General features: G+C 37.5%; 7 protein-coding genes across 7 annotated transcripts; 6 read left to right on the top strand and 1 right to left on the bottom strand.

Moving 5' to 3' along the window:
- The first annotated feature begins 11,922 nt into the window (after nt 1-11,922).
- On the top strand, nt 11,923-24,697 carry LOC140171304 (uncharacterized). Its single transcript, XM_072194539.1, has 3 exons — nt 11,923-11,998; nt 12,155-12,228; nt 21,732-24,697. Exon 3 carries the CDS (start codon nt 22,105-22,107, stop codon nt 24,226-24,228), a length of 2,124 nt encoding a protein of 707 aa, XP_072050640.1. The 5' UTR covers nt 11,923-11,998; nt 12,155-12,228; nt 21,732-22,104; the 3' UTR covers nt 24,229-24,697.
- A 7,595-nt stretch (nt 24,698-32,292) lies between these two features.
- Nucleotides 32,293-44,318, top strand: LOC140171307 (uncharacterized). The gene is made up of 4 exons (XM_072194542.1): nt 32,293-32,740; nt 37,849-38,433; nt 39,657-40,226; nt 42,786-44,318. The coding sequence occupies exons 1-4, from the start codon at nt 32,671-32,673 to the stop codon at nt 42,881-42,883; spliced, it is 1,323 nt and encodes a 440-aa protein (XP_072050643.1). The 5' UTR covers nt 32,293-32,670; the 3' UTR covers nt 42,884-44,318.
- Nucleotides 44,319-55,264: 10,946 nt separating this feature from the next.
- Nucleotides 55,265-63,846, top strand: LOC140171310 (uncharacterized). Its single transcript, XM_072194544.1, has 4 exons — nt 55,265-55,428; nt 55,651-55,750; nt 60,730-61,263; nt 63,677-63,846. The coding sequence occupies exons 2-4, from the start codon at nt 55,681-55,683 to the stop codon at nt 63,844-63,846; spliced, it is 774 nt and encodes a 257-aa protein (XP_072050645.1). The 5' UTR covers nt 55,265-55,428; nt 55,651-55,680.
- Nucleotides 63,804-71,595, top strand: LOC140171308 (uncharacterized). Its single transcript, XM_072194543.1, has 5 exons — nt 63,804-64,245; nt 65,355-65,456; nt 69,127-69,375; nt 69,764-70,288; nt 70,942-71,595. The coding sequence occupies exons 1-5, from the start codon at nt 64,089-64,091 to the stop codon at nt 71,034-71,036; spliced, it is 1,128 nt and encodes a 375-aa protein (XP_072050644.1). The 5' UTR covers nt 63,804-64,088; the 3' UTR covers nt 71,037-71,595.
- An 18,287-nt stretch (nt 71,596-89,882) lies between these two features.
- LOC140170740 (uncharacterized) lies at nt 89,883-90,269 on the top strand. The gene has a single exon (XM_072193970.1). It carries the CDS (start codon nt 89,883-89,885, stop codon nt 90,267-90,269), a length of 387 nt encoding a protein of 128 aa, XP_072050071.1.
- Nucleotides 90,270-102,502: 12,233 nt separating this feature from the next.
- LOC140171305 (uncharacterized) lies at nt 102,503-108,580 on the top strand. The gene has a single exon (XM_072194540.1). It carries the CDS (start codon nt 102,801-102,803, stop codon nt 104,892-104,894), a length of 2,094 nt encoding a protein of 697 aa, XP_072050641.1. The 5' UTR covers nt 102,503-102,800; the 3' UTR covers nt 104,895-108,580.
- A 23-nt stretch (nt 108,581-108,603) lies between these two features.
- Nucleotides 108,604-119,852, bottom strand: LOC140171306 (uncharacterized). Its single transcript, XM_072194541.1, has 7 exons — nt 119,555-119,852; nt 116,864-116,915; nt 116,160-116,264; nt 115,610-115,768; nt 114,390-114,446; nt 113,151-113,283; nt 108,604-112,242 (listed from the first exon to the last, which is right to left on the bottom strand). The coding sequence occupies exons 1-7, from the start codon at nt 119,671-119,673 to the stop codon at nt 111,332-111,334; spliced, it is 1,536 nt and encodes a 511-aa protein (XP_072050642.1). The 5' UTR covers nt 119,674-119,852; the 3' UTR covers nt 108,604-111,331.
- Between the last annotated feature and the right edge of the window lie 1,483 nt (nt 119,853-121,335).

A 121,335-nucleotide genomic window follows, 5' to 3' on the forward strand; every position in this document is an offset into this window, starting at 1 on the left:
CATGAGTTTAAATATTCAAATTTCCCGGATTTTGCAGGACTCGAATTAGAACTTGAGAACATACAAAGAAATACAGTTGAAAGATAATTAAGTACTAGTATTTTAATTAGAATAGCACAACTTTCTGTCACTATTGCAAGGGATTAAAACGATACAAATTACGGAAGTTAAAGTGTATGTATTTCAATCAAACTTGGACGAAAAACACTGATTCTGATTTCTCCCTTTCTTCATTTATAGATTTCACCATTCCCGCTCCTGTGTCAGTTAGCCATAAGTCTAGGCATTAGTGAAGAGAGTTCCAGAGGGAGTAATCAATGAAGATAGCAACAATGGTCATACGACACTTTATTCCAGGGATTTATCGGTCGGAACATCGTTTACTCTGAGAGCGACATTCGTGTGTAAAGTAAACGGAAACATTTTCATACTGAGATTTGTAAAGGTTGTTGCTTGTGTTTAACGATGACGAAGAACTGAAATTATTTTCCTAGTCAGAAAGTAAATAGTGTAACTGGGGCTGTTTTTTAATTGATTTAATATAAAATCTAAATTAGTTTTACAATTACATTATTGGAAGAAAAGGTTAACCCCGGAGGTTAACAAACTTTTTTGTTTAGGTAGACACATATATACTGTATATGAATCCATATCCATATATTACAAAATGTAAAAAGCTAAAAGATTGTCACTCTTCACTGCTGGCGTGCTCAAGAAGTCAGATAAAAAAAACCACACCAATCAACCAACAGATACGCAGACAGACAAACAACAACAGCAGCAATTGCATTACAAACCCGCCATTTTCAATCATCTCTTCCGTTGTAAACGGGATATTTTGCCCACATATCCTGATGATATGAGCATGATATAATTTAAAGGATCCCAAATTGCGGTTAGCTTGCGAACTACTATAGGTTTGAACGAACGCTTTTTATTCAAGCTAGAAGTGAAGGGTACAAAATATGGCCGAATCAAAATCGTATAAAGAACACACCCAATGTGGCATTTGTTTGTTAGTGATTGAGGAACCCAAGGCCCTTCCTTGCCTTCATTCCTTTTGTCTGAAATGTCTGAGCAAATGGTCTCAAGGCAAGAGAGGTACCGTAAAGTGCCCAACGTGTCGTCAGGATTTTCCCATTCCGCCAGAAGGAATCAAAGGATTTATTACCAACTTTGTCATCAATACACTTAAAGAGCGTCAGGAGGTTTTGTCAAGGCTACAGACCAAAGATGCACGGATTTCATGCTCTTGCTGCGGGACAACAGACAACCAGGCTGTGGCTTACTGCACAGATTGTGGCGGGTTTATATGTGAAAGATGTGTCGACATCCACAATACGGTTTTATCTATGAAAAATCATAAAACCGCTGCATTTGTAGATCTTCAGTCAGGAAAGATTGATGTCAAGAGCATTATGAGACAAGAATACTGTAAAAAGCACAAGGGACAGATTTTAGAGTTTTACTGCAAAACCTGTGATGTACTTGTATGTGTCGGATGCACTGTTGTCGATCATTCGGGACATACTCTGGTCAACTTAAGTGCTACCGACGAGCAAAGATCCGAAATCAAACAGCTAACGAAAGATTGTGAGAGAGTAAGCCATGTACTTGCAAGGTCTTTGAAGTGTGTTGAAAAAATCCGAGATAATCTGCAAAAAAGTGAAAAGAATGCCAAATTAGATCTACATCAAGCGGCGAAAGAATTGAGGAAGAAAGTGCTAGCTGAGATACAGCAGAGAGAGATAGAGATGGAGGCACAAATTACCCAGGCTGCAGCAGAGAACATCAAGCAGATTGACGCACAGACGGACAGTCTTCGGTTACAACAAACACGTTTTGAGACAGCCTTGCAGATGGCATCAGAGGTGACACAAACTGGGTCAGATCGTGATCTTGTTCTCCTTTTCTCTTCTTTGAAAAGCAGCATGAGTCAATTACGTGATATGAAGACAGAGGCTGTTGATGAAAATCTTGGAGAGATTGCTTTCACAAGGAGTACATGTTCGCAATCTCCCATGTCGAGTTTGGGATCGTTATCAGTTGGCATAGAGAAAACGACGAACATGACTAAGGATAGAAAAGTAAAAGAAACGTCAGCATCTGGAAGTGGTACTAAAACTATTCCAGTTTCACCGTCAACTTGCATCATGAAGTCAGACTCATCCACAACAGCATCAGGGTTTGATAGCGATGTACAAGAGGTTCCTGCTAGTGTGAGTAGAACGAACAATAATGGGACATGGACGCTGATCAAAAAGTTTGGTTCTGAAAACATAATGTGTGGTCGTGATGTTGCAGTGACTTCGGGAGGAGATATCATCGTAGCTGACATTAACAATTCACCTGCCTTGCACGTTTTCAGTCAATCTGGTTATTTCACACATGCTCTACGAGTAAAGTCTAGACCATGTCTTTCGGCCCCATGGAATGTAGTTACCAGACCAGATGGTAGAATATTCATCACGCAAAAGACATCTCACGTGAATGTTTATGACATAAACGGCACCTTTAAGTATCAATTCGCCACTGAGTTTCCCAGCAATCCATCATTTACGATAGAGGATGGAGAACTCAAAGGTTTGGCAATAGATAACCAAGGATGCGTATTGGTAGGTGAATGTACACGAAAGTATATCAGCAAGCATTTACTGGATGGAACACATATTAGTAGCATCAAGGTGCCGATACCGCCGTGGTATATTGCAGTCACACCACAGGATCATGTCATTGTTTCACATGGAACGGGCGGTGCCACCACATATGTTCTTGACACCAGTGGCAACACCATTCATACACTTACGTATCCTTCAGGTACGTATATAGATTGGTGTCCATTGGGTATTTGCTGTGTACTTGGCAATCTATCAATCTGGCATTTACCAATACTCTTTGTCAGGTCAATATCTTGGACGCATCATAAGGGAAGTAAACCGCCCTGCAGGTCTGACTCTGAGTGATGATGGCAACACATTGGTTGTTGTTGGAAAGACTAGTGTGACGATTTTCTCTAGACAATGATCCTTTGGCCATTTTCCCCATGTATAGAGGTATTGTCGAGGGTATTGTGGTGATGGAGTCATGTTGTATATGATTACTCTATCATTTATAAAGGTGATGCATGGAATGCATCATTAATATAATCTTATTAATGTTGCTGTAGACGTACCCTTTGCTTTGGCCACGTGTTTATCGGAGGTATAGAAGACATTATAGCTCGCATGGTGAATTTGTATTAGTGATTATGACAACAAATCAAATCAGAGAGTCGGTAAAGATGTGATATTTGTATGTTAATTTATTCTTTACTTCCATTCATGATTCGCTTTGTACATAAAACAACGGTATCTAGATGTGTTTTGACAGTGAGGGCTCCCTTTAGTGATGCAGTGTCACGTGATGCTCTTTCGTACCCTGCGACCGTTGAGGTAGTCTGGTAAAGAATCAAGATCCACTTTTCTGCACGCGAATCCGGTACCCGATCAGCCCACAGTCCTAGTAAATCAATTGAAGAACAATGAAAGTGTGCATCTATGGCATTCCACATTCAAATTTTTGTCTAGTGGTCATATGATCCTCGTTTCGGTGCCGGGTCCCGGGTTCACTTCCCGGACGAGCCCCCAATTTGTTAAAAATGACCCAGGTCAAAATCACCTGCTACGAAGTTCACTCAACAATAAATACGCAAACAAACACTGTTTATTACACCAAACAACTTATGATTATTTATTAATTAGTGCAGTATGGCTGTCAATCAAAATACGATATCATACAAGAGATAAATTTGCAATTACTATAAAATTTACTTTTGCTATGGTAACTTGTCAACTGTACCATGATTACTGTAATAGCGCCACCACTTAATACTTTGGCAATCATGATCATTCTATTTTCCATTTCCATTCATATGTATGATTGTTTACTAGCATTTTCCATTGAGTTTCCAGAATAATCCATGTACAAACAAATGGAGATAAATATCAAAACCAGTGAAAACTAATATCTGATGACAAATACATAACGTTTAATAAATATTATGGAATATTTTTGGGGCAAACAACATTGTATACAGCTCTGTGGGACATCGTCGCGAATCGTCTTACTTGATCGTGTCATTATGGTTAAACTTCGTGCTATAAATATTGTTGTTTTTTGCATTTTTGGTTGGGTCAAAACATTAAATGTCGGGTTATAAACGTTTGTAGGAAACACTACAACAGCATTTTCAAAAAGTTGTTAAAAATGTTATATTCAAATGGTTTTTGGTGAACAATTTTGTACAATATTGTCAACACTTAAATAACATGTTTTGCAGCAAAGTTTACAACAGTGTGCTTCAATGTTACATGTATATCCTGTATATAACTCCAGTTTTAAAGGTCTAACCTTTTGAGAATGTGTTAAAGAACGTTTGGGTTTGGATTCTTACCACATCGTGGCTACAAAGAAATATCCGTTAAGTTCTTATAGCGCTATGAAACAACCTTTGATCGTGTTACATTATGGTTCCTCTTTTGTAAATAAGCGTAGTCTTACCAAATCCTGACATGACATATATGAATATCCGTTAACTTCATTCTTATATATTATATTTATATACACACCATCGTCTCACTTGATCGTTTGATCGTGTCATATATAGTTAAAGGAAGTCTCCGGCAATCACAACATTGTGCCTTATATGTAAGAAAAATATTATCAAGCACGAATCATATAGTTTTATTTAAAACAAATTAATACTAACCATAAAAACGGATAAAAACATCCGTCTCTCAACACGCGATATTCAAAATTCCCGGGCGCCGAAATTGTCGAGTGCAATGACGTCCCAGTAATACAATGAAGGCTGACGACAATTGAGCACAAATGACCATTACGTCATTGCACTTAGACAATTTCGGCGCGGGAATTTTGAATATCGCGTGTTGAGAGCCGACTGTTTTAATTTCGTTTTTATGGTCAATACGAGTTTGTTTTAAATAAAACCATGCGATTCGTGCTTGGTAATTATTTTTCTAACATATAAGGCATAATGTTGTGATTGCCGGAGACTCCCTTTAAGGTTAGACGAGGTATTGTTGGTCGAAGCAGCCAAAATCAATCGATTTTCATTATCTAAATCAATATATTATTTAAAAATAACACTTTGATGTTTTGAAAAAGTTCATTCTACAAATCATATACTTTGAAAAAACTTGCTTGATTTATTGTTGTTAATGAGTTATGTACGTTTTACAAAAGTGTTGTTGTTTCAGCCCTCTTTGCAACATAACTCAAGAATCACAGGACCTATAAAAGTATATCTGTTATATTTGAATTCTTCTACACACTCGCTATGAAATGAACAATGCAATTTTTGCCAAAGCTCACTACCATTCGCAGGATGCTGTGAACAACCAAATCGCAACAGTATAAAATAGTTACTAACCTTAAAGCCATAATTTTCTTTGTGATTGCTCCTGCTCCACAGAGACGCCCTAAATGTTTCTTGAATTTCTACGTTTTGCATGATTGTAATGCCCACTGTTGTACTAGAATACCACATGAAAGACTTAGCCGAAAGTGCTTTAATTACAGTAAAATTTTAGTTTTTACATTAAATCCAGAGATCTCCGGTTTTATTCAGAGTTCACCGATCGAGTGATTGCTAGTGCTTGAATGTGAGAATAAAAATGTGCATGTATCATTGTGTGCATGTCGCTATTCGTCGAACGTCTTATAAGGGGCTGTGCAATAATTATGAGCATGATGAGGGGGGTAAATTTCTCCCCCACACACACAATTTTACCCTCCCAACAGGGTTCATAATTATTGCACATCCCCTTACACCCCAATAATTCATGCAATACGATCGACGAGCTAATGTACATCACATATTATTGCTTCAAACTTCGTGCTATAATTGTGTGTGGTTTTTGTTTTTGTTCTGTTTTTGTTTTTGTTTTGTTTTGTTTTGTTTTGTTTTGTTTTGTTTTGTTTTGTTTTGTTTTGTTTTGTTTTGTTTTGTTTTTTGTTTGTTTGTTTGTTTGTTTGTTTTTGTTTGTTTTTGTTTGTTTTTGTTTTTTTTTTTGGTCTGGTTTTTGTTTTTTGCTTTTTGTTGTTTTTTGTCGTTTTGTTTGTGTCAAAATGTTTTCATGGTTGTGTAGAAAGCACGCTACTTTGGCAGCAAAGTTTATAATGTGTTTGAATGTTATTAAGGGGGTACTACACCCCTGCCCAATTTTGTGCCTATTTTTGCATTTTTCTCAAAAACAAGGACTACAACTACTGCACTGGAAATTTTATTTCAGCACAGACAACAGTTGTGGAGATACAGTCAAAAATTAGGGAAAACCAATATTTGATCAATAAATCAATAACTACTTACCTTGAGTTGCTGAATTTTCAGTGCAGTAGTTGTAGTCCTTGCCCCTATAATATACATATCTTACTTGTCACCAATCATGCCAATGCGCTATAATTTTTGAGAAAAATGCAAACAAAATGGTCAGGGGTGTAGTACCCCATTAAAACGTTTTATATCCTGTACATAAGCCGACATATTAAAGTTTTCTGGCAACCTCTAACCTTTTGAGAATGATTTCGCATTTTCCATTTGCTGTGAGTCTTACCACATCGTGGCTTGATAAATAGAAATATCCGATATGTAGCACTATGAGACACCATTCTCTCACTTGATCGTGTTACATTATGGTTCCACTTGTGCAATAAGTGTAGTCTTACCAAATCCTGGCATGACACATAAAATATCCGTTAAGTTCATTCTCTACGAGCCATCGTCCTCTTACTTGATCGTGCCGTGTCATATTATTGGTCCATCTGTGCATCCTGGCATGACACATACACATCTCTATATGAACCATCATAATCTTTAATTGATCGTCCCACATAATAAGCTCGCATGGGGCATAAGGTTTAACTTAAGTAAATTATATACAAAATGTAGTCTTACCCAATCTTGACATACCACATATGGTTGCTTTTGAATTCGCTGAGAACAATTTTTCTGATGATTTCAAAATGTTTTCACGAAAGGCGCTAACCTAAAAGCAAATCCTCTCGTCAGCAAATCTTTTTCACATTCAGCGTTTCAAATTCTAGGTAAATTATTGGAATATCTTATAAATCTATAAATAAAAATAAATAAATAAATTTTTGATTTATATATTAGTGCCAATTTCTAGATTTCGGAGGATTCAAAGCGCTGTAATTTCGCTGCCACGGTGAAATCATCTTTGTATAAGCATTTAAATCCGATTCCAACATACAACTTTTCTAAAAAGAGCATAATACATTATCAGTACATGAGTACATTTATAACTGTAGGGGTTGGGTCTGTTTCCCGGTCGGATGGACAAAACTCCGGGGCAAAATTTGGACATGTGTTAAGGTTGGTCTGAACCTTGGAATTATGGAAACTTTCGGGCCTCATAACTGCTAAATTGTTGGTCTAAAATATATAAAAATATACATATTTAGAATGGCAAAGACTTGATAAGTTCATCTGTGAGGTCCCAAATCCCAAAAAAATGGGTTTTGGCCCACTTCTTTTTCGTTAATCGTAACAAAATCAATTCTTTGGCCAAAAATAATTTTTTTTATATAGATAAAAATATCTAGGAGCTGTTTTTCTTTTAATTTTTTTGAATTTCGACCAACTTTGAGAAATTTGCACCAAATGAATGGTAAAAAAATGCTGAATTTAAAAAAAATCATAAAAAAGCCCGATTTTCGCTCAAATTTCATTTTGGTGAAGTTGGTCAAAATTAAAAAATAAACAAAAAAACGGCTCCTAGATATTTTTATCTAGTTTTTAAAAATTAATAAAAAAATTTTGTTTGGCCCAAGAATTTTTTGTTACGTTTAACGAAGAAGTGGGCCAAAAACCGTTATTTTTGGGATTTTAGGCCAAAAATGGCACTTTGGCCCAAATTTGACCTCACAGATGAATTGATCAAGTGTTTGCCATTCTAAATATGTATACTTTTATATACATAACATTACACCAACAATTTAGCAGTTATGAAGCCCGCTTGAGGGGGGAAGCAATAATTATTAGTATAAATATTGTTGGAACTTCATGGAAAGCTGAGAGAGGGGAAAGCATTTTTCCAGTTCATTTTGAAATGTACAACAAACCCCGGACAGTAGGCCTACTCAGTCTCTATAAATCAAACTTCTGAATTTCCAGTAGTACATTTATTGTGTAAAAAGAAAATCCTTTTATATTTTTACGCCTTAATATTTATATCTTGATCATAAATTGTGAAAAAAAAAACATTTAAAAATTCAACCTTTCAACCGCTTGTTCAAAAATAGTGGTTTTTTTTATCTTGTAGTTATTCCGTGTTGATTAGTTGCATTGCAAATCGTAATGTGCATGGTGAAAGTTTGTGACCCGTGGCAAGGTGAAGGTCAAATTGAAATAGAATAGGCCTAGCTGTATGGCTTCGTTTTTGCAGTACACGCGTGATCAGTGCATATATCTTCCGTGTTCACAAGCACTGTATAATATAATATTATTCCATGTTGTTTTAGAAGGTCTTTGATTATTCAACAATCAACACGAGTTACGACGACCTACTGCAGCAACATCAACATAGGCCCTATTACATATGAAGGCAATACTACTTTTATTACAAAATGGTAAGTAAACCGCTGTGCATGCGGATTATTAATTGCTTCAATATAATTATGTTAGTTAATTTCACTTGGAATTCGGAAATATTGGAATTTATGAAACATTTAAATCAGTAGGCAAAAAGAGCAGCCTCACATGGCAGAACTATAGCGTGTGTTCCCGCCTGTGTTACGGTTTTTAGCTGAGACGATAAATAGGCCTACTAATAAACATGTCACAAAAACTTCTCACAGTTGCAACTTTTGGAGCCAAATGTACAGTGCAGTGGTATTGCTAAGGGCTGTGGCGTTCCCCCTGTAGCCATAGGCTATGTCAAATTTTTGTGAACCCAACCCGGGGAACCCAACTTGGCCAACCTTAAATAGGTATAAGGCTAGCCTTATGCGAGCGTAGAGCGGATAAATTTTGCATAGGCCTATAGGCCTATCGTTTCTGTACTTTTTAGAGTGTTTTTAATTTGAAGTATACCCCATTTAGTGCGAAAAATCAGTTGACTTGCCTGAACTGTTGCCCCTTCCCCTTTCGACTTGCCAAAAATTGCTCCCCTTTCCCCCCTAGGCTGTCAAAATTGCTACCCCCAAATCTTTTGGTCACCCTGGATGGAAGTCAGATAATTCTTGGACATCCTCATAGTTCAATCATATCATATGTCAGCTCTATAGGAGTCATGTTCAGTCATCATCAGCTTCTCTGTATTCAACACTGAGTTACACATGTCATAATTATTATATGGTATCTTGTGCAATTAAAAATGAAGTCTTACATCCTGGCATGCCACATAAAATGTGTCCTGGTTGGGGGGGGGGGGTGGTAACGGCTGCTTTTTACATCGCCGGGAGACGATTTTGTTCGGAAAACAGATCTACATTTCAGAAAATCCAAACGCCTGGATGCCATTATCTTTCTCTGATTTGAGGTCATCATTATTGGTTTCGACACACCTCGTTTATTTCAAGTATTTGCTATAAAAATGTTATTACCTTTTAACTTTTGTTAATATAAAATATAATAATTGGTTTGTAAACCTGTGATTTGAATAACAATTAAACAACATGTCAAAAATTATAGTCTCCTTATCTGTGCCCACCTGGATCGTATATATTGGAGATATAAACAATGATAGAATTAAAATTTGAAACAAACAATTCAATAGTCATAAAATTTGTCATAAATATGTATGTCAATTGTTTTATAGATAACACTATGGATGAGGTTTCAAAAAATACAAAATAATGGGTGACTGTAGATCTATGTATATTCCGAAGTGTTTTTTGCTACGAATGTAGATATAGATGTTTGGTGTTCGACTTAAGATGCTATCTAGAATAAAAGCAGTGTGTATATACAGTAGGTAGCAGTGACTGTTAATGTTTGGTGTCAGATTACTGATGCTGTCTACTGTAGATAGCAATGCATGTTTTGTGGTATATTTAAGATGCTATACAGTAGGTAGCAGTGTGTGTTTGGTGTTAGATGACTGATGCTGTCTAGAGTAGATAGCAGTGTGTTTGTATTTAGATTTAAGATACTATCACAGTAGATAGCAGTGTGTTTGATGTTATATTTGAGATGCTATCTACAGTAGATATCAGTGAGTGTTTGGTGTTAAATGGCTGATGAAGTATACAGTGGATAACGGTGTGTTTGGTGTTAGATGACTAATACTGTCTACAGTAGATAGCAGTGTGCTTGATGATGGATTTAAGATGCTATTTACAGTAGACAGCAGTGTGTGTTTGTTGGTATATTAATATATTAAAGATGCTATCTGCAGTAGATAGCAGGGTGGTATATCAAAGAAACTCTCTACAGTAAATAGCAGCGTGTGTTTGGGAGTGTATTAAAGACGCTATAGATAGCAGTGTGTGTGGTGTTAGATGACCATTGCTGTCTACAGTAGATAGCAGTAGGTGTTTGGTGGTATTAAATATGCTATCTACAGTGTGTGTTTGGGGGTATATTAAAGAGGCTATCTACAGTAGATGCAGTGTGTTTGGTATTAGATAACCATTGCTATCTACAGTAGATAGCAAAGTGTGTTTGTACATTAAAGATAATATCTACAGTATAGTGCAAGTTTTAAAGATGCTACCCGGTATCTAAAGTAGATACCAGTGTGTGTTTGGAGGTAAATTAAAGATGCTATCTACAGTAGATAGCAGTGTGTGTGGTGTTAGATGACCATTGCTGTCTACAGTAGATAGCAGTAGGTGTTTGGTGGTATTAAATATGCTATCTACAGTGTGTGTTTGGGAGTGTATTAAAGAGGCTATCTACAGTAGATGCAGTGTGTTTGGTATTAGATAACCATTGCTATCTACAGTAGATAGCAAAGTGTGTTTGTACATTAAAGATAATATCTACAGTATAGTGCAAGTTTTAAAGATGCTACCCGGTATCTAAAGTAGATACCAGTGTGTGTTTGGAGGTAAATTAAAGATGCTATCTACAGTAGATAGCAGTGTGTGTGGTGTTAGATGACCATTGCTGTCTACAGTAGATAGCAGTAGGTGTTTGGTGGTATTAAATATGCTATCTACAGTGTGTGTTTGGGAGTGTATTAAAGAGGCTATCTACAGTAGATGCAGTGTGTTTGGTATTAGATAACCATTGCTATCTACAGTAGATAGCAGTGTGTGTTTGTACATTAAAGATAATATCTACAGTATAGTGCAAGTTTTAAAGATGCTACCCGGTATCTAAAGTAGATACCAGTGTGTGTTTGGAGGTAAATTAAAGATGCTATCTACAGTAGATAGGAGTGTGTGTGGTGTTAGATGACCATTACTGTCTACAGTAGATATCAGTGTGTGTTTGGTGTCAGATTACTGATGCTGTCTACAGTAGATAGCAATGCGTGTTTTGTGTTATATTTAAGATGCTATACAGTAGATAGCAGTGTGTGTTTGTGGGAACATTAAAGATGTTATCTACAGTGGATAGCAGTGTAAGTTTGGAGGTATATTAAAGATGCTATCTACAGTAGATAGCAGTGTGTGTGGTGTCAGATCTCCATTGCTATCTACAGTAGATTGCAGTATGTGTTTGATGACATGACCGATGCTACCTACAGTAGATAGCAGTGGGTGTTTGGTGAAACATCGATTATTTTGTTCACCTCCCTCTTACAGTAATATACCGTTGGTATGTGCCTATGTCAAAATTCAAAGGAATATGTTTTTTTAAAGCTAGATATACATGTTTACATACGAGTCTTTTTTAATTATCCAGAAGCTCAAATAATTATCCTCTTTGTGTTATTCTGATTTATAATTTCAGATGTTTTGCCACAGTGACTGTCAATCAATTCATTCAGAAGTGGAATCATTGAGGTATTTGGAAAACCTTGAAAAGGTAAGCTGTTCCTTTCTGTTTTATTTTGCATTCATCATTTATCTTAATGTAATGTCAGATGAACATTTGTTATGTAAGAGGACTTTAAAAACATCATATAAAAGCAAGACATAAAGTTAATTTTCTTTTCTCTTTTATTTTCCTCTATCATTGCAGATGTTATTTTGAACCAGTTTCAAGCGAACATACACTTTATCATGACATTGAGATCATTTCACAAATTGCTGAATGTACGTATTTTCCCTCTTCTTCACTGGCTTTATTATTCTAGATAATGTCATGTGATGGAGAAAAGTATTGAAATCATCCACATTTTAAAGGAAGGTGACCTGATATATTTTGAAAATCAAATTCTTTAAAACTTACGTATAACATAAAATGTCATCCCTTTCAAACACTCATGCAAAAAGAACATGTAAATGTTTTTTGTAAATGTGACTAATTCCCAATGGAATTACCGACATTTATACCGCGTGATATTGGTAGTCTACAGTGTTTTTATTAATTCCGTTTTTTAAAGTTGCAAATCTTTTAAAAACTAGATTGTCTCAGCAGCAGGGGACATTAGGCTGTCATGTGCATCTAGGTGTAGAGGCTTATCCTCTTATTCCCACTTGAGCATTCTCAAGTACACTTAAAGTGTTTTGGTCTCCTGGTCAAGTCAGTTTTAATTTAGGGGTTGTTGTTATGTTGTTATAGCAACAAGCTCAGTTTTTCTGTCCAGTCAGCTGTCACTTTAGTGGTGTGCAGCCATTCAGGTCTTCCGTCTTATTTTTTAATTCCTTTGTTATGTCCATAGTTCTCCTAGTGATGCACTTGCAATTGTTCCTTCGATCTTGATGGACCAAAAAATATTTTGGGCTCTTGGTAGTGAAAAAAAGATTACCAGTAGCTAGTGTGGTAGTAATCTATAAGTATATGCTTGATAACTATACATTACTGCATCAGTGGATGTTATTATTTCATTAATATTTAAGTGTATAGAAGCGCTAATCAGCATCCACAGAGCAGAACTGGTTTTGTCATTTTCATGTTGGAATTGGCCATCGGCTTCACATTGCTTACAAACAGGCAAGTAGTCAAAACATTTCTCTGTAAATGCTTTGTTCGAGATAATCAACCCTAGTTACAATCAATTAAGTATTTTATATCTGTTAGTGTTAGTCAGTTAAATGTAAGTCAGCAGAACTTATTAAAATTTTGGTGGTGGCTTTATCACTAAATCTTTTTATTTGCCTGTTTGCACTTTATATCACGAGTTGAATACGATAATAGATGAGGCAATAACAATTGTTTATATTATCAATTTTCTGCCATTATTAGCTCATGCATTACCAGTATGATAAGATGACATATTAAATCACATATTGAGTATCAATTAATGGATTACATGTTGCTCGAAAAGAAATGGTCAACGTGCAAATCAGACAAGAGTATTTGGACTTGTTCTATTAATGGGATGGGGATACATATTTATTTGTCAGCTGAATGTAAGCCTTATAAAGTTAAGATTTGTATCATGTTTGCATGCATACCTTATCTGCATGCAAGTCGGTTATTAGTAAATAAAATCTAGAAGTTGCGTATCTTGGATCAGGCTTACATACCAACCATTAATATCAACATAATAAGGTGCAAAGGTATCAAACAATGGGGGGAAAGCACATAGTTTTCTTCTCTTTGCTGTTTGTTTTTTGTGGTTATATTTCAGAAATATCTTCCGCTGATATTGCACTGAGGATTGCATCATATGTGGTTTGCAATATGTGAATAGACCCATAAGTTACTCAAGCTGACTAGTTGCATTCTCGGCCATGGCAGCAATACGTCGTTTAAATATGCACCTCGAAAATATTCAAGAAAGAAAAGAGGAAGATAACTGAGAATGATAATCCTGCAATAACAAATTTGGCAGAAAATAAATTGAGCAGACTTGAGATGTCAATTTACATGTTGTATACATCAGCATATTTCTTCAGCTCAACACGTATCAAGAGGAATAAAGTTTTGTTAGAATTAGCTTCTTACTCTTCCACAAGCAAGAAGAACAATCCAAGACGGAGTTGAAATTGTTATGACAGCAGCTGATGACGTTCATTTACTTTAGATGAACAATTTAAATTGGCATCGGATACCATTATTTTCTTCTTTCATAAAACTTTGCGAATATCCCGCTCTACGATATCAGTCGTTATTCTTCAGCAAAATACTGTTAACAATAAATAATGCTCATCCGGTGACTCGACTATAGACTTGTAATTCCCACGATTCTGAAATCTAACTTGAAATACAATAGAGACTATAAATGTACATGTGCATTGTATGTAAATTAGATACATTTCATATTGCATATTTTTTTACAGAACTGCTGAACTATTGCTTCAATGAAATACCGGTTAAATTTAAAAACAACAAGGTATATTTTTATACATCAATACTTCATCGACCTGATATGATGTCCTTAATGTGATGTCCTTTGCTATGTACAAATATAAAACCATTTTAGTCTTATGGGCTGTTGTTCAGCATGAAAACCAAATTTTATAATCTAAAAGACAGAAGTTACATGCCCTAAGGTGTGGAAAAGAATTGCAAAAAGACTAGGTCGATATTAATACAAGGGACACTTTGCATCATTTATGCATACAGCAAAAGTTGTATAATGATTATGATAGGTCCAACTTTTATTAAGTGATTAAAATTGTATGTAGGCCCTACTATGCATCATTTACGCATACACAATAAGTGGGATAATGACAGCATATAAATTATGGTATTTATCAATGATGTAAAAATATGTTCTATTGTAATAGGTTCAATTTTATTTTCACAGTAATTTAAAGATTAAATATGTAGGCCTATTGGATATTACTATTTATCAATTTTGCATTACTTATCAATAAAGAGGAACACAGTCATAAATATAGAAGTCTAGATTAGTGTTCCAGGATGATGGTGGCTTGCATACATGACATGCAAGATGTGAAACATCATAAGCTTGTCATTATAAATTATGATCAAAATTATGAATGGATGTAAAAGAGTAGCCTAAAACAGACAGACATCCAGTTAGTCTAAAACAAAACAAAAACAAAACAAAACAAAACAAAAATAGATGTAAAATTTAATTTCTAACTACAATAATGGTCCTTACATTATTTATACTTGGTAGAATGGGGAACATATTTAATATTCTGTGGGAAATTCAATATTTGAATTAAATTGCGGTTCAAGTAATTCAAACTTTTGTATTATTTGATGCTTTCGTTCATATGGAAAAAGAAAGTAACATTGTGTAAGGTAATTAAAAATAAGAAAACATATATATTTATTTGTATGTTTTTGTATGTATTTATGCCCTTTGCCCTTCTATGTATAAAGGACCCTTCAGAAATAAGCCTTTGGGCTTAAGGGCTATCCTGTGATATCTCCTTGCTGTGTTTTTTATGTGTATTATATGTCATTTATCTTAATGCATTTTATATCTATTTACCTTATATTGTTGTATGTGCAATATGGAGATACCGAATAAAATCAAAATCAAATCAATCAAGTTGAATAGAAGATCACAAACAGTATCAAGTTTTAAAGGGTAGTTGATTATTGAATATATTCATGGAACATTTCAATGATTGATTAATCTGTGGTACAGATAATATACATTTTTTTTTTCAATTCTTGAAAAAATTATTAGTAGATAACTATTCGATTTCTACTAGTTTATTTTTGCTGTACTATCATCTATAAAGGGGTTATTAAGAGCTTTAACATTAATTATTGTGAATGATTAAACGTATTCAGTGCAACACACTTAAGATTATTTATGAGACTTTTAGCTTTGGTATCTTATTTTATTCATCTGCAAGAACTTTAAAGTTAGCAGTGAGAAAATTATTCTCTGGGTTACCATTCATTGGTAGTGAATTACTTTATTTTATAAATGTCACTTTTAAAATTGGATCAGGTAGGCCCCTATTCATGATCTGTTATCATTAATGGGTCTTTGAAATGGGAGCTACAGTAATATTTTGTGTGGCTCAATTGTCAAATAGCGATTTGTTATCATTTCTTTCAAAATTTGCCACTTACAGCTATTTCTGGTTTTGTTCTCAAGATCAAATAAGATGAACATATCTCTAGATAAATACATTTCAAGGTTAGGATCAGTTAATTAAACTGAAATTTGATGCTTATGTCAATTTGCACATCATGTGAATTACTTCATACTATACACTATTCTTTGTATACAAAGAACATCATTGTCTATCCTTAAGTATGTATTTGATAGCTTACACTAAACATGCTTGGAAATTGCAGCAAGCAATATTATATGTAAAGCGTTATCTAGCACAATTAATGGTGCTATCTAATCATGCTAATTGTATACTATATAAGTACATATGTACATTTCATACATTATATAATTATAGAGAGTGTATATATAGAGAGAACAACTAAATATATTTCTATTTCATTATTTAACACCAAACAAACAAATAAAAATCTGGTTGCTATGGCTTGTGCAGAAAATAAATTGAGCAGACTTGAAATTTGATGCTTATGTCAATTTGCACATCATGTGAATATTATCATGTGAGTTACTTCATACTGTACACTATTCTGTCCATCCTTAAGTATGTATTTGATAACTTACACTAAACATGCTTGGAAATTGCAGCAAGCAATATTGTATGTGTAAAGCGATATCTGGCACAATTAATGGTGCTATCTAATCATGCTAATTGTATAATTTATATATGTTCATATTATGTACATTTCATATAATTATAGAGAGTATATATAGAGAAAGAGAACAACTACATAATTTCTATTCATTATTTTAACACCAAACAAACAATAAAAATCTGGTTGCTATGGCTTGTGCACAACTATTATTATAGGTTTAAGGTTAGTTGCCTGAGCTTGACAACTTATTAAAGTATTATTTATACAATTGCAGTCTTCTTTCCTAAAAGTTTGTCATGTTTATAGCATATTCATTTTTTTTGTTGGGCTTGGTGCATTTAATACAACTATCATTATACCTATACACCTGTATGCTATTATAATAGATCCCTGTTTAGTTGTTTCATAGAATATATGGTTTAAATTTACAAAATAAATTGCCCCTTGTGATTTAATAATATTTGTTTTTAACTTATTGGGTGTATGGGGTGATGCAATATTTTCCTATGTTTTCGGTACAGGCTGTACATAAATCTTTGGTGTATATATTATAGTTTCCTCATTGATCATCAATAGAGATTTTGTAAGAAAACCACTACATGTGTAAATAAGAATTTTCAGCAGCTGATTACTTGCTGACATCAAGATGATGGCGATGTGGCTGCCCCATTTAGATATGACAGCTTTCATTGGTCCTTAGAGGGGTTGGATTGGTTCAGGACTCATCTGGAGCATCCTGAGGCTTTTTGCTTTTCCACCTTTGTACATTGTTTTGAGGGAGGGAGGGGGGGTTTAATCAAGTTTCTCCATTGAGAAACTTGGTTGGCATATTTATTCTTTTGGAGATTTCTAATTATTTAATTGCGGTTAAAAATGCTGTTTTCCAATCCAATCCTCTGTTTGATCCAAAGATGTATCTGTTTAAGATATGCTTAAGATTTGCTTAAGATGAAATTTGGTTAAATGTGATTCAGAAGTCAACTTTTGTTTGTCCAGCCTGTATGGTTGGCTTGTACACATTTTTCCAATAATTTGTGTATTTATTGATTTATATGAAGATGATAAATAATTCCAAATGCTTGCTGCAATTAATCATCTCAATGTATATAATTTGTTTAATTGATATGAAATCTGTTATTATCTCAATATAGTCTTAATTTCTATGAGATTGTGAAATTATTATAAATAAGCTTATGTGTATTAAATGGTCCTCATGATCGTGGGGCAATGCGGAGTCTATTCTTTGCGTTGTTGTGCTTTCCTGCTGTCTCGAGACAATTCCGTTTTTAAAGTTGCAAATCTTTTAAAAACTAGATTGTCTCAGCAGCAGGGACATAAACTGTCATGTGCATCTAGGTGTAGAGGCTTATCCTCTTATTCCCACTTGAGCATTCTCAAGTACACTTAAAGTGTTTTGGTCTCCTGGTCAAGTCAGTTTTAATTTAGGGGTTGTTGTTATGTTGTTATAGCAACAAGCTCAGTTTTTCTGTCCAGTCAGCTGTCACTTTAGTGGTGTGCAGCCATTCAGGTCTTCCGTCTTATTTTTAATTCCTTTGTTATGTCCATAGTTCTCCTAGTGATGCACTTGCAATTGTTCCTTCGATCTTGATGGACCAAAAAATCCCACCCACCCTCCCAAAAGCTGGAAGGGTGATTCAGTAACTAAATATGGTTAAAGATACTCCAATAAAATGGTATGTCCAAATATGCTGCTTAAAAATAGAGGCTTTGTATGGAATTTCTTGAAATCTTGAAGAATATCATTAGTAGATTGTCTCCACTTTCTACTGCGTTTTATAGAAGGGGAATGAATGCTTTGTATGGAGTTTCTTCAAAACCTGAAGAATCTCGTCTGTAGATTGTCTCCACTTTCTACTGCGTTTTATGGTGTTTGAATGTGTTACGGAGTTTCTTCGAAACCTGAAGAATCTCGTCTGTAGATTGTCTCCACTTTCTACTGCGTTTTATGGTGTTTGAATGTGTTATGGAGTTTCTTCAAAACCTGAAGAATCTCGTCGGTAGATTGTCTCCACTTTCTACTGCGTTTTATGGTGCTTGGATGTGTTAAGGATTTTCTTCAAAACCTGAAGAATCTCGTCTGTAGATTGTCTCCACTTTCTACTGCGTTTTATGGTGTTTGAATGTGTTACGGAGTTTCTTCGAAACCTGAAGAATCTCGTCTGTAGATTGTCTCCACTTTCTACTGCGTTTAATGGTGCCTGGATGTGTTAAGGATTTTCTTCAAAACCTGAAGAATCTCGTCTGTAGATTGTCTCCACTTTCTACTGCGTTTTATGGTGTTTGAATGTGTTACGGAGTTTCTTCGAAACCTGAAGAATCTCGTCTGTAGATTGTCTCCACTTTCTACTGCGTTTAATGGTGCCTGGATGTGTTAAGGATTTTCTTCAAAACCTGAAGAATCTCGTCTGTAGATTGTCTCCACTTTCTACTGCGTTTTATGGTGTTTGAATGTGTTACGGAGTTTCTTCGAAACCTGAAGAATCTCGTCTGTAGATTGTCTCCACTTTCTACTGCGTTTTATGGTGTTTGAATGTGTTATGGAGTTTCTTCAAAACCTGAAGAATCTCGTCGGTAGATTGTCTCCACTTTCTACTGCGTTTTATGGTGCTTGGATGTGTTAAGGATTTTCTTCAAAACCTGAAGAATCTCGTCTGTAGATTGTCTCCACTTTCTACTGCGTTTTATGGTGTTTGAATGTGTTACGGAGTTTCTTCGAAACCTGAAGAATCTCGTCAGTAGATTGTCTCCACTTTCTACTGCGTTTAATGGTGCCTGGATGTGTTAAGGATTTTCTTCAAAACCTGAAGAATCTCGTCTGTAGATTGTCTCCACTTTCTACTGCGTTTTATGGTGTTTGAATGTGTTACGGAGTTTCTTCGAAACCTGAAGAATCTCGTCGGTAGATTGTCTCCACTTTCTACTGCGTTTTATGGTGTTTGAATGTGTTACGGAGTTTCTTCGAAACCTGAAGAATCTCGTCAGTAGATTGTCTCCACTTTCTACTGCGTTTAATGGTGCCTGGATGTGTTAAGGATTTTCTTCAAAACCTGAAGAATCTCGTCTGTAGATTGTCTCCACTTTCTACTGCGTTTTATGGTGTTTGAATGTGTTACGGAGTTTCTTCGAAACCTGAAGAATCTCGTCGGTAGATTGTCTCCACTTTCTACTGCGTTTTATGGTGTTTGAATGTGTTACGGAGTTTCTTCGAAACCTGAAGAATCTCGTCAGTAGATTGTCTCCACTTTCTACTGCGTTTTATAGTGGGCTATTGGTTGCCTTCATGCTTTCCTCCCTTTCTGCTGCGTTTTTATACCAGGGTTATAAATGCTTTGTTGCTTATTTGGAGTATCTTTATTTACTTGGTTGTCAATACCAGTGGATTATATATCAGTAAATGGTTTAAGCATTGATGCCGTATCTTGCTGAATACAAAATGTTCGTTTGCTAGTGTTGGCATTGTTTATTCTTTTGGAGATTTCTAATTATTTAATTGCGGTTAAAAATGCTGTTTTCCAATCCAATCCTCTGTTTGATCCAAAGATGTATCTGTTTAAGATATGCTTAAGATTTGCTTAAGATGAAATTTGGTTAAATGTGATTCAGAAGTCAACTTTTGTTTGTCCAGCCTGTATGGTTGGCTTGTACACATTTTTCCAATAATTTGTGTATTTATTGATTTATATGAAGATGATAAATAATTCCAAATGCTTGCTGCAATTAATCATCTCAATGTATATAATTTGTTTAATTGATATGAAATCTGTTATTATCTCAATATAGTCTTAATTTCTATGAGATTGTGAAATTATTATAAATAAGCTTATGTGTATTAAATGGTCCTCATGATCGTGGGGGCAATGCGGAGTCTATTCTTTGCGTTGTTGTGCTTTCCTGCTGTCTCGAGACAATGATAATCATCATGATCTTGTAATATATTGATTTCAAGTGAAAGGCCCTATTTTCTCATGAACATATTGAAATTAGAAATTAGAATTAGAAACTCATTGTATTTCCGAAGATATCATCAAAAAACTGCCGAATTAGTCTCAAATATGGTATACCATATTTGAGACTAATTCGGCAGTTTTTTGATGATATCTTCAGGAAATATACCGATTTGGAACGCCAAATTTCAATATGCTTATGAGAAAAATATGAGCTTTCATCTGAAACCAAAATCAGCATTTTGATGAGGTAAAGTGGGGGATGAGATTTTCAATCAGGTTATCTATTGTTGAAAGTGGTCAGTGCCTGTCCATGATAAAAATGGCAACGAAATAACGTACATCCATTTATTATGCTACACCTGTTCAACCAAAAATGCCAGAGATACTATCTTCGTTTAAAATTATAGCACAAATCACTTTATATAAAACAAACATTTATCAAACCAGGGGTCCATTTCACTAAACTTTTAACCCTTCGTAACTCAAGTAACCGTTCGTATACCCAATACTAGACATAACTTTACGAAAGGTCCCTGTAGTAAACCCTATTACATGTACTTACGAAGGGTACCGTTCGTAAGTAAGTTTAGTGAAATGGAACTTACGACTAATTGTCGTAAAATTAAAAACAGGGACAATATGACACAGCATCCAATGGGGGAATAACACAAGACATATAACCAAAGTTAAAAACCCGACGTTTCGAAAAGACAAAACTTTTCTTTCTCAAGGGATAAAATAAGAGACCTGCTCTCAATATAGTGGAGACCAGCTCTACTTTGTTTATATGTCTTGTGTTATTCCATCATTGGATGTTGTGTCATATTTCCTGTTTTTAATTTTATCCATTGCTAGTGTGACACTGTTGTATCCTTTTGGATCCATCCTTTGGTTCCCTGCTGGTCAGTTGGAACAGATTTTTCCTGTTTTTATAATTGTCGTAAGTTACGAACGATTTCTAGACTTACGAAGCTTCGTAAAGTTTAGTGAAATGGATCCCAGTTGCTATAAAAAAATAGTGTGTGATAATAATGATGTATGCAAAGGAGAAATAACACATTTTCCATTCATATTTTCAGGAATTCAAAAATGAATTGAAAAGCAAGTACACCATGTACACGGCAGAAGTAAGACAACATCGTACGCTTGAAGAGGTGGCCAGATGAACCTGAAGAACACGCTGACTGCTTTCATAGCTTTTCATCGTGACATTTCTGAAAAAAATTTCGACTTCGACACAGTTTTACTTCGATTTTACATCTGTATATGGGAAACTTTAGTAGTTCTTACAAGTTTCATTTTGTATTACCATGTTATCGTATATGATTTCAGTTGGAACTGACCATGCTGACAGACACTTTTTAAATTCTATCAACCACGAAATTATATACCTAAAACTACAACATATTAGGATGGTTTAATTCTGACGTGTTTTATTTACAACGGCACATCATGATTGAATTACAATTATACGAACCGCACACAGACCACAGTGACACTTACCAAGATTTGACACAATGTGGTATTTGTTTATCGCTGATTAAAGAACCCAAGGCCCTTCCTTGCCTACATTCGTTTTGTCTTAAATGTCTGTCCAAAGATGCTGAAGACAGGAGAGGTACAGTTGTGTGTCCAATGTGTCGTCAGGATTTCCTCATTCCACCAGAGGGAATCAAAGGATTTATTACCAACTTTGTCATCAATACACTTAAAGATCGTCAGGAGGTTTTATCGAGGTTACAGACCAAAGATGCACGGATTCCATGCTCTTGTTGCGGGGCAACAGACAACAAAGCTGGGGCCTACTGCACAGATTGTGGCGGGTTTATTTGTGAAAAATGTGTCGACTTCCACAATACGGATTTATCTGTAAACAATCATAAAACCGTTCCATTTGTAGATCTTCAGTCAGGAAAGGTTGATATAAAGAGCGTTATGAGACAAGAATACTGCAAAAAGCATAAGGGTCAGATTCTAGAGTTTTACTGCAAAACATGTGATGTATTTCTATGTGTCGGATGCACTGCTGACGATCATTCGGGACATACTCTGGTCAACCTAGAAAGAGCCACCGATGAGCAAAGATCAGAAATCAAAAAATTAACGATAGATTGTGGGCAAGTTAGCCAACAAGTTGCAAAGACTTTGAAGAGTGTTGAACAAGTTCGAAATAATCTACAGAAAAGTGAACAGAAAGCCAAAGCAGATCTACATCAAGCGGCGGAAGAATTACGAACGAAAGTGTTAGCTGAGATACAGCAGAGAGAAATAGAGATGGAGGCACAAATTACTCAAGCTGCAGCAGAGAACATCAAGCAGATTGACACACAGAAGGACAGACTTCAGTTACAGCAAATACGTTTACAGACTCCTTTACAGATGGTATCAGAGATGACACAAAGTGGGTCAGATAATGACTTTGCTCTCATCTTCTCTTCTTTGAAAAGCAACATGAGTCACTTAAGAGATTTGAAAACACAAGATGCTGATGAAAGTTTTGGAGAGATTGATTTCATAAGAAGTGAAAGCTTGTTATCTTCCGTTCCGAATCTGGGATCATTGTCAGTTGGAAGCAAACGGAAGGGAACGACAATTACTCATGTCAGCGAGATACCAGCAACGTCAGCATCTGGAAGTCGTACCGACACTACCTCTTCAGTTTCATCATCAACTCGGATCGTGAGTCCAGGCTCATTCGCAACAGCGTCTGGGATTAGTGGTCCCATACAACGTACTCTTGGTAGTGCGAGTAGAACAAGGAATATTGAAACATGGAAGCTGATCAAACAGGTTAATAGTTCTGGGAAATTATCATGCAGTCGTCATGCTGCATTTATGTCAGGGGGAGATTTCCTTATAACTGATTTTTCCCAACCATCTATCTTGCAAGTGTTCAATCAATCTGGTCATTTCAAACGCAAGCTAGATATCGGACATGGATTGAAGACTGGACAGATATCTTACCCTTGGAATGTAGTAGTCAGTCCAGATGGACGAATATTCACTACCCAAGAGACATCTTTTGTGAATGTTTATGACCCAAATGGTAACTTTAAGTATCACTTCCCTACCAGGTCTCCCAGCAATGTATTATCCAAAACACGGGATGCACAACTCATGGGTCTGGCAATAGATAACCAGGGATGCGTATTAGTAGGAGAATGGACACAAAAGTATATCAGCAAGCATTCCGTGGATGGATCGCATATCAGTAGCATTAAGGTCCCGATATCTCCGCTGTATATTGCAGTCACGTCAGACGATCGTGTCATTGTCTCAAGTGGAGGAGGCGGTACACATATTCTTGACACCAATGGCAGCATCCTCCATACACTCAACTCTCCTCCATGTGTGTCTGACTGGTGTCCTTATGGTATTTGTTTTACACCAGATGATGAAATCTACTTGGCAAATTATAGTGTCAGTGATGGAAACATTTACCGATATTCGTGGTCAGGTCAATATCTTGGACGCATCATAAAGGAAGTGGATTGTCCTGCTGGTATTACTCGTACTAATGACAACACATTGGTTGTTGTTGAGGATGACAGTGTGAAGATGTTCTCTAGACAATGATCCTGTTCATAATAATGTTATGAACAGGTTATAAACACGTTTTAGTTTTGGTAAAACATTTTAATAACATTTAAACGTCGGGTTATAATTATATAAAGGTCATGAAAACACTTTAAAAACGTTTCATATGAAAAAAAAACCCACAAAAACATTTCAAAAATGTCAAAATGTTACTGCAAAATACGTTTTGACAAACATTTTTGCTGAATATTTTGTCAACAGTTAATAACATTATGTTAAAATATTTTGCATAAAGTTTGTATAAATGTTTTCTAAATGTGTTTTATACCATTTATATAACCCAACATTTAAACATTTTCTGTAAAACGTTTTGTGTTTGCTGGGAGTACGGTGTTTATGGAGTCACGGTGCATATAATAATTTGTTTATATACATAATAGTAGAAGACCAGCCTGTAGAGTTCGTGATTAACTCATAGAACAAAGATTTGAAAGTTAATTTGGGATATTTGATTGATTCTGAATCAATTTAGCTTGGGCTCACCTCCTGAAACTTCCGGGCATTCCGGGGAGGGGTCAATCAAGGTTACATGGGGGCCACATTTTCAGAATGCTCCAATTATGTCAAGTAATATATCAAATTACTCGTGTGGTCACGAGGACTCCAAAAATGTATAGTTTGTTATGTGTCAGACCTTTCAAGAGGGCGATATGACGAAAAATTTGACCCCCATGTAACCTTGATTTACCCCTCCCCGGAATGCCCGGAAGTTTCAGGAGGTGAGCCCAAGCTAAATTGATTCAGAATTAATCAAAGATCCCAAAATAAGTTTCAAATCTTTGTTCTATGAGTTAGTCACGAACTCTACAGGCTGGTCTTCTACTATAAGGACGTATCATGAATGCGAAGTATTATGTTAATGCTGCACTTACCATGCTCACTGGTAGTGGCAATATGCATGACATTTTGTTTGAATTATAGTAAAAGATGTCTCCGGCAATTACAACAGTATGCCTTATATGTTAGAAAAATTATTATTAAGCACAGTTCGTATGGTTTTATTTAAAACAAACTCATATGGACCATATAAACACGAATAAAAATAGCCGGCTCTCAACACGCGATATTCAAAATCCCCGCGCTGAAATTGTCTAGTGCAATCGGACGTCATGGTTATTTGTGCTCAATTGTTGTCAGCCTTCATATATTACTGGGACGTCATTGCACTGGACAATTCGGCGCCCGGGAATTTTGAATATCGCGTGTTGAGAGACGGCTGTATTCATTCATTTTTATGGTCAATAATATGAGTTCGTTTCAAATAAACCACGTGATTCGTGCTTGATAATAAATTTTCTAACATATAAGGCATAATGTTGTGATTGCTGGAGATATCTTTTAACATTACATTTCTTAAGGTTACGTAATGTTTTGACAAAATCTGTCCTCACATTTGATGTAGGTAGCCACATTCAAAATGATTTTTCGTTTTGAAAAATAAAGATCGTTTGGAGGAAAATTCACAGTGCATCTTAAAGGTAAATGTCTAAGGCTTGTTATTTTAGTAATCGTTTATTCGGAGACAAAGGAAAACCTTTGTTGGCAGTGTTTGTCTGACTGTTACTCTACATTTAAGCACCATGTCGGTTTTTTTTAATTCACTCGGGAATTCACTTCATTTTGGAAAGCTTAGGCTATAGATTTCGTTTAAATTTTGGATACGCGTTGCTAACGCACCGGGGGTTTCGAAAAGTTTTGTATGGAGATGGATCTGCCCCGCATAGTTCCGGGTGTTAACCTTTTCTGTACCTACTTTTGCTGTTTTTAGAACCCATCAGTACACCAATTTTTCAAAAAAGCACCCAAATTTGCCATAATTTGGAACATTTAAGGGTACCTTTGCACAAACGCGCCGAACAAACCATTGATCCCGGGATTGATCCCCACTGAAAAATCACCCATCGTTTTCCATATTTTCGCTGAAAATGCACCCCAATTCTCGCTATTCGCAATAAGGGCGCCGCCAGCGGTTTGCGATGATCGTGATGTATCATGGGATGTAATCGTGATGTATCATGGGAAAAGGTCGACATCCAAGTCCGCGCAATACGAATATTACCATGCTCTTACATAGGAACACGTGACAATATTTTTTTAGTTTGTCAAAATAAAGGTGTTACACGCGAATCGATACTCAATAATGGTTTTTAAATAAGCGAAGTTGAATTAAAACCAAATTGTCAATGGGGAGAAATTTTTTGGCCAGGCGTATAAATGGGTTTTTTTACCCTTGTGTATAATATGGGTTAGGCCGTTCACCCACTTGGAGTTATGCACATCAGTGATTTCAGATATGCGTTCACCCATGTTAAAACAGGTGCATGGTTATAATGCAAGCATAATGGTTTTGTTAAAGGTTTTTGTTGTTGCTATGATACAACCAATCACTTGGCATAATGTAGCTGGTCAAATGCAAATGGGTTTTTGACTCACATCATGTTTTACCATCGAGAGATCAACGTCTACTAATTAAATATGCGCAGATTATGGTATTGTCTGGTGTAGAGGCAGTTTTCTTTGGTGTGAGATACTTAAGAAATCCCATAGAGGATATTCGTTATAAATAAACCAAATGATCTCTCGGTTGGTATAGAACATTACCACCACAAAATGTTGTTGTCTCCCATGTTTGTTTTTTTGAGTTCAATGACAATACTTAATAATGTGATTTGAAATGTGCACAATTAATTTTTTCTCTATCGATTTGCGTGTAATACCGTTATATTGACAAACTAAAAAATATTGTCACATGTTCCTATGTAATAGCATGGTAATATTCGTATTGCGCGGACTTGGATGTCGACCTTTTCCCATGATACATCACGATTACATCGCAAACCGCTGGCGGCGCCCTTATTGCGAATAGCGAGAATTAACTGATCGAGATGATCAATTTCATGTTTGTTCCGACTTCATCATGTTCATCATGTTAATGATGTGTTTTTATTTTAATTTGAAAATTGTATACATTTCTGTATTTTAATTTTGTATCTAACTTTGTATATTTTATATAAATTGCATGTTGAAAATAATTAACGATAGGAATTTTTGTTTTTACTATCCACTACCGTATGATAGACGATATCGATAGGCAGGTCCAAATATATTTTGAGTAGCCGGTATCCACTAGGTCATACATTTTTGGAAAATTTGGGGCCCCTCTTACGAAGAAAATGATAGCCCCTGAAGAAATATCCCAGCAAACACAAAAACGTTTTAAAAACGTTTTGAATAAGTTATATTTTGGCTTTTGGTTTAGATAAAAATGTTTTAATAACATTAAAATGTCGGGTTATATAAAGGTCATGATAACGTTTTAAAATGTTTTGTATGAAAACACACTACAACGATATTTTGAAATGTTTTCAAAAAATGTTATTGTAAACTATTTTTGCAAACATTTTTGCCAAATATTGTGTCAATACTTAAATAACATTATGTTGAAATATTTGAACCCAGCAAACACAGAAATGTTCTTAAAATGTTTTTTCAAAACCTTTTAATAACATTTAAATGTCGGGTTATATAAAGGTCATGAAAACGTTTTTAAACATTTTTCGCAAAATATTTTTTCAACCCCAAAATAACATTCTGTTTCAGAAAGTTTTGTATCAAGTTTTCAAGAATGTTTTTGGAATGTTATTAAAACGTTTTTATACCATTTATATAACCCGACATTTAAACGTTTTCTGTAAAACATTTTTGTTTGCTGAGCAGTAGATTATCAAAAAATGTTTTTTAAAGTTATGAAAACGTTTTATACTCTTAATATACCCTTTATATAACCCGACATTTAAACGTTTTCTCACAACCTTTTATAACCTTTTGCGAATGATGTCGAAAACGTTTTATGTTTGCTGGGATGCTATCTACTGCTGATTACAATCTGTCCCCAAGAGTGTTCTGTTATAAAAGGGCTTAAAAACACACTATCGCAAATTGTCATAAACTTTAAAAATGAAACACTCGCTCGTTATCCTGGAAGCACACAGTCATTAATTAATTGCATGAATCCAAACTTGCACCATAAAACCAACCAAAACCATACATGGTCCTGTGTAAAGTATTCTTACACTTGGAAAAATAATCACAATTTCAAAACTGAACTAGAGCGGTTCTCGGGTTGCGCGGTTTTCGGCATACGCGGTTGGTGTGTAAGGTTGTTGGGTGATGGTATGGTAGTGGTTGTGTTTAGATGTGAGTTTCTTTTCAGAACCCTGTATGGGCGAAGCCTGGATGGTGGATGGGGAGTGTGGGGTGATTAAAGAAGGAAATAATATGGAAATGTAATAGGCCGCACAGCTGTGTAATGTTTATGTTTTACAAGATGCCCAGAGCACGGGTTGGGATATGGGATATCCCCTTGTGGTGTCGAGTTCACAACAGGTGTTGGTATTGCTTTACCAAAACAACCCGAGCCGTGTGTTGGAAGTTTTTGTATGTATAGACAGTTTCCTAGCAATGTTGACTGTACCCACCAAGTTTCATGCCCATACGACAGATTTTAGTCATTTGACCTCAGATGACCCCTAAGTGACCTTGGATTACCCCCAAAATGACCTTCCAAACATTTGACTCTTAATGTTGACTGTACTCACCAAATTTCATGCTGTTATGTCAGTTTTTAGTAATTTGACATCAGATGACCCTGGGTGACCTCGGATGACACCGAAATGACCTTCCAATAATTTGACTCTAAATGTTGACTATACCCACCAAGTTTCGTGCCCATATATAGTTTTAGTAATTTGACCTCAGATGCCCCTGGGTGACCTCGGATGACCCCGAAATGACCTTCCAAAAATGTTACTCTTAAGTGTTGACTATACCCACCAAGTTTCGTGCCCATATGACAGTTTTTAGTCATTTGACCTCAGATGAACCCTGGGTGACCTTGGATGACCCTGAAATCTATTCAGCTCTGTAAGAACATCAACTACAAATACAACTGACCAAGTTTAGGCGATACACCATGTTGTTAAAACCCCTGTAGACCCTATAAGGAACAAACCAAAAGATCGATGACGTCCTATAAACGTAACTAGTTTCATTTCTCAGCCGACCCCTCCCTCCCTGCCAGAAACGTAATAATGAAATGTTGAAAATTTTGACATAATAATAATAATGACACATTCTTCAGACCGATGGTTTTGTACAAACGTAATCGAGTATTTTTACCCCCTCACCCCTAAACGAAACTCGTTTATAGGACGTCATTGATCTTTGTGGCGTTAAAATACCCAAACAATTAAGTTTCTGACGATACAGTTCTTTCAGGGACACCCTGTATATAGCATGTTTGTACTACAGTATCGATTTTATTGAAGGTCACTGGTAAACAAACACTTGATAGTCTGTGCCTCGGGCAGACTGTATGTAGCTATCACGATGTTTATTTGGATCGCCCGACACAAATTGGCTGTGTAGGAGACTAGGTCTGTGCAAACAAATTAACGACTGTATAGCGAACGCTAGTGTTTCCAAAAGCAGCACAAAAGCAAACAAAAAATACACCCATTGCCCGCTATTTACCGCACGAAATGAACGACTCTAATCATGTACCGCACGAAATGAACGACTCTAATCAGCTGCGGCAATTCCCCAATGGTGGATAGGCCTATACTATACACGTATTCTTATTCGTGCATTTGACGGACTTGGGTGTTTTTGTTTTTGTTAAATATCTCCTCTCCTGAACACATATTATTATAGAAAATCTATCTACTTCTTCATTCGATTACATACTATATACCCTGCAACTTTCAATCTACACAGTGGCTAGATAAACCCTTAAACGTGCGAACAAATATTGCAAAACAAAATTAAAGTATGGCTCTCCGCCTATGGCTCCGCCCATACAATAATATTGGTGTAAATTTGTTTGTTCTCTAATCCTGCACATTATGACACCACATTGATTCCAATGTGACCTCAAGAATGCTATCTACTGCTGATAGCAAAATGTCGTATTAAAACATGTTATCTACTGCTGATGGCAAAATGTCGTATTAAAACATGCTATCTACTGCTGATGGCAAGATGTCGTATTAAAACATGCTATCTACTGCTGATGGCAAAATGTCGTATTGAAACATGCTATCTACTGCTGATAGCAAAATGTCGTATTAAAACATGCTATCTACTGCTGATAGCAAAATGTCGTATTAAAACATGCTATCTACTGCTGATGGCAAGATGTCGTATTAAAACATGCTATCTACTGCTGATAGCAAGATGTCGTATTAAAACATCTACACTGTCCACAAGAGTGATCTACTATCAAAAGCGCAATATGAAATGTGATCTGATCAAGCAAACTCAGTCAGAAGTCGGAACTATCAATATATTTATATATATATATATATGTGCTATATATACGAATGGAAATACCCATCCGATCGTCTACCCAGGGTAAGGTTACCCAGGGTAACCTTACCCTGGGTAGACTCTATATTACTTTTTAAAAATCTGGATATATATATATCCGTGTGCTGTTACTAACCATGCTAACACATACAGGGTATGACGTATAACTTCTTGCCAACGTGTAATGTCTATGACAATTATACGGCTATGAACAGTATACATCTTTTGCAGTGTCAACCCAGGGTGACCGTTGAAGACATATTGTCAACTTCAGGTAGTTAGTTTAGTGTGCTGGTCAACCTGGGGTAGTCACGATGTACACTTTAATACACATATATTATTTATGTGAACTTGAAAGATGAACATAGTTGAAATGCTACATTGGGAAATTTCGATATGTGCAATTTAGGCGCTCAATATTATTGTCAAAAATGTTACAGGTATTAATACTCATCTTTCTATTACGTGGTACTGGTATATATATAGTTTATTCTTCCTTTATCTTTTTAGTTTCTTTATCTTTTTAACATTCCAAACCCCGGCCAAACCCCATCTCGTCTCACTCTTCATTTTGAACTTATGTACATTTTGTACATATTAAATTGTAAATACCAACTTGGATTACCGGAACATGTACCACGGCCATGTCCACGCTACGGACGTTCCGTGCTGTGTAAACACTGGGAACGCTGCATAATGTCATACCACTGTGTGGTCATACTCATGAACTGGCCATGCTGTTCGGGGGTTCCCACACAAATACCACCAAACATTAATGCTTTGACCCGGTGCTGCATTGCAACCAACGGGCGTGTCACGCTGCATGCATTAATGATGATATTGTACTTGTATGTTCTTTTAATACTCAGACCCCAGTCCCATCATTTGCATACCGGTATTACTTGGAGGCCAATTGATGTTCTAATTGACATGTTCGTTATTTTATGTGCAAATTTGAAAGAAGATGTAGGCCTGCGCACACTGTACATATGTCCTTATTTAACGGGAATTTAATGTATAAGAACAGCTCTAGGATGTCCATACATCGTAACTCTATATCAAAGTCCCTATCACATTGTCTACCCAGGGTAAGGTTACCCTGGGTAACCTTACCCTGGGTAGATGATCGGATGGGTATTTCCATTCGTGCATATATATATATATAGCCAAGTTTCGAAAACTCCTTAAAGTTTTGCCCCCTCCCCCTTTCCCCCTAGTGGGAGGCCTTTTTTTGTGTCATTTTTAGCCCATTTTGACCATTTCTGTCAAAGTCCCCCCCCCCTATTGAAAATTTGCCTTGCCCCATCCCCCTCTGAAAAAGTCCTGGCTACGCCACTGACTGGTTGTCCAATTTCAATGGGGTTTTCTGCAAGATGTAGCTTTGCAAATGTTTGTTACAATCAAATAAGACACTGCAAATTTAATATGACCGACTTGAGACAGATTTTGCTGGATCACACCACAAATGTTCAAAACCGCTAAGTATAGCTCATTACGTCAGCTCTAAAAATAACATACGCTTTCAACATAAAACTAAACACAACCATATATGGATTGGAATAGCTACTAAACAAAAGGTGGATTCCGAGGTTTACAATTTTTGGAAACAAACTGGCAACGCTTATACACACAATTAGGCCTATTTTAAGGTTCATGGCTTGGAATTTCACTCAATGTCAAGATGACATCACAATAATAGGATCAAAACAATAAACACTGCAAACCGTCATTGGTAAAAGGAGGAAATTAGTACTTTTCCGTTGTACTGGTAAAAAATCACGGAAAACAAAATTGTTCCGGCTTGCTTCTTTATTATCATACCTATATTTGGAAGTTGGAACATAAAGCCATCCATCGAATGCCTTAAATCGGCTTCACGGGCAGTAATAAATAACTATTGTGTGTTAGCCATTACGTTTTCAAAATACATCATCTTGCATCGTATCAAGATTTATCTTGGTATTTCACTTTATTACTTTAAATATCATAATCCATTTCTACAAAGCCGCTACTAAAACAACACGTTCGGACACACCCCGATTCTTATTATTAAGTATGGCGATGTATCTTCGGTGGACATTTCTGCTTGTTGCTGTGCTAGCTGTCACTCCAACGGTCAACTCAGGTATGCTGTTTCTTTGTTTTCAAATAATGGTACATGATTGGTTTAAAATCATTAAAAACATGTTTTGACATCTTTTTGTGCAGCAAATGACACAATTTTCGCCAAAATGTATAAGCTAAATATACAAACTGGTTAATTTCAGTCAATATCTCATCACTCTACATGTTTAATCATTAAAAACACGTTTTGACATCTTTATGTGACACAAATGACGCCATTTTTGCCAAAATGTATAAGAAAAATATACAAACTGATTTATTTCAGTCAATATCTCATCACTGTAAAGGTTTAAAATATTTAAAAAACATGTTTTGACATCTTTATGTGACGAATAGAACACCATGTTCGCCTAAAATGTATGCATAATATGTGATGCGATCAAGCAAAATCAGCCGGAACTCGGAAATGTTGATTTTGAGATAATAGCCAAAATATTGAAATATTTCCTTTTGTTTCATGTTGTTTTGGAAACTCTTAATTACTCATATCTTTTGAACTGGTTGTTCAATTTCAATGGGGTTTTCTGCACAATGCAGCTAATATTTCAGAGTTCCGACTGATTTTGCTTGATCGCATCACATAATACAAACTGGTTTATTTCAGTCAATGTCTCATCACTTGACCTTGAAATATTAAAAATAGCTTGTTAATTGTTAAAAAAACACATTTTGACATTATTATGTGAAGCAAATGGCACCATTTTCGCCTAAAATGTATAAACAAAATATACAAATTGATTAATTTCAGTCAATGCCTCATTACCTGACCTATAGAACTATTCCGAATGGCTTCCATTTGCAGTGTATAAATTATTGTCTTCAAATTAAATCATGTTTGTATATTTTGCTTTAAATGCATTTAAGTGGTTACGGCCTTGGACTGATAATCTGAGAGCTTGCTCGACGTGCGTGGGTTCGATTCCCCGTCCCACCACCGTGTTGCGCCCTTAAGCAAGGCGCTTTGCCTCGCTTGCCTCACCCCACCCAGGTGCAATGGGAAGCTGTTAGGGGTAGTCACAGTCGTTGTACTGATGGACCCTGCGCCACTTGTAGGCTGCAAACGTGGTTCCGACATATTCTAATGACGGCGGAATAAATGTAAAGCGCTTTGAGGCTGTTTACGGCATAAAGCGCTATATAAATATCTACATTTATTTTATTTATTTTAAATTTAGGCGACAATGGTGCCACATGCGTCACATAAAGATGTCAACACATATTTCTTAATGAATTTTAACCTGTACAGGGCAAATGACAGCCATTTTGAATATTTCAAGGTTAGGTGATGAGATATTGACTGAAATTCATCGGTTTATATATTTTACTTATACAATTTGGGCCAAAATAGTGTCATTTGCATCAAAGATGTCAAAACATGTTTTTTTATGATTTTTAACCCATACAGTGCAAATGGCAGCCATTTTGAATATTTCAAGGTCAACTGATAAGACATTGGCTGAAATTAATAAGTTTGCATATTTTGCTTATATATTTTGAGAGAAACTGGTGTAGTTTGCATCATATGAAGATGCAAAACATGTTTTTTAATCATTCTTAACCTGTACAGTGTAAATGGCAGCCATTTGGAATATCTAAAGGTCGAGTGAGGAGACATTGGCTGAAGTTAATAAAGTTTTTTATATTCAGTTTATACAGTTAAGGCTAGAAATGGTGCCAATCCGTCACATAAAAATGTCCAAACATGTCGTTTCAATGATTTTTAACCTGTACAGTACAAATGGCAGCCATTTTGAATATTTCAAGGTCAAGTGATAAGACATTGACTGAAAATAATAAGTTTGTGTATTTTTCTTACATTTGGATACATTTAAGGTGAAAATTGAGGTATTTGCTCCTCATAAAGATGCCAAAACATGTTTTTATAATTATTTTTTATACACTTGGTGATTTTGGGCACCATCTTGGATTTAAGGAAAAATCGAGGTGGCACAAAAGCTTATTTTCATTCTAGTAACCCAAGTAACATATGTGCCAAGTTTGGTTCTGGTAGGAAAATGCAGTATTTTTTTTCCTGTGATGAACCTGCCTATGTACCCACACTATTTGTTTCAGGGCCTCGAACAGGGGCGTAGCAAGAGCCTCGGGGTGGGGGCATGGACAAGGAGCAATACGGGGCCCTTTTAACATCCCCCTTCCAGTGTTTCTAAGCAAATAAGAAAACCTAGTGGCCTAAAAGTATATGGTTTAATTAGCCATAAATTGGCAAATGGCCATTTGCGACTGACTTTTGTATATTTAATCTTTATTAGGCCTATACATGAATTTTAAGACCGCTGTTAAATAGATTAACTTGATATTTTCATACCTTACATTAAGTAATTAACACACAGGAAACAAGAGGCAAACCTTTTGAATCTTTGTTGTTGGTTTAGTACATGACTGGGAATGATGTTAACGTCCCAGGTTAACGTATTTATGCATCTGAGAGTGTCATCCTCATCGAGGGGTAGGCCACCTTTTTAACACGCTGGGCTAGAAATAAACTATGAAAAACTGCACGGGCTGCACATTTTTCAAAGTGCACTATTAAAATCATTTACAATAATTTGATTTGCTAATGTCCTATTTTGTCTGAATTAATTTGGTAAACTATGTAAATTAATTCAAATGTTTCCATGTCTAAAGTCTATAATCCTTGACCAAAATGTATGATTATGAATTTTGAAACTTTAATGACTGCAGAAAAAAATGGAAGAGGAAGTCATTCCATATTTTTATCATCATAACTAAAAATAATAGTCCTAATACGTACATGTAATGAAGTTTATTCTTAGATATACAAAATTCACGGGTCATTTGATCATTATGAAAATTATTCACGTGTCTTCTCATGAATCAAGTAGTCATGGAAACCTTTGAAAAAATAATTTATACATAAATCCCAGTTATATAAATCATCCCATGTCAACAAATTACATATTCTATAGAAAATATTTGACATTGAACATGTTGAAATAAAGAAAAAAGCGATCACATCCCACGTAGGCCTACACTCGTACGGCACCTATTACCATGGACATTTTGCGTTCTAATAATAATAGTGTTAATACGATTTCGGTTACATTTTAATTTGATTATTCTTTGCCAAATATTATGCAATATTATTAGGAAAGTTTTCTGGTCAGTTTAATCCAAACTTATGAGGTACTCCTTATCTCAGCCGCAATAACTGTGGTGTTCTAATGGGGGGATTTTAATTCAAAGTTGCTTTTGTCCTAAAAACCACAACGAATTTGGTTGAATCCAATTACGTTTAAGTTGGGACTGGTGTGTTAACATTACAAATAATGGCAAAAAATCAGTTTTGGAAAACAATTGACCAAACTCATTTTAAAAGATCGTAGGCCCCTACATTATGGCTTTAAATAGCTTTTTTAAAACTACTTTTTACTAACATAATCGGCCTTTTTGAACCACTCCCCCTAAACAAAAGGACTTTCGTTCATGACTTCATCATACTTTTGGGTTGTTCCTTTCAAGTTTTCATTTCAAATTTCTACACACCAAGATTGCTATATTTACCTTGCGTTGAGATTCATCATTAATATACCCGTCTTTATTACACAGTCATGACAATAACAATGTCAAACTTGAATACATAAGGCCACTCAGAATGTACTACCCACACTATAGATTCTATCGAGATTGATTGTTTATATAGTACTACACCTGATGAAGGCAATTCATTAAATCGTTTTTTCTTTAATTATTTTGAACATGGCAACACAATTTTCAAGATTTTCCGACCTACTATAGGGCTTCTTGCTACTAATATTGTAAATACCACAAAGATCGAAATGTTAACTTTGAAGAGTATCATTTTGGCGTATAATTTTATTAAACTGCTTTTATGGCGAATCTTACAGAGGCCCATCAAGATCTGGTACAATAGGACCAACCTACCGCTTGACAAAACACTGGACTATTGTAATAATGTGAAAGTATGGCAAGTGTTACAATTTCAGCAATGAAGGCTCTACTTTCCGCACTCACTCCGACTCACTATGGAAAAGTAGTCTCTTTTGCTCAAATAAAAGGGGTCACACAGTTACGCAATGGGAGAAATTTGTCTTTTTTTCTCTTTCAACTTCAATTATTATGAAGGGAAAGTCTTTTATTTTTTGGCTCACTCTTAATTGTCTCATGTATATATTAAACTTTACTTTCCCCGATTTTCAAGGAAATCTGATGAAAGACCTCGTCGTACAGGAGCACTAAACACCGCAAGGTATTCCCAAAATCTCACTCGATTTACGGCGAAATACACTGACATGCACCCCGTGTCATTAAAGTAGCGTCTATAGACGGCCCTCACTTGATAATAGAAAGTCCGATTGACTTGGCTCAAACGGTATTCATAGGTATTTCCTAGAAATACTTTGCCAGATTCTACTCTCTAAAAAGGAATCTGATTGGTTACAAAGTGCTGTCGTACCGTAGGAAAAACCATACCCTCTTCCGCACAGCCCTGCTTAGTGTGTTGTGTGGTCATGTATGCATTGTGCATTGACCTCGAACGCCTCTGTACACACAGCGTGCACACACTGGAGTCGAGTATAATTTATTTAACATAGGAAAACTTTTCCATATATCCAGCTGAACCTCGAACCCTCGGCGCCCATGGACTTCGTCCACCCTATCCACCCTTGCTACGCCCCTGGCCTTGATATTTTCTGTTTTTGTCGTTTGTTTATCTCTTGATCACTATTTGTTTAGGGTCTCTATTTTATTTGTGTGTTTTACCAAATAAAAACCATTATAAAATGAATGGCGCTCATAACTTTTTAAACGCTTTCAATAACTTTTCTCTCAAATTAGTTTGTCAAATATCAAAATATTAACAACAGGAATAGCAAAATTAATAAGACATGATAGCAGAAAGACACACAATGAATTTGAGAACATCTTCAGTCTACCAATTCATAGATAAAATTGAAATGTACATTTGAATTTCATCGCGCGATGCTGCGATGTTTATTAAAAAGCATCGGAACATCGCATCGCGCTGCGATGTGGAGTCAGAATACCCAAAGTCTGGCTTGTGTTACCATAAATATTAATATGCTACTTTACGTTCTTTCCCCGTAGGTTGTTCTGTGGGGCAACGCGTTGTGAATCGAGCTGGAAAAGTAGCTAATGTACGAATCGCAATGGTCTTGGTTAACAACGTCATATCATGCAATGGAGTCATTGCATCATGGCAGTATTGGCCTAAGCAATCATTCCCATTCAAAGCTATCGTATTCAGACAGGTTTTGACAGGTACCACCGGTGGCTCTACTTCCACTTGGAATATAATTGGTATAAATGACATCCCCGCATCAAACGTGATAGCCAACCGGGTTAATAGATACAACATTCCAACTGGTGATCGAATCGAAGTCCAAACTGGTGATGTAATCGGGATTGCGCACTACGATGATGGTCCGGTGATAGCTGCGGACGCAGCCGACGCATCGAACCCTGGCACCTTTCATCAAGTGGTAGTTAATAGCTGCCAATTGCAGTGTAGAATTTTGACGGAATCTGAAATTGGTAACCTAGAGGTGGGCAGTACGATAACCACAGTCTCCACCCCAGACATTTGGCAAGGATCCACCGCGAGGCTTCAAGTTTCGCTTTCAGCTGAAGTTATTGTGCCACCAGTTATTGTGCCACCAGATTCCACGACGGGTAAGACAAATGCCGGCTTTACATGGGCAATTCCATGCAAAAGTGGACATGGCCCAAAACATGAAAAATGCTTAGAACTTTAAAACTACAAGTGCTACAATGGCAAATTTGGTATCAAATGAAAGAAGTTAACATGCTCCTTAAATTAAGTTGTCTTGCAATTACGTTGGTGCATGTTTACCATGAATTTGTTTTGAAAAACCTGTTTGTTGCCAAATTTGTTACTTTTTTGAGTGAAAAAAACCCTTACATTTTGGATCTGCTTTGCACATCTTTATTAAGATTTTATTTCATGTTTTTTGTTTTAAATTGCTCAAGGACTATCTAAATTTACATATTCTGTGATGTTTTTTTTTATCTTGATAATGCATTTATTACGTAATTCGGTTCCATCTTTTTGGCCGGACAAACTGTAGCACGAGTTACCGTAGCATAATCAATTAGGCTTTATAGTGTTTTTGTTTTAAGACACCATCAAAATAAACAACAGGAATAGCAAAATTAATCAAACATGATAGCAGAAAGACACACAATGAATTTGAGAACATCTTCAGTCTCCAGATGTTTCTTAAATGATGGCAATGAAGATGTGCAATATTTGATGGTAAATTGTTCCACAATTTGGGTCCAACAACAGAGAAACTTGACCTCTTGTTTAGTTAATACATAACGGAACAAAGGTTTTTTGTTGTCAGAGTTAGATTTTAAAGGGGGAGAACGATAAAAAAGTTTTAAGCCCATTTCAAGAAAATACTTAATCCAACATTATTGAAAGACCTAACAATGAATCAGAAGTATAGATTTCCTACAATTTTGATCCAAATTTGAAATTTCTACCAACATGACCCGGGAACATGACCAATGTTAGCTAACACATTTGATGCAACAATTTTTTCACTTCCAACTGAAGCCGGTTAGAACATTACAAAGGTGGCAGTGACGTCATCATTCCTTTGTTAACATGGTGAAAAAGTCAAATGAACTGCAGCGAAAAGAAAATACCAATTCTTGATTTTTGGTGAAAATTATGGGAGATCTAAACTACCAATTCATAGATAAAATTGAAATGTACTTTTCAATTCCATCGCGCGATTCTGCGATGTTTTAAAAGCATCGGAACATCGCATCGCGCTGCGACGTGGAGTCAGAATACCCAAAGAACGGTAAGTCTGGCTTGTGTTACCATAAATATTAATATGCTACTTTACGTTCTTTCCCCGTAGGTTGTTCTGTGGGGCAACGTGTTGTGAATCGAGCTGGAAAACTGTCTAATGTACGAATCGCAATGGTCTTGATTAACAACGCCATATCATGCAATGGAGTCATTGCATCATGGCAGTATTGGCCTAAACAATCATTCCCATTCAAAGTTATCGTATTCAGACAGGTTTTGACAGGTACTACCGGTGGCTCTACTTCCACTTGGAATATAATTGGTATAAATGACATTCCCGCATCAAACGTGATAGCCAACAGGGTTAATATATACAACATTCCAACTGGTGATCGAATCGAAGTCCAAACTGGTGATGTAATCGGGATTGCGCACTACGATGATGGTCCGGTGATAGCTGCGGACGCAGCCGACGCATCGAACCCTGGCACCTTTCATCAAGTGGCAGTTAATAGCTGCCATTTTCAGTGTAAACTTTTGACGGAATTTGAAATTGGTAACCTAGAGGTGGGCCGTACGATAACCACAGTCTCCACCACAGACATTTTTGTAGGATCCACCGCGAGACTTCAAGTTTCGCTTTCAGCTGAAGTTATTGTGTCACCACATTCCACGACGGGTAAGACAAAATGCCGGCTTTACATGGGCAATTCCATGCAAAAGTGGACATGGTCTAAAACATGAAAAAAAAAGATATATCAAGATAAACCTCACCATAGTAGTTACTTATCATAATCAATTAGGCTTTATAGTGTTTTTTGTTTTAGGACACCATCAAAATAAAAGCGAGTAATTTTTTAGCATGTCGTAGCTCGTAGCACGAGTTTCCGTTTTTCGCAGCTGTCCCAAACATACAATAGTTTATATCTTCATGTAGCAATACTATGAGGATCTAGCCTTGAATATTGGTAAATTAAAATACAAAAAATAAAGGTTCCACTCAAATGAGTTAAAAAGCTGGAGCATCAACGGGGCTCGAACCCACGCTGCACTGCTCCTCTATCATGTAGGCCTATACAGTATCGACATATCACCAGCGCCTTAGACCACTCGTCCACAAGGACTTGATGGTGTCGTCGTGAAAATTTAAACATATAATCGCAACTTTATTACTTCAACATACCACGTGACAAGCAAAGACAGAAAACGTACCATATTTTGGAATTTTATTTGTTTAAAAACATTAATGTGTATTAATAGCGCTCAATTGTTGATAACTGCGTGTTCTACATATAAACCCGACAATATACATGCACAATACATTATCGATTTGAACTCGCTGGGCTGCTATATGGCTGCACGTGCTATACTCCTATTATACCGGGTTATGTGATCAGCCATTTTTCTTGTATACACAGTCTGGATTTTTGCAATTTATGGGATATTTCCACGCAGGTCTCCAAAAGATTCTTCCAGATATTGGAGATTAGATTCCCATAAAGACGAAACAGTAATCTTTAGTCGGGACCTCAACATCAAAATTTACATAAAATTTTTACCATCAATTGAGTGTTAATTTTGACTAAATTCAGAAAATATTTTGGCGTATATAAAATTGAAATAAAATTCTCTGCCTCCTAAATCACGTAAATTTTAGCACGATTGGGTATTACGAATCGTTATATATGATGTGCAGTTAATATTCATATATTCTTTTATACATAGGATGCTTCAGTTTTAACACAAAAAATATTTCATTGAAAACCCTCCCACTCGGCGATTTCAAAAAGGTAACCACGCTTCCCTAGAATGTGCAATAAATTAGCATTAAGAATTTTCTTATTTTAGCAGCATTCTAGAAACTCTGGCGTACGGCGAGTACTGCTGTAGAGCATCAAGTTTGTTATAGGAGGCGCAAATGTGTAGCACGAGTTACCATGGAATTGCCCACATGTATAAATGTTTATATAAACATCAAAATAAAGCTAAGATTATATTATTACGCAACAAGTATGACGTGGGATGATCTTTTATCTGTATACGGCATAGATTGAAGCAACAAAGACCCTACCATATGGGTCAGATTTCCATCGCTCATCGCCAGTACTGAAATGTTATTAAATTTCAAATTAAACCATGCGAATATTGAGATAAAAATGAGCAATGAAAAAATGTAAATGTTTCTGTTGGTCAAATGTGTCACGTGACCCACTCAAGGTGGGTCAAGGAGTGACACAATGATCCACTAAGTGTGTCACATGACTCACTGACCCACTAAATGAGTTGGTTGACTCACTTCAAGTGTGTCATTTGACTTACTTGACCCAATAATGAGTTGGTTGACTCACTTCAAGTGTGTCATTTGACTCACATTAATCGTAAAGGGGGTCACCAGGCGGACAAAATGAATACTCACGTAGGTGAGTCACGTGACCAACATAAGTTTTGTATGGGTCCATCGCAAGCTGGAAGTCATAGGAGGCCGATTATAATATAAACTGGTAAAATAAAACCAAGTTGCCTGATTTTATGCATTTTGGCGGCCATTTTGAAAATTCAAGGTCAAGGCGACCATTTGGGTTTTTTTAAGTTGTTCAGTTGAATTTGTCATGTCAGAAAACATAACTAGACACCAAAATCATGAAAAGTGGAAACTCTTAACGATTTTAGTAAAAATGCACCTAGCCGAAAGCACCTTTGTCACATTTCTGACCATAGCTCCGTAATCAAAGGTCGCAGATAGGGCAAACTATACCTTTCTGGATTCCTTATAAACAGGCGGGTAATTAATTTGGTATACTTCTTAAAAGATTTGGGATACTTTATAATTATGACCCCTGTTTGACCTTAATTGACCCCTACCGAAATGCCTGACACTTTGAAGAGGGCAGTCCAAGCCAAATTTGTTCAGTACCCTTCAGGCATGCCAAAAACACTTTCAAACCTTTGTTGTAAGATTTGGTCACGAAACAGCGCTGGTCCTCTACTACAAGGTGGGTTTTCAAAAAAGATCCTTCAAAAGTAACATTTGCAAATATGCACTGGGCTAATTTTCATTAGCAAAATGTAAGTATTACTGCTAGCCTGGGATGTCAGCATGAGGGGACTATCTTAGGTCCTGGGTGGGGAAGTAATATGACATGTTGTTCCCATTTTTCTTTCGCCATTGCATGTTTCGTTTTACTCTCCTTTTCTAACCTATATTTGTCATATTTTTTTCTTCATCATGTTCATATAGGATCCCAAGGCAACGGTGCCTCGCATTATCTCTACCAATCCTGGATGACAATGGCTATCTTCTTTGCATCCGTCTCGACGATTATTTATTTATATTAAAATGACAGACTTTAAATTTTATGGGTGCATGAAGGTCATTCTAAGTGAGAAATTTCAGATGTTGTTTTGTATTGTATCTTTAAAAGATACATATTTCAAAAAGGAAATGATGCAAAGAATCCAACAAAGCACAGCAGATTTCTGACAAAATGAGCAGTTCTTGCGAAAAACGCCAAATTTGATTTTACATGCCAATTTGTTTCATCCACCACAACCACTTACCTTAAATTACCAAATCGACAAAAACTGAATAATATACGTACAAATCTAATTACTACTTTCTCTCTCAAGTTTTTGAATTAGAAACTTATACTATTTCTATACCTTAAAATATCCAAAAGTGGTCAAAATTGTAAAAGAAAATCCTTTTTGACCTATATTTTTTAAACGAAGAACATTTCTCTAAAATTTGAGAAAGTAGTAAGTAGAAAGTAGTGCCTTTTGTATAAGTTTTGGTAATTTTAGGATAAAATTGTTACGATGGATGCAAAAATTGACATGGAAATTGCTCATTCTAGAGTGACCCTTCCTGCCCCTTAAGGACATGGTAACATCTCATCCAGCTTTCCAGGAAGTGACCTTCGCCTGAGGCAATTGGTTAGATTCAAAGTGCTTGCTTATGTGATGGAATGATTTTCCAATACGATTTTGATATCAAATTGTACATTTTAGTAGATTGTGCAATCTTAAATTGCTATATCAAATTGAACATTTTGACATCTCATTTGTCAAAATCAGAGCATTTTAATAGTTTGGACCTTATACATGTTATAAAGCCAAACATTTCACCTTTGACCTTGTTGGGAATAGCCCAAGAACGGTACATCTTATAGATATGTCAAACTACAAATTATCTGACTCCTTATGACTAGAGGAATGCTTTATAACACAATTTGAGTAAGTTTGAAATTTGACCCCGTGTAAAACTTGATGGCCTTTTACTCAAACCCCCGATGTTTGGGACTGGAAGCATTATATAGGGAGAAAGTGCATGTTATGCCGATTCCAACGATTGCAAGAAACCCTTGCTCCTAATTTTTTCCGACACCAATTTTAAGGCAGCCTGTACTTACAAGTATGTGGCAAATTAATGAGCTGTTCCTATTATTTTAAGAAAACCGAGGTTGTGGAACAGTTGAAAACCATTACTACGAGAATGTATTCTTAGTGTATCTTTTTATCATGTTAATACTGATTATGTACATCGGCAAATTTGTTTTTTAAACATCATTGCTGCAATATTTTGGTTGTTTTTAGATTACTTTTAGGGTGTAGTTTTTAATATCCAGTGTCATCAATCTTGTAATTTTAATCGGTTGTATGGGTAAATTTCATATTGTATATTTTATGTATGACTATGTGCATTCTCCTTTTTAATTTTAAAGCGCAATGGGGCATCTGCGATGCAAATTGTGCTGTAGAAATATTGGGTTATTATTATAGGTTTTCCTGGCCAATTTCGCAACTTGTGCGTTTGATTTAATAAAAGTGTCATTCGTTTTCGCGCAAGATTGAATGATCGCAACGAATCCCGATTTCTTTTTCGCATTATGAGCAATCGATTTCATTTTAGTTCAATCAAATTAATGTATGATCAGAACAATTCATTATTGTGAATTCAATTTCGTTCTCGAATGTTTCAATTTCACGATTAGACGTCTAATTTAAAGAAATAGGCAATCAATTTCGCCAAAGATGCACGGGGGACTGCGAAACGTTGTTAATCCTATTTTCAATTTCATGCATTGACAATCTAATTAGCGAAAAGGAATTCAATTTGAAATTATACGCATTTTCAAGTATACTGACATAGGCCTATAGGCCCTACGTCTACGTTGCAGCAGAAAAAAAGTGAGTAGCCCTATGTAACACAGAATAAACACACAAATGTTTTAATGGGTAATGCTTGTAATGAGAATTATACAGTGTTCATTTATAAACACATTAACGCTTGCAAATACGAATACCAATGTAACATGTTAATATTGTTTTAAACACACGAACGCATTAAAATAGGCCTATGTTTAAACGTCGCTTAACACGTTCGAGTGTTAGCAATATTAACACTTTATCATGTCAGTTAAGCCAGTGGCGTAGCGTCATAGTGGCAGGGGGGGGGGGCACGTGCCTCCCAATCGATCTGAAATTTTTAAAAAAATCAGACAGGAAAATGGCCGAAAAACGGCTTGTGCCCCCCAATCAGACCCGGTGCCCTCCAATCATGGTCGGTGCCCCCCCCCCCTCCCCGCCGAATGAAAATTAATAAAATGTTATACTCTAGGCCTATATACAGATTTTCACACAATGAAATGGACACGAAATGGGTCTAACTATAAACAGGTTGTGATGTGAAGGATATGTTTAAATAAGTCGACTGTAAAATATGCTTAGCTATTTAATTTCTCGATGTTGTTTTGACTGTGTTCATTCAGTTTTTATCCTTATACGATACATATTATACAATTAAAAATACGAAGATTTAAAAAAAAAGACCTATCGTAAGAAGAAATAGCATTAACTTAAAGGAAGAGTTTCATTATATTTTTATAATTATGATTAACTACACTGAGCTTGATTGAACTATGGGACATACATCACTTTATGGTTTCTGAACTAAACCGGGAAAAATGCTTTTAAATATTATAATTAGTTATAATTCATTTTCTTTTTACTAGGCCTATGCATATACGGCAATTTTAAACATTACTTAAAATATATTTTCCCTTCATATTTAATAGGCCTATAGCAAAGTGCTTGTTTGAACAATGTTGACGATACATATCATATCTAATGTTCAATATAAACACGATAAATAGCATTTTTATATTTGAACCATTGTCAAATATTTAAGAACTTCTGGATTTGATTCTGCACTATGCGAATTCGATTGAACATTTTTCCATTTTGATTCCCCATATGTGACTCCTCGCCACAACTGAGCCCGGATGTCGCCAATCATCATTTTTGAGATATTCAACCAAAATATTCTGCTTGAAATTAGCTTTAAAATGATGTATATCATGTCTATAGTACTTGACATTTAAGTAGTGAAAAATCAATAAAACAGTCAATAAATCCTTTCTTTCCTATTGTTTATTGTTAAGTTCGATGGAGCATATCTCAATAGTGGCACTGGCGACATCCGGGCTCAGTTGTGGCGAGGAGTCACATATATGAATTTGTATTACCAAATAGGCTCTGAATTCAAGGCCACGTGAATTTGGCTGTACAATTTGCGAATTTGGCTGCACAATGTGCGAAATTGGGTGCACTATTTAGAATTTAGAATGCGTATTAAATGAAATAGATTGCACATTTGCTAAATTGAAATCGAGAATGCAAGCGTTCATTCAATTTCGCGCGAAAAGGAATGACACTTATACTAAACTGAACGACCAAAGTTTGAAATTGGACGGGAAAACCTATATTATTATTATTTGTTAATACAATACCATTGGTTCTTTTTTTTTATCTGGTTGTAATATTGGTGTAAAAGAGAGAAGTCCAGTGTTGTAATGACTTGACTTGATGACTTGACTCGAGTCAGACATAAGTCACGATTTTGTAGTGGCTTGACTCGACTCGAGTCAATGAGGGCAAAAAATGACAATGACTTGACTTGAGATAATTGGTAAATGACCTGCAATTCACTCGAGTCACAACCACCTTGTTACTTGACTTGTGACTTGGTTCCAAGAAAAGTGGATGTAAGTGTGGTATGACGTATTATTTGGTGGTTGCATGTTGTAATGCAATTAGGTGATTAATTTTTAGTGTTTGCTAAATTTATCTTTTGAAAAAAATCTTGTGATCAATTATTTTAATGTTTTTTTTACATATTTGTACATATAAAATTAATGTTTATAAAGCAAATAAATGTTTTTTCAACCCCAAAATAACATTCTGTTTAGAATGTTTTGTATCAATGTTTTTGGAATGTTATTAAAACGTTTTTATACCCTTTATATAACCCGACATTTAAACGTTTTCTGTAAAACATTTTTGTTTGCTGAGCAGTAGATTATCAAAAATGTTTTTTAAGGTTATGAAAACGTTTTATACTCTTACTATACCCTTTATATAACCCGACATTTAAAACGTTTTCTGATAACCTTTTGCGAATGATGTCGAAAACGTTTTGTGTTTGCTGGGAAATGTGATATCTAAATGCTTTGTACAGAATAATAAATAGCTATAAATGTTAAACTGAAACCAGGAGATTATCACTTGGTATATTTGTATTCGTTGGCGAATTTGTTACGATAAGTTCGGACAAGCTATCAGTTATTGAACGTGTTGCAAATGGTTTTACCATTTCAATTCACAAAATATCATTTTTTTTTGACATTTGCAGAATAATGTAACAAATAGAACTTGTACTTTTGCCTTAGAAATTATGTAAGTAACACTCTGACATTGACTTGCACCTGTGATTGTAGACATAATTTTTCTAATTTATTGTTAAGTTAGTCAATTAAGCCAAAAATAATTGTTTGTTTGCTCTCCAGTGGGATATTTGGGGTGGGTCGGTAGGTCGGAAAAATATATATATATATTTTTAAATGACACACCACTGATGTATAGACCTTTTTCCCTCTTTCCCATCATGCACTATTCCAGGGGGGTATGAGTGGAAACCTGCTTAAGGCAGCGGAAAAACCTGACGTCGCATGCCTTTTCGCTGGTTCGGGTATACGATACATATAGCAAAATGTCATATTGATCGCAAAATACATCATTTCCCCGGGGGAGTACAGAGTTATGTTCATTACATTCTGGAATACGGACATTTCGGCTGGTGCCTTCATCACAAAAAAGGAATCCCCGATAATCACGATAATGGCGCGCGATCACAACACCTCCCTTTCGGGGGCAAAAAACAACATTTCTATGCCTTAGTGACATGGCGTCGTCGCCAAAAAAAGTTTCCTGCTATTGAAACCCAACTTTGTATACATTTTATAGACCTAATGGGGAAAAACTAATGACGGGACACGCAGTGATATTTAAAAAAAAATCTCTTACACAGATGTTCTGCATCGCTCCGTAACTGCATCACTCGTGTATTCAATAATTGCATAATTAGTAACATCGATGGCCTTTACGATAATCCGCATATATGGAATCAGTATGCCCATATTAAGATAAAATAATTGCAAAGGCCTGGCAAAGACCATCGGATGCACACGATCTATATGAGGTTGATGAACTACGTCATACCCCCTGGAATAGTGCATTGTGGGATAGAGGGGAAAAGGTCAATAGGCTATCAGCCTATAGGCAATGAGCATTGGTCATGTGGAAAGATAAATCAATACTTCGGACCGTCAAATACACACGAAACACCATATAGAAATAGATCAATTAGGCTGACTAAATACTACTGTTACAGGCATAAGACGCGAAGTTTATTTTAAACATGTATGCAAAAACGGACAGTTATGAAAAGTTGTATGAGTTTATAGTAATGATTTTCTTCTTAACAAAATGTTGTTGGGCAAATTTAGCTTTGAAATGAAATTTACACACAGAAAAATTAATAAAACCAGTAAAATTAAACTAAAATCTAAAAAAACCAAAAAAAAAACCGATTTTGGAAAAGGGCCGACCCTGATTTTGGCCAATGTTGGGTTGGTCGGTGGAGGGCAAGCAAACGATTTTTTTACCTTATTCAGATATAGGAATTCAGGACCGATTCATAATTGTAATCGATGTCGAATATTTGATGCAGTAAGACACATTCTATTCATTCAATTTGCTTCATGTCATTTTTATCTTCTAACAATTTTATCTTCTAACAAATGAAGAAGTATTTCACGTCGAATAAAATAGTATGTAGCAGACTTGTATCAGGCGTTCGAACTAACTTGATGCCCAATGTGTATTGGTAGTACACATATGAATATTCATGAGTAAGTTTCATTATAATTTCTTTTAAAAGTGTAGATTTATATTCCATTATTATTGCATGCTTCATGTTATATTAAAGGTCAGCGTCATCAACAATGTGTCATCTGTATTTTATTGCTTTGGTTGGGTTTGGCTACTTACTTGACGTCATCTGGATCCTTGATCAAGGCTTTCTCTTTACTTTTTCTCTATTTATGCTCTTCATAGGACCCTTGTATAATCAATGGTAGAAGTAGGCCTATCATATACTGGACTCTCTAAATTTTTTAGTCAGGTCAGTTGGCAACATGAGCTGGGGAGGAAGTGTGCCTTGTGGGGTGGGTGTGGTGGGCATTTTGCTTAAACACTATCCCTGCAGTGCACAGTATGCCTGGAGTAAAGTAAAGATAAGAAAGTCCACTATCTGGTCTCAACAATTCAAATGTCAAATAACTTTTTACAAAGTTTAATATGATGGTAAAATAATAATTTTTTATTTCGAAAGAATAACTTTTGAAACAGAAATGTTTGGAAGATGCATGTGGCAAAGCTTCCATGAATTTTACATTCACTAACTATGGACGCCAAAGGACTTGAAGCAAGTCTAAAACCTGGGGGCACTCAACATGTTGGTAGGTGTGTGCGGCTCGGAGCGTCAACTTTAAGAAATAAGAACTGATTTTCGGGCAAAATAGGGACTTGAAATTTCATTTTGGGGGGGTCTAGTGAACTAAAATCGGGCCAAATTATAGGCTGTGGAGCTAAAACATTCCATATTTGCCCAAATTTGAGGTTAAGGTGGTACTACACCCCTTGATAAATTTGTGATTATTTTTGCATTTTTCTCAAAAAAATAATAACACACTGGTAACAAAAGTTGTGTATATTATACATGTAGGGGCAAGGAATCCAGTTACTACACTGGAATTTCAGTGACTCAAGACAAGCGGTACGTTATTTATGATTAGAAAAGAGGTACCGCTAGAATGTACCTCATTTCTTAACATATAATGAACCACTTGTCTAGAATAAGTGAAATTTCAGTGAAGTAATTGGATTCCTTGCCCTTTAATATACATAACTTTTGTTACCAGTGTGTAGTTATTTTTGAGAAAAATGCAAAATTAATCTAAAATTTATCAGGGGTGTAGTATCACTTACAAGACGCTGAGGCTAAAGAACCGGGGCTTGGTCCAAATCTGGAATGACCGGAGAGCCTGAAAAAGGGACCATTGACCGCCGCATACCCGTACCACCTTTACATGTGAGTGATGGGGATCTAAACACGGGGGGGGGTTCTAGTTGAAGGTGTACGGGGATGTGCCACAGTTTTGGGGTATCTTTTCAGCGAGTTTGGTATATCGATTGGTGGGTTTCAGTGGAGAACAATGCACCAATTGGGAGCATTTGGGTAAATTTGGGCAAATTTGTGTGCTTCTTGTGAAGACTATCTGTAGAAAGTCAGAATCCGAAAGTCTGCGTGGCACCTCCCTGTACATTTGTTTTTCGAAATACCCGTCCCCGGGATCTAAATCTTTTTTGAACAATCCAATTATAGGCCTAGTCATTATTATGTTTTGATGGATCCAAGTGTGTGAACATATATGATCCAAAATAATGATAAAATTGGATGCTTTACTTGCTTACTTGCTTATTTCGGGTGGTTTTCCCGAACCACGACAGCTTTCCATATCCTCCTGTCCTGCATCGCCGTTCCCAGGTCCGATGCTTGTAGTCCAGTGTCCTGCTTGAGAACATCTACATATGTAAGGGGTGGTCTTCCAGGGTTTCTTGTTCCATGTTTGGGTGTCCAGGTTATCAGATTGGCGACAGGTTCGCACTTACTCCTGTAGCAGTGTCCAGCGAAGCGTGTCCTCCTTTCTCTAATCTTCTCTGAGAGTCTTGGAAGATCTCCATACAGCTCTTTGTTGTTTATATGCTGCTTCCAATGGATGTTGTACACTGCCCTGAGCATTCGAGTGTAACAGCCGTCCAGCTCTTTTGATAGTTTTGGAGTTATGGTCCAGGCTTCGCATCCATATGTTAACACAGACTCCACTGTTGCACTGAAAACCCGCAGTTTAAATTTCTTTGGTAGAGCAGACTTCCAGATCTTGTTTAGGCTGTTACATGCTCTCCAAGCCGCTGCCTTACGTGTATTGGATGCTTTACGCCCAATATTTATTGGTCTCGCTATGAGTTGTAAAATATTAGACTCGACTACGTCTCGTCCAGTATTTTAAAACTCATAGCTCGACCAATAAATATGGGCTCAATCGATCCAATTTTATATCAGTGGCGTTGCTAGGTGGCAAGAAGGCACGTGCCCTGGGCGCCGTATTAGGGGCGCCGAATTGGCGTCGGGGGGGGCGCGCCGAATCCACCCTGGTAAAATGTTGGGTAAACAATTCATAATTTTGTGAGTACTGATATAATATGTTGCCACAATTTGCGATTTGCTTCTTCCCTTTTGTCTGTTTGCATGAAAATGAACCGAATTTGGCCATATTGAAGGATTAATATTGCTACAAATAATGTGCATTGACATTTTTTGACCCCTACCCCCATATTAAAACATGCTATTTACTACTAATAGCTAGATGTCATATTATAACATGCTATCTACTGCTGATAGCAAGATGTCATATTGAAACATGCCATCTACTGCTGATAGCAAAATGTAATAATATAACATGCTATCTACTGCTGATATCAAAATGTTATATTAAAACATGCTACCTATAATGCTGATATCAAGATGTCATTAAAACATGCTATTTACTGCTGATAGCAAGATGCCATATTGCAACATGCTATCTACTGCTGATAGCAAAATGTCATATTGAAACATGCTTTCTACTGCTGAGAGCAAAATGTCATATTGAAACATGTTATCTACTGTTGATAGCAAAATGTCATATTGAAACATGCTATCTACTGCTGATAGCAAAATGTCATATTAAAACATGCTATCTACTGCTGATAACAAAATACAGGGTGCCCCCCCCCCCCAAAAAAAAAAGCCCCTCATTGAGCCCTCTTTTTCTCCTATTTCTGAAACGTTGATTAAATATATTTTGGTATGTAAAGAAACCTTTAATCGTTAGCTTTAATAAACCAAAACAATTATTTCAATCAGCTCACAACTTTTGAATATATGCCCTTTTGAATAAAAAATACCCGTTTTTCACTCTGTCCACGGATAGCAAACAGAGTGGTTGGGATGGCTCATGCTGTGGAATGGCCTGCACGATCACCAGACCTCACACCACCACTTGATTTTTTGCTGATGGCAAAATGTCGTATTTAAAAAAAAAAAACATGCTATATCTACTGCTGATAGCAAGATGTTATATTAAAACATGCTATCTACTGCTGAGAGCAAAATGTCATATTGAAACATGCTATCTACTTCTGAGAGCAAAATGTCATATAATTTGAAACATGCTATCTACTGCTAATAGCAAAATGTCATATTAAACATGCTATCTAGGCCTACTGCTGATGGCAAAATGTCATATTAGATCATGCTATCTATACTGCTGATAGCAAGATGTCATATTGAAACATGCGATCTACTTCTGATAGCAAGATGTCATATTGAAACACGCTATCTACTGCTGATAGCAAAATGTCATATTGAAACATGTTATTTACTGATGATAGCAAATGTCATATTGAAACAATGCTATCTACTGCCAATAGCAAAATTTCATATTAAAACATTCTGCTGATGGCAAAATGTCATATTAGAACATGCTATCTTTTGCTGATAGTAAAATGTCACATAATGCTATCTACTGCTGATAGCAAGATGTCATATTAAAACATGCTATCTACTGACTGCTGATAGGAAAATATCATATTTACACATGCTATCTACTGCTGATAGCAAGATGTCATATTTAAACTTGCTATCTACTGCTGATAGCAAAATGTAATATTATAACATGCTAGCTTCTGTTGATAGCAAGATGTCATATTGAAACATGCCATCTACTGCTGATATATAGAAAAATGTAATATTATAACATGCTATCTACATGGAAGAAGAATAGAGCACGAAGTGCGATGGAATTGCAACTCCGATCGTCGATGTGAGGTCAGCGATCGTCACGCTTGCAACATGTGGACGTAGATGGCAGCATCATTTTTCTGTCATTAGCATAAGTCTCCGCAGCACTACGCAGTACTATCGTAGGTGGCAGCAGCATTTTTCTGCAGTTTTCAATAGGCTATCAGCACAGTAATACACAGGGGAAGCCGACGCTGACGCCATCTTTTTGTATTGCGCCAGTATAGAAGTTGCAACGGCCTGCTATCTACTGCTGATATCAAAATGTTATATTGAAACATGCTATCTACTGTTGATGGCAAAATGTCATTTTAGATTATGCTATCTACTGCTGATAGGAAAATGTCATATTGAAACATGCTATCTAGGCCTACTGCCAATAGCAAAATGTCATATTAAAACATGCTATCTTCTGCTGATAGCAAGATGTCATATTAAAACATATGCCATCTACTGCTGATAGCAAAATGTAATATTATAACATGCTATCTACTGCTGATATCAAAATGTTATATTGAAACATGCTATATCTATTGCTGATAGCTGACAGGGGGGTAAATAAGGATAATTTACTGGGTGGGCAATTTAATTTATTTTTGCCCTCAAATTAGGGAAAATAATTTACTAGGTGGGCAGCAATAATTAATTTCATCCAGGCATTTAGATTTTTGGAAATGTAGACCTCATTTTGCGTGGAAGTTGGCTTTGATGTAAAAAGTGGACTTTACCCTCCCTCTAAATGCATCTTAACATAATTTACCAAGAAAAATTGCATATCGTATTATAATATTTCACTTTGGACATTTAAAAATCTTACACTAATTATTATTCACCATTACACCTAGGCAGTAAAGTTCGATGGGAAGGGTAATGTTTTTATTTGGTATTACAGTGAAATAATACTCTGTGACTTCTTGTCACAGACACACATCACTCACAGATTAAAGAAATATAAATTTCTGTTTGGACGAGTGGCATTTTCTAAAATGTATTGAAATTATTTGATAAGAATTTATGAAAATGTGTTAAAAACATGAACAAAACTATTTCTAAAATTTATTAAAAAAATATTACCAAACCAGTATTTGACAAGATATTTACTAGTAATTTCAATATTTAAAGTATTTCCCAGTAATTTACCGTATCAGAGATGCCACTTTTCTTTCTCATGCTGGAATTCCTTCTTTTGTTAAGTCAAAATGACCACACTTTTAATTATCTTCAGCCTATTTTTGTGACTTTTTATCCAAATTTTCACAAAGTTTCAGGGTTTTTGAGTGGCCCAAAGTTGCATTTTTGCGGTATCTGTTGGTATTCCTCGGTAATTTCCACCCTTGTGCACGCTCAAAGACTTGAAATGAGAACTGTATATTATCTGGATTCAAATATAATGTTTCAAGTCTATTAAAACACACCTTGTTCAAGAATAAATTTATGGTCTCATAAGAATTCTTTTAGGTCTTGTGTGGAAATTGCTCAAAATGATATTAATTTTTGGCTTCACATACCATTTTGTACTGTGTGATAATTATTCCTACCCCAAAGTTGTAAACATGGTAAATGAAAAAATTGGCAAATGTTAAGAAAAGACACATCACTTTCATTATTTAACATCACTTTCAAAATGCAAGGTGATTTCAAGATATGCACGTTGGTACTAGTTTTATGATAACTATTATATGGAGCCCAATTTTTTGTGGGCAAAATAATTTACTGGGTGGGCATTTGCCCACCCAGTTAACATGTTATTTACCTCCCTGTGATAGCAAGATGTCATATTAAAACATGCTATCTAATGCTGATAGCAAGATGCCCTATTGAAATATGCCATCTACTGCTGATGGTAAAATATCGTATTAAAACATCTAAACTGTACGCAAGCACAATATCAAATGTCCAAAACCGCTCAGTAGCTATTACGCCAGCTCTAAAAATTAAGCATACGCTGGTTCTTTTGGAAGTCCACAGTCATTAATTAGTTGCATTAACCCAAAATGTCACCATAAATCTCAGGTGGTGGGCGCCGTGCATTCTCTAAATTCAGTAAATTTCCATCGTCAACCGTGTAATTGAATGGGATTATTTTGAAATTTTAAAACGCTTGAAATATCACAAACTCGTTGGGGTTCGATAATGAACCCCACAAAACTAACCGAGTATTATGGAAAATGCCATGCGGCCGAGCGGTTTTGCCGGCGCTCTCCGACCATCATGCCACTCGCCGCCTGATAGATCAAACAAAACCATACATGCATGATAGAAACAAATCAATAGCTAGGTGGAGTCCGAGGCTTTCAATTTTAGGAAACAAACTGGCAACGTTATTTTATTTTACGGTTCACGACTTGGAATTTCACTCAAGGTCAAAATAACATCACAGTCATGTGATCAAAACAGTAAAACCGCGAAATGCGGGCGAAATGACGGCAATACCGGGCGGCAATAATACAGTATTTTTCCGTTGTGTGCTAGTGAAGAATCATGGAAAACAAAATTATTCCGGCTTTTATATTATCATACCTATATTTGGAAGTTGACGCCGGGGCTGGTTTATCGGGTGGTTTATATACTGTATAATAACGTAAGCAAAATAATACAAAGCTCCATCGAACGCCTCAAAGTGGCTTCAAGCTAATTAATAAATGAGCACTACCGTATCGGTAATGACCCATTTATTGCATGTTTATTAAAGATATTGTGTGGTAGACATCACGTTATACTTGCATCGTATCAAGATTTATCTTGAAATTTCAATTGTTGCTTTAAATTTCATAATCCATGACACCACGATTCTTTATATAAGCATTGGTACCGCTAGTATATAGGATATAGAATGGCGATGTATCTTCGGTGGGGATTTCTGCTTGTTGCTGTGCTAGTTGTCACTCCAACGGTTAACTCAGGTAGGCTGTTTGTTTGTTTTCAAATATATTATTCACAGGAAAATGTATTTATATGCTGGTCATGCTGCAAATACAAATTTATAGAGCACACATTTCCGTGACATTTGTAAATTAAAATAAGTGTCAAAGAGAACGTATGAAAGTGTACGAGTATTATTTTGTTTAAACAATGTACGGTATAGCTCCGCATTGTCGGTATACTAGTACATGTGTATAATTTTGTATATACATTGATTTATCAGCAAAACCGTGCTGATTACTATATGTTTAGTTTTAAAGTCGCATGGTTCGGTAAATATAAAGGTACTGAGTTTAGTATTTATGTTTATTTTGGTGTAAATTTAGATTCTGCTTTAGTCTTGCTTGAGAAAGAGGGAAAGTTGGGAATTATATTTTAGCTATCGTCAGTAGATAGCACAATGATAAGTAGCCTATACGTACAATGTTGCTGGGTCCAATCTATCAAAGTCAAATTATACGTTAAAGGGAAAGGCCTATTTCGTGATTTTAGTGTGCTCTTTTCACGGTATGGTTTAATAGATATCCACGAAAACAGCTCCCCCCCCCCCATTTTTAGCTGTAATTTATGAGCATAATTACATGTAGGCCTATTCCTTACTCGCCTTAAAGTCATATTTTTTTCTCAGATATATTGTCCTGTGTTTTTGTAAGTAGTCTGACACTAAATTTACAATTGTTTAAGGGGGTACTACACCCATTGTATTTTTTATGCGGTTTTTTGTATTTTGTGAAGAAATGAGTGATGTACCTCTTTTTGGCTTCTACCTTGAAAAGCATGTAAGCTACATTGATACCGATGCCACCAATAGATCGAGAAGATTTGCCCCTTCATTTTGCATATCATTTTGTCCATTTTTATTCTTATTTTTTTTCTATAAAATGTAAAAAAACGCAAAAAAAAAAATGCAATGGGTGTAGTACCCCCTTAAAGAAGTTACATTCTACACTCACCATTGAATACATTGTTAGCAAGATTATTAGCTTCATGTTTCTAGAAGATTAATATGAAATCCGGGGTATACATGTACTGAGAAAGTAAACAAAATGGCCGCGTAGGTTTGAAAAATGGTAAAGAAAATAGTCCTAGTAAAGTATTCGGTATCAAACCACATAATTTTATTGTTATTTTTGCTATGCAATAAAATGTGTGGTTTGACACCAAATACTTTACTTGGACTATTGTCTTTTCTACTATATGCATTTCAAATAGACCTCACTGTTATGTGAAAATTTGTAGAATGCGTAGGCCTACGTGTACGTGTTTCACTATTTGAAAAGTGAATTCAGCATCAATGACTTTCAGGTTCACTGACAGAATACAAAGAATTAATTCGTAATTAATGCGTTTATGCATAAGATGCATGATTTGAGTATTACCACTTGTTTGCACTAACATGTACATGTATAATACGCGAATCAGTATTTTATAGAATGGATTGAAATTTGTCACGGCCATATCGTCTGTGTCATAGCCAGTTACCATGGTAACATGATGTGGGTCAATAACAAATCTGATTTCCTTTCAGACCTTTTCCCACTTAATTTTAACCAGAAAAGTGTAAATTCTACAAAATTGGTATTGAAATAAAGGTATAAATCAGTTGTTGCACCGCGCAAAAAGCTGACCCAGCTAAGTGCTTCAACCGGCCTAGCCCCCGGTTTTCTTTTTTTTCTTCTTCTTCTTTATTGTACTTTTTACCTTTTTTTCTTTCATTTGACACCAGCCGTGAGTCATACCTTTTTTCAGTTTTCGAGATGTTTAATTGAAAAACATCCCAAAATGTGTGTAACTTTTAAAACTATGGAGTACTACCACCCTCGTTGTTTTTAATGTTTTCTTGGCATCTGTCTCTTTTATTCGACACCACCCAAGGGTCACATCTTTCCCCCGAGATATTTAAAAATGCTTAAAAAGACCAAAATATGCCCTTACCAAAGGTCGAGGCCTTATCTAAGCCTCGACTTAGCCTCAGAAAATAAGCCTCATGAATAGCCTCATATCCTTAGCCTCGTCTTAGCCTTACCTTAGCCTCACCTTAGCCTGAAAATTAGCCTAATTATGCAAATTAGATAAGCCTCAAATAATTAGCCTCAAATAATAAGCCTCAAATCATTAGCCTCAAATCATTAGCCTCGCATTATTAGCCTCGTAATATTAGCCTCGTAAATAACTAGCCTCGTCTTAGCCTTACCTTAGCCTCACCTTAGCCTGAAAATTAGCCTAATTATGCAAATTAGATAAGCCTCAAATAATTAGCCTCAAATAATTAGCCTCGTAATATTAGCCTCGTAAATAACTAGCCTCGTCTTAGCCTTATCTTAGCCTCGTCTTAGCCTGAAAATTAGCCTAATTATTTAAATTAGTTAAGCCTCGCAATATTTAGAGGCTAAGCTAAGACAAGGCTAATAATTTGAGGCTATTTTACGAGGCTAAACATTACATGCATGCAGGGACGGTTGGGCTATTTATTGATCCAGCTAGGTGATAAGTGTTACTGATATTTTTGGGGTGTTATGAAGTGGGGGTAGGGTTATTTGGTGAGTTGCATTTGGAGAGTTCCAATATGGTGAGTTGTCAATTGGAAAATCCAACTATGGTGAGTTGTCATTTGGTAAGAGTTCCAATATGGTGCAAGTTGTCACCTTGAGCATACTAGTATTGGAAAGTTTTATTTGTAAAGTTGGGATATGGTGTGCTGTCAATGTTACAGGACAGTTGTATTTTGAAGTGGGAGGGGGTAATTTGTAGAGTTGTCACCTTTAGCGTATTGGAAGAGTTTATCTTTATGACACGTACACCATATCCCAATGTCACCAAACAACTCTTTTAATATGCTAAAGGTGACAACTCACCATAAGAACTCTCAAAATGACCATCCCCCACTTAAAAGTACAAACATCCCCATATACCACATGTCCACATCTCAACTTTTACCAAATAGAACTCCCGCATATAACTCTTTCAAATCGGGTGTAGGTGAAAACTCACCACACTTGAACTCTCCAGATGACCCTCACTTCAAAGTAGAAACATCTCCAATACATTGACTATATTGCATGCACACCACTTCATCCCAACTTAACATAACACTTCCAATATGACAACCTATCATATTTCATTATTTGAACTTTCCCAACAACATTAACTCACCATATTTGAACTCTCTAAATAACCCACCCCCAATTTAAAGTACAAACATCCCCAAACATCAATTAACATAACACCCTAACAACATCAGTGCAGTAACACGTTTTCACCAGGGTCAGCCAGCATCAAACTGCAGTATACATGTCTGCAGACTACAATACATGCATGTCTGCTGAATTCGACAACCTCAAAAAGGCCATATTTCCTGATGAAAAAGAAGCAATAAAATACATACTTTGAAACTTACGAAAAGCTGATTTTTCTTCCAGAGACATGGTTGCCATGCTCCCCATGAACTAGGCACCAGTAAAAAAGCCTAAAATACCCTTTAAACTGTTAATTTTTCAAAATTATTGGCAATTCTGAGCAGCATACAGTAGTCTGCTCCCTGACAGTTGGTGACCTCTGACCTATCATGTGACCATATTTTTGAGGCTAATAATAGCCTCAAAAAAGTTGAGGTTAATTTTAGCCTCAAAATTAAAGCAGGCCAAGACGAGGTTAATTTTTAGCCTCAAAAACATTTCAGGCTAAGACGAGGTTAATTTCTTAGCCTTGTCACCGATAAGGTTAATTTCTTAGCCTCGATGGCTAAGTTGAGGTTAATTTTTAGCCTCAAAAGATATCGAGGCCAAGTTGAGGCTAAGGTAAGGCTTATTTAGCCTCGACTTATGGTAAGGGTGAATATTGACCCCGGGTAGGGGAACATTCTTTTCTCTTTTTTTTTCGAGACGTTTCAATGCTAAAATGAACAAAATTGAGGACAATATGTACCCTAAAATCGTGCCAAAGGATGATGCATAGGGCTTTTACAACTTTTGGTTAATTTAGTCCCGGTATTTTGATCCAGTACACAAGTTTTAGCTTTTTCCAGACATTTAGAGGAGCTGCCGTATACGATTTACATTATAGAAAGGATGGATTATAACTCTCATTTTTGAGATCGAGATGAAAAAAAGAAATTTCCAAGGGGACGTCTCGCAGATCTGTTTACAGAATTGCTTTCCCGAGAGGAATGCGCGCGAAGCGTGCGGCAGTTTGGCATTTTAATACTAAATGGCCTAAAATGGGGTGAATTTTGGGTCTAAAATATGTAGACCAAAAGGAAGATGCAAATCGTAAATTTTGCCACAACATATATCTGTCGACTGAGCAGGGGAGGGACAGAAATATGGCTCAAATGTAGAATAAATATAGGCGAAGCTCGCAAAAATTGGCACTTTTGTGGCTAAAATGACCAAATGTTAGGATAATTCGGCCAGAAACCCACTTCCAGGCGGAAACATGGGGGGGTGATTGTATGGACCACCATAACAAAATATGGGGGTTATCCCCCATCCCCCGGGAAATACGCCTATAGGCTGATGAGGGCGATTTGTGGAGAGGTGATGGGATGCGCACATTATTTTGTCGATCTTGCAAAATCATTAGTTCTTTATCTGCATCACCGCAACGCGCCTGACCAACATCATTGTAGGCCCAATAGGGGCTATATTACGAATTTATTTATTGTAATCGTAATGTCCCCACTTTTTATTTTAGTCCCCACTTTGACGGTGAAAATCCTATGGTCCACTTTAACGGTTCGGTGGTACCTTCCCCTTCTCTCTCCCTTTCTCTCTTCCCGTCTCTCTTTTCCCTCTTTTTTAAGGATCCCTGTAGGTAACGCGCGCAGCATTGGATCCAACACAAATGCTCTTGTGAGAAGGAAGGTAGATTTGGTCTTGCAAGTTGGCGACATTACACTGGTACATTTTTACCACTTTGTAACATTGACTTCAATTTTGTTTTTCAAACTTTGCCTTTTCAGAATGTTCAGTGGGTCAAGAAGTAGCTAATCGGAGTGGATACTTATATACAATTACAATTGTATTAGTTGATAATGTCATATCATGTGATGGTATCATAACGTCGTGGCAGTTTTGGCCTAAAAACTCATTCTCATTCAAAGCCTTGGTATTACGACAATTAGCGGATGGGAATCCATCAAGCTGGACCATTATAGGAACCAATGACATTCCTGTATCCGATGTGGTACCTAACCAGAAGAGTACATACATTGTCCCAGTTGGTGATCGAATTGAAGTCCAAAATGGTGACGTCATCGGGATAGCGCAGTACCATGTAAATCCGTTGATAGCGGCAGGTTCCTCTTATTTCCATGGTTCTACTGGAAGTGGTACACTCCTGCACGTTGCTATCAATGCACAAACATCTAATTATTTAACAAATGGTGAGATTTTCAGTCTAACGCCAGGTAGCACGATAAGCACTGTAACGAGTCAATCGATTGGAGGAGCAGCTGAACCTTTACAGGTGTCGCTTTCTGCAAACGTTGAACCAGGTATTTGAGATGTCAGTATAGTACAGGGCGTATCAAAATAAAGTAAACAGTTCGAAAAATTCTACTAGATTAACAAGTACGAGGTATTTGGTCAAACTGCTCTATAGTCGATCGCTTAATCAACATCTTATCCACTCGCAACTGCAAAGTCACTGGAGTGTGACCACCCGGCTATAGATCTCACACCACTAAATCAGAGTCCTATAGAGATATGTGCTAAATTTGCCTTAAGAAAACGTCATTTTTTCTTCACAGGAGCGACTCAGTTTTTTAAAGCGACAGCTATGATGGTTGAAATCAGCCCTTGCCTGATCCCTCTGGCTGGGAAAAAATATAGGTTGACCGTCATTATTTTTTACGACTGGCCCTCGAAGTCTCGATGTCCGGGAATTGCCTATTTTACAGGCAAAATCATGCCAGTGTTTCTGTAAAGAAAAGGTTGCTTAAAATCATTAAAAGTTATTCGATCTCTCCCATCTGTGGTACACTTGCAGTATTTAACATTACTAATCATGACCAATCCAAATTTTGCCAAAATTATGCAAATTTCTGCTCATTTTAATGCATAAATTGGGAATGCATGGTTTTTTTCTGAGAAGTAAAATTAAGGGCGCACAACCATATAATTCTATTCGGTGGTGTGAAATCATAAAGACTCAATGGCTATTTCGTGAACCGAGTACAAATGCAGTTGTGCGAATCGTTGCAGGTGGTCACAAGATGGTGCTCCTCCATAGCAAAGGAGAACTCATGTGCACAGTTTATCCCTTACATATCCTGTGTCTTGAATAGCTATATGTGGTTAACCAGTGTGGTTAAGAGGCTAGGAAATAATTCCTAATATCTCATACCCTAGTATGCCTTTATCTAATCTTGCCACGCATGACAACTTAATATTTAGCCTTACACCCGGGAAAGAGTCTGTTAAGTGGAGGAATTTTTTAGCCTTTTTTATAAACATGTTTTCAATTGGCTTATAGCCATCACATGCTGACAATATACATAACTGATTGGTTAATCAAAACTACCATTTCATGGTCAGGCCTAATCACAAAGTAAACACATCATCTGTAATTAGAAAACTATGCAGCAGGCGATTTACTTCAGAAAAAGTTTAATATAATTACATTGCACAAAACTAAGTCCATTATCTATAGTTAATTGAATGTTTATTGACTCTTGTAATAACCCAGTTAATTAAATGTTAGAAATCACTTTTGACCCTGACATAAAAATTCCTTTAAAAAGGAACGTGCGCCCAATGTGAGCTTGGTCGTGATGTGGTGAATTTCATGGTGTTTAGATTTAGCACTACCGGGTAATTATCTCTTGCAAACCCGGTGATCGACACTTCATTATAGAAATCAGACCTGTTGATAGGTTGTAAGAGGGGATAGCCTTTTCCAGGCATAAATTGGGCCATATATATAAAGAAAGTTTTGCTACTTTGCAACGCAATAAAAAACTAAATACAAAATGAGGTTTTTTAAAATATTGTTTTCCAGAGTCAAGACGCAGGTATCATTATTAAGTCTCATATGACTTATTTATTGTCGAATAAGTGCAGAGTAGGTTAGATATGAATATTAAATGTTAGACCAAAGTAGCTCAAAGTACATGTACTATACACCTGATCCGTGAACTTGTCTTTTTTAAAGACAAATTCTTGTTTGGTATTGTGATCGCTTTGAATCCCCACTAATGGCCCCAGATCTCCTGATCTTATTTACACCACTAGATTTCTTGTAGGCTATCTGAAATCAAAGATTTTCACAAGTCCTCCTTTTCATGTTGTATTGACCTTGCGCAACTGCATTTTATTCGTCTCACAAAAATAGCCACCGAGTCCTTATTAAATGGTCACACGCCAGTTATGTTACGGTTACTAGTTGTTGGAGGACAAGGAGTTGACTCGGCTATCACCTAGGACCAAGTACCTCGTACATTTTAATGTGGTACCATTTTTAAACGGTTTACTTTATTTTGTTTAATATGCTCTGTATAACACATGCATACATACGGTATACTTAAATACATACATGACATACGGCTACAAGTTTTATATAGCTCAATTACATCTAAAACAAGGCGCTGTACCTTGAATAAACAAAATTAGAACATATAAATATGAACAACATGAATAGCAAAATTAATCAAATATGGTACAGAAAGAATCAATCAATATGAGAACATGTGAGTCGTCAGATGTTTAAATGCTGGCATCGAAGATGTTTTAATATTTGATCGTAAATCTTCCGCAATTTGGGTCCAAACATTCACCTCCGGTAATCATCACATTACATCGTCATATCATTATTATATACTACCTACACCGGGCCACATCTAACATTTACCATCATAACCGTAGCACAGCCATAACTAACATTGTTCCACTCTATGTTCTTTTCTCTAGGTTGTTCAGTCGGGCAACAGGTTGTGAATCGAGGAGGAATACTGTCTAATGTACGAATCGCAATGGTCTTGATTGACAATACCGTATCATGCAATGGGGTCATTGCATCATGGCAGTATTGGCCTAAACAATCATTCCCATTCAAAGCTATCGTATTCAGACAGGTTTGACAGGTACCACCGGTGGCTCTACTTCCACTTGGAATATAATTGGTATAAATGACATTCCCGCATCAAACGTAATAGCCAACAAGATTAATAGATACAACATTCCAACTGGTGATCGAATCGAAGTCCAAACTGGTGATGTAATCGGGATTGCGCACTACGATGATGGTCCGGTGATAGCTGCGGACGCAGCCGATGCAGCGAACCCTGGCACCCTTCTTCAAGTGGCAGTTAATAGCTGCCAAATGCAGTGTAATGTTTTGACGGAATCTGAAATTGGTAACCTAGAGCTGGGCAGTACGATAACAACAGTCTCATCCGCAGACATTTCTGGAGGATCCTCCTCGAGCTTTCAAGTTTCACTTTCAGCTGAAGTTATTATGCCACCATATTCCACGACTGGTAAGACAAATTACTGTCTTTACATGTTTAAATGTTGATATATAAAATTTTCTGTTGAAATAGTGTGCTGATTATTGTTGCTCAAATTGCAAAAAAAAAAAAAAGAATAAAAGTGTATTTCTGTTGGCAAACTTACTCTAAGAGCACACTGATCTACTCAGTAGATAACGTTAGATGTCCTTTACAAGTAACATATCTTAAAATACCAATCATGGCCCACATTTTATATTATAATGTACCTGCCATGATGCAGTCATGTCTACAGTAGAATTCAATTCGACCTTTGCAGGACTTAAACCCCATTAAAAGCTATTAAACCAAGATAACACTCATTGAAAACAGCTCAACTGATTAAATCATATCTTCTCTGGTTAAATACACACAACATATGTGTCTGCTTTAAACGTACAATGGAGCAATGAGCTGGGATTATACTTTCAGTTGGGTGAACGATTATAAAGCGAGCGCTAGAGAACAATTGTGTGTGGTCTTTGTTTACGAAATGAGACAATACATGCTTATTGTTAACCAGCGTTCTTGAAAATGAGAAACATGGTGGTTTGCAGACTTAACACGGGTTGGAAATAATTTCTTCATATTTTTTGGTGTTATCTGTCGTTTACATATCCTTCCTAAAACACCAAAGTACGAGTATTTCCAAACATCTAAATTAGCTAAAATTTAGGACATGTTACAAAACTATATTGTCTAGAATTTTAGAAGAGTACTTTTAATATTGGCCGGTTATTTTTCACACAGCGACGTTAACTAGGCAATGTACTATTACCTATAACATTAACTAAAACACCAAAGTACGAGTATTTCCAAACATCTAAATTAGCTAAAAATTTAGGATATGTTACAAAACTATATTTTCTAGAACTTTAGAAGAGTACTTTTAATATTGGCCGGTTATTTTTCACACAGCGACGTTAACTAGGCATATCCCCATACTTTTAACGTAGGCTATTTGTAGAGGTCACGCGTCAATGGGAAAGAGCACTGTGTATTTTGTATAGGAAAACGGACAGTAACTGCAGTATGCATGCCGTTTTACTAATCAAACTATTTAAAACAATATTTATTTTTATCCTCAACTCTTGTTCAAGGTTCTGTGTGGTTCAGCAAATCGTTACATCAAATATCAGAAAGTCGTGGGAGTATAACCCTTACTATAGAAACCAATCCCTCTATTACATTAACCACTGTGGGTAAGTTGAATATTCATCAAATGGCGGGAAATACCATTTGAAACATTTTCTACACTGTTCACACCAATATGTATAATAGTACAACCGTACTATGATACTGTATTGTATATACTTACTTATTACACAGCGTCAGACAGATCTAGATAGACTTTGAAAATTAACTATTTCTATCTTTGAACAAGTTCATTTGGATTGTTAGATTTAAATGTTGGCAACTCTTTTTATACGAATCCAATAAAAATGAAGATGTTAAACTCACAGTTTAGTGACGTTTCACTAGAGGTTTCATCAGACTGGCAACTCTGACTGCTTCCTTTCATACGGACGTAATGCAGTGAGAGACCTCCGATCGCTTGAAAACACTGAACGGAAAATATCGCGTTTCAGATGTCATAGAGTATTCTCACTACGGACAAAACACAGTGATCTGATTCCAACCAGTTTAAAGCTCAAATGTCCAATCAATACAGTCCGAGCACGTGCTTTCGTTAAATAAGCAGAGAAAGCTTTGTTAAATGAGAGCATTCGCGTAATTTCCAACAAAACCAGGTTTTTAGAGGAAGAGAAAACTCGATTTAACGCCGATTTAAAGTCCCGCGATGTAAACAAAGACCTGTCAATTCAAATCTCGCGCCATGTTGAAAACTCTCGCGAGAAAGAATTCCAATATGTCCGTGCCCGTCAAACACGGAAGTTGAAAGAGCTAGCGGAAAAACAGGGCAAATCGGCAAATAGTAATGCAAATGGGAACAATTCTCATGCGGAACCGGACTTGAGTGGCACTCAACTGAAGCGATAGGTCAAAAACCTGTCAAAATACAACATGATGCAGTCATGTCTACAGTAGAATTCAATTCGACCTTTGCAGGACTTAAACCCCATTAAAAGCTATTAAACCAAGATAACACTCATTGAAAACAGCTCAACTGATTAAATCATATCTTCTCTGGTTAAATACACACAACATATGTGTCTGCTTTACACGTACAATGGAGCAATGAGCTGGGATTATACTTTCAGTTGGGTGAACGATTATAAAGCGAGCGCTAGAGAACAATTGTGTGTGGTCTTTGTTTACGAAATGAGACGATACGTGCTTATTGTTAACCAGCGTTCTTGAAAATGAGAAACATGGTGGTTTGCAGACTTTACGGTTTGGAAATAATTTCTTCATATTTTTTGGTGTTATCTGTCGTTTACATATCCTTCCTAAAACACCAAAGTACGCATATTTCCAAACATCTAAATTAGTTAAAAATTTAGGACATGTTACAATACTATATTGTCTAGAATTTTAGAAGAGTACTTTTAATATTGGCCGGTTATTTTTCACACAGCGACGTTAACTAGGCAATGTTCTATTACCTATAACATTAACTAAAACACCAAAATACGCATATTTCCAAACATCTAAATTAGCTAAAAATTTAGGACATGTTACAAAACTATATTTTCTAGAACTTTAGAAGAGTACTTTTAATATTGGCCGGTTATTTTTCACACAGCGACGTTAACTAGGCATATCCCCATACTTTTAACGTAGGCTATTTGTAGAGGTCACGCGTCAATGGGAAAGAGCACTGTGTATTGTGTATAGGAAAACGGACAGTAACTGCAGTATGTGAACTGTCAGAAGCTCAAAATAGAGTGTTAGCTCGCGGCCTTGGATACGGGGTAAGTCCAGATAATCTAACTCACTCGTCCATTGTTGATGAGCATATCGTTGCGTGTGAGAGAGCGTGTTGGAAGCTTCCCAAACCTGAAGCAGCACAGTTACCAGCTGAAATAGTAGGAACGTTAAAATCCGCGAAATTACCACCCTCAAATATCAGTCAAGTTGAGCGTGTCAATCTCCAAAAAGAGGAGTCCATCATGGTCTTGGGGGCTGACAAAGGACGGGCAACGGTTGTCATGGACAAAACGGGGTACCAACAAAAAATGTGCTCTCTCTTCAGCGACTCCAAGACTTATGAGAAATTAGATCGAGATCCCACGCCAAAACACAAAAGAGAGCTGGTTTCAATACTACAAATGCTAGCGAAAGAAGACAAAATCAAGAAAGTGTTCCCAGAATTTATGGTAGTCCTAAAATTCATAAGGACGGTACGCCACTTCGCCCTATAGTGGACTTTACTATGGGTCATAACGTGGCCAAATCTCTTGCCGATATTTTGAGCCCTATTGTTGGCCAACATGAGCACCATGTTCTAAACTCTAAAAGTCTAGCGGAAGATCTTAAAGATGTTACCCTTGAGGAAGATGAGATCCTTAATTCACACGATGTGGTGGCGCTTTTTACAAGCACCCCCATTGATACCACCCTTCACATACTCAGAGAAAGACTTAACGAGGACAAAGATCTCAAAAATAGAACCCTCCTCACTGCTAATGACATAATAGAACTTACTAAATTTTGTCTCGCTACGGTTGCCTACTTCAGCTATTCAGGTCAGATTTATCGACAATGTTTCGGCATGGCCACGGGTAGCCCCCTGAGCCCCATGTTGTAATATCTTTATGGAGTGGCTAGAGCAGAAAGCTATCTCCAAGGCCCCGGAAAGCTGTCGCCCACGTCTCTGGAAGAGATACGTTGATGATGTGTTAGAAATTTTACGCAAAGGACAAGTTGACAACCTAACTGATCGTTTAAATACCATTGATCCCACCGGTAGCGTCAAATTTACTTGTGAGCAAGAGCAAGACGGTTCTATTCCCTTCCTTGGTACCCTGATCACAAGAAAGCCAGACGGGTCAGTGAAACTCAGTATATACAGGAAGAAAACGCACACTGATCAGTACCTTCAGTTCTCCTCCCACCATCCTCTCTATCAAAAATTAGGAGTCGTCAGAACCCTACTAGACAGGAGTGAGGCGTTAGTCACTGAGGAAGCGGACAGACAGAAAGATATACGCGAAGCGTTATCTGGCTGCGGTTATCTAGATTGGTCGATCACAAAAAGTCAAACAAAATAGAGCCACTCCAAAAACAAAGTCTACCCCAAAGAATAAAGATGACAGTGAAAAACTAAAGGCATAGTTGTAGTCCCCTTTATAGAGGGATTATCTGAGCGAGTTTCAAGAGTTTTCAAAAAACATGGATTTTCTACTGCTATGAAACCCCATCGCACCATCCGCAGTATGCTTGTTCACCCCAAGGAGGACAAACTCCTCTCTCGATAAAAGCAGAGGCAATCTATGAAATCCCCTGCGGGGATTGTGCTGGTACTCATTGGAGAAACCGGCTCGGTGTTCCTCTCAAAGAACACCAAAAAGAGGTGGAGAAATTTGAAACTAAGCACTACACATGAGCCAGCCGCAAGTCATCTATCACAGACATTCACAAATCAGCTATCACCGATCATGTTGCCTCTACAAATCATTCCATCAATTGGGAGGACTCAAAAGTCATCGACAGAGACCACTAGGTGGCTGAAAGAAGCCATCTTGATACGCCGAAAAGAAAACGACACTATAAACTAGCCTTAACTAGCTGCAAGGGGGCTTACTCATTCAACAACAACTTTGACCAACTCATAACACCCTCTATAGCGGTTCCTGTTGCCTATAAAAGGAAGCAGTCAGATGTGATGAGTTGCCAGTCTGATGAAACCACTAGTGAAACGTCACTAAAAATGTGAGTTTAACAAACTATTTCTATGTTTACAAACAGAAATCCAGACGGCCGATAGTCGAGGTACAGCACGAGCCGGTACTGATTATACACCCATTAGTAGCAAATTGGTAGAGATTGGCCCTTCACAAACATCCAAGTCATTCTCGGTGTCAATCCTCCCTGATGAAGAAGAGGAATATGATGAGACGTTTGTAGTGGCTATCGTTAGCAGTACATCAGGAGCAATATCTGAACCTAGAGAAACAACTATTACCATTGTGGATGATGACGAGTCTGCTAAATCAGGTAATTTGTGAGCTACCATAGACGATCAGCAGAAGGAGATGACCATCATATTGGCACATGATAAAATTTGTTATACGTATATTATTATACGATATATAAGTCTTGTTTTTCTAATATGTAGGCCTAGCAGAAAAACAAACATTGTGTAATACTTACTAAACTAGCGCAACAGTTTTTTTCATAATCCTTTTCATGATCTGCAGGGGCGTATTCAGGGGGTTCGAAGTGCGTGAGCGCAAACATGCAGAATCTGCCAGTTTTGTGGCTATTCGTGTCGCCGCGTACCTTGGGATACAAGGTTTCTGTAATCTTCCCTCGTGTGGACCCATATTTTCCTCAACACGTTCAAGAATCTCTAATAAATCATTTTCTTACCATTTGCACCCAGGATGTTCTATTGGACATGAGGTTGTAGATCGAACGGCAGATTTTTCCCATCACAAACTTGTTGCTGTTCTTCAGGATAACGCAGTTCCATGTAAAGGACTCGTAACCAAATGGGAGTTTTGGCCTCACAAGTCGGCATCTTTTAAAGCTGTGGTGTTCAGACAAACTGAATCTGCAAACACCGCGATGTGGAAGATTATCGGTGTGAATGACATTCCCGTATCAAGTGTGGTAGCAAACAAGATTAAGAAGAACACATACATTGTCCCAGCTGGTGACAGAATCGAAGTAAAGAGAGGTGATGTAATCGGCATAGCTCAGTACGATGATAATCCACTTCTAGCATCTGATTTGTCTGAGACTGGGACTACATTGTATGTTGCTTATAGTACCGAGACCTCAGAAATTCTTTCCGAATCTGAGATAACCGACCTTAAGCCAGGTAGCATCATTAAAACGGTTACAATTGAGACACTGGGTGGAGCTGGACCATTGTTGGTCTCTTTCTCAGCCGAAGTTGAGCCAGGTGCGTACATAGGGACATTTACTTTAGTCTATAGACACTCCGGTTAATGTATCTTTGCCCCCTTGAAATGAGACGCCCCCTGATGAGAATTTTGTGAATGAATTAAACCGATGCACTACACTGACCCAATTATAGTGGAGCTCTGCCAATTTTCGTAATCAAAGTGGCAGCAGGGATTATAGAGCAATTGCCGGCTGGGGTCAAAGTTCGAGAGGGAGAAATCTTAGCGCTTCTGGGACAGCATTCTCGAAGCTGTCTACATGGACAGGGCATGGTGTTGTGATCGAGGTTCTATTTTTTGTAACAAGCGATTAAAATTGTGAAGATCAAAATCGTTACTTATAAAATGCAGTAAAATATATCCACATCAAAATACCGGTCCCTGTTGTGTGCTTTTCCTAGATGAGTTTTCACGAAGGACCCTTGAAATGTATAATTTGCAAATTATGCACTGGACTACGTTAACATTAACAAATTGTAGGTTTTACTGCCAGCCTGTGGGGGTCAACATCAGGGGACCAGTTAAGTCCTGTGTGGGAAGAGATTATGACATGCTGCATGCTGTTCACTTACGCCCTGTTCTTATACGACACTACATGTTTCGTTTTACTCTCCTTTTCTAACCTCTATTTGTCATATTTTTCTTCATATAGAATCCCAAGGCAATGGTGCCGCGCATCTCTACCAATCCTGGATGACAATGGCTATCTTCTTTGCATCCGTCTCGACTCTTATTTATTTATATTAAAATGATGGACTTTAAATTTTAAGGGTGCATGAAGGTCATTCGAAGTGAAACATTTCAGATATTGTTTTGTATTGTATCTTTAAAAGATACATTTTCAAAAAGGAAATGATGCAGGGAATCCAACAAAGCACAGCAGATTTCTGACAAAATGAGCAGTTCTTGAGAAAAATTTTGATTTTATATGCCAATTGTTTTCATCCACCACAACCACTTACCTTAAATTACCAAATCGACGAAAACTGAATAATATACGTACAAATCTATAAACAAGTTCACCAGGATTGTCAGTAGATATCATTTATAAAATTTCATGTAAACAAATCCAATTGATTATTTGGTAAAATGATGTTAAACATACCTAACAATGACGTTTTATTTCGTGCTACATCGTCAGTAGACTTCGGTTGTATATATAAATGCGCTTTTATAAATGCGCACGTGACCAGATGGCCAGCGCCATATTTGCATTACATCACTGTCAATCACTGAAATGGCGACCATTGAAGGAGTGGCTACAGTTGTGACCTTGTTTCGTGGCTAGCACTGGCAAGGAACATTGGCTGGAGGTTCGATGCTATAAGGGACCGTTCATAAATACTTTGGTGGGGGGGACAGGGCAAAGTGTGGGGGGGACACAAAAAGTTTTGAGTTGCAGAATGGGGGACCAAAAGTTTTGGTTACTAAAGGAGGGGGGGTCAAAAAGTTTTTAACAAGAAAATACCAAAAGAACAAGAGCATACAAAATTTTTTGCGCTACGCGCGCATATCGACCAATAAAGCCCTTTTTACCCCGATTATGGCTCAAAATAGTGCAAAATAGACCTACATCGTTTCCAGTATCCCATTAAAGCCTTTTTGGAATCTCAAAGACTTTACATGTATGTATTCTACAGTCACTATAAGAAAAGGGTATATGTATGTATCCCACTGATAAAATGATGCAACCAGCATTTTTTTTGTCTTTGACCCAAAATTTATATTTTGCCGCCCTGACCAAGAAAGCTGGCTATGCCCCTGATAAAACAGTCTTTAAGTATTAAATTGAGTATGTGCCCAGATGTTGCTCTCAATTTCCAGTGGCATAGCGACGGGGGGGAGGTGGGGGCTTGTCCCTGGGCGCCACTCTTAGGAGGCGCCAAATTGACCAATTCAGCATTGATTCTGCGCCCCTCTAAGCGATGAAAGTCAAATTTTTCGCGCGCTTTGCGCGCATGAAAGGTCAAAGTCATTTGAAAGATCAATTTAAAACCAATATTCAACTTCATTATAACCAAAATTAATTAATGGTAGGCCCTTTGTGCTCCGGGCGCAATAATTATTTCAAGAATCGGGAGCAACACCTATCCTTAGCCCTGGGTGCCACAAGCCCTAGCTATGCCACTGTCAATTTCCCTTTTTTGTGTTACTTTTATTTATTTAATTATTGGATATACATGTAAGAATGAAACATGTATTTTCAAAAAATTAGAATGCATAAATTGAAATTAAACTTCATACAAGTCACAGCATGTGAAAAACACCTTCAACTTTCATGTTTTTTGGAAACAGGCCTATTATAAATAAATGTATGACTATGAACAAACATGCAGGCCTATAATTGTGACTGAGTTTGCACAAATGGAGTAGCCCCCCTTCCCAGACTGTTTTTTAACCTCATGGAAGGGGGGGGGGGTCAAAAAAGTTTTGTATGTCTAAAGAGGGGGGTCAAAAAAGTTTTATGGTTCTCTGGAGGGGGGGTCAAAAAAGTTTTGACTCGAAAATTTCCAAGTGCCCAGCCCCCACCAAAGTATTTATGAACGGTCCCTAAATTTGCAAGGATAAATCATGGATATCAAAGGATCATGATTATTGCACAGCACCCCCCCCCCATGTACAAACATAACTAATGTTTATTTATTTATTTATTTATTTATTTATTTATTTATTTATTTATTTATTTATTTATGCGATGAAAAACGAAAACCCTGTTCTATTTTGAACAAATTTGGAAACAAATTTTTCCTGAACAAATGAATGCCGACCCCAAATTTCGGAAATTTCAGGACAATTTTTTTTCAAATTGAAATTTATTTACAGATTTTTGTGATTTTTGGGTTATTTAAAATTTTAAAAAAATACCAACCGACCGACCGACCCTACTTGAAAGGTCCGTTCGCCCGTAGAACAGGGTTTCTCTCTTTCTCGCCTTACTTATAATTTTATAAATATTATTTGTCCCCCCCTTCCCCAAAACCACCCCTCCCCTTTACACTCATAAATTAATTGGGTTTTTTTGCTAACTTTCCCCTTCCGTGTAAAGTAAAACTTTATAAGCCGGTTGAATCAAACTGAACAAAATTGACGTATACAATATACCATGACAATAATGTGTATGACGAGATCTAACTTACTAGCTGAATAAACCTCAAACCATGCATCACATACGTGATTGTACGTCATATTGTCATATAACGTATGAGCGTGATGTATAGTATACGAGTCTTCCTCAACATCTTCCAGCCGGGATGATTAGATCAGGGAACCTCTATTATTATCGGGAATTGCCTGTTACACATGATCGCACACAAGGTCGTAGGCAATTGGTCGGACCTCATCTGCCCAGAACATATTGACCCAGGTCAGCATACCGCCATATCCTTCCCGACATGCTTAGTAGCCAAGTCCGTAGAAGAGTGGATCCACACACTATGTACACAAATATACATTTGGCAACATTTTATTATACGATTAATACGAATTTATTAAACATGGTAACAAATATTCTCTAGCAAATCGGTCATAGATGGAACTGGTAGGCATATTATAAATTCGGGATATTAAATATCTTCCTGACCAGCCAGATCTGCGCATGGTCAAAGACGAGTATCAGACCGACGCAAACTGGCTTAGTCTCCATATCAGCCAGTTTGGTCCGCCCCTCCACAGGGAGCGTAACCTGTGTAGGAGACTCGGTCGGACCTGGTCGGACCTCATCTCTCCCCATCGATTGTGTCCTATAATCCCCGACATTGCCCTTATGAAGTCACATCGCCCTGATTAGATCATGTCAGGTGGATGTCAGTTCATAAGACCATGCGAGATCTGGCTGGTCAGGAAGATATTTAATCGATGGGGAATATGCCTACCAGTTCCACCGATAACCGATTTGCTGAGAGAATATTTGTTATGTTTAATAAATTGGCTGTCATTAATCGTATAATAAAATGTGGTCCAAATGTATATTTGTGTACATAGTGTGTGGATCCACTCTTCTACGGGCTTGGCTACTAAGCCATGATGCAGTCATGTCTACAGTAGAATTCATCTCGACCTTTGCAGGACTTAAACCCCATTAAAAGCTATTAAACCAAGATAACACTCATTGAAACAGCTCAACTGATTAAATCGGATCTTCTCTGGTTGTGCACATGTGTCTGTTTTCAATGTGCGATATCGCAATAAAGCTGGTATTACAGCTTCAGTTGGGTAACCGATTATAAAGGAAACGGAAGGAAACAATGGTATGTGCACCTTTGTTCACGAAATGAGACAATGCCCTGCTTTTTGTTAACCAGCATTCTTGAAAATGAGCAACATAATGATTGTTGACTTAACACGGTTTGGAAATAATTTCTTCATATTTTTGGTGTTATCTGTCGTTTACATATCCTTCCTAAAACACAAAAGTGCGACCCTCTCCAAACACCTAAATTAGCTAAAAATTTAGGACATGTTACAAAACTATATATTCTAGAATTTCATAGAATAGTTTAAATGTAGCTTGTACCGTTTTTTTGTGGCATCCTTCAGAACGGAGCGGTCCGTTACCAATATAGCTCAATATTTTCGGTCAAATCTCCATTCAATTAACACGGGGAGTTGGCTAGCTATGAGCTAGCTATGCTTTGCCCTCACTCATATTCTACGAAAGTGCGACCCCTTCTGAACATCTAACCTAGCTGTAATTTTAGGTCATGTTAGAGAAATATATTTGCTAGAAGTTTGGAGAATAGTTAAAATATTGGCCGGTTATTTTTCACACAGTGATGTTAACTAGGCAAATGCAATATACTTCTTCATACTGTGGCGGGACGGCCGAATGCCGTGACGAGAGCACGAACGTCTCAATGTGGTTATTAAATAAAAAAAAACCTGGTTAGGCTGTAACTTGGTATATGAATGTCAGGTGGCCGGGTTGACACCAGTTCCCAATATGGGAACACGAAAAACCTTGTGGTGAGGCGTGGGCAAGTCGTGGGGGCAGAACCCCACCTTCGATATTTTCACAAACAGGAGTGCATCTAAATAATTCTTCACGAAGGTCGTTCCAATTTGTCTTCTTTATCTTCAACGATATTTTATTTATATAACTCCAGACTACAACATACAGGATTCAGTCACACCCCTATTCAATGCACCCCACTCCTACAATGGCTTCTGTAATGCTACTCAGTTAGCACCCTCCCTCACCTATCAATAAGAATCCGCAGAGCAAAAGAAAAGAAGTTATAAGAACGTTAAAAGCGTTATATATGATTACACATATTAGACGTACGAAAAAGACCTAAGTAATTTAGCACAAAATGAAAATTTGGGCAGCATGGCTCCGCTCAGCGCATGCTAATAGAGATGACACTTACGAACACATGCAAGCATGTATTAGTAAAGTATCATCATAAAATCTATCGAAAATCCTATAAAACACAACTACTTTTTGCGATATGAAAATTTGGTCAGCATAGCTCCCCTCTAGGTGCTGACCAGATTTTCGATAATACATAAAAAATGTCACACCAGAGGCATGCATCTCTATGTATCATCACCATTTCATAATGCACCTAATAAACCAATATGATTCCAACAGACTGTGCCTATCACCTAACATAATAAAATGTGTACCATGTAAAAATAAATTATCTCATCTGCTGCACTCACAAAAATAAACTCCGCTCAAAAATATAATTTAAGAAAATAAAAGGGGTAAATTTTGTGTATCCAACTCTACTATATAAAATATTCTCACCTCCCTCTACTATAAAATAAAACTCGTCTCCTCCACCATAGTTAATTCGACTCACTAATTTGTCTCCTCCTCAACATAAAAGAATATATATCTCATGCACCAAAATAGCCTCCTCCCTCCATCATAAAATAACTCACCAATATAGCCTCCTCCCTTACTCATAAAAATGAACTCACCAAAATAGCCTCCTCCCTAACTCATAAAGTGAACTCACCAAATAATAATATCCTCTCATAATCACTAAAAAAAAACCTTATGACTTACAAAATATACTGTACTCAGTAAATAGGCCCCCAGACCTCAATCCTCTGATGTGTCTCTATTTGGTATAACACCGCCCCTCAGGGTGATGTTACCCCTTTTTAAGTTACTCCGCAATCTTGGTATAACACCCCCCCTCAGGATGATGTTACGCCTTTAAGTTACTCCGCAATCTTGGTATAACACCCCCCTCAGGATGATGTTACGCCTTTTAAGTTACTCCACAATCTTGGTATAACACCCCCCCTCAGGATGATGTTACGCCTTTTAAGTTACTCCGCAATCTTGGTATAACACCCTCCCTCAGGATGATGTTACGCCTTTTAAGTTACTCCGCAATCTTGGCATACCACCCTCCCCCAGGATGATGTTACGCCTTTTAAGTTACTCCACAATCTTGGTATAACACCCTCCCTCAGGATGATGTTACGCCTTTTAAGTTACTCTCCACAATCTTGGTATAACACCCTCCCTCAGGATGATGTTACGCCTTTTAAGTTACTCCGCAATCTTGGTATAACACCCCCCCCCCTCAGGATGATGTTACGCCTTTTAAGTTACTCCGCAATCTTGGTATAACACCCTCCCTCAGGATGATGTTACGCCTTTTAAGTTACTCCACAATCTTGGTATAACACCCTCCCTCAGGATGATGTTACGCCTTTTAAGTTACTCCGCAATCTTCTCAGATGTGTCTCAGGATCTGAGATTCCACATAGGCCTGTAGGCCTATGATAACTACTGAAACCAAAAATACATGCACAGAACCCTGTTGGAATCAATAAAATAAATAATAACACACTAAAAATATTGCCCATCACTTACCACATTTTTCCGTGAGCACTTACCACGAATGTAAATGAACCATAGCAATTCAAGTTATACACAATGCATAAAAAATATATATAAATAAACAAATCACAATTTAGTATACTTTCACCAATGCATAAATAAAATCATATGACCTTTTAAGTATCTTTCTCCAAAGCAGAAATAAATATAAAAGTGGCTGACATGACAATTAGAATATTTGATATGGGTGTGACCGATAAAAATAATCCTAAATTTATATTGTTTTTACATGTTTTAGAGAACGTCAATATTCTTTGTTTACATATGACATGCATGCATTTATTTAAAAGATCCAAGATGCAGGACGTTCGAACATGACCAACTGCCTATATATAATCTCAAAAGTCTACATAAATATCTGGGAAAAACTTGAGCAAGGCGACATGACATAAATAAATACAGCGCATTGCAATTAATAAGATGGCGAAAGGAAAGTCCACATGAAGAAAATAATCTCCGCAATAAAATGTTAACATAAACATTTGTACCATCACGCTCCAATAATATAAAATAAACATCCCCAGGTTAAACAGATGGTACATGCACACGCGCACTCATGCACTCAGCGCGTAGTGATTTTGACTCAAACATGCGACTATTTTCATAATTTTATATCGCCAAAATATTTAAAAATGCCTTCCCCTTTGCCAGTCTGAACGCCCCAAATGCAACAATGATATCAAACTGATCAGGAATATTTGCTGATCCGTATGAGCCCAAACGTTTGATAATATTACGTGCACAGGATGACTTTAAAGAGAAAAACGGAAGACGAAATCTTTAGAAATTTTGAGAAATCACGAACTCACACATCGAAACCATGTGCGAACTGCAACAAGCAATTCTGGCAAAAATCTAAACGAAGATAATCATCAAATTACACATTTTACAACAAGACCACAACCAAAATAACTCATGTGAAGGATCTATAACACATTCCTGACAGTCTAATATCACTTAAATTCATCCAAACCGCGATTTATGTGAAATATCAAAGTATTTCTAACAGCGAATCTCAAAACTTGCCTATCAATAAGAATCCGCAGAGCAAAAGAAAGCTACCGCGTGGAAGACTGACAGAGCCCAGCCAAAACGCGCTCTGATTGGATACGGAGATAATTAATTGGACGAACGGCGCGCTAATTGGCTGACGGAGATAATTGATTGGCTACGTACGGCGCGCTCATAAGGACATAATGCAGGATTGAAATTAAAAGGGTACTACGCGATTTGGATAGGAAAATGAAATGGAATTTACCTAAAAATAATATTATGTTTTGGCTTGATTTACCAATACCGTTTCACAGCCCCCCTCCCACAATGTGCCGTCCCTGGCACATGGACGTAAAAAAATAAAAAAACTGTATTGGTACATGAGGCCTTATCTTACTACTACACTACTCTACTCTAAGCTACATGAAAATGGCCTAAATCTTCAATCTTGAACGGCAGTCTTCATGGGTAACGTCTGTTTCAGTCTGTCAGTTCTGACGTCTGCGATGCTGGTTGTCCGTCATCATTAACCACTCGAATGTCTAACTGCTATCATCTTCTGAAGTATGTACGTCATGGTATAAAGCTTGGTCGGTCACTCATTCCTAATTGGGATGCACTGGTAAGAAGAGACGGTTTGGTGGTAACCGTGGCTCTACCCAGTAATCTTATTCAATAGAGACAGAGGCTGGTGGTCCCACCACCTATCAATGTCTTCCTCGTCTATTCTTCTGACAAGTATCCTCACACTAGCAGCCACACGTATATTTCCGGAACCATTGCTCTGAACTTCTTCGTGCATACTACTCCTCCTTGTGATTCACATTAACAGGGCACCACTACCCCTTGTTTTACGCATGATGATAGGCACGGGAACGCTGACAGAACCGAAGGGAATGGAACTGTCAACTGGAGAGAACTGGAAGACCAATTATTAAACTCCCAAGGACATTCCATCAAAGCCAGACGCCAAAGGAACGGTTTCCCCACTGGGGAAGATGATCAGTGCAGCATCTTATCATAGCTCTGGCAGCAAAGGAACAGTCTCTACCAGATGAAGATGATCAATACCACTCTCTCAGCGACGGCATCTTATCATATCTTGTCCTCATTCATGGTGCGAATCGCCACTCACATCTCACTTACAGAATCTCCGCGTTTTTTTTTTTTTTTTTTTTTTTCAAGTCTTCGCACTGCCTCCATTGAGGTGCTGTCACCGCGACTTGCCCAGGCCTCACACAAAAATTGTCGTGTTCGAAATGTTACTTACTCACGACCCGACCCAGGGAGTCTTCGCGTTCTGCTTTTCTGGTGTAAGTACTGCCTGGAGGCAGCTGCCGGGAGGTAGTGTAAAAAAAAACCAGACAAACTAAAATACTAAATATAAAGAGTTGGAGGAATAAAATATCCTCCGCGCAAATAAAACACACTACCATCAGGACCGACAAGAGAGACAAATAAAATAAAGGGTACTGTACACAAGGTACAGTACAAAAGACGGCTAAGGCGGTGGAGGGAGCTTATCCCCTCGCTCTGGTAAAGGACCAGCCTATCACCCTGGTGGTAAAAGGGACTAGAAGAGAAAAATAAAATGGAGGGTACTGCTAAAGGTGCAGTACAAAGACGGCGAAGGCGGTGGAGGGAGCTTATCCCCTCGCTCTGGTAAAGGACCAGCCTATCACCCCGTATACCTCCTAAACTCCTGCACCGCCATTCTTCTCCAACTCTCCAGATAAATTTCTCAGCGCCACAATACTCTCCTCCAACCCCAACAAACCGGCCTTAAACTCTGCCTCGCCTTCCAGGACCAGTCGGGACCGGCTTGGGCCTACTGCCTCGGCTTTAGAAGACTCTCCTGGCTCGACCTCCGGCAGCGGATGGGAGTGTCCGACTCCTTTGGGAAACTTCACTTTCTTTCCTGTCACCCCACCCGGACAGGTCAGCCGAACCAGGCCTTGGTTCAGCTCATACACCTCTCTACTAGCTCCGGATGCACCTCCCGGCGTCGGACTGACAGTCTGGCTCCTTCGATCACAAACCTTAATCCTGCTGAGAGTAGCCACTCTCCCACTCTCCTCCGACCGTTGCCTCTCTTGTAACCAATTGAGCTTCCCTTCTACCCTGGCCTCCCACGTCCGCGACCACATCTTCTCTCTTTTATGCTTCACATCTCCCATCCAGACCTTCCACAGCAAATACAACAGGAGCATCAGACCACTGACAGAACTCGCCAGTACAATCCCCAACATTACCCCAAATACAACATCAAACTGCCCCGCCATCTCTTCACTGGGTTCAACCTGCAACAACAACAAAAAACAAAGAACTAGATAAATCACATATTCGTACACAAACTCTATTTTCCTGGATTTCCCAACCCTGCCCTGAATTTGCTTTTAGTGGCATTATCGAAACCGCTTAGGCTTCTGGCGTCGCCGTGCCATTAGTCTCCCTGGTACTCCTCGCTGTCCACTTCCCTCGACTTTCCCTAACTCTTCCTTCCGCTGTTCACTACTTCCCTCTCTTCTGCCCTCCTTCACCTCACCTAATGCCACCACCTCCTCTCACTGCACGCTCTCTCCTTCCCCACCATCTACTCTCTTCGTAAGTCATGGTCATGGGAGTTTGGTTGGTCAGCTCATCCCAACTCGATTGCATTGGAACAGGACGGTCTGGACCTTTACTCCGAACCAAGTGTCCTTGACTCCACCAAGCTATCGTCGTCCGGATAACAAAGGATTTCTATGACGTACAGACATCACCACCATCCAAATTTGGCACGACATTCTCTAACTCCTTGAACTATCATTGACTCCCTGTTGTCCTGACGACATTTCCATACTCCTATTAGGAAATAAGTATGTCGAGCCCCAAAGTACAGTCTCCCTGTCACGTCCGTAGAAACACGTCATTTGAAGAACCGCGCGTTCCGCAAAAGTCACGCAAAAGTCACGGACGAAGTCACCTCCTAACTACTTAACCGCACGTTTAATTTACTCGAATACGCAACAACCTCAACACACGTAAAACACACTGAAAACTGCAACATAACTTATTTACAACTGCTCCACTTTTGACTACTCTGCATGTCTGACCGAACTTCTAATTAGCCCCACTCTTCAGCGCAATTGCATGCACCATAGGCCCCCGCTCATGTTCCACCACAGGAACTCCACACTTCCACGGCTCTAAGTCCAGTCCCTCACACACGGATACTCTACTCACGCTAACAATTGTTGGCCTACTGCCCCTAGCTTTCTGGATTCGCACACCACCTCCTGGGAGTCTACCCAGCACCTGATATGGAGACATTCCAGATCTCCTGCCAACTCTCCCCGGTACTTGATCGTTCAACAACCAAACGAAGTCTCCGGACTTAACATGATTTACGGGCGGTCTCGGTCGTACCCCTTTATTCACTCGGCCATGATATATCCTTGCAACTCCACGACACCGTAGATAGTCCTGCACATCGTCACCCATCCCCACCCAGTAGTAATTCTCTCTTACCGCAGCCAGAGCATTTCTAGTTGACCAAAACTCGTCCAACACTTCTTCCTGTAGTCCCCATGGTAATACAATCAGCCACTTTACTGACCTACCATCACCACTCTCCCATCTTCTTACCAACACACCTTCCTTCACACTTAATATTTCCCACTGCCTCATATACGCCCGTGTCGCACAAGAAAACCTCGCTACTACTCCCCACACTGGTTTTCTACCGTCCATTTTCCATCTCAAAACAGGACCAATCACCCTATCTCGTAATTGCATGTCCCTTATGCTCCCCAAAGTAACTCCTCTCACACCTCCTTCTTCACTACAGCCCCCCTCCCAGTCCCGATCTTCTCTACACACACTCGCTTCCGTCCTCCCAACTGCCTCCTTCCAAAATCTCCCATCGCCTCGCGCACCTCCTTCTCTGCTCTGCCTCTCTCCAACTACTTCAGTCGTGTCCTCCATACCCTCTTGTACGTTCTCCCCAACTTGTTGCTCCGCAATATGCCCCACATTGACACTACTATCCCCCTCTATGGTCAACAGCCGGGACACACACTTTCGTCTCACATACACTCCTGCTGACACTGACCCCCTTGGCCCTTCTTCCTTGCCACGAATACTAACCTGCAACCGCTCCTCTTCACTGCGCAGAAACGAATCCATGGCTTCCGCACTACTTATTGCATCCTCCAATGTCTCCGGTCTAGCCCGAAACAACTCCTCCCGCAACTCCACAGCTCTAAGCGCTTGCTTAAAGTGTAACTTGGCAATCCCATCTCTCTTCTCCCGGCTCACCTCAGGGTAAGTTAATGTCACTAGCCTCAAAATGTCACGTCCTAGACTTCGTGGGGTTTCTCCACTAGTTTGCTCTCGACTCTTTAGCTCAAAGAAATAACTCTCCGCACACTCCCTCCGCTCAAATTCCCGACGCATCAACTCCACCAGCTCATCATAGCTCACTCTGCCTGTGTCAATGTCATTAGCAATCATTACCTCCAATGCCTTCCCTCGGCAACACGCAACCAGTGACAACACAGCATCCCTTTCCCCCCATCTGTTATACTCCTTGCATGCAGTGAAATGTAAATGAAAGTCTTTCCACCCGACACCATCAAACTCTAACGGACTTTTCTCTGGCCTATTGTCATACTCCTCATCCACATCTCCCCGTTCTTGCAATACCACCTCACTACGAGCAGCATTAATTCCCTCAAGTGTTACCTCAGGCTCCTGCATCGACTTGCTTCTCTCCTCTATTTGGCCCTCTAACTCACTCAGTCTCCTCTCCCTTTCCTTCAACTCTGCCTCCCATTCCGTTAAATCGGTCTGCCTCTTTCGGAACACCTGTTCACACACACCCTTCTCTGCCTTAAACTTCTCCCGTCGCCTCTCGACCTTAGCTGCTTCACTATCTAATTCGACAGCTCTACCTTCTAGAGCCCTACTTCGTGTAACACCCTCCACCTTCTGGGCATCAAGTTCCTCTATCTCCCTACTCTTCGCCTCCTCCCACACCTGCACTCCTCTTTCCCACTCTTCTCTCTCGTGTCCACACCTCACCTCCCTATCATGTACCGCTGCCATTCTCACCCTCAACCTCTCCCCATTCCCCTCCTTCTCAGCATCCATCTCCCGCCTATCACTGCTTTTAGACTTCTCCCATACTTCCATTTCTGCATCAAAAGTCGCTCGTCGCTCCTCCAACTTAGCCACCTCCAGCTCCTTCTCAATTCCCCATGCTCGTTCCCCTTCCTCAAACTTCGCAATCCTATCAGACAAAGTGCTCATCTTCCTGCCCAGCTCCCACTCACGTCTATCGCTCTGTATCCCACGAACATACATATCTTTCTCAAATGTCGCTCGTCGCTCCTCCAATTCAACCACTTCATGTTCTCTTTCTCTTTCCCAGGCTCTCTCCTTTGTTTCCATCTCGGCCTTTTTGTCCGACAGAGCACTCGCCCTCTCGTCCAACTCCCTCCTTATCAACTCTATCAACCTTAGTTCGGTACTTATCCTCTTCTGTGCCTTCTCCGCAACATCAGCAAGCTCAAACTGGAGATCAGCCTCCGCCTTGTCCTGCCTTTCTCCCTGGATAACTGAGCTCCTCTCGCCATTTACCCTAGCATCTTCACTGCTTATGTAAGAGAAGCCAGAGTCAGGGCCATCCGTTATCTCTTCGATCATATTCGCACTCAACAACCCCCCATCTCCATCACCCTGGTCAATTCTATACACCCTTCTATCTACAGCATCCATATGTACGGTCCCACACTCTCCCCCCTCCTTGCTATTCCAAGAGCAACTCTCAGAGTCATTCACGTCTCCCGAGGATTGCAACACCACAGGCTGAGTACTGTCATCACTATCCTCTCTGTCCCTAACGTAAACGGGTATGTCTTCCTTCTCCTCTACCTCTCCTACCCTACTCCAATCTACACTGTCCATCCCCATATCTCCCGAAAGGTAAATGCCACTATCCTCCTCATCACTGTGCTCCAAATAGCGCTCAAGGTCCCCCTCCACTTCCGGTGACAACTCCTCACTTCTCCCGTCTCTATCCACGCTGTCCTCCTTCACGACATCAACCAGTACCTCCTTCACCCGTCTCTCTACCTCAACTCTGCCATCCTCCTTACTCATCTCATAAATACCAAAATCCATACTACCACTATCTATGACAGCCTCGCATACCTCCTCCTGGTGATCACGCAACCTCCGATTCCTTCTCCTGCCTCTCCTCCCCATCTTGACTGCACCTATTGTAGTTCTGCTTATAATTCTCGATCCCACTTCTGACACCAATTTGTGGCGGGACGGCCGAATGCCGTGACGAGAGCACGAACGTCTCAATGTGGTTATTAAATATAAAAAAACCTGGTTAGGCTGTAACTTGGTATATGAATGTCAGGTGGCCGGGTTGACACCAGTTCCCAATATGGGAACACGAAAATCCTTGTGGTGAGGCGTGGGCAAGTCGTGGGGGCAGAACCCCACCTTCGATATTTTCACAAACAGGAGTGCATCTAAATAATTCTTCACGAAGGTCGTTCCAATTTGTCTTCTTTATCTTCAACGATATTTTATTTATATAACTCCAGACTACAACATACAGGATTCAGTCACACCCTATTCAATGCACCCCACTCCTACAATGGCTTCTGTAATGCTACTCAGTTAGCACCCTCCCTCACCTATCAATAAGAATCCGCAGAGCAAAAGAAAAGAAGTTATAAGAACGTTAAAAGCGTTATATATGATTACACATATTAGACGTACGAAAAAGACCCAAGTAATTTAGCACAAAATGAAAATTTGGGCAGCATGGCTCCGCTCAGCGCATGCTAATAGAGATGACACTTACGAACACATGCAAGCATGTATTAGTAAAGTATCATCATAAAATCTATCGAAAATCCTATAAAACACAACTACTTTTTTGCGAAATGAAAATTTGGTCAGCATAGCTCCCTCTAGGTGCTGACTAGATTTTCGATAATACATAAAAAATGTCACACCAGAGGCATGCATCTCTATGTATCATCACCATTTCATAATGCACCTAATAAACCAATATGATTCCAACAGACTGTGCCTATCACCTAACATAATAAAATGTGTACCATGTAAAAATAAATTATCTCATCTGCTGCACTCACAAAAATAAACTCCGCTCAAAAATATAATTTAAGAAAATAAAAGGGGTAAATTTTGTGTATCCAACTCTACTATATAAAATATTCTCACCTCCCTCTACTATAAAATAAAACTCGTCTCCTCCACCATAGTTAATTCGACTCACTAATTTGTCTCCTCCCTCAACATAAAAGAATATATATCTCATGCACCAAAATAGCCTCCTCCCACCATCATAAAATAACTCACCAATATAGCCTCCTCCCTTACTCATAAAAATGAACTCACCAAAATAGCCTCCTCCCTAACTCATAAAGTGAACTCACCAAATAATAATATCCTCTCATAATCACTAAAAAAAACCTTATGACTTACAAAATATACTGTACTCAGTAAATAGGCCCCAGACCTCAATCCTCTGATGTGTCTCTATTTGGTATAACACCGCCCCTCAGGGTGATGTTACCCCTTTTTAAGTTACTCCGCAATCTTGGTATAACACCCCCCCCTCAGGATGATGTCACGCCTTTTAAGTTACTCCGCAATCTTGGTATAACACCCCCCCTCAGGATGATGTTACGCCTTTTAAGTTACTCCGCAATCTTGGTATAACACCCCCCTCAGGATGATGTTACGCCTTTTAAGTTACTCCGCCAATCTTGGTATAACACCTCCCTCAGGATGATGTTACGCCTTTTAAGTTACTCCGCAATCTTGGTATAACACCCTCCCTCAGGATGATGTTACGCCTTTTAAGTTACTCCGCAATCTTGGTATAACACCTCCCTCAGGATGATGTTACGCCTTTTAAGTTACTCCGCAATCTTGGTATAACACCCTCCCTCAGGATGATGTTACGCCTTTTAAGTTACTCCGCAATCTTGGTATAACACCCCCCTCAGGATGATGTTACGCCTTTTAAGTTACTCCGCAATCTTGGTATAACACCCTCCCTCAGGATGATGTTACGCCTTTTAAGTTACTCCGCAATCTTGGTATAACACCCTCCCTCAGGATGATGTTACGCCTTTTAAGTTACTCCGCAATCTTCTCAGATGTGTCTCAGGATCTGAGATTCCACATAGGCCTGTAGGCCTATGATAACTACTGAAACCAAAAATACATGCACAGAACCCTGTTGGAATCAATAAAATAAATAATAACACACTAAAAATATTGCCCATCACTTACCACATTTTTCCGTGAGCACTTACCACGAATGTAAATGAACCATAGCAATTCAAGTTATACACAATGCATAAAAAAATATATAAATAAACAAATCACAATTTAGTATACTTTCACCAATGCATAAATAAAATCATATGACCTCTTAAGTATCTTTCTCCAAAGCAGAAATAAATATAAAAGTGGCTGACATGACAATTAGAATATTTGATATGGGTGTGACCGATAAAAATAATCCTAAATTTATATTGTTTTTACATGTTTTAGAGAACGTCAATATTCTTTGTTTACATATGACATGCATGCATTTATTTAAAAGATCCAAGATGCAGGACGTTCGAACATGACCAACTGCCTATATATAATCTCAAAAAGTCTACATAAATATCTGGGAAAAACTTGAGCAAGGCGACATGACATAAATAAATACAGCGCATTGCAATTAATAAGATGGCGAAAGGGAAAGTCCACATGAAGAAAATAATCTCCGTAATAAAATGTTAACATAAACATTTGTACCATCACGCTCCAATAATATAAAATAAACATCCCCAGGTTAAACAGATGGTACATGCACACGCGCACTCATGCACTCAGCGCGTAGTGATTTTGACTCAAACATGCGACTATTTTCATAATTTTATATCGCCAAAATATTTAAAAATGCCTTCCCCTTTGCCAGTCTGAACGCCCCAAATGCAACAATGATATCAAACTGATCAGGAATATTTGCTGATCCGTATGAGCCCAAACGTTTGATAATATTACGTGCACAGGATGACTTTAAAGAGAAAAACGGAAGACGAAATCTTTAGAAATTTTGAGAAATCACGAACTCACACATCGAAACCATGTGCGAACTGCAACAAGCAATTCTGGCAAAAATCTAAACGAAGATAATCATCAAATTACACATTTTACAACAAGACCACAACCAAAATAACCCATGTGAAGGATCTATAACACATTCCTGACAGTCTAATATCACTTAAATTCATCCAAACCGCGATTTATGTGAAATATCAAAGTATTTCTAACAGCGAATCTCAAAACTTGCCTATCAATAAGAATCCGCAGAGCAAAAGAAAGCTACCGCGTGGAAGACTGACAGAGCCCAGCCAAAACGCGCTCTGATTGGATACGGAGATAATTAATTGGACGAACGGCGCGCTAATTGGCTGACGGAGATAATTGATTGGCTACGTACGGCGCGCTCATAAGGACATAATGCAGGATTGAAATTAAAAGGGTACTACGCGATTTGGATAGGAAAATGAAATGGAATTTACCTAAAAATAATATTATGTTTTGGCTTGATTTACCAATACCGTTTCAATACACTATTTGTAAAGGTCGCGCGTCAATGGTGAGAGCACTGTGTATTGTGTATAGGAAAACGGACAGTAACTGCAGTATGCATGTCGGGAAGGATATGGCGGTATGCTGACCTGGGTCAATATGTTCTGGGCAGATGAGGTCCCACCAATTGCCTACGACCTTGTGTGCGATCATGTGCGACAGGCAATTCCCGATAATAATAGAGTTTCCCTGATCATGTACAGTCATCTACGTGTTTATACTCTAAATTGTACGTCAAAGGGTGACAAAGGGTGTACAGATTACCGATTTAGCATGGGGGACACAAAAGGCATACTGCAGTTACTGTCCGTTTTCCTATACACAATACACAGTGCTCTCACCATTGACGTGTGACCTCAACAAATGATGTATGTTGGGAGAATGGACACTTGCCTAGTTAACATCACTGTGTGAAAAATAACCAGCCAATAATTTATTTATTCTCCAAAACTTCTAGCAAATATATTTCTCTAACATGACCTAAAATTACAGCTAGGTTAGATGTTCAGAAATGGTCGCACTTTTGTAAAATATGAGTGAGGGCAAGGCATAGCTAGCCAACTCCCCGTGTTAATTGAATGGAGATTTGACAGAAAATATTGGTATCGGACCGCTCACTTCTGAAGGATGCCACAAAAAAACGGTAAAAGCTACATTTAAATTATTCTAAATAGGTTCTAGAAAATAAAGTTTTGTAACATGTCCTAAATTTTTAGCTAATTTAGATGTTTGGAGAGAGTCGCACTTTTGTGTTTTAGGAAGGATATGTAAACGACAGATAACACCACAAATATGAAGAAATTATTTCCAAAGCGTGTTAAGTCAACAATCATTATGTTGCTCATTTTGAAGAATGCTGGTTAACAAAAAGCAAGTCTTTGTGTCATTTCGTGAACAATGGTACACATACCATTGTTTCCTTTCGTTTCCTTTATAATCGGTTACCCAACTGAAGCTGTAATACCAGCTTTATTGCGATGTCGCACATTGAAAACAGACACTTGTACACAACCAGAGAAGATCTGATTTAATCAGTTGAGCTGCTTCAATGAGTGTTATCTTGGTTTAATAGCTTTTAATGGGGTTTAAGTTCTGCAAAGGTCGAGATGAATTCTACTGTAGACATGACTGCATCATGGGTGCTTAAAAACACATTTTGAATTTGTTTTTTGTCCATTTGCAAGCGAATGAGTAAGTTAGAATTGAGGAGGTCGGGCGGGGACATCTAGCCTATAAGTTTGAGAGGGTCATTATACCGAAAAGGGCTAAAGTTATAGTTTCCTCAATTTACGTTATAATTAGAGTTAAAATTAGGGTCAGAGTTATGTTCATTGGCGGCGCTACGGGGGGATACTTATCTTGACTCCCAAATAAATAAATCCATGACCCCTTCCTTCCGAAGAAAATGACAGCCCCTAAGTTCCCTACGTGCAAACATTATCAAATAACATCATCGGCAGCTACCCAGTTCTGACCTTAATGCCAGTAAGAATCACATTTCGTCATCAATATGGCCAATTGCCACGCCCATTTAGCACGGAAATAATGAAATATAACTTTTTAAATCAGCTATATCTAGCTTTTCCGTCATAATTTTTTTTTTCCGTAATGGAAAATCCAAATAAAGAGTTTATGTTTCGGGTCAAATTATTTTGCCCTTTGCAATCAATGCCACTATTTTGCAAAACCAATTTTCCTTGTAACCTGTCATTTTCGCCTATACTTTTGCGTGTGGAATTTGTGCACATCCGGGTACCTTACATTGTTGAACACGGTATGGCGACTTGTAGATGTCACGTGCGCATTTATAAATGCGCATTTATATATATACCCGAAGTCCACTGATCGTAGCACTTTCTCAAATCGACAGACCAATTCTCAGTCCTCCTCGTCTGCTTCCTGTCGGAGCATGACGTTGGTGGCGCTGTTTTAGGTGGTTTTAGGAGTTGGTCATAGATGTGCGGCAGGAAAATACCCCTAGAATGTACTGCACGTCTAAAATACATAAAGCCGGCACCCCTTTGAGACCTATAGTGGACTACCGCGGCTCGATTATGTACGAGACATCCAAAGAGCTAGCCAGAATTCTAGGTCCTTTAGTAGGCCAGTCGCAGCACCATGTCATTAATTTCAAAGATCTCGCCGAGGACTTAGTTGAAATTATGATTGACGAGGGCGAGGAATTCATATCTCACGACGTAGTGTCTTTGTTCACTAACACCCCCATTAGCGAATCCCTTGAGATTATTAGGCACCGGTTAACTGAAGATGCCTCGTTGAATGAGAGAACCAAATTAACTGTAGACGACGTCATGGAGATTTTAGCTTTCGCTCTCACTACCACATACTTCTCCTTTCGCGGCCAAGTGTATCAACAAAAATTTGGTACCGCGATGGGCTCCCCGGTTAGTCCAATAGTTGCTAATCTCTACATGGAATAGCTTGAAAAAGAAGCCATTGCCACAGCCCCGGTCAACTGTCAACCTAGACTTTGGAAAAGATATGTGGACGATGTGTTAGAAATTGTCAAGAAAGGATCAGCGGAACAGCTCACTTCACATATCCGCTATTACTGACCATGTAGCGGAGGACAATCATGTGATCAATTGGGATGACGCGAGCATAAAGGACAGAGAGCAAAACAGAAACAGAAGACACATAAAAGAAGCGATTTGGATACGGAAAAGGGGGCCAACACACTCAACCGGGATGAAGGAAATCACTTCTCCTGCCGCACATCTATGACCATGATGACCAACTCCTAAAACCACCTATACAATGTGAGCAAGTTTGAAATTGACCCCGTGTAAAACTCGATGGCCTTTTACTCAAACCCCCGATGTTTGAGGCTGGAGGCATGATTTGGAGAAAGTGCAGGTTATGTCGATTCCAACGATTACCAGAAACCCTTGCTCCTGTTTTTTACAGACTTACAGCACGTCTGAATAAGGCAAATTAATGAGCTGTTCCTATTATTTTAAGAAAACCGAGGTTGTGGAACAGTTGAAAATCATTACCGACAAGAATGTATTCTTTAATGCAATACCATTAGTTCTTTTTTATCTGGTTGCAATATTCATGATATTGGTGTAAAAGAGAGAAGAACCGATAGTGTTGCAATGACTTGACTTGATGAATTGACTCGAGTCTGACTTAAAGGAGGATTTCGTGGTCCTAGCATCATTTTTGTGACATTTTTACATTTTTCAGTACATATCTTCGGAAAAAAATTATTCCTAAAATTTCAGTTAATTCCGATTTTGCGTTTGCAAGTTATGCATGATTATGTGTATTACACTGCTCCTGTATATGTGTTCTGGTGTACCAGAACGTAATTCAAATTTCACGATAGTTTTGCTGAACGAATTTAATAATCTGCAAGAAATTTTTTGTACATACACATTATATAGCCAGAGGTTTCCAGTGGTATACAAATCTCAACTTTTTTCAGAAAGGTGGGGGGATGATGCTGTGGATCACGAAATGCCCTTTTAAGTCACGATTTTTTAGTGACTTGACTTTAATAACTCAAGTCAATGAGTGCAAAAAAATGACAGTGACTTGACTTGAAGCTACTTGTGATAATTGGTAAAATGACCTGTAATTCACTCGAGTCACAACCACCTTGTGACTTGACTTGACTTGTGACTTAGTCCCCAGAAAAGGGGATGTAAGTGTGGTATGACGTATTATTTGGCGGTTGCATGTTGGGTGTGAGCTGTAATGCAATTAGCTGACTAATTTTTAGTGATTGATAAATGTATCTTTTGAAAAAGAATCTTGTGATCAATTATTTTAATGTTTTTTACATTTGTTCATGTAAAATTAATGTTTATAAAGCAAATAAATGTGATATTTAAATGCTTTGTACAGAATAATAAATATTAAACTGAAACCAGGAGATTATGCAGATATGATATCACTGACAACGCGCATCCTGTCAGTGCGTCAGTATATGGCAGAAAGCCCTCGTGAATTATGAAGTACAAGAATAAGGAGGGCCGTAGAACCCAAGGCCATTACTAAGACTTCAGCTAGCTGGAAAGAAAGAGATGTGCATCATCCAGGTATATGCCCCCAACAAGTGACCATGATGATGATGAAGTGGAGCAGTTCTATGAAGATATCACAAAAGCACTGGAAGAGCACAAATCAAATTATACTACCGTATTCACTCGATAGTTAGCACATGTGCTTACTATCGAGGGCTTTTGAAAACGTGCAAAAACGAAAAAAAATGAACAGCGCCATCCACAAAAGTGACAAAATTGTAAATGGTTTTGAGCAAATCATCGATACACATAGCTATATACGAACAATTAAACCTACAAATTTGTGTGTTATCTACATTAGCTCAGTTGGTAAAGCGACAGAATTTGAATCATCTAAATAAGAGCGAACTGAGCAGGAGTTCGAGGCTCGTTATAAACTTTTCCGTTGATTAATTTTTATTTTGGGGTTTGAGCTTTTCTTGATAAGTTTAATCTTTTTTTGCTTTGTTTTTCATTTTGTTTCTTTATTGTTTCTTATTTGCTTTATTTTGTTTTGTTTTTTTACTGGGGTCATGGGCTATTTATTCAACAATGTAGTTGGGTATGCCCTCAATGTTAAAATGAGGTGGTCATGGTCTTCTTTGCCATTACACGCTACAGAAATTCCATATTTTCAAAGGCTCTGATGATGGTTCCTTCTATCAAATGACTATCATTGAAGACTGAGTTCCGCAGTCTATTTCAAAATACTGACTTCGTTTTACATCAAGAAGGACACAATAACTGCGACTTAAACGTGATATGGACATGCTTTTTAACCGCAAAGAAATCTTTTGCATTTTATAATTTTAACCTTATCCATTATACTTTTATGATTTTGTGCAATACGAAAAATAAAAAAACAAAGAGCGTGTTTATAGTAAGCCAGATTATGCGGTATTTAGCTGGACTGCCACGCAGTCTATATTTGTTTATGTTTTACTAACCATTGCAAATCTAGACTGCGCGGTAGTTTAGCTAAATAACGGAAAGATTGTCTCACTATAAACACGCTCATTGTGTAACATGTAAAACCCCGCTCCGATTCAATTGTGCCTGTTACATTGTGTGCTTTATTGAATCAGGGACCTTGTATAGAGGCCCTGCATGAAATTATCGATTGGCTCCAGACAAAGGATTTGAACCGGTGTCCTTCACCGTAGTTATAGCGGAGTGCAGTGCATTCAATCAAATGTTGTCATCAACCTATTTGATCGTAGTGCAGGGTTATGTGTGTGAGACGAACTGTCACGGTAGATTGCAATCATGCTTTTATTGAATGCATTTGAGTAGTCCGCCATATTTACAGGATGATACGTCACATGCAAGGCCTCTATATGGAGGGACTGTAAACGGCTTCCACCCATTGTACCATGCGAGTTGCTGGTTTACAAATTATCCTCAGTTGAGCAAGCATGAATAATACGTTGATCAATAGACCCTGGTACGAATCCAAGCACAGTTACAACACAGCGCGTGGCTTGTTTTGTAAATTGCGAAATGAGCCTACATGTTTGCCTATAATGACAGACTCTAGAAATGCCAACATAAATCTTCAAAGAACATCATCTTAATAATTATTTCAGTATCGAAATCAGTAGGAATACCAAGCGTACGGTGTACACATTCCAGAAAAAATATAATTTTTTTTGTTCTAGCATTCTGTATCTCCACAAAATTATCACATTTTGTCTTCAAAATCCTATGTAAATGATTTTCCATGCTACACAGAAATTGTGTTCGACAAAGGATAGACATTTTACACAATTTTACATAAAAAAAGATATTGGAATATTTTGATGTTTTTTTAATATTTAGTAGGGCAACATGAGTAAATAATAAAATTCAAACATAGCGCACTCGGCGCAACTCGCATACAATCGAAGGTCGAAAAGATAATCTGATAACAATAGCTTGACAATAGCTATCAATAATCTGTTTCCAGTCCCTGATTAAATGGCCAAAAATACGCCAACAATGACATAACAGCAAGCCAAAGACGAATTCTGATCACCAAGTGGGTTGGAGAAGTATGGAAGGACATTACAATGAAGGGAACCAGACATAGACGTACTGTACATATTTCGATGAGCATAACAAACACCAATTGGTGTCGTATGACCTTTGACATGTTTTGAATAAATAACCCATGACCCCAGTACGAATAGAACAAAAAAGAAAGAAAGCAGAAAAAGAAAAGAAAAGAAAAAACACAAAATAAAGCAAATAAAAAACAATAAAGAAACAAAATGAAAAACAAAGATTAAATTTATCAAGAAAAGCTCAAACCCCAAAATAAAAATAAAGCAACGGAAAAGTTTATAACGAGCCTCGAACTCCTGCTCAGTTCGCTCTTCTTAAGATGATTCAAAGTCTGTCGCTTTACCAACTGAGCTAATGTAGTTAACACACAAATTCGTAGGTTTAATTGTTCGTATATAGCTATGTGTATCGATGATTTGCTCAAAACCCTTTACACTTTTGTCACTTTTGTGGATGGCGCTGTTCATTTTTTTTCGTTTTTGCACGTTTTCAAAAGCCCTCGATAGTAAGCACATGTGCTAACTATCGAGTGAATACGGTATAGTTATGGGAGACTTTAATGCTAAAGTCGGTAAACAACAAGAAGGTGAAGAAAATATTTTGGGAAAATTTGGAGTTGGAGAAAGAAATAGAAGGGGTAAGACCATGATAGAATTTGCTGCCCAACACAAATACCTGCTTCAAGAAAAATGTGAATAGATACTGGACTGCCCAAATGGCCATACCAAACAAAAATCAAATTGACTTTATAGTCAGTAGTCAGAGAGGAAAGAAGATAATTCACCAACTTCAAATAGGGAGGAAATCCTCAAAATATGTTCAGACTTCTATCAAGAACTTTACCATTCACACACAGAGGCCAAGAGCCAAGAAGCCAAAATAACATCACCAGAAAACTCAGCATTACCAGACATCACATTTCGTGAAGTAGAAACAGCAATCAAGGAGATGAAGAAAAACAAGGCACCGGGATTAGATGAGATAACAAAGGATATTCTCGAAGAGGGAGGAAGTGAAGTAATAACCCATCTAGCAAAACTGTTTAACCAAATCATCCCCAAAATATGCATCACACAATCTTGGAAAGAAGCAAAAATCATTCTTCTTCACAAGAAGGGAGACAAAACAGACATCCAGAATTACAGACCCATTAGTCTTCTCTCACATCTGTACAAAATGTTCACAAAAATTCTTCAAAATAGACTAAAGAAAGAACTGGATGAACATCAACCACGAGAGCAGGCGGGTTTTACAGAAGGTTTCTCAACCATGGACCACCTACTTGTAATAAACCAACTCATAGAAAAGTCAGACTTATGTATTGGATTCATTGATTACGAGAAAGCATTCGATTCTGTAGAACATCAGGATCTCTTCCAAGCACTGAGAGAAATAGGTATAAATGAAGGGTATGTTTGTATTATGGAGGATCAAGATGCAACATCTCGAATCCATCTGGAGGAGTTAGACAAGGAGATGGATGAAAGAGGAATCAATGTTGATGGAGAAAAATTTACAGACCTCCGATTTGCAGATGACGTTGCCCTTACTACCTCAACAGTGAAGGACATGGAAATACAACTTAATGACTTGAATAAAGAAAAGCAAGAAGGTGGGATTGAAAATGCACAAAGGAAAAACAAAATATATGACAAATATGGCAACAGATGAAAAGATCATCATTGAAGATTAGGAAATTGAAAGAGTTGAGGAGTATAAATATCTGGGCCAAACACTGACGTTAAAGGATTGTTCGAAGGAAGAAGTATTGAGAAGGATAAAAGCAGGATGGAGTTGCTTTGGAAGACATAAAGAAATCTGATGCAACAAAAATATACCCATGTCACTCAGAAGGAAAGTATATAATCAATGTGTCCTTCCAACAATGATGTATGGCTCTGAAACATGGTCATTAACTAAAAAATACTTAGAACCTGAACTACAATCCGCTCAAAGAGCAATGGGATGGCAAATGTTAAAAATCTCACTGTGCGATAAAGTAAGGTGCTCAACCATCAGACAGCTGACCGGTGTTGCAGACATTTTGAGAAAAATCAGACAATCAAAATGGAGCTGGGTTAGACATGTTGCCAGAAGAAATGATAACAGATGGACAGAGAGATTGTTAGAATGGCAACCAAGAATGGGAAAAAGAAGAAGAGGTAGATAGGAGAGGAGGTAGAGAGATGATATAACATCATATAACGATATTCCTTTGGCTTCTCAATCAGAATTTTGGCTCAATGCATGCAGATGGTCAGATGTGCAGAAGCCTGGTATGCTCTCTTGGCTGGTTGTCGCCAAGCTGCTTCTCCATGAGTGTAAGAAATTACTCTGGTAATAAAAAAAAATAGTAACAAAAAATCTTGTACATGTGTGGTATCAAACTGATATGCATGTAGTTCTTTATGTCCTTTTTGTCCCCTTTCTTGAATATCAGCATGACTTTTTTCGTTCCACTGCAGAATTTCTTATTCTGCAAGCTCCCGAGGTTGAGTATATCGGATGTTAGTTGATCCTCTCCAGGGCCTTCGCATGTTTGACTTCTGATAGGATAGGAGGTACAGCATCAGCTTGTTGTGGAGATTGCTAGTGCTATAGAAATCCCTCACTATCCGACTCATCATTAACCCGTAGATTCTGTTCCAACCGTGTCTTTCACGCTGGACATGATTTGTCTTCATCTTTGTAATTTCCCATGTTTGGTATTTGAGCATTGTGTTTCCAGGACATCTTTGATCTCTGTTTTCTCTTCAGATCTTATCTGTTCTTACGTAAAGTCTTCAACTGAGTTATGTGTATACTTTTGATGTAGAGCTGCATCTCGTCTATGGTTTAGGCTCTTTTTTTTCGTTGGTGGAAATGGACCTAACACTTCCCCCTGTTCTTTCTCATTCCTACTTTTGCATTGAAGTTGCCCATTATAATTGCGTAGGTTACTTGTTGTAGCTCTTTGTCCTCCCCTAATGTCTGGTCTATTCTTTATAGAAAGATTCATCCCCATGTGGTTGGTGCGTACACTTGGATTCTCTTAGTGTGTATTTCTTGTTGATGTGGAGCTTCGGTATCGCTTCTATGTCAGAATATATATGCTTTAGATGCGAGTGCGTTCACTGTGGATGTGCCCATTACATTCAAGCTTTTTTTGGCTGCAGCTGATAAGGTTTAGGCTATAGGGTGTTACCACAGTTTAAGCTAGTTTAATTGGACAATATTTTCTGGTTTCTGCTAATTACGTCCAGTGGCGGCACCAGGATTTTTTTCGGGGGGGCAGGTGAATTTCAGTGGGTTGGGGGGCAAAATCAACACATTTTGAACAAAATTGCAGTGGGATTTTTTTTGCAATTTTGGGTTTTTTGCCTTGAAACTGGGGGCCGAAAAATCATAATCACATAATAATTAAAATGCGTATGTGCAGATCCGTTCTTGTGCTGCGGCTGCGTCGAACCCCTTGTCAGAGCTGGGATTATAGCCCAGTCAAATTAAGCAAAATAAGAAATTAAGCCACTACTATTGCAACGGAATCCATTTAATCACAATTCATTTCGGAAAAGCAATACACATCGAAAATCGGAAATGAAAGTGGAACAATTATGCCTAATTTGCATAAATCTAAAATGGCCGCTTATGCATAGGGTGAAATTTCAAAGTTAATCAAATCTTGTTAAAAACCACCTATGTATTACTATCATCATAAGGATTCTAAAAAGTATAGTTTGACCTTGAGTTATAGACAAAAAAGGTCAAAGGTCACATTTTAGGGTCCCCACAGGTGTCTACAATTGTAAAATGGCCCAATTTTAAAATTAAATCAAAATGAGAAAAGTTGCATTGTTTTGGATGTTTATTGTACATAGATAACATCACACAATGGGTCAAGGTCAATGGATTTAGATCTTTTTTGACATGTTAGGTAACAAACCACCTGAGATATGGCAAACTTCTTTTTTTAAATGTTTTTGCAAGCGGAGCAATCTGAAACCATTTTGATCAAAATCAGAGAATTTTTCAATATCTGTCCCCTGTATGTAGAACCCACTGACATTTGACCTTCCCCTATAACTCAAGAACTGTATTACGGAGATAGGTCAAACTATTCCTTTTCTGAATCCTTTTGATGAGGGAAATATAAAACAAGATCTGACCTGTTCGTCTCAGATCTGACTAACTTTGAAATTTCACCCAGCGGCTATTTTGGATTTATGCAAATTAGGCACTTTTCCGCTAGTTGGATTTTTCGAGACTTTTGATATGTTTTTTGATCTTTTGGAGATGAACGCACGGACGGACGGACGTCGTGAAATTGATTCTGTTGCAATTAATTGTGGGTGATTTCATAATTTGACTGGGCTGGCACTTTGCAAATAAATAATAATGAGTCATCATACTAAAGGTGAAAGTTAATGATCCTTGTCATACAAAGTCAAGGTCAATATTGTTCCATACGTAGGTGTAATATTACAGTCATGCATGGGTAAGTCGATCACCAGGTTACATTGGGGCATTGGGTATACCGGTATTATATCTACGTGCTCATATACTTAATACATGTTTATACGAAGCTATACGAACACCCAAACAAACATGTCGAATAAGGAAGCAGAGTAGGCCAACCTAAATCATGTCTTGGTGAGTTCACTTCTCATGACATAAAATGTACTTGTTTACTGATTAATAATATGCAGCAGAATACTACTTGAAATCAACTGTTCAACACACGTTTTTCGGGCTTCTGTGACTTGCCGAGTTCTACAATCTAGTTGTAGGCCAATGCGATATGCTCGGTATGGCTTTCTTTAGGCTGAGTTCACATAGAAGTATACGGTATACGATATTCGCTATGCGAAATACGCTCATTCGATCAGGCTGAGTTCATATACAGCCTGTCTCAAAAAAAATTGTGCAAGTGAAAAGCGCCCTCTGTGGCAATTAGAAAATACCGTTGTGACATAATGCTTACATCGACGTCAAGGGCATAGTCGTACCTCTCAAATGCCGTTTAGTCTGTTCAATTTGCTTGTTTTAATCTCGAGATATGCTTACTTAACAACGAAAGGGTAAAATCACAATTGTGCCACTTTTACTAGGGAAGAGGGCTGTACATGTAAATCAATGATAGCATTAAGTGTATCAAGAGTTCCTTCGTGAAATCAAGAGAATGCATCAATTACACAACAATACAAAATTGTTTTTAATGTTTTATCATGATAAAGATATAATGATTCTCTTTTTCCTCTTACAACAAATTAAACGATAAATAAATATTTCACATTCTGCTGTAAAATTTAATACATGTGTATGTTGATGATTTTACCATGGTAAATACTGTTCTTTTTGTCATTCAAGACATGTTAAAAGACAAACAAATATTACACACATATGGGTTAGTGAACTTTGACAAGTTCATGAAATTTGACAAATTAATGAAATTAGACAACGCGCGCTGCTGGTGATGCGTCTAATGCACGAGCCCCGAAGGGGGAGTGCATTAGACGCATCAACATCAGCTACCATTGATTTACATGTACAGCCCTATTCCCTAGTAAAAGTGGCACAATTGTGATTTTACCCTTTCGTTCTTAACTAAACATATCTCGAGATTAAAAAGAGTAAATTGAACAGAACAAACGGTATTTGAGAGCTAAGACTGTGCCCTTGACGTTGATGTAAGCATCATGTCACACCGGTATTTTCTAATCGCCAAAGAGGGCGCTTTTGACTTGCACAATTTTTTTTGAGACAGGCTGTAGGAGTATACTATGTGAACTCAGCCTGATCGAATGAGCGTATTTCGTATAGCGGATAGCGAGTATGTCAGTTTACCCATTTTCTTCGTCTTATCAAATGCTTGTAACTTTACTTCTTGAGGTCACATTGCATTCAATGAGGTGTCATAATGTGCAGAATTTACCCACATATGGTTTAGGTTTTTAAAATTAGGACGGTATACGCAGCACTAAAATCGAACACGCACGATTCCCACTAGCCTATACTAAACTATACGCAGGTATACGGCCTTTTCGAATAGCTCTTATGTGACCCGGTACTATGAAATTACCTTGCTCGATTTAAGCTATACGCGTGCACCGGCAAAACGTGCACCGTATACCCGAATAGTATACTTCTATATGATCGCAGCCTTATGAATGTTTCTATAGGCCTATATAATATTGGAAACCACAAGTTGTATAGGCACAGTAATGATAGCTAATGATGAAAGTGGAATTTTTATGCAAGTGAGCTCAGCTAAAGTGAATGCGTTAACGTTACACTCTCCTTATAGCCATGAGGTGTCATTCCTCACCCTATGAGCTCCTATAGCTTCCTATGGGCCATGAGATGTGCCACACCTCGAAGTCGAACCCCTCTCAGTATCCCTATGTAGGTCTACGAACCATGAGAGGCTCATGAGGATATGATGCGCCACACCCCGAACGCAGAACCCCTCTCTCTACCCATGTGCCATGGGGATGCTTCACATCCGAACCCTCTCCCTATGGCCATGACGATCATTGGGTCCCATCTACTCTCTATCATGATGACTAAGAAGCAGAGGCACGTCACACATGGGCTTGGAAGATGTTAACACCCGAACCCTAATCCCTATGGGTCATGAATACATGACACCCGAACCCTTTCCCCATGGGCCATGAGGATGCGTCTCATTCAAACTGCTCCCTTTATTGACCATGAGGAAGCATCACACCTGAACTCCTCTGTCTCCCCATGGGCCATGGGGATGCGTCACACCTTCTCCCCTCTCCTATGGACCATGAGGAAGCGTCACACCCAAACCCCTCTCCCTCACCCTCTGAGCCAGGCGTCACACCCGAACCTCTCTCCCTCTGGACCATGGGGGCGGATCTGGGGGCGGATGTTTCACACCTTAACCCTCTCCCTGTGAGCCATGACACCCTCTCCCCTCTCTCCATGTGTCATGGGGATGCGTCGCATCCATACTCCTCTCCTATGGAGCCATGGAATGCGCAACACTTGAACCCCATCTCTTCATAGGTCATGGGGATGCGTCACACCCGAACACGTCTCCTATGGGTCATGACTATGCGTGACACCCCTCTCCCATCCATCCCACTGGTTCAAGGGATGCGCCAAATCCCAAACTTCTCTCCCTATGGGCATACTGGAGATTATAGTAAATTCATACTCTCACTCATAATCTCCTCTGTATTTTTTAACGTTATAATAAGTTTTCTCACATGATTATCAAAATGCTTACCCAGCAAACACAAAAAAGTTATATTTTGGCTTTTGGTTTAGGTAAAACGTTTTAATAACATTAAAATGTCGGGTTATATAAAGGTCATGATAACGTTTTAAAACGTTTTGTATGAAAACACACTACAACAATATTTTTAAATATTTTCAAAAATGTTATTGTAAACTATTTTTGCAAACATTTTTGCCAAATATTGTGTCAATACTTAAATAACATTATGTTAAAATGTTTGAACCCAGCAAACACAGAAATGTTCTTAAAATGTTTTTTCAAAACCTTTTAATAACATTTAAATGTCGGGTTATATAAAGGTCATGAAAACGTTTTTAAAACGTTATTGAAAATATTTTGGGCAAACGTTTTTCGCAAAATATTTTTTCAACCCCAAAATAACATTCTGTTTAGAATGTTTTGTATCAAGTTTTCAAGAATGTTTTTGGAATGTTATTAAAACATTTTATACCCTTTATATAACCCGACATTTAAACGTTTTCTGTAAAACATTTTTGTTTGCTGAGCACTAGATTATCATAAAATGTTTTTTAAGGTTATGAAAACGTTTTATACTCTTAATAAACCCTTTATATAACCCGACATTTAAACGTTTTCTGACAACCTTTTATAACCTTTTGCGAATGATGTCGAAAACGTTTTGTGTTTGCTGGGTATCCAGCCAGGGGTATCGAGTGGTTGATGTTTACTACATTGCTATAGGTAAGGATTATTAGTATTCTGCGTTATCGTGAAAAACGGTATGTGATTAAAAAAAACATTTTACAAAATGTAACCCGATTTCTTCTATTTCATGTTCCTTTATCTTGCAGGATTATCATGATTATTGTAAAAAACAAAATCTTGATCCAGGAGACTAGTAACAGAATTGCACGCTGCTGAAGGTAGGCCTACGTGTTTCTCCTCTATATTATTGGCGTTAATTTTGCAAGCACGGATTTTTAATTCTCACTGCACGAAATTTTAATCTCACTGCACAAACGTGCCAGCAGCCCAGGAGACACGTTAAAGTAGCCCCTGTGCTGGAGGACTATGATCTAAAATGTCAACGAAACATAATCAGTAATAATATTTTAGGTGTTTAACCGTTATTGCCTTAAATCCTTGCAACGAAATAAACTAGATTAAATGCTGTACCAGAGAATAAATCAAGAAAATGTGTTTTTTCAAAAACAGATTGCATTTAACATTCCTAAACTTTAACAAAGCAGTTTGATATAACAAACATTTATCAAAACAGTGGTCAGAGTGTGAATGATGATGAGCAGGTAAATGTATACCAGGATAAACGATTGAGAAATGTTATAATTTTGTTGCTTGTATTCCATTTTATATTTTTCAGAAGTCTATACAGCAGTCTTACAGCTAAGGCAACTTTGTGCGCATGATAATGCTTGAGATTAGATGAACGCGACCTTATATCTTACTCGAGCATGGAATTTCTTCCTAATATTTCTTTAAACAGTCTTCAACCAATTGTTCACATCTATTTTACATCTGGGCATGTGGAACTTAAGTAATTCTCAAGGATTCAGATTCTGAGTTTCGGATTCTATCAACCCAGAAATATAGGCACCTAAACTCTACAGATAAGGTTAATTATATAGATTCCTACTAACGCTCTTTGTTTACGACGACACATAATTATCATGGCTGAATCAAAAGTATACGACCTGCACACAGACGAAGATCTTACAGAATGTGGCATTTGTTTATCGCTGATTGAGGAACCCAAAGCTCTTCCTTGCCTACATTCGTTTTGTCTGAAATGTCTGACCAAATGTGCTGAAGGCAGGAAAGATACCGTACAGTGTCCAATGTGTCGTCAGGATTTTCCCATTCCACCAGAGGGAATCAAAGGATTCATCACCAACTTCGTTATCAATACACTTAAAGATCGTCAGGTTTTATCAAGGCTGCATACCAAAGACGCGCGAATTCCATGTTCTTGTTGTGGGGCAACAGACAACCAAGCTGTGGCCAACTGCACAGATTGTGGTGGGTTTATTTGTGAAAGATGTGTCGGCATTCACAATACGGTTTTATCTATGAAAAATCATAAAACCATTCCATTGGCAGATCTACAGTCGGGAAATGCTGATATAAAGAGCGTCAAAAGACCAAAATACTGTAAAATACATAAGGATCAGATTCTAGAATTTTACTGCAAAACATGTGATGTACTTGTATGTGTCGGATGCACTGTTGTCGATCATTCGGGACATACTCTGGTCAACCTAAAAAGTGCCACTGACAAGCAGAGATCCGAAATCAAACAACTAATGACAGATTGTGAGAAAGTAAACCAAGAGGTTGCAAAGTCTTTGAAGAGTGTTGAACAACTCCGAAATAAAGTACAGAAAAGTGAAAATAAAGCCAAAACAGATCTCCATGAAGCCGTGGAAGAATTGAGGAAGAAAGTGTTAGCTGAGATACAGCAGAGAGAGATGGAGATGGAGGCACAAATTACTCAGGCTGCAGCAAAGAACATCAAGCAGATTGACGCACAGAAGGACAGTCTTCAGCTACAGCAGAGACGTTTTGAGACAGCTTTAAAAATGTCATCAGAGGTGACACAAACTGGGTCAGATCATGACTTTGCCATTGCCTTCTCTTCTTTGCAGAGCAACTTGAGTCAATTACGAGATATGAAGACAGAAGCTATTGATGAAAGCCTTGGAGAAATTATATTTATGAGAAACCGAAGCGTGTTACTTCCTCTACCAAGTCTTGGATCACTGTCAGTTGGTGGCAAAAAGAAAGAAGCGACTCGGCTCGAAATAATAACAGCAACTTCAACATCTAGGATCGAATCCGAAAGTACTGCTTCACCATTAACTCGAGTCATGAAACCAAGCTCACCCGCATCAGGGGTTGGTAGTCCTGTACAAGGGGTTCTTGCTGGTGTAAGGAGAAAGAGGAATGATGGGACATGGAAGCTGATCAAACAGTTCGGTTCTAGAAAAATATCAAGTGGTCGTGACATTGCAATTACATCAGGTGGTGATTTCATTGCAACCGATTGTCAGAAATCATCTGTCTTACAGGTTTTCAGTCATTCTGGTAGTTTCAAACGCAATTTAGATATTGGGCAAGGATTGAAATTTGGGCAATCATCTCAACCTTGGAATGTAGTGGTCAGTGTAGATGGAAGGATATTCACAACTCAACAGACATCTCAGGTGAAAGTTTATGACGCAAACAATATCTTTAAATATCAATTCGTCACCAGGTCTCCTATCAATGTATTACCTAAGACAAGGGATGCATATCTTTGGGGTTTGGCCATAGATAACCAGGGATGTGTATTGGTAGGTGAATGTACGCAAAAGTATATCAGCAAGCATTCCCTGGATGGATCACATATCAGTAGCATTGACGTACCGATACCGCCGTGGTATATTGCAGTCACACCACAGGATGATATCATAGTCTCAAGTGGATTGGGAGGTACCGCACATATTCTTGACACCAGAGGCAACATCGTCCATACACTTGACTCTCCTTCAGATGTGTCTACTTGGTGGCCTTATGGTATTTGTTATACATCAGATGATGACATTTACTTGGCAAACTGTGCGTCTGGTACTAATGGAGGCATCTACCGATATTCAACTTCAGGTAAATATCTAGGATGCATCATTAAGGATGTTGACGCCCCTGCTGGTCTGACTCTTAGTGATGATGGCAACACATTGGTTGTTGTTGATGAGACAAGTATGAAGGTGTTCTGTAGACCATGATTATTTTGGTCATCTTTCATGTATAGAGTTGGTGATGGACTCATCATCACTTGATGTAAACACTTCAAAAAGTTTACCTTTATAAAATGCATTTGCTTATTTTGCCCAAAAATACATAATTGAAATGGGTCTTGGCAGACGTCATCAGGCGTATCATAACAACACTGACTGATAATTTGAACCCAACAAGTGCCTTCATGCATGAAGCATTTTTGGTCAAAATAATGTTAAATGTAAAAGGGGAACTTGCTTTTTTCTTAGTGCTTGTAATCTGTATCTAAATTAATTGTCTAGAGAAACCATTCACGCTAATCTGGCATCATGAGAAGTATCATGTTGATACTCTTCCTAGTACTGCTTGTCCATTTTTTTTCGATTAAAAAATATTATCCTGTTTCGCCAAATGAATTATAGTTTAATCCTAATCCTTTATTTAGTACTGGTGGCAATAAATTCCAATTTTAATATTTGTGCAATTTGAGCGGCATTGGGCCAAATGGCAATTTGAGCAACATTGGGCCAAAAATAAACAGTTTTGCATGTTTTCTTACAACTGCAGTCAGGACATTCAAAGACTTGGAACAAGTCTAAGTCAGCACTCAAAATCTTGAGTATGCTACACAAGTTTGCTCATAATTTTAATATCTGATGTTAATTTTGATAATTACAAAAGAGAAAATGTGTTTTCCAAAATTTAGAATGCATAACCTAAAATTAGTCTTAGTACAAGTATTTCGGTTCAATTGTCAAAGCATACGAAAAACATCTTAAAAATCCATGTTTTGGGTCATTGTTTCCAAATCTTTACCAAACATTTAAATTTGACTTGCACTGGCATTTAGAACTAAATGATTAGGATTTAGCTGTTACATTTGGCAAAAGAGGCTAATATTTGTTTAATGTCCTTTGGGGTGATTTTAAATTAGTGTGGGGTTGAAAGTTTCATTTTTGGGGGTTGAGTTAGTAATCCAACTCATTTGGAACCCCCACTCCTGCAATGACCACACTTGTCTGTTTGTCAACACAAGATTCATTTTTGTATTATGATTACGAAAACAAGACGAACAGTCTGTTAAGGTCTATAAGGTTTCCATGTCATTTATTCCTCATGTTATTTTTACAATGTGTTGAATTATACATAAAAAAATACAAGTTATGTACCATATTTATGCTTCATGTTGAAATTAAATTAAGCATTTATATTTAGTTTAGATGCACTATGTTTGTGCTATGCTCAGAGTACAGTTGTAGTACAAAGAGTGTAGTCGTTGTATGAAAATTGTTCTCTGCCCATGATATACAGGGTGTAGCAATAAAATGTGTACAATTTTGAAAATAGAATGACACAAGTATGCCGCTTATTTTTTGGTTAGATATTTATATGTCTATCAAGATAATTTATTTAGCCACCAGATAAGTTTTGTTCCAATAAGATTGACGGTATACAAGTGAAGATATGGCCAATTATGTAACCTAGTCTTAAAACCGCTTGGGCCACTTTTGTCTAAGTGTTACACCTGAACACGGTAAAAGTGGCCCAACACGTTTTCTGGACGATTTAATTAATCGGACATAACTTCTGAACCCAAGCTAGTAAAGAAACCAACTAAACATCTTCTTTTAGCCAAGATATTACTGAATGTATTGCATATTATAACATTTGTGCCATAACTCTTTTAGTTTTTTACTGAGAAGGCAAAATGCAATTGTATAAATGTTATTGTTACACCCTGTAGACATAGCGCACTAATATGCATCTATTGAACCATAAGGCCTAAAAAAGGTTGTATTGCTCTTAAAGTCAGAGTCAGTTTTGTATTTTTATTTTATTTTATTTTTAATTTTAAAAACACAGGTTCACTACAAAATATGATGGTAAACAATAATTTATGTTTTACAAACAGGGAAAACATTTTGCTAATTTTATAAGGGCAATACAAACTTTTTTAGGCCAAAGTAAAACCTGTTAAATATAACAATGCGTAGGTGGTCACATGGTTCACCCTGTATATAATTAATTTCAATTTTGTAAACCAAGTGTTTGGAAAAGTAAAATGCAACCAGATCAAGAACCAGATTAGTTATTACCTTGTCTGAATTGAGCATTCACAACTGGAAAAGCATTACTTGTACTGAAAAAGTCATTTGAGCTGTAATATCTAACCTTCAGATAGGCCATAGTTGGTCTGTCTGTTACCTTCTGTTGTACTATGTATGTTGCAATGTGCTTGTATATATACAAATTGATTATTCTCTTCATCCTCTTAGTTTCAGTCAAATTGGAGCAACATTTTTACCTCCGGATGAACTTTTGACCTTGGAAGGACCTCTGTTTTTCTCCCACTCTTTCAAATTTATTTCCAGCAAGCTATTTTCTGACATTTCATAAAAATTGTGTATTATGACCAAATTAGCACATACAAACAGAAATGGTGACTGTTATCTCTTTCTGACTAAAATGAGTCAATTTTAAGCAGAATCAGTAACTTTTATTTTTTTGATATAAATCTGCCCAATTTACGCACCATAATACAGCTGGTAAAATGTGAATATTTTCATGTTACAACAAACAATAAAATATTCTGTGTGCAACTGTGTGTTTCCAGAAAGAGTGTTTGGACCAGCTAAAACTGCTTTAATCGTTTAGAATTTAAAAATCCTAAACATGTAATTAGGAAAATCCTGCTCAGCCCATTTTCTTTGCTCCTGCGTTTAATATGTTATAGTTTCCATCAGGGTCTAGCTAGCCACCCGTCTGGCCGTCATTTTAGACGGGGAGTTTGCTCCTGGGACGGGCAAAATTAATGCCTTTGACAGATGCTATATTATAAATTGTATGTTTTGAGAAGCTAATTGACCTTTTTAGTAGACCCAATTTGTAGAACAAGGCCATATCAACACATATTTGAACCCAGTGGGCTATAGACGTTTGGTAAATGTTTTAAAGGTCAAATTAGGACATGCAATTTTATTCAAATGACGGGCAACTCTCAATTTCTAGCTAAGACCCTGGTTTCCATCAGTGTGTACCAAAATTGATCCAGTGTTAATACAGCTGCTGTCCCATCACCTGTCCTTGCACACTGGGTTTCAGATTTAAGTACAATCTAAACATGTTTGAACTTAAAACCAAAACATGTGTTTAGAAATTTACAATCATGTTTAGCTAATCTAAACAATATTTTGTCCACTTTCTATACGATTTATAGTGTACACAAAACCATTACTTGGTATGTATGTCCTTTATTGTATCACCCGAGATTCTAAACACTCTTCTTAGATGATACAATTAAGGCCATTTGGTCACAGGTTTAGAGGAAGCAAACCCATTTTTACTGTTATTGAATGGGCTTCAAAATACCAAATAATAATAATAATACTGCAAGTAGAAGCATCAGGTTTGAATATTATCAATATTCAGAAATGACAAAAAGGATTCAACTATATGTGACACAATCTGCTCCATGGGGCTAAAAGGAAGCATTTTTGAAAATTGATTTACTGTGATTAGTTAAAAGGGCATTTCGTGATCCACAGCCTCATCCCCCCACTTTTCTCAAAAATAGTTGAGATTTTATATCACTGGAATACTCTGGCTACATTATGTTTATGTACAAAATATTTCTTGCAGATTAATTCGTTTAGCAAAAATATCGTGAATTTGAATTTTGTTCTGGTGCACCAGAACGAAATTACAACGTATTGTCTATGGAGCAGTGTAATACACATAATCATGCATAACTCGCAAACGCAAAATCAGAATCAACTGAAATTTTGGGAATATGCTTTTTTCGTGGATATGTACTGAAAAATGTCATAAAAAGAGGATGCTAGGATCACGAAATACTCCTTTAATTACCATATAAACAAACATAATGTTATCACAATGAAAACACCAGTTCTGAAGTTTTGTGATGTTTACTTATGTATTTTCTTGTTTTTTGCTCCACATGTTTGCTATTTAATCCAATTTGTCACTTTTGGGCCCATGGACCAGATCGGGTCACATATACTTTAGTTATCAATTCAATGAACTGGTATTATTGTATTTTTCATGAGCAATGTAAAGCAAAATTGCAGTAATTATCAGTTAAGCTATGCATGAAAAAATATAACTTATGACATCTAAAATCTCTTAAATTGATCTCAACAGAAAGTGTACTCAAGTATTTATTCAGTAAGAATGTATCTCTTCCTTTTCTTTTGTTCATAATAAAAGTCACCATAAATCATGAAAGACCAATAATTTGAAGATTGTTGCTTCTCATATGTTTCTTAATGTATGATGATATTGCCATAATGGCTCTCATTGCTCATATTAGATTTGATCAAGCAAAATCAATCGGAAGTTGGAAATATTGATTTTGAGATATAGCCAAACAAAGGAAGTATTTCCTTTTGGTTTGGAAACTAAAACTGCTCATATCTTTTTAACTGGTTGTCCAAATTCAATGGGGGTTTTCTGCAAAATGTAGCTTTTCAAATGCTGTTTACATTCCTATAAGAAACTGAAAATTGAATATGTCCGACTTCAGACTAATTTTGCTTGATCACACCACATATAGAGAAAGGAGTAGATTAGATTAGGGAATGGAATATTTCAAATATGACCTCACCTGATCGAATCAGACCAACGTCAGCAATAATATGTGGTTTTATGTTTCACTCTGTTAAAATGTCCAACCATTCCATACAATAAATAATGTGCCTATAGGGAAGGTAAACCTCATTTGAAAAACTGAAAGCAACTGCAAGTTTAGTATATGTGCACATCCATAAAAAGGATGCACTTGTCTGCTGCTACATGTGTCTCTTTTTACATAATAGCTAAGAAATAACTTAAAGATGATTTGAAGTGATCTTCACTTGAGATGAGTCTAGTATTTATTCTTAGCTATTATGTTAAAAGCCACAAATGTTACCAAAATGTATATCCGACGAGTGCATCCTTTTTGATATGGATGTACACTTATAATAGAATTTGAATGTTAGATCATTGGTATCTAAAATCAGCATTTTGTTTTACTTGCTATCTTAAACAAGAAGTTTGAAGATAACAAAAGCACCATAAAATATTATCAGAATCAATATAAATACACAGCACTGAACTATGCTTGACAATGTATGCTATATGACTTTGAACCTTGATCTTTTGGGAGAACATGCTACTGGTTATGACAATCGCCTTTGCTGCATAGGGTTCTGGGTTCAATTCCCAGTGGTTGCAATTTGCTCAGATATTGACTTGGGGGGGGGGGTAAAGTCAGAATTGGCAATATCTGTATGCTAAATTCAGACTTTCACTCTCTCTATTGTGTATTTAGCACTGGAATCACGAGAGTACCTAAGTTCCAGAAGTTACCGAGAGTGTACATGACTCAGGTTTGGGGTCAAGAATCCACAAAGTCCCTGATCCCTAACATGGGCTGTTAAGTCTCCCGATGAAAGTTGTGACCAAAAAGTTCCAAGTATACGTCTATAATTTGAGTGGAGATCAAGGTCCATATGCACAAAACAAGTTAGACCAGGTCTAACATTAGACCTGGTCTAGCCATGGTGATTAGTCTTACAGAGAAGGAAGTTTTTGGTATTTACCTTATTCTATATTATAGAATATTGATATATTGCAGTTTTGCTAGGAGTAAAGAAGGAAAAGAAAAGAGTAAAAGGATCCTCCCAAATTCTAATCTCCATGGTTAGATGAGGTCTAATGTTAGACCTGGTCTAACTTGTTTGTGCATATGGACCCAAAGGTTTAAAATATAAAATATGACTACCTACACAGATGAACTTTCATTCTATGCTTGGTTTGACACCACAAGCTCGATAATGACATACTTTTCTGTGTATGCACTGCAAACATGCCAATGAACAACCTGTATGCATGTGCGTACGCTCTGCGTTATTAACTTTAGGTCTACACTTGCATGATTCGATACTGCGACCAGCAAAATACATACCTATTTACCTATGTCACTACCAAAGTTTAGTAATACATATTAAGGGTTCAGAACCAAAAAGCCTTAACTCACAATGTACTGCTCTCACAAAATGAGCATAAAGATTGAAATCCTTATTATATACGGTACCCTTTAAAATCATACCAAACATACTAGGATGGCTCCTTGCTTTGGTCTTCAAAAATCAATATATCCTCCGGAATTTCTTTTGTTTTTATTGAATTTTGTCATGTTAAATGGACTGTGTCTTCTATACTGTCGTGGCGATTATAAGCTCATTTTGTAGGATCAGGTTGTTAGGTGCTGAGGCTTTCTGGCTCTCAACCCTCGATATATTATGTTATCTTCACATGCAAATCCTTCAATTAAATATGACATGCTAGACAACACAAGAGGGTACACTGTCCTTCTATTTTACACATAACAATGAGGTGCTACATGATAAATACAGAAGGATTTGGGTCTTAAGTTTCAACATTAAATATTACTGTCATAAGATGGGAGACCAACAATTTCATTCATCAACGTGTCAACATCATCACTTTCATCAAGAGGAAAATCCGAGTGGCAAGAAGCGGCATGAATATCTATACCTGAATCTTTACCATTCTTTGTTCTTGATATTGCACTTGAATCGGAGAACGCTGAATCTGTTCTCTGTGGAGAATACCTTGAAGAATCAGCAACAGCTGCTTGAAGTCTTCGTCTTTGTCTGCTTGACCCTGTCGAAGACTTTTTGCTTTTTACATCTGCTGAAGACGTCCTGCTTCTTGGATCTCCATTATTTTCAGATATCACTGAGTCATAACTGACAGCAGAGGAGTTCCTAGAACTCTTTTTACTACCACTACCACCTCGTAAAGAAAGTCTCTGATTTGGTTTGCTACTTGAAATGTCATTCATCTCCTGATCATCAATCACTCCTCTTTGGCTACCAGCTGAAGACTTCCTTCCATAATCTCTGCTGGACAGTCTATCAAGTACGTCATCATCATCATCTGGACTTTTGGGTGACCACTTTAAATCATTCACAGGTTGGTCAGTCATGCTTGGATCATCACCTGAGTAACCCCAATAACTTTTCTGATTTTGAGTTCTGCCAGATTTTGCAGATGAGTTTCTTGACTTTCCACTTGCTGGACGGCTAGTACGTCCACTCGGTGTTTTCAATTCCTTCAAAGCTGCTTCCGTCTCATCTAATTGTTTTTGCAAATCTGAAATAGTCTCTTCTTGAGCTGATACTTGGTTGGATAATTCTACGATGAGTTTAGTTCTTCCATCCTCCCATTGTTCTAATTTATCATCTTCTTCCTGTTGTACTTTTACGTTTGGAATCCCTGCACTTCCTTGACGGCTTCTGGTGGCTGAACTAGCTCTGTCTAATCGGGCTGCCAGGAAGGGAAAAAAGAGAGAAAAAAAGTAAGAAATGAATAAGTGATGTGAAAATATTGATTTTAATGGCTTGCACAGAAAAAGATGTCAAAATGTGTATAGCAGCTGCACATAGAGCATAAAGGTTTATCAGCAACTTGAACTGTTCATCTACATATGTGATCAAAAAGAAAAGTCTTCTCATTAATGCTATAGACTTTTAAGACTGTTAAAACAGGTGTTCTAGCCAACAAATTTTACATTTGAATGCATAATTATGTCAAAATCAATTCAATTTAACTTAATTTTCCTAAGCTCCACAGTGTCAGGGGAAATTTTGGAATATAGGTAACTGGACTTATTGGGAAAACAAAAATGGGGTGAAATTGAATACAAAAGTCATTGAGAAATTTAGTGCTACTAAAATAAGTTTGGTCCTAGGATGTAAACACAATAAAATGTTTGTCCAAGTTACCTGAACATATAATAACATTGATATGAGGCAGATCATGTCTCCCTGGCTATCTAGAAAGTTAAAAGTTGCAACACAAATGCATTCTTTTTAAAAAAACTTAAATTGGAAGCAGCACATCACAAGCAAGTCCTGGACATTATCGTGACCTCCCTATTTTTGAACATTATGAACAGATTGCTCAGCTGCTTTTTCCCGATTATGTTCAATCAAAAAATGCAGGAAACTCTTTTAATGTTGCATTTTAATTTTTGTTATTACTTTCTAATATACAATCATCAATAGCAGAATGTTGGGGAATGTATGAATGGAGTTCATTGATAGAATTGAGGACAAGATAATTGTTTATGCCCTAAACTCTAATTATTAATGAACCCATAAATAGTGTATAATGTACAATGAATAATCTGTAATAATCTTTGTGTTCTTACATATCCATGAACAAGCACTTACCTATAAGTTTTGTGCTTTCTTCTTCTAACTTCTTGATTTCATCTTTGAGACTGTACACTTTCAGAGCTGACTCTTGTCTGACCTCAGCTGTTTCCATCTGTGCAGCTTTTAATCGCTTTTTGAACTTGGAGCGCTGTAAACAAACAAGAATCCTTGTTACTGAATGGTCTTGGTAAATCCACCTCTCCACACACTATAAATACCAGAGAAGTCACATTGAACAAAGCAATCTGATGTGGTCTTTCACAGAAAGATAAAGGGTCTAATGGTCTGTCATGAAAATTATAACCAAATACCTCTAAAAATGAGTTAATTTGATTAACAAATTAGAAAACATGTATACAAATCAGTTGATTAACCCTCAACCTCATGAACACAGTGGCACCGCGGTACAGGCCCTACCTCGCAATCGGAGGGCTGCGAGTTCGAGCCCCGGCGGTGCCATCGTGTTGTACACTTGAGCAAGGCGCTTTACCTCAATTGCCTCTCTCTACCCAGGGGTGAAATGGGTTGCTGTTAGGAATATTGTCCATTGAGCACCTCCTAAAGGTATAAGCATGCCTTGGGCATTGTATGGCAGCTGACATATTCTAACGACAGCAGAATAAATGTAAAGCACTTTGATACATGTGAAAGGTGCTATATAAATGTCAACATTTATTTTTTTTAACACTACCTAACCTTGACAAGAGAGCACCTCCCTTTAGCAGGGCAGCAGTTGGCAACATTAACAGATGGTAGCAAATGTAAATAAATGAAGGAAATTTGAGACAGTTTCTGTTTCTTCTTCTTGCATCGCAAGTTGCCAGTTGAAATCCATACTGCCATAGTACTTTCAGCTCTTTTGTGCACTATCTGGACAGACATGTGTATTATACCTACAGAATCCCGATTACTAAAAGACGGGATTTGTGAACACGCCACGCTAGAGAACATCTCATAGCTGCGCTTAGGGAATGGTAAATTTGTGTTGACTACACCGAGCAACCCGAAACAAATAATATTCAAAATGGAGCATTTTCTTGTTAATTATGCAGGCATGTTGTGATTAAAATGGTAGATCATGGGGGTACGTATCTCCTGAAATAGGAGATATGGGATTTACTTGGTTATCAGTTGCTTGATTTTGCAGTAGAAACTATTGAAAAAGTTGGGCCAGTAAATGTATTGCTTTACAATCGTACTGTAGGGCCAGTAGAAAACACAGGCCTAAATCAGACCCCGAGTAGTACCACCTACCATTTTCTTTATATCGGCTTCCAAAGCTTTCACCTGTTCTTCCAATTTCATAATAGTCTGTGGAAAAATGAAATGTCACAAGATTATAATTATTTACCTAAGCTTAGATGTTATCAAACAAGCTTACAAGCAACAAGGGTGTACTACAGAATGGTCATTGTACGATGATTTTTAAAAGATGAGTCGCTTGACATGAGCCATATTGGTCTGGTTTTAATCATTTAACTAAAAAACGGCAGTGTACTTTTTAATATTAACACATTGATCTTATAGGAAATGCGTTATGGAAGCCAATAATCGCATTTATATTTCCATAGGGTTTGCGATTCTCAACCCTCCTGAGAAAATCATGCACATGGGAAGGAAATAACACCCCTTATATCAAATCAAGCCTTGGGATCTCATCAATGGAACCCATACCATTCATATTTGATGTCAGCTTAATTTGTCTCACTCTTTACATGCAAACATCGCAAGATAATGCTCCCCTCCGACCCACCTTAAGAAACTATAATTTCATTACAATCATTAATGCCAAGCTGTGTCAAATGAGATGATGTATGTGTACATCCATATCAAAAGGATGCACTTGTCGGCTGCTACATGTATCTCTTTTTACATCATAACTAGGAAAAAATACCAGGCTCATCTGAAGTAGAGGTCACTTCAAATCATCTCCAAGTCACATTGTTTAGGAATTTGCTCTGTATTCCTAAACCATGTTGCAGCCGACAAGTGCATCCTTTTGATATGGATCATTATTTACTGCTCAATCCAATTGCATTGGGTTATTCCAGTTAAAATCTATACACCCTATGGAAGACATTACCTTAATCTCACACACATGGGATGTAGATTTTATTGTGAGTCACTCATTCAGGTAACCATGTTAAAAAATCACACTCCCTATGTGGAATATTAAGATCATGTCTTCTATAGGGGGTGTATGGATTTCAACTGGAATAGCCCAACACCTTTATTCATTCTCATACCGTAAACGTTCGCCTAATGGCGCTATGGGCTCCCTTGACATAAGTGGAATTTTAGGCACAACCTAAAAGTGCCCTCCAGTAAAATTCACACCAGCAAATAAGAGCACGGAACCTTGATTCTTGCTGGGATTTTAGAAGAGGGAGCTCTCTATTTGCACATGAAATTTACCAAAAGGCAAAGGTGCCTAGGTGTGCCGTTAGGCAAATGTTTACGGTATTCTACCCTACCTGTTCCTTTGATTCCAGCTGCTGGTCAAGATGAGCAATCTCATCATACTCCCCTCCCTGATTGGATTGGCCATCATTAGTCTGTAATGCCTCCAATTGCTGCTCTAGGTCACTCACACGGTCTGTCAACTCAAAATTCTTGCCTTCTACCTCTGCTAACTGAAATATACATATAGTGGATCAGTCAGATTCATTGTGCTTGTAGGATAACAGAATAATTTTGAATTAAACATCTTAGGCAGTATGGAAGTGCTCTAAGTATGTTTTAAACAGATCAAAGTACACTTAACATATGCCTTTTGTTTGTTTTCAAAATATATCAATTTATATATTTTTATTAATATTAGTTAAAACTTTTTTGACCCCCTTTTATAAGGTGTCAAACTTTTCCCCCCCCATCTTTTGAAGACCTAAACTTTTTTGACCCCCTTCCATTTCGCCCAGCCCCCCTGCACCAAATATTCCCTAAGATGCCCAACATACCAGCCCTCATGCATTTATTTCTCTTTCAATAAGTAAAATACCATTTTAAATATTTTATATAAAATACCTGAGCTTCTAGAAGTATAGCTTTCTCATGTGTTTCCACCTGCTTGCATTCCTTTAATCGTAATAACTCCTTGTATTCATCTACTTGTATTTCCAGAAGATCTGCCTGTAATTAACAACCAAATAATAAGAATGCAAACTCTACCCACCATATTGAATTGTTACTCAGCGGTCAACACAGTGTTCACATATCCCTGGTATCACTGGTTTTCTTTAAAGTTTGTTTGACTTATATAAGGTGGAAATTATTCAGCTTTTGTTACTGCGCACGCCAATAAAGTCCCAACTCATGCTCGTGTAAATTCACATAAGCATGCACCAATCACGCGTTACGCGACGCACAATCAGCGTAAGCATTGCGACCAACTGCGTGCATGCCATTCTATATCAATACATGGTGTTATGGGTCTATTTTTTCCGCCTTATATAAACCGAACAAACTTTAGCAAAGACCAAAATTGAGCAATTGGTTTCATAAAAGCTGTTATGTTGCATGACTATATGATGCCAACATCTAAAAAGCAAATTGAAAGTAAATGACAGTGATACTGTGAGTTTATATCACTATTATCAGGTCACCTTCCTTTAATTTAAGGTGAATACTTGTATGGTATAATTCACAGATGACATGAATGAATCACAGGAGAAAAGTAATCACATGAAGATACACTGAACAGCCTTACATGTGATATTCATATCACTTACTTTGCATTTGCTTGAGTTGAGTGTTTCCACTATGCATCCATCTGAACTGGACCTGAGAATGAATGGCAAGAGTCAATGAAAAATTGTTATTAATATTACTACATGTACACAAGGTTTTGAATTAAATCAAATACTGGAACTTACATTTTTTGCAACTTGCTACGTTGCGTCTGAAACCATCAGACTTCATCAGGCAACTGACCCGCTGTCTCCGTTGCGCCTGTTTCAGACGCAACATAGCAAGTTGCAAAAATGTAAGTTCCAGTGTTTGATTTAATTCAAAACCTGTCCTTGTGATTTTAATGACTGGATGACTGAGAATATTCACTATTACTACATGTACCTATTAGCTAATGCTGAGCGTTTTGCATGTACAGTATTAAACATGTGTTTTGCAAAAAAGAAAAAGTTGTGGACGTAAATTTTAATACAGATCATGCAATCAGACTTGTAAAAATCAAATTGCAAATTCCATTATGACTTGTTAACCCAACCCCATTAAAAATAACTCAACTCCCAAAAGAAAATTTCATTACTTTGATAAAGAATCACTCATTTTGATGAATTGAAAATTGAAATCATTCAACTGAATTGATTATTTAGTCCTGAATGATTTGTCTCCAATTGCAATCGGCAAAAGATTGAATTTCAATCAAAATTGAATTTCAATCTTTTTGATTGAATAACGGTATTCCGCGTATTAATAATTATATTCAAAAACCTGAAAATTTAAGAGAGTACCGTAACCATTTGTTGGAGGAAAATGAGAGAGGAGAAATGTTTTTGTTCCCCTTTCATTGAGAAATCTATAGATCTACTATCCACAATGACACTAGATAGTTAATGTTATTGTTATGATATTTAGGTGATGATCACTGACGATTCACCACATCAGGGTCAGAAATTCGCAACCATGTGCGAGAATCCTTTTAGATTCTTCTGGTGGAATTTTACAGGAATCCATGGATTCTCGCCTTATAATTTTGCATGATAAACTGAAATATTTAGGAGAATCCATTTTATTTTTGCAATTTTTTTACGAGAATCTTTGCGAGAATGGATTCTCACTGAATTTCTGACCCTGCACATCACCATTCAGGATGTGAGCCCGAAGTAAAACCCTCGTAAATAAAGGATGATCATTATTCATTTATTGACCGACAACCAAACAAGTCGAGTTACTGTTAATGTGCCGAGCGAGCGGGGAACGATATCTCTATTATAATCTTCAATTCTTCACCAATTTCCAAACACAAAGACTGCAAAGATAGGACTCCTTTTCTTGCGTTCGAAAGGCGATCTTATTGGTGAAATACCAATCGCCCGTCGCTCACCAACGCCAGAGTATTAGGATGTGAGGAAAAAAATAATTATTTAGAGGCTCTGGCTGTGTGAAGTTTGCCTTCACGTATCGCTCATTCTACAAAATCCGGTGCCAATAGCCCTTTTTCCATTCTTTGGTCCACAAATACTTGGTCGAGCATTTAGGGCATCAAATATGTTGTTTTTCTGGTAGAACTAAACGAGATCTACACGGACATATATAGTTGTCCATACTTTAAATGCTTTCTTCAGCCTGATTAACCCTTGCAAAGGCTCGAAAATCGCTAAAATTATGCTTTCCACTGCTCAAGTGTCAAATCTGATCCTTAATATTTTCTTTGAATAAATGCGATATCTTTACATATTTGTTGTTTTTTAATTAGATAAGGCGCCATCATATTGCATATCAACATTATTTTTTAGTGATTAAAACGTCTTTGTGTAATTCTAAAATTAATTGCACTTTCCACGAAAACGCTGTGAGCTACGTTACCACTTTTTAACACACGTTATTGGAAAGACGTAAAACAGAGGTATTAACGTAGTTTACGGTTTTTGAAAGGAAACACTCATAGGTTTTTAAAAATAACAGTAAAAATCGTGATGCTGTAGCATTTTTGGCATAGAAATGTTGTAAACATTGAAATTTCGACCGACCGTCCATGTTAGATTGGTGAGCTACGTTACCAGAATTCCATAGTATGCACTTGTATAACAAGTACTTCCTAATAATATGTGATAGGTACCAGTGATCGAACCCCATTTATATTAGAATTAACCGACATAACATTCTAACGCTCGCAAATCACATCAAAAACATTAAAAACCCATGAACTACGTTACTGTGAGCTATGTTACGCACTCATTTATGCATAGACTTCAAAACTTCTATGAAATGGTGAAATCGGTGTTACATTTCACTCAAGTGATCTTTCGTTTGCTTTTTATGACCTTGGATTAAGTAAAACCAGCCCATTTTGTAGCCGGTAACGTAGCTCACATTACATTGAGTTTTAGTGTTAAAAAACATCATGAAGTCCTGAAATGAAAGAAAAATATACAAGTGGTGTTGACAATCTTTTACATCTGAAAGTAGTGATACATTTGCTCTTAAAAAACACAAAAAGCAGGTCTTTTTGAACAACTTTATTTTTTTCAATTTTTACAGTGGATTGGCACCGGATTTTGTAGAATGAGCGGTATACACATGTATAGACTTCTCAGATTTTGAGTGCGGGTACAAAAAATGGGGTGCAATCATCATGATCATACAATGTCAATAATAATATTAATGTCACATTTCAGTCGGCAAAAATAGCCCACGCCGTTACATGGTCATACCAATAATTACTTTTCTCCTGTTCTCACCTTGGCGTTTTACATGATTCTGCTGTCACTGCTGTCACTGGCACTGCCTTCGAAACAACAACACCGTTCTGAATAGAAATGTTTTTCACATTCGTTCTAGTGCTCGCTCCGTGACCCATTGATTACTGGCTCAAACAGAAGTCTTATCGTTCAGAAACATTGTGTTTACTTTTATATTGAATGTCTAATTTCCTAACAACTCAACTAATCTGTTTTAACTGTTAGAGCATGTATTTTTCACCTATATTATTAGCTCTAAAGTTCCCATGTAACATAATCAAACGCATGAATGTGTGAATCAATGTTTACCTGTGTTGCTAAGGTTGGGCGATATCGTGAAACGAGGTCGGTACCGTACTCAGTAGGCCCATGGTAGGATAGACAGACCTATCGAGTCTTACTCCATCATAGCAAATAGTCCCATGTAATGGTGATCCCAGCGAAACGGTAAAAAAAGAAGAAAAAAATCATTGCTTAGAAGTGAAGGATAAGTTCAAATTGTCATTTGGTATTTTTGAAATAAAAAAAATTGGCACAAAAACGAAGAAAACAGCAGTGTTGACTATGCCTTTTCAAACACAGGCCTAGGCCTATACCTAGCACCTATGCCGTTTGTCTTAACCCATTCACCCGGCCCATTCAGTGATCCCAACAAAAGTGTAAACAAATTAAATTGTTTATAAATTGTTTAAAAGTGAAGGATAAGTCATTCAAATTGTCATTTGGTAGCTTTTGGTATTTTTGAAATGCAAAATTTGGCAAAAAATGAAGAAAACAACAGTATTCACGAAATGATGATTCAAACACAGTGTAGGCCTACTAGGCCTAAGTTATACAATGCCTTATTTTGTCTTAAAGTCCCATTCAGTGATCCCAGCAAAAGCAGCAAAAGTGTAAAAAAAAATGTTTATGCTTAAAAGTGAAGGATAAGTAATTCAAATTGTTATTTGGTATTTTTGAAATGCAAAATTTGGTAAAAAACGTTTTAAATGCATGCACGGCTTTCGGCTGATATGATATGTGCTCATTCAGTAGCTTTTTTAAATATCAAAATTTCGGCTGAATACCGGTATAGGCCTACATGGTATATGGGTTCAATTATCTTTCCACAACGGCTGAAAATATGTTAGCACATCTAGTCTACATCTATCATGACAATGACAAATGAAAATCTGAATTTTGATGATTTTTACGATCGTTGAGCACTTGAATCACGGTGCCTTTAATGAATAGGCCTATTTGAAAATCCCTAAATCCTACCCTTTGGTTAGTTCTAACTGGCAATAAAAGTAAAACTGAGAGCATGATTTTTGGCAGTGCGAGCTGAACTTAAAAATGCGCATAAAACGTTGAGAGACGGACCGTTTGAACCTACGGAATTGGGGGTGGGGGCATAACATGGTCTTTGGGTGAGAGCCCCCCCCAAAGAAGCATTGAACACTGTTGAAGTGAAGTTCTTATACAGTGGCGTGCGCAAGGGGGGGGGGGAATATGCCCCCTCCCCCACTTTTGTTGGTCATTCGGGGATTCGGGAAAAACATCAAAAACGTCCAAATTTGTCTCACTCGGGGGAACTGAACAACCTGCCCCCCCACTTTCAATGTGCTGCACGCCACTGAATTAAGTTCTAAACATGCTAAAACAACTGAACCCATTTACTAAATGGGTTTGTTATGAATAAGAAACAAAATCAGTGATAAGTTCACTTGAAATAGGCTTTGCATGGGTGATAGTACTTCCATAATGTAACAATTGTGTCGCTTTTCACTTTATGTCCCGGA

Source organism: Amphiura filiformis, chromosome 15 (assembly GCF_039555335.1).
Source record: "Amphiura filiformis chromosome 15, Afil_fr2py, whole genome shotgun sequence".
NCBI lineage: Eukaryota > Metazoa > Echinodermata > Ophiuroidea > Amphilepidida > Amphiuridae > Amphiura > Amphiura filiformis.

Bases quoted from the DNA above. Each gene is read 5' to 3' on its own strand.
- LOC140171306 (XM_072194541.1), bottom strand. From the start codon at position 119,673: ATGGGTCACGGAGCGAGCACTAGAACGAATGTGAAAAACATTTCTATT. The intron at 116,916-119,554 runs GTGAGAACAGGA...ATTCATTCTCAG, and splicing joins GAATCATGTAAAACGCCAAG to GTCCAGTTCAGATGGATGCA. The intron at 114,447-115,609 runs GTAGGGTAGAAT...ATTTTTCCACAG, and splicing joins AGCTGGAATCAAAGGAACAG to ACTATTATGAAATTGGAAGA.
- LOC140171307 (XM_072194542.1), top strand. From the start codon at position 32,671: ATGGCGATGTATCTTCGGTGGACATTTCTGCTTGTTGCTGTGCTAGCT. The intron at 32,741-37,848 runs GTATGCTGTTTC...CTTTCCCCGTAG, and splicing joins CACTCCAACGGTCAACTCAG to GTTGTTCTGTGGGGCAACGC. The intron at 40,227-42,785 runs GTAAGACAAAAT...ATGTTCATATAG, and splicing joins GTCACCACATTCCACGACGG to GATCCCAAGGCAACGGTGCC.
- LOC140171305 (XM_072194540.1), top strand. From the start codon at position 102,801: ATGGCTGAATCAAAAGTATACGACCTGCACACAGACGAAGATCTTACA.
- LOC140171310 (XM_072194544.1), top strand. From the start codon at position 55,681: ATGGCGATGTATCTTCGGTGGGGATTTCTGCTTGTTGCTGTGCTAGTT. The intron at 55,751-60,729 runs GTAGGCTGTTTG...TTGCCTTTTCAG, and splicing joins CACTCCAACGGTTAACTCAG to AATGTTCAGTGGGTCAAGAA. The intron at 61,264-63,676 runs GTATTTGAGATG...TCTTTTCTCTAG, and splicing joins TTCTGCAAACGTTGAACCAG to GTTGTTCAGTCGGGCAACAG.
- LOC140170740 (XM_072193970.1), top strand. From the start codon at position 89,883: ATGTACGAGACATCCAAAGAGCTAGCCAGAATTCTAGGTCCTTTAGTA.
- LOC140171304 (XM_072194539.1), top strand. From the start codon at position 22,105: ATGATTGAATTACAATTATACGAACCGCACACAGACCACAGTGACACT.
- LOC140171308 (XM_072194543.1), top strand. From the start codon at position 64,089: ATGCAGTGTAATGTTTTGACGGAATCTGAAATTGGTAACCTAGAGCTG. The intron at 64,246-65,354 runs GTAAGACAAATT...CTCTTGTTCAAG, and splicing joins GCCACCATATTCCACGACTG to GTTCTGTGTGGTTCAGCAAA. The intron at 70,289-70,941 runs GTGCGTACATAG...TTCTTCATATAG, and splicing joins CTCAGCCGAAGTTGAGCCAG to AATCCCAAGGCAATGGTGCC.